Below are 124760 nucleotides of genomic sequence, written 5' to 3'. Positions count from 1 at the left end.
GATAGCCCTCTACCTTCCTCATCCTCTTTGTAGCCACAGTTTTTAGGACATCCCATGCTCCCATAGGCTAGATTTGATCAACTGTCAGGATGCTGAAGAAATGAATGGGAAGTGAAGGACAGAATCTTTACACGAAAGCTTCAAAGTTAGCATGCTAAAAAAAAAAATATGAAGAGGCAGTGAGAAGCCTCATCTGGTGAAGGTGCTTTCAATCAAGTCCGACACTCTGAGTTCACACCCTGGAACCAGCATGGTGATAGGAGAGAACCATATCTCACAAGTTGTGCTGTGACCCCACACATAAGATAGATAGATAGATAGATAGATAGATAGATAGATAGATAGACAGACAGATAGATAGATAAAAATAGCATAGTAGGAAACCCTGTAGGCAAAGAGGAAGACTGAACCCCATACTTACCACTACTGGCCAAGGCCAGCTAGAACTGGTGAGAGCCACTGGAGTAGATGCTGGGACACTTGAGAGCATCTGAATATGACCTCTGACTTGTTAAAAACTGCATGTGAGAGAGCATTCGTGAGAAAGCTCATGCTACACAAATAACTTCCTCAAAGCACACTCTGTGTGTACTGGCTGGTTTTGTTTTGTTTTGTCAAGATAAGCTAGAGTCATCTGAAAAGAAGGAACTGCAATAGAGAAAATGTTTCTGTAGGACTGGCCTGTAGGCAACCCTGTTTTCTTAATGATTAAGTGATGTGGGCTCTATTCATAATAGCCAGAAACTGGAAACAACCTAGATATCCCTAAACAGAAGGATCAATAAAGAAAATGTGGTCCTTTTAAACAATGGAGTAAAAGCACTCATCCATTTAAAAAAAATACATCATGAAATTCACAAATAATAGATAAAACTAGAGAAAAATCATCCTGAGTGAGATATCCCAAACCTAGAAAGTCAAAATTGGTAAGTATTTGCTTATATGTGGGTATTAGCTGTTAAGTCAATGATCAAGCTACAACCTGTAGAACCACAGAGAGTGGGTACAGAGTAAGGGAGTAGGGGTCGACAGCTAGACCCATTGAGAAAGGGAAACAGACGAGTTATGAACAGACAGAGGTACTGGAATGGGAGAATCAAGTGGGGAGGGGGAGAAAAGGGAGATGAGGGAAAGAGTGTAGAGAGAGACAGCTAAAACTCAGGGCAATTTGAGAGCAGTATTGAAACCTAATACAGTAGAAGCTCCCTAAAATATATACAAAATATGAAGGTGATCTAAATGAAATCACCAAATAATGGGGAAGACAGAGTCCCAACAGGCTATCTCTTGTCACTAAATAAAGTTTCCAGTGCAGGGATTGGGTTACATCTAATTGAGTTGTTGGCCAAAGGGGTGTCATGGGACTCCCCGAACAACCCAGGCTGTTGCCAGGACTGTAAGTTGCTCTCCACTAACTGACAGCAAGGCCTCAATACCTACAGAACTCATTGAACATGGAGAAGTTGAGTTGCTGTCTACAGAGGTATCCACCCCTACGTCTGGCATCTTTGGTACGGGAAGATACTCTGCACACCACCAAAAGAGAAACACAAACCCCAAGTCAGCCACAACCTTTTGATCTACAATGGTGTCCTGTAGTGTGCAGAGATACTCTAGGGCAATGGTGGCACAAAGCTTGTGGGAGTCACCAACCAATATCTGATTTGGCATAAGGCCCACTCCACGAGATGGAACCCATACCTTGCATTGCTTGGGTCTCTGGACTAGATAGCCTGGGGTATGTATTTGTCCAGGTTAAAACCAAATACTAATGTTCTAACAACAACAACAAGAAGACAGCAATACAATGACTTCTAATGATATTCTGCTATGCTTACAGAGCAGTACCTTGCTCAGGCATTAACAGAGAATCTTTCTTCTGCAGCAGATGGGAACCAATACAGAGACCCACAAACAGACATTATGCAGAGAGTGAAAGACCTTGAAACACCCAGTCCTGAATGGGATGTCTCTATCAAATCTTTCTTCTTAGGACTCAGAGAATCCTGAGAAAAAAAGAGGCAGGAAGAGTGTAAAAGTCAGAGGGGATGGAGGATACCAAGAAAGCAAGGCCCTCTAAATCAGCATGATCAAACGAATAAGAACTCACAGAGACCGAGGCAGCATGCATGGGGCCTGTGTGTGTATACACAGGTCCTTTGTGTATCTATTACGGCTTTCAGTTTAGTGTTTTTTATGGGATTCCTGAGTGTGCAAACGAGTGGATCTCAGATTCTTGTGCCTTCTCTTGGGCTCTTTTCCTTCTGTTTGTCTTGTCCAACTCTGAGGTGACAGTTTTTGTTTTATCTGATTATATTTTATTTTGTTATATTTTATTGTCCTTTAGAAGCCTGCTTGCTTTCTAACGAGAGACAGAAAGGGATTAGCTCTGGATAGGAGGGCAGTGAGAAGGAACAGGGGTGGGGGTATTATGCGTAGAAAGCAATCTATTTTCAATAAAAAGAAAAAATGGCCGGTAGGCAAGCCTGTTTTCTTAATGAGTGATTGATGCAGAGGGCCGGGCCCGTTATATATAGTGCTACCCCTGAGCAGGTGGTCCTGGGGTATAGAAGAAAGCAAGCTAAGCAAGCCGTGGAGAGCAGGCCACTGACTTTCCTCAGCGATAGAGTATGGCCTGAGGGCTATGAGATGAAATGCACCTTCTCCCCAGATGGGTCTTGATTGTGGTGTTTTATTACAGCAATAGAAACCCCAGCGTGGACTCTATGCAAATGACCCCAAAAGCCCATGTGTGCCATCTCTGTTTGAGCTCCCCAACTTCCTCCGTGTACCAGCCTGCTTTACGTCTTTTGGAAGTGGATCATTTCTGAATAAATTCTCTTGCTCTGCTTGCTGCTATCCACATGTCTCTGTCCAACTCCTTGTTTGGGAGACCTGGAACCCCTTCAGAAATGCTGTTAAGTCAACAACATTTTGGCAAGCCATCCAAGAGGCAAGTCTTATGTGTCTAACCTCTTTGAACATGTTATTCATCCTAGAGGTATCTGAGAGGAGCCACCCCAACTGTGGGTATGGGTCGAGGAATTACACGCTACACCTGAAGACTCCCGTGACAGGATAATGTCATCGTGAGCCGCGGTTGTGCGCCAGGACGCTGTGAAACCACAGAAGCTTCCTGCTAAGAGTCGTAACTTGAAAGGAGCCTAAATTGGCTACCATTCTCTCTCTCCTCTACTTTGAGGAGAGAAAAAGGACAAAAACAAAGGTGCGTTTGAACCCTCACTCTCTAACAATAAGACCTTGACTGCTTGGAGCCTAAACCAGCCGCTAGTCAAGCGACCACAGCCTAACTCCTAATGAAGGCTGACCCCTCATACTGAATGGCTTGTCTCTGGAGGGGCAAATGACATCACAAAAGTACCTACCCAAGAAGATACTGAGTTGCCCTCTTCTGAGCAGTTTGCATGTGATCTCCACACTGCCCAAGAGGCAAGGCCAAGTCACTTTCTTAACTGCTATAAAGGGACCCAGTTCCTCCTGGGATTAGGTGGTAATTATCTCTTGAGAATTTCCTCATTGCGATGGACTCCATGGTGTCCGACCTTTACTGCACTTCACGTGTCAGTTCTGCCTTTAGTAAAACCTCTGTTCCTTGGGCTTCTCCTTTTCAGAATATTTTGGCAGCCTCCTTGGGGGGTGGTCTCACCCCATGCCTTGATTCTTTAGACGCTGATGTTTGTGGTAGCCAGATCAGCTGTTCACATGTAATTGGAGACCTGTGTGTGTCTGGGTCACGTCTTCAGTGGTGTGGAAGCTTCTGTATTGTGACTTTGGCCTGCTATCACCCACCAAGGTATTAGCTAAAAAGTTACTTTGACCCCCTGTGGAAAGTTTTTCTTTTTTGCCATTGACAGATCCTGAGTGCTTTGGCTGAACCTGAAGCAGGTCAAGACATTGTAGTCTGTAAGGGCAAGGACTACTTTTTTTCCCTTCTAAAAGTTCCCTCACCCGAAATTTGCGGAACAGGGCAGATGGCATCCAGCTAGAGCAGTGGCTCTCAACCTGCCCAATGCTGTGACCCTTTAGTACAATTCCTCATGTTGTGGTGACCCCCAGCCATAAAATTATTTTCATTGCTACTTCACAACTACAATTTTGCTACTGTTATGAATCGTGATGTAAATATCTGTTTTCTGATAGTCTTAGGTGACCCCCGTGAAAGGGTTGTTCAATCCCCAAAGGGATTACAACTCACAAGTTGAGAACCACCTCTCTAGAGTGATGTCCACATGTTTTGAGGACCCATTCATTTCTCTCTCCTCGTGGTCCTTTCCTCACCCCGGCACTTGCCCCACCCTTCAGAACAGAAGGGAGCAGAATGGCGGAGGTGTCTGAGCCTGCTGTCTCCTTCCCAGCCAAACTGGTTGACTTCTGGCTTCACCAGGGTTTAATTTCTCCAGGATAGCGAGAGTCCCTCCCCTCACCACAGCTATGTGGACAAGCACACTTTGGGATTGTTCCTTTGAGGTTGGTCCAGTCTGATCAACTGAAGGTTTGCCTCTGGAGTGAAGTTGGGTTTTACCTCCTTGGGGGAGTGTCGGTATTCAGTTTTGCATGGGTTCATGGAAGAAATTGGGTTACTCCAGTGTAGACCACCTGGCGGATCACTCAGTCTAGGGATGTAACCCTCCTGGCAGGGTCAGTTATTCCAGTGTCCCAGAGAGGCGCTATCTGGAAGATATGGGCGGGAGAGAAGAAGAAGGCCAGGCAGATTTGTCAAAGCCTCTGTTTATGAGAGTCATGGTTACAGCTTATATAGGATGAGGAATTTGGGGGGCAGGGGCATGGACTCTTGCCGCGTGGTCCACGCTGGTCACGTAGGCCAGGAGGTTATGATCGGTCAGGTCATGATTCCTCAGCCAGGAGTTCACAAGTTGACACACCTAGTTCTCTAGATAATTGGAGTGTGGGGTGGGTTCCGCTAACAGATAGCTCTCTATTAACAGATAATTGGGTGTGGGGTAGGCTCTGCCAATAAAATAATTCTCAATACAATTGGGAAGTGGGGGTCTCTGCAAATTCCTTAGGACAATGGTTCCTGCAATAATTTTGGGGAGAAATTGGCTCCTGACACTCCAGAATGAATTTTGGCTTAGCAGCACCAGGGAAAAGTTTCTGGTGAACCGACTGCCATTGCTTTGCAAAAGGGTATTATTATTATTATTATTATTATACAATTTACACCTTAACAAGACAATTTCCGCATACTAAAACCTCTTATCTGAAAACTTCCCCATCAAGGAAACAAATGCCAAAGCAATTCTCAGTAGCTAGGCCTCTTGGTTATCCAAGTTTTCTCACAGGCAACTTTCCAGAGGCCTTAAACCCTTCAGGAAGAAATCAGATAAGATTCAAACTCTTCAAACAAAAGGTAGGGATCACAGAAGTTAAAGGTTGCAAAGGTAACAGTTGTAGAAAGGTAACAGTCGTAAAAGGTAACAGTCACAAAAAGTAACAGTCATGAAAGATAACAGTACCAAAAGGTAACAGTCACAAAAGGTAACATAGTAGCAAAAGGTAACAGTCATAAAAGGTAATCCAAAACCCAGGTGCTAACTTGGGAATTCAAGCCAGCTGCAATGCTCTGCAGGCTCTCCAGCTACAGGGGAAGGCCCTTTTCTCCTTGGGGGATACCCAGGAAGAAGACAACTATGATCTATGCGTACCCTCTGAATCAGTACACATAGATCAACCCACTGCTGTAAGGGATGCATTCAGGGTCTGTGCTCAACCCCCGGTAAGACCCATGTTGGTCTCATGATGGCCGTCTCCTCCACAGGCGCCTGTGCAGCATATCCTAAGAACTGCTCTGTTTGAGCCTCAGACTCTCAAGTTATTTTCCCTTGTAACAAATTGATTCTTTATATCCACTCTTAGACCAAGAATGCTGCTAGCCTAATGTCTCATTAAGCTATAATTGAGTCTTGCAATTAGACCTCTTTTTCTCATAATTTCAAAAGACTGTGAGACTCCCATGTCCAAACCTTCATGGCCTTGTCACAGGGATGTCATGTCCTGTGGGAGGGATTTTATGTCTCACCAGATTCTCTTACGTCAGCTCCTTTCCCAGAGGATGAGCTTCACAATCCATCCAGCCACACTTCCACTTAGGTATGATCCCACATACCCTCTCCCCCTTCTCCTCCTCCCCAACCTCTTCTCCATCTGTTCTTTACTAAACTCAGGTCCTGGACTATTCTGGACAATCCATCTGACTTCTTCACTGCCAAGATAGGGCTTCTGTAGTCTGCACCTTTGCGGATGGCCTTGGATAAGCCTAAACATGATAGGAACAACATTACTTTCCTCTGGATACTGGAGCTACTGTTTCCACCCTGGCAACTCTGGCTCATCCTTTCACTCCCCATTCTCCTCGCTGTTGTTTCTGGAAAGCCAGAACTAGCCCAGATGAACCCCCTTGTACGTATATGACAGACACATCTTCTTATTCATCCCTTTCTGCTACTGCCTTGTTGCCCCACCCATTCCCAAGCAGAGATACCATCTCTAAATTTCAGGTGGATTTTTAAAACCCCATAGCCTCTTGTGACATTCCTATTATCAAGTTCCCTGTCCCATGGTGGCCAAGAGACACCTGGAGCCTCAAGTGTCTTTCCTATAGTCTCTACTGTAGATGCCTACTCACCTGACAAGTGACACTGAAGTATGGGGCCTCCATTCCTGGACATTACTGTCACAATTTCTGACAAATCCCCGTCACAATTACTTTTTTTTTTTTTTTGAGACAGAGTTTCTCTGTGTAGCCTTGACTGTCCTGGAACTCACGCTGTAGATCAAGCTAGACTTGAACTCAAGAGATCCACCTGCCTCTGCCTTCTGAGTACTGAGATTAAAGGTGTGCACCACCATTGCTCGGCCAACAATTACTCTTAAGGGCTCTAACAGTTTTCCTCAAAGACACCCAATATAGTTTAAAGGCAGGCTTAGCCTCTCAATAACTTCTGGTTACTGAGCTAAGGCACATATGTAACCCTCTAAACGCAGTACCCCTATTTTGGCATAAAGAAATCAAATGGATCTTCTAGAATGGCCCAGGACCAAACAACAGTAAATGAAGTTGTGTGGTCCTAACTCATCTTATATTATAGTCTGAAATCCTTTAGTGCTCTGGGATAGATACCTTCCTTCTGTGCTGATCAGTTTTTGTCATCTTGGGAGGAGGTAATCCAGCTGAAGGATTGCCTCCAGCGGATTGACCTGGGATTATGTCTGTGGGACACTTTTCACATTGCTAGTTATGTGGAAGGGTCCAACCCGCTGTGGACAGTGACTCTCCTGGGCAGCTGAGCAAATCATGGGGAGTAGGTCAGTAAAACAGTGTTCTTCCATGACTTCTGCTTCAGTTCCTTCAGGTTTCTGTCATGGTGTCCATCAGTGCAAGACAGCAGAAACTAGGGTGTCCTCCAGCGCCCCCTGAGTCACAGTGTTAGCTGTTGAGGATGCTTTGTGTTCTCAGCCAGCTAGACTTTCAGTTCCTATTTGCTTTCAAATGGCGGGACCTGTAGCGTGTTTCTAATTGGTCTTAATAATAAAAATCCAGATTCAGATACAGGGGTTAATGCTGAAAGATCAGAGAAGCAGAGCAGCTAGCCACTAGTTCTTCTCTCTACTGAATTCTCAGACAGGGAATGATCCTGGCCATACGAATCCTCAGATTGAACGTCTTGAGCTCCTGTCTCCTTCTGCCTTATATTCCTCTCTCTGCTCAGCCGTATCCCTTTCTGCCTCCATCTCGCTAGTCCTGGGATTAAAGGTGTGTGATTTTAATTCCAAGTACTAGGATTAAAGATGTGAGCCACCACTGCCTGGCTCTGATTCTCCTTTAGACTGATCTTGTGTAGCCCAGGATGGCCTTCAACTCACAGATCCATTTGTCTCTACCTCCCAAGTGCTGGGATTAAAGGTGTGTGCCACCGCTACTGCCTGGCCTCTATGGCTAACTAGTGACTAGCTCTGCACTCTGATCATCAGGCAAGCTTTATTTGTTAAAGCACAAACAAAATATCACCACAAGGACCCCCTCCATCCAGAACACTGAACAGTTTGTCTGGTCTGTCTCACCTTAGGGCTTTGGGTATTACCCACCTTTTTAGATTTTCTCCCCACCTTTTTGGATAGACCCTAGTCCAGGCCCTGTCTTCCCTTCAGTGTCCTCCTGGAAGCAGCCCCCTTCAGTACATAACGACTTATTAAATCTGCAGACCAGACAAATCCATGTCAAAGGTATCTGCATCATGGAAAAGCTACCCCAATGCAGAACTCAGGAAGGTTGCATTCCTAAAACTCCGCATGTAGCCTCTTGGCAGCAAGGCTGCCCAGCCACCTCAGTGGTTCTGTGACCCCGGGGGGGGGGGTCCAGGCGGCCTTTGCTGCCCCTTTCCCAGCCATGTGAAGTTTACTTCCTGGTGTTTCGGCTTGGAGGAGACTGCCATCCAGCACTAACCCCCTGCTTCTTGTAACATAACGTGCCTGCTGCTGCGGCTTCCCCACAGTGATGATGGATAGGACCCTGGGCTGCTGGAGGAAACAGCTGATGCTGATGCTGTAAAGGTACTTTATTATAGCAACAGCAAAGTTACCGAGACCCCGGCTTCTGCTTGGTTAACCTTCCAGCATGTTTGGTACCTGCGGATTATAGGCCATTAAGCTCTAGCTAGGATTGTCTCAGGGATATCGACTACTATCCACACTGATACTGTGCTCCTCAACTGAGGACCTCTTGACCCCTGGAATGATGTCACAGGTGACCTTCAACCTCCTGTGATAACTATCCAGTGCTTTCTCAAATATGCAGCCCGGTCTCTTCATGCCTTATGAACCTTCTCTGTCAGGAAGGCAGCATCCAGGTCTCCTAGACCCCAATCAGTTCCAGATGGAAGGAGAGCTTTACTCTTCAATAATTTAACCCTGTTGATCTGTCGGGGAGGGGGATGTAGAGATAAAAAGCCAAAACCAAAATGTGAACCCCCCCTCCGTGCCCCATTCTCTAAAGATCATATCCCGATTGCCTAGAGTCTGACCCAGTGGCTTGTGATGTCTTAAAGGATTAGTTCTCTCCTCCTAAGGACCCCTGTGCCTTGCCTCAGTTTCTGTCCTAAGAAGATAATGAGCTATGATGGCCTTATCTTTCCAGATTCAACCCCACACGAGAGCTCAAGCTGCTGGTCACACTTTCCGTGTGTTGTGTCCTTCCTGTCCATTTACTGTGGACAGTCCCATCTGTGAGGGTGTGCGTTTGTTTATTGCTCCCAGGTAATAGGATGCACACTGGAGCAAGAGGTCAAGGAAAGAAAATGAAACAAAACCCTCCCTACCTGTTACCTGTTGCGTTTTTGTTGCTTTGTAATTTTGATTTGCCCAGCAAGATGTGCCCACGGGTGCAACGGTGGCAGGATTGCCATGGCGATTAACTAACTGCCTTCTGATTGGATCTGAGGCCTGTTCTACAGGAAGAAGTTTTATGGCTGGTACTGTGATCCTGGTCAAAAACCCATGACTGGGGAAGTCATGGGTCCTGGGCAGAATCCCCGGTTACTTTCTAATTGGCCATGCCGCCTATATATTTATGTTGTACCCACAGTAGTGGGGTGGTTTCAACTTCGTGTCTGTCTTTAAGGTCTAAGCCCTCTTTATTTCTATTAAAGTCTTAAAAAGAGTAGGTTTTGGATTAAATATCACTCAGTGCTGTGGAGGAAATAATCACATCAACAGTCTAAGTTAAAAACTGGCAAAGGATGAGTCGAAAGTTAAAAAACCTTTGGGGCTTAAATCTGTATATGTAGCCATGTGTGAATATGTGTTGTCTACATATGTTAGGTTTGTATGTTGTTTACATGGTACCCAAGTGGCTTATAAATAAGTGGTCACATGAACTGAAAACTTTCCTTTTAGTGCACAGAGTAAATGGAGTGCTAGTCCAAAATCCTGGTTGGTAGCCTCAAATGAAATGATGGAAAAGAATAGAAAAAAAGAGGTTCAATCAACACGACCCTGTTGGGAAAAAAACCAAACTGTGTAACAGCCCCAGGTCCATATTTAGATACAATTTTAAATTTAAATAAAAAAATAAAACAGAGAGTCAGAGATACACATAATTGGTCAAGGTATTATTTGATCATTGTCTCAATTCTGGTCCCAGAAGATGGTCCTCCCAAAACTCCTATTGCTCCGGGTATGGATTGATTCTCAGGAGATTGTTGCTCCTGGGGGTTCAACTTTGCCATCATACCTAACTGTCCTAATGCAGAAGTTATTCCTGCTAGGGACTTTCCCTGTGTTGGTTTAATAATAGGGAGTCCTCACTCAAAAGCTTGGGGACATTGCTTGACCCATGGTATGTGAAGACCTAGATGCTTAGAAGCTATAGCAGCCAAAGCAACGCAAAAGACAAGCCTTGACCAGGAGGTAAATATCTTCTGATGTTTATTGGGATCTTCTCAGAGTGGGGAGATGCCTTCCCCACCTAGACTGACAAGGTTAATCACTAGAATACAATTTCTCTCCTCTGGGTCTCTCTGATTTTAAGACCATCTTGAAGGCCACTTATACCTGAAAACTTAAAATTAAACATTTCCTTTAATCAAGAAAATGTATTTTTTATTATAAAAATATATCTTTTAAATGTAAAGATGTCTGGTTAATACATCTGGCTAGCATATGTAACAGCCCTGTCTTGATATTATTTTTCTTTTGGCACTATTCATGTAATACACACTCAGTGATTACAACATCAGCTGTTTTCCTTTTAATCTGTTTCACAATTGTATTTCTTCTTAGAATTACTTTTTTCTTCCCCACATTATCAATATAGAACCACCAGTATTGTTTTAAAGCAGCCCAAAGATATAGCCCAGGAGCACACTGGACAAGAATGGCTCCCCTGGGACAACACACAGTCATATCTTTCCTGGCTCTTGCCCCATTAGGGATCATTAGTGGGCACTTTGGATCTTACGTTCTTAACCTTGCTATAAAATTTGAGTCTTCTAGGAGAATACAGAAGTTTCAGAGTAAACTCATTGTGAGATAGGGATTTCAGAAAATTCCTACTACATGGGGTCCAAATCTCTCCAGTCACTGACTGGAACAGGGAATTTTGTGGATCCTCTTAGGTAGAGATTGTGCCCTTCACAGCAGGAAATACTTACTGAAAGATATTAAAAGATGTATCATTGTCCTCCAGCTCTCCCCCAAAGATTTCTGGGACCACTGCTGTGGGATGGTCTTTCTGTACTCTGTGAATATTGGTTGATAAATAAACTGCTCCAGCCTATGGCAAGTCAGGATAGAACTGGGAAGAAAATTCAAGCCAAGATATAAGAGGAAAAGGGCAGGGTCTGGGAGAGGCTGTTAGCCACTGAGGAAGCAAGACATGAAAAAAAAAAATAAGGTAACAAGCCACGAACCAAGTGACAAGCATAGATAATATGGGTTAATTTAATTGTAAGAGCTAGCTAATAATTAGCCTGAGTCATCAGTCAAGCATTTGTAACCAATATAAGCCTTTGAACGATTATTTGGAAGCGACTGTGGAACAGGGTGGGACAGAGAAACCTTTGATTACAGACCACAGCTCTCAGGAAGGAGTCCAGGTGGGAGAGTTGGCTACAGTGGGAGATCTAGAAGACCTTACCAAAAACAAACAAACAAAAGGATGCATAGATAGAATATGAGAAATACCTGTTGGCAAAAACAAAGATAGCTAGAACGGCTCACCCACCACTAAGCCTGACTAGAACTGGCTGAAGGATAGGGGTAGAGTTGTTCCAGAACGCTCAAAAGTGAGGTGTAACTCATTATGAGCAACATGTAACAGGGTGCAGGAGATCCCATACTATACAAATGAACCACAAAGTAGGTGCTATGCAAATGAACCCCCTAAAACCCACCCTAGTGATACCAGTGCCCCAGTCCAATGCTTTGTGATTGGACTACACTAAGTTTCTAAACTTTCCTTCTGCTCCAGCACATTTCTCCCTTGGAGGCACATTAAGACATTCATTTACATTATTACTATCTGTGTGTCTCTGTCCAAGTTCTTGTTTTGGCATGTAAGAACCCAGACCCTCTCTAGATGTCCCACCACACCCCAATACCCACTGTCGTCACTGATCCACCAATTCAAGTAATAAGCAGTAATGCAAGGTCGGAAATGTAATCACTGTGGCTGCAGTAGAAAGAGGAGCAGACATGAGGATCTCCCAAGTCCTCTTTGAGCTTTAGGTTAAAACAGAGAATGGGTGCAGGAGAAATGGAACTATGTATAATGAAACAAACCCGGCCAAGGAGCAGCCTCATCCTCAAAGATCATTGCCCTCCTCTGGGGAAAAAAAAAAAAAGGCCTCTCCTGGGAGACTTTGTTGCTCCTAGAATCCAAGGTGACCTCAGGTCAGGACAACGATTTTTCTCTGAGATTTCAGCCTTGAAGGTGGATGAGATAGGTTCACCAGTACACCAAACAAGGCAGAGATGCCAAGGTCTCATCCTGGGGTTTGTGGCTTTGTGGGTCCAAGTGAGGAATCTATGCTACTCAGCAAAAGTCTCCAAGAACCTGTTATGGCCTCAGCTGTATACAGGGACATCTGGGGTGGGGCCAGGGAGGCTGTGTCTCTGCAGCCTGTCCCAGCCCTGAGAGTATGGAAGCCCAAGTTTGCCAATATAAATACTGTTCACCCGAAGGGCAGCTCCCCAGAGGCCTCAGATGGTAGCAGTGACCATGATTACCACCTAAGCACTAATTTCCTGGTTAGTTTTCAGTAATTCTGTGAGCAGACACTGGCCAGCCTCAGCTGTTCTTACTTCTTGCTCCCACAGCGTGCCTGGGCCATTGGAGGCTGATTTGTGAGTGATCAAGAGGCTCCTGCCCCACCCCCACCCCCACCTCCACCCCCAGTCCAGCAGCTCATATCCAGGGAGAGGAGAGAAGCTTCCTGCCCTGCATCTGTCCCCTTAGGTGAGAACCGAGAAAACTTTAGGACTTGACCTTATTACCTGGACTCCCTGTTGTGGCCACCCCAGAATAAGATCCTCCTGGAGTGCCCAGGCCAAAACCAGTACTGGGGGACACGGTTCAGTCCCCACCTGACACAGGTGTGAAATGGGCCCCCCTCCGCAGGCGACCGCTGTGGGCCAGAGGGGGCCAGATGGCATGTCGCACTATCGTCCCAGCTGAGCATGACTCCAGGCTTCTAGGCAGGCCCAAGAGATAGGGACATAAAATGTATTTGCTTTCCAGGGTTCCTTAAAGCAACCAACCCAAGGACCAGGCTGGATGAACCCCAGCCGGGACGCTGCCTCTGCAATAGAGTCAAACACTACCTACATTGGTGCCTGTGGAACTGCAGGCCCCAGTCCCTCTGTCTTTGTGACATTGTCAGTCCAAATAGGGGACTAAAGTCACCCAAATGATCACCACATTACTGAAAAAAAAAAATAAGGCCAGGGCAGCTGTGCCTCCAATCAGGGGAAAGCGTTACTTAGCAGTCTGCGGCTTGCTATGCATGCACAACTGCCCGCCTTGGGACCTGGGACCTGGAAAAGGACAAACAACCAGCATGGCCCTTCGTGACAGTGGTGATTGTGTCAGGAGAGTAGGGCAGAGAGGTAGGCCAGCATTAGTGTTTTAAAGAAATCGTATTGGTAGAGAACACTTGAACATATCCCGTCCAAGACCAACTCATAGCAGATCCTCAAAGAGCGCACTGACACCATTGAGCTTCTGACCTTTCTTCAAACTCTGGCCCACCTTTTCCCCAAGAGGAGCTTTCTTCCTTAATGAACTGTCTCTGCTTCTACTGCTATTCACATGTCCCTGTGCCATTTCTTTTCCCAGGAAACAAGAACCTGGAAATCCCAGTGAGCGCTGATCACATTTCAGTATCTGTCAGTAGCGTGACGGTCCTGTTACCAGTGCCAATGCTCATCAGCAAAGACCGCTCAGGAGGTCTTAGCAGCAACAATGCCTTGCTGACGGAGGTATCTGAACATGGTCGAAGGGTCCTGGCCAGCTGGAGAGATGAGCCCGAGATGCCGCTGACAGAGGACCTGGCAAAGTCTCTATCATTGAGCTGCACTCTAGCTGTGTGAGGCGATTAAAGTCTGAAGAAACTGGTTTCTGCTCTGGACTGAGCACCAGAGTAGGACTGTTGGATGGCAGGTACTCTGGGGTCTTTGTTGAGCAGGGGGAATGAAGGGAGGTTTGAACCATTAAAGAACAGCTGGGTATAGTTATTCCTGTGGGTCAGAGTGGGTGCTGTCTGTGTGTTGTTAACCTTTTAAACGTGATCCCATTGCATGCTGAGGCGGCCTGGGAGGGGAAGTGAAGATTAGGACCACCTCAGGCAAATGGGGAGGGAGCGTCTATCTGGCATGTCAGCTTCCCACAGTGAGATCTGTGCTCTTCCTGGGACCCTGACCGGGTGCTCACCCGTTATCCTCTTGGGTTAGTGTGAGATCACTGGCCTACAAGTCTGCAGACCAGTTGCTTTGGTTCTGGCAGCAGCTTGCCAGGCCGGGGGTCTCTATCAGCACTGGCCAACCTTTTCTGTAGAGGGCCAGATAGGAAAACATCTTGTCTCCTTTGTAACTAGTTGGCTTTGTGCTTGCGGACTGAGAACATTAGTCACAAATCCATAGATGCCTTTGAGATCCAACAGACAGCAACTTGCAAAGGAAGCCAGGAGGAGTCCCCGGGCTGGTCCAAAGGTCCACCGGAGATATCAGGCGGATACCTTTCAGCAGGTCATGGGCTTTTCTACTTCTATTTTAGTGCTGCCAAGAGGTCAAGTTCCTGGTTGCTAAAAAAGGACAAGGACAAGGACAAGCCCTGCCTTTATGCAGAACAGCTTGGCAAGGGTAAGGGAGGATTGGGCTTGCAGAGAATTTGACCCCTAATGAGGTACGGGATGGGCCTATACAAATTTCACTACTCCCTGGATTGAGGCTAGCACAGGTGAGCTCCTTATCCTAATAACCTTGGCTCTAGGACACAGCTAGGATCAACAGCACATGTTTTGCCCATAGAGGGCAAGTTCAAAGTGTCTTCAATAGAGAGATTGTGTGGAAATAAGAGGTGAGGGGAATCTATGCACGGGCCGTGAACTGTGGGCAGGACGTACCTTGATCAGCAAGCTACGTCCATCCCAGGGAGGACAGCGGTGATACTTAGGAAATAAAAGGAAATAAAAGGCCCTGGGGCATGGGGATGCCTTGGGAGAAGCCAGCCTATAGCACAGGGACAACATGGGAAGGGTTTGGGGGCCCCTGTGCTCTGTGAGCCATGGACCCTCAGATAGCAGCTACCTACTCCCAGCAAGAACTGCTAAGGTCAGGTGCTCGCCAGCTCTTGCCTTGTTAGGGACACCTGAAGGAAGAAAGGAGTCCAAATGAGTCTCAGCAGGCAGAGGCGTGGGGGAGCTGCAGGGATGTGGGTCTCATAACCTCAGTTACACTTTCTGAAAAGACGGCAAGGTAGCAGTGTCTACAGGTAAGCAGTGGCAGGTGGGCGACTGTGGAGGACAAGAAAGCAGTGATGTCCAGGCCATGACAAGCAGCTTGACCGGCAAGTCTGCAGGCCAGAGGCTGAGGCCACAGCCAGTTTAGTCCCATCGCTCTGGGTTGTACTGTACATTGAACACAGAGAAGTGAGGAAACAGGTGTGGATAGAGTTGGAGGGGGATCGAAAAGATACCTCTCTTGATGGGGGAGGGGAGGCCACCAGTAGCATCAGGGCCTCCCTAGTGGGTCCTTCTTGTGTCCATGATGCTCCTCATGCCTTTAAACCCCAATTCACCCATGTGGGAGCATCAGCCTTATTAGATTTGAGGCTTCACCAGCACCTCCAGAACACGATGCACTGAAACCATTCCCTCGGCGTTAGAGATGAACAATCCTGAGAAGGTATTTAGCCCATGGGATAGAGACAGCTGGGAAGTCTGGGTTCCAAGTAAAATCAAACAAAGGACTGACACCAAGGCAGGCTGGTGGCTCCGCGGATGCCAGGAGCTCAGTGGAGATGGCAGCAAAAGCCTGGCTCAGAATTAAAAAACCAAACCCTTGTTCTGGCAGCTGGGATGTAAGGGCATGTTGTGTTGTGAAGCCCACCAGGATGAGGTGTGGTTTCAGAAGGAAGGGTTTTCTCAGACAGCATAGGGCAACAGAGAACTGTCAGTGGGCTTTGGAGGAACTGCAGTAGCATTTCTCCGTAGTGTTAGAATCTTCCACACGACACTCAAGCCTGTGGCCAAAGTCCTGGAGGAAATGACCAGTCTGTCTTCCCAGGATAGAATATCCATTCTAAATTGATGGTAGCTCCGGTCAGGCAGTCTCAGTGACCAAACGACAGTGTGAGGCATCATCTCTACAGCAGGGAACTGGGAGAAGCATGCCTCACTCAGAGGCTACTATCCCTGAGTAATCATTCAGGGATAAGGGAATGTTCTTCCCACTGATGCGGACTTGGTCCCTCTTGATGTCAAATTCTGACCGCAATGAGCTTATGCAAGACTGTGTCCAGTCTTACGATAGCCTTACCCAACAACAGTGTGGAGAAGGTGGACAGCACTCAGGGCAGCATGGCCAGCCAGCAGGGTTTCTCTGTTCTTGTCACTGGACCACAGCTTTAGCCTTGCCTGGGAGGAAGCTGAATTCTAAACGGTCTGCTGTGGGCAGTTGTAACTGTCAGTGGGTGTGGCCAAGCATCACTAAAGGTGAGAGTGGTGGAAGGGTTAGTGAGGTCATGGGTGGGAGTGAGAGCTGGGCATCTAAAGTCAGGAATGGGCAGAGGTTTGGGAGGCAAAGCACACAGAGCAGGCAAGGACAGTCAAAATCTTGAAAACCTTGGATGCAGGGCTAGCTGAGAAGGGGTGATCCAACTTGGGAACATCCTGGTGGCCCTGTCCTACCCATAGGAATACCCTGAAGTGTGTTTAGTAACCCTGGCTCTGAGAGCTGTCACTCAAGTGGGAGAGACCAGATGCCACTCAAGAACTCACCCAAGATGAAGTTCAGGATAAAGACCAAGGAAGCAGGGGCTGGAGAGATGGCTCAATGGTTAAGAGCATTGCCTGCTCTTCCAAAGGTTCTGAGTTCAATTCCCAGCAACCACATGGTGGCTCACAACCATCTTTAATGAGGTCTGGTGCCCTCTTCTGGCCTACAGACATACACACAGACAGAATATTGTATACATAATAAAGAAAGAAATAAATATTAAAAAAAAAAGACCGAGGAAGCAAAGCCCATGGCCATACCTCCTGGAGTCACCAACGTGCCAGCAACGGGGAATTTTATCATGCTCCCCAAACCTTTACCACACACACCTGATCATGTACATACTAGTCTTGTGTCAGGGGTGAGCCCATCGCTTGCTCCACACGCCCCATGCAGTCATGTCTGCAGCATCCCTAACTGGTCCCAAGGGGAAGAGCCATCACAGCTCACTCAGGACTCCCCTCCAGACAAGCTGCATTTGGAGTTGCTGTCTGCAGATCTAGGGTTCCACCTCGCTTTAGAGTGCATGTGTGTAATCACCCCATGTTCCTCCATGACAGCCTTAGGAAGTCAAGTTAGGGGAAAGATATAGTTGGTTTATGAGAGTGGGGACTTCTGGGTCAGTGGACACTCTCCAAACCACTCACACTATAGAAATCAAATAGAACACTAATAGAATTCATATTTATTTTTAAGATTTATTTATTTTTTCCTGGCAATCTTGTCTGCTTCCAGTTTCCATGAGGATCTATATATGTTTTTCTTTGGGTTCACCTTATCACTTAGGTTCTCTAGGATCACGAACTATAGGCTCAATGTCCTTTGTTTATGGCTAGAATTCACTAATGAGTGAGTACATACCATATTCATATTTTTGGGTCTGAGTTATCTCATTCAGGATAGTGTTTTCTATTTCCAGGCAAAAGTTGGGAGCATGCCGGGCGGTGGTGGCGCACGCCTTTAATCCCAGCACTCAGGAGGCAGAGGCAGGCGGATCTCTGGGAGTTCGAGGCCAGCCTGGTCTACAAGAGCTAGTTCCGGGACGGGAACCAAAGCTACAGAGAAACCCTGTCTCGAAAAACCAAATAAAAAAAAAAAGTTGGGAGCATGCACATCTTCTATCTCAACACTTGGGAGGTAGAGAAGCAGGAGGATCAGAGAAGTTCAATGTCACCTTCAGCTATGTTGTAAGTTCAAGGCCAGCCTGGATCATATGAGATCCACTCTAAAAAAAACAAAGCATTTCATATAATGTAAAATAATCCATCAGACAATACCCTAAAGTCATCCTTTTCAGAGCTCCATGGAAAGCCTGCATAGCTGCTTAGACCAGAGCAATAAATAAACAAACAAAACATCAAAACGACAAAACCAAGTTCTCCAAGTTCTCCTTGAGCTTCCTGTTACTTTGTTATACTTATCAGCAACCACAAAATGATGTAATCACTCCCCTTCCAAATAGCATAACATTTAATTTCTAAGAGTCCTATCTAAATTACCCAGCATGCCTAAATACAGAATGCTGTCCTAGAATGATCTGTTAGATTGACTGACAGCCATAAAAGAGAAGAACGAGCATTCATTGAGCAGAGAGAGAGTTGTCCCGCTGTGACTCTAGAGTTCAGCAGTGGGCTTCCTGAAGGACGGGCTCTCTGGAAGAGGAGGTGACACTCTCCTGTAGACAGACGGTGTGGACAGGTCTCTGCTCTCCAGAGTAGGATCTGAACAGAAGAGTCTTGGGATCATCTGAGAGGGAAGATGAAAAGAGGGGGTGCAGTGGCCAAGCCTTGGCGGCAGGTGAAGGAGGTCAGTACGCGTGGTGAGCCTCAGTTGGTCAAGAGAGATGCCAGACCTTGGACTACTGGTTGGAGTGGTTCCCCGGGGGCTATGGAGAAGAACAAAACAATCCAAATAGTTGAGAGTTCCTACCCGCCAGTTCTCTCCCAGAGGGAGAGGGAGGAAGGGAGAGAGAAAGAGAGAGAGGTGCATTGAGGTGTCTCTCCTAAAGGGTGACATCGACAGAATTTTCACTAGTATTTTCCACTTTCAAGGAGGCACGGGTGACATCGATGGGTGCCACAGTCTCATCTGTTCCGTTGTCCTTTTCCAAATCCTTCCCACCACGTGCACTTCAATGCCTCGTGGCTCTCCTCCTCGTGTCTCATGGACCCATGCTACCTTGCACCCCATGGTTGGTGGATAATAGCTCATATGGACCTAACCCCAGGTCTCTCATCTCAGAAATCATTGCCACCTGGATGGCACCGACGCCGCTGTTGGCAATATGGGTGATGCCTTCAGGACAGATGGCCTCCATACTGGTGGTAATAAAGGCTAAGTAGTGGCATTATTGTAGCCTTCCAAACTTGCCCCATTGTCCGGAGGCAAGGTTCCTCCACCCAGGGCTTCCCTTCTTAACCCGGTGAGCCTTGCTAGTTTTGACAGATGGCCACCCTTTATGAAGCTCTTTGGGCACTCGTAGCAGGCACATTTCTTCCCACCTGTGCATGTGTGTTTCTGTCTCTTCAGCTCATCTGGATGTGCCAAGGGCTTCCCACAGCATGGCCAGGAACACGCAAACATGTCTCTTCGCTACGTGCCAGCTCCACGGTCCCGGAGGTAGGAGGTCTTGCCGTATTCTTTGGCTCACCCCAAGGCGGCAAATGTGTGGTCTGTTTTTGTGCCGGGCTCTCCAGAGTCCCTCCGTCTGCTGTCTTTATAGTAGGGACAGATACACATGTCGCACTGGGTCCTCTGCCCAGCTTGGGAATAGGAATCAGGGCTGTGCTCTTTCCCACCTGATGTCTCTTTATGTGTTCCACCTATCACCCAGATTCATGGAGGTCAAGGTGAGCTCTGTGATGAACTGGGACATTTTCGATAGTCAGCGCAGGCTGGGAGATGGTTCTGCTTCCCCAGAGTACCCCAGACTGAAGTTAATCACCCGGAGGTTTGATGTGAAGGGGAACTGGGCAGAATTCACACTGACCAGGCAGTTAAGGCAGTGGGTTTCTGGGTGATCTTGCTGTTGCTATTCTGCTCCAAGTAAAGACCCTGCGTTGGAGCCAAGGTGATTGTCTGAGCATTGGGTTCTAAACTTGGAGATTTTGCATGGGGGGGGGGGCTAACTGACCTCTAGCCTTTATGCTTTGCAGCCTGACAAGGGCCCAGCACAGAGTCCCCACAGTGTCCCCAGTTCCTCTGATTCCTCTAGTCCCGAGAGCCATAGCCCACCATATGGCCCCAGGAACATACCTGTCCACAGTGAAAGGGCAGGGTACTGTGTAGGGCACTGTCCCCAGCAGGTAGCACCATGTCCTCATCCTGGTCCAACACATCCTGGGGTCTGTAGGAAGCAGCAATGCTTCTCAGTCAATCATTTTGTCAAGAACTTCCTTCTTTACACGGCCAGTCAGGAAAACCAGAAAGCACAGCAAAGTGACCCACCTTTGTAGTTCTAGTGTCCTGAAGCCCAAAGCTCCCCACCAGTTTCCTGTGTACGTGTGTGAGGATGGGAGAGGGGGGACCTGGTCCATACAGCAGATCCCAGTAGGGCAGCTACTTCTCAGCTAATTCCAGGAGCAGGAGACAGTATGCTCCCAGCTCTAAGGGACCTTCCCAGGAGTGGACATAGTACAGTCGCAGGGAGATGAGGGGCAAGGTAGGGACAATGCAGACATTGGGAAGAGGTGTTTGTGGTCCTGGTGCCAAGACTCTGGTGTGAGTCACAGACCTCCTGGTGGCTTTGAAGAAAGTGGCCTGTCTCCAGAGCCCCAGACTAGTGAGAGAGGGAAGTGGGGACAGGGTGTCTCAGCCCGAGGAGAATACCAAGCAGGGCGGGTCCTCTGTGGGTGTTCCTTGTAGCACTTGGCTTTGTGGTGTCAGTTGTGAGGGGCACAGGTGTGGTGTTCCCAGGAGCCAGGTGCATTCTCGTACAGCTCCTCTGTCCTTGGACTGCGGGGCCAGCCAGTCTCCCACACGTCACCAGGTCCTAGCTCAGCAGAACTCCCTGTAGGTCCCAGAGTGATGGCCAGTCTGAACGTATCCCTCTCTTTCTTTTTTGCCACCTGTGCCCTGTGTGAGGTGGCGAGAAGGGCATCTAAAGCCCTGCTCCCAGCAGGCGCCTATGCTAACTTTTCCCGGGAGGCAGTGGGAGCAGCCCAGCTGGCAGCCTGCTGCCTCGAGTTGCGAGTGTTGGTGGAACTTGGCCCCTGGGCCGGGGGCTTCGGGCCCGACCTGTTGCTGACCCTGGTCTTCCTGCTCTTCGTGGTGCACGGGGTCACCTTTGATGGGGCCTCTGCCAACCCCACTGTGGCCTTACAGGAGTTCCTCATGGCCGAGGCATCACTGCCCAACACCCTGCTGAAAGTGGTGGCCCAGGTCCTGGGTGCCCAGGCTGCCTGTGCCCTGACCCAGCACTGCTGGACCTGGGAGCTCAGTGAACTACATTTGCTGCAGAGCCTCATGGCTGTGGACTGCAGCTCCGCCCTGCGCACATCCGTGCTGCAGGGTACACTGGTGGAGGCTGCTTGCACCTTCTTCTTCCATCTGAGCCTCCTCCACCTGCAGCACAGCCTTCTCGTCTACAGGGTGCCTGCCCTGGCCCTGCTGGTTACTTTCATGGCCTACACAGGTAAGATGGGCTCCACTTTCAGAACCTCAGCACCTTCACTGGTACCCTAAGTGGGGGGGCCTGCTGACCGAGGGGCCCACAAGTTCTTGGGCTCCCCAACAAGGGGGTAGGGGCTGGGAGGCTAGGCCTGGGTTGTGCATAGGGGAGCCTTGTACCATGCATGTCTCCGTAGCTCCCAACTGTGTTCATTACATCTGGGGCAGCTGAAGCAATTACACCGTGCATGGCTTGGTCCCGGCTGTGCTCTGGATGCTCCTGAGCCCTCGATCACCCCAAAAAGGGCAACAAGTCTTATGATTTCTTTCTCCCTGGGTCGTCACACCCTCCTCACTCAGGCCCGGGACAACAGCAGCCCCACACACCTGTGATCTCTGCTGTGGTCATGCTGACATCCTGACTAGGTTTTTGTGGTCCCTCGTGTTCTTTCAAGGGGTTCTCTGGGCCCACTTCAGGCTGATTCAAGGCTCCCAGATCTCACTTACCAGCCTAGGGATCTTCCTGGAGGGAGGCTTCCCTAGATGGGGTCCCAGGACAGGGAACACTACAGGCTGTTGACCTGCTGCTCCTGAGAGCTGCGGGCTTTATGGATGCTGTATCATGACGGATGCTAAGGCTGCTTTTCCCTTCCTTTTTAAAAAAGATTTATTTATTTATTTATTACTCATTTATTTATTTATTTTGAATGCAGTATTCTATCTGCATGTATGCCTGCAGGCCGGAAGAGGGTGACAGATCTCATTACAGATGGTTGTGAGCCACCACGTGGTTGCTGGAAATCGACCTCTGGAAGAGCAGTCAGTGCTCTTAGCCTCTGAACCATCTCTCCAGCCCCAGAGCCGAGATTTCTAAAGGCTTGTTCCAGAAGGCCAAGAACCCAACACTAGCCAATGCTGAGCAAAGTCAGCCCAACACTTGGTGACCCTAGCAAGACCATGGTCACCTCCAGCACCCTGGTCAGAGGCGATGAGCTGAGGCCAGAAGCACAGAGAATGCGGGAGGGTGGTGACCTACAGCAGAGCGCACAGGAGCAGCTCTACCTTACCCTACCCTGCGGGCCAGGCTTCCCAGCTCCCACCCAAGTCTAGGTCTACAGGGCACTTGCTCTTCCTGAGGCCCACGCTCTGCTCTGCTTGCCCAGAGCCATTGTCCAGCTTCCTGGCATGGCTTGAAAGGTCGTAACTGGCTCAACTGCTCCCCTCACCCCACTTCTCTCCTGTGGCTACTCAGCAGGTGACTTCTCTGTAGTTCTCCCAAGGCCTGCAAGTGACATCTCTGTCACTGCTACTGTTTTTATCTCACTCTCCCTGTCTTGCTCTTGCCTCCCGCCCCACCCCCACCCTACCCTGGCTCCTTTCCTTGTTTTATTTTTTTTTGTTTGTTTTGTATTCCCTTCTCTGGCTCTGGCCCTCTTCTTCTCTTTCCCTCCCCATATCCCCTGCTGTTTCTCCCCAATATGTCTGGGTCACCTCCCAGAAGTTGGGGGGGGGTTGGATCAGAGGACTCCTGATGTAGGAGTCTCACTCAGGGTGAGGGATGGGGGAGTGTGTCAGACATCCCTGGTACGACCTTGGTCCTAGCGCCTCTCCCGTGACCTTGTTTGGCCTTGTTTCTTTGTGCTCATCAGCATGCAACAAGGAGAGCGGCTGTCCCCTGTCCCCTAGTGCCAAGAGCCCAATCTCATGTCTAGCAGCATGGTCTCAGCTTCAGTCAGAATCAGGCCATGAGGATTTGGTGCTTCTGTCCACAGCTGGGCCCTACACATCTGCCTTCTTCAATCCCGCCCTGGCTGCCTCTGTCACATTCCACTGCTCTGGGAACACCTTGCTGGAGTACGCTCATGTGTATTGCCTTGGTCCTGTGGCGGGTGAGTAGTGGGGACGAGGTTGGCCTAGGTGGTGTCCATGGGCAAACACAGACACACAGGGCATTGCCGGCTACAGATTCATGATGCTGCCACCCTTCCTGGCTCCCTGGGACCTTGGGTGTTGGGGCAACAAGAGTTTGAGCTCAGTTCTCCTTCCTGGTGTCTGCAGTGTGGGCAGCTGGAGGAAGTGACTAAGATGGCTATGTCTCGGTTTGGATTGTCACAGAGGAGAGGGGACGGTGTTGGGTGGAAAGTGGGATGTGGAGAATCGGACCCTCCGAAACTCGGTGTGGGCAGCAGGGACAGGCTGCACAAGTTCACTTGTGACTGGGATTCCCTCCTCCCCAGGGCATCTTCACATACCTACTTAAAGCTGTCCTTCTGGGTTCTGCTGCCACAGGGTCTCTGGGGCGCAGAGGTAATGCTTGGATGATCTCATGTCTTTCAGGGCTGCAGCCCTGGGTGGTCAGGGCCTGTAGCTCCTGGTGGGTCTGCCCTGTGACTCTTTAAAGCACAAAGTGAACCCCCTCCAGTCATCCAAGTTCTGAAAGAGGAAGAGCAGTGGTAGTCCTTGGGCTAGAGTAACCCAGGGAAGGCCACCGGATGTCTGTCTCTCGCTACAGGATCTGGGGAATTCCTCTCTTGCCCTGGGCCCAGGTACTAGGTCTCCCCACACCGTCCATGGCTTTACCAGATGACTGAGGCCCACTGGAACCTTGGAAACCTTCCACTCCTTTCAGGGTCCAGACTTGGCAGGACTCAGGGTAGAGCCTCAACCCGAGGGGAACAGGAACAGGAACAGGAGTCCCAGCTCTTCCCACGAACACAACCGTGGGATGAGGACTGAGATATGGGCACACCACCTGTAACCTGGTTTCTTTCTTTTTTTTTTAAACTTTATTTAACTTTATTTCATGCACATTGGTATAACGATGTCAGATTCTATGGAACTAGAGGTACAGACAGCTGCGAGCTGCCATGTGGGTGCTGGGAATTGAACTGGGGTCCTCTGGAGGAGCAGTCACTGCTCTTAACCACTGAGCCATCTCACCAGCCCTGTAACCTGGTTTCTTGTAAGGTGACTATGGATTGCTTCCAATTTATGTCCTTGTCCCCAAATACACACTGCAGGGCTCCTCTATGACTTTACAGCTTTAACGTGTGTGTAGGTGTGTGTGCATGCGTATACATGCATTCATGCATGTGAACATGTGTGTGCGTGTGTACATGTGTTCATGTATGTGAGCATGTGTTGCATGTGTGTGTGCGTTCATGCATGTGAACGTGTGTGCGCGCATGTGCGTGCATGCGTTCATGCATGTGAACATGTGTGTGCATGTGTGCATGTGTTCATGCGTGTGAACACACGTGTGCATTGTGTGCTGTGTACATGTGTTCATGCATGTGAACACACATGTGCATTGTGTGCTATGTACATCTGTTCGTGCATGCGAACACACATGTATGTACATGTGTTCACACATGCGAATGCTTGTGTACGCGTGCGTATGCATGTGTTCATGTATGTGTACGTGTGCGTGTGTTCATGTATGTGAACACACATGTGTGCATTGTGTGCTGTGTACATGTGTTCATGCATGCGAACACACATGTGCATTGTGTGCTGTGTACATGTGTTCATGTATGTGAACACGCGTGTGCGCGTGCGTGTGCATGTGTTCATATACATGAGTACGCATGTGTGTTCATGTATGTGAGTACACATTTGGGTGCATGTGCACATGGAAGCCAGAGGTCAACCTTGAATGTCATTCCTTTGTTGTTGTTTTTGTTTTTGAGAGAGCTCTCTGATTAGGATAGACTGGCTGGCCAGCAAGCCCCAGGGATCTTATCTCTTCCTCCCCAGTGTTGAGATTACAAGCATGTACCACGACATCTTGCTTTTTTGGAGAGGGTGAGCTTGGGTCTCTCCATGAAGCCCTGGCTGTTCTGGAACTCTTTATGTAGATCAGGTTGGCCTCACACTCATAGAGGTCCTCCACCTGCCTCTGTCTCCTGAGTGTTGGGACTAAAGGTGTGTGCTATACCTGGCTTTTTTTTACATATATACATAGGTGCTGGAGACCAAACAGGCCCTCGTACTTTTAAGACAAGCACCTTATAGGCCAAGCCATCTCTTCAACCCTAATGTTTCAGTTTTTAACATAACTTGGGTAGGCTGCCTCCCTGTTCATCCCCCACCATGTGGGGGTCACTTCTGGTCAGCTTGGCCTCAGACTTTGAGCCTCCTGCCTGGCACGACAGAATGACAGGCATGTGCCACCATGCCTACCTCCAGTCACCATCTTCATCTAGAAGTCGCCAACACGAAAACAAACATTTACAAAGTTTAGTTAGAATTCAACGTTGAGGAGCTGAGGCGGTGGCTCTGTGCCGTAAAATGTTTTTGTTGAACACATGAGGAACTGAGATCAAGTCACCACAATCTTCATATGGCTGGGATGTAGAAACACACACACACACAAACACACACACATACATAATACACACACACAGGAAAGGGGGAGAGAGAGAGACAGAGAGTCACCGTTAAGAACTAAGGTGAGTTGGCTTTAATCTCAGCACTCAGGAGGTAGAGGCAAGTAGATCTCCGTGAGTTCGAAGCTAGCCTAGTCTACAGAGCAAGTTCTAGGACAGCCAGTGCTACACAGAGAAATCCTGTCTCGAAAAAAACAAAACAGAACAAACAAACAAAAACAAAACAAGACACCTTCACCCCCCCAAAAAAGAACAGGGCAGTTAGACATTAGGCGAAGCACAGGGAATCCTACTGAAGAGAGGGAGGAAGGATTGTAGAAACCAGAGCGGTCAAGGACACCATAAACAAACAAAACCCCACAGAATCAATTCTGGCTCTTAGGGGCTCACAGAGTCTGGACTGACAACCAGGGAGCCTAAATGATACTGACCTAGGCCCTCTGCATCTTTGTTACAGTCCTGTAGCTTGGTCCACTTGTGGGACTCCTAACAGTCGGGGGAGGGGCTGTCTCTGACTCTTTTGCTGGCTTTTGGAGACCCTCTTTCTCCTCCTGTGTCCTTGCCCAGCCTTCATATAAGGAGAGGAGCTTTCTCTTACTGCAACTTGATATGCCGCTTTTTGATGGTATCCATGGGAGATCTGCTCCAGAGAGGAGGTGGGAGTGGACACTGCAGATTGAGGTCTCTCCTCCTTCCCCAGTCGGCTGGTCCCTCTTGCTCCCTAGTCCTTCCGAGGCCAGGTCTAACATGTTTTAGGGCTACCATTGCTGTGATGAAACACCATAACCAAAGCACCTTGGGAAGAAAGGGTTTATTTGGCTTACACTTCCATATCACCTGCTTCAGAGTGACAGACACTTCGGAGAGCTGCAGGAGACAGAAAGTCTTTCTCAGCTGGACCTCTGGGCCTGGAGGAGGATGGGGCTGGCCTGGGTTTTACTTTGTTTCATGTGCCCTCCTTCCCTCCTGCTTTTCAGCTCCAGGTGCCGCTCATCATCGAGGAATGTCAGGGCAGGAACTCAAACAGGGCAGGAACTTAGCAGGAGTGGAGGGAGAGGAATTTACCCTTGGGATATAAAATAAATAAATGAATGAATAAATCAATAAGAAAAGAAAGAAGATTGGGGGGGGGCAGTTGTGAGGCAGCGCCCCCTGGTGGGGAAGATCAGGAAGCCATTGGAAGCTGGTCCTGCAGCCCAGGAGTCTCAGAGCAGGGGCTGTCTCTGCTTCTGGACCCAGAATAGCACCACCATACCTACTTCAAGGGATGACCAAGGTCAGCAGTCGAGTGTGGACAAGGCGGGTGTGGACAAGGCAAGTGTGGACAAGGCCATAGGAGCCTATCTCTGATGGGAACTGAAGCAGATCACATGCCTGGGACCAAGGGAGTTCCTAGTAGGGAACACTACACAAGTTCAATACTTAAACAGAATAATCAGACCGCTCCTCCTTCCCTGGCTAGCTGGTCCCTCTGAGACCCTGGAGGAGGTGGGGACTGGGGATATCAGAAGAAAACTGAGACTGAGCCAGCTGCCCACTCCCTAGTCCCTTCCAGCCGGGTTCAGCCCTGCGCTCCCCTCCCCCCTTTTAGGATTATCATTGCTGTGACAAACACCATGACCAAAGCAAGTTGGGGAGGAAAGGGGCCAATCAGCTTACATTTCCACAACGGCATCGAAGGAAGTCACTACAGGAGCTCAAACAGGGCAGGAACTTGGAGGCAGGAGCTGACACAGAAGCCACGGAGGGGGTGCAGTTACTGGCTTGTTTCCTCTGGCTTGCTCAAGCCTGCTCTCTTTTAAAAAAGCCAGGACCACCAGCCCACAGATGGCACCAGCCGCAGTTTGGTCTGGACCCTCTTCCATTAATTGTTAGTTAAGAAAATGTCCTATAGTTTTACCTACAGCCCACTCTTATGGAGGCTTAAAAAAAAATACGGGTTTCTCTGTGTAGTCCTGGCTGTCCTGGAACATGCTCTGTAGACCAGGCTGGCCTCGAACTCACAGAGATCCATTTGCCTCTGCCTTCAAGTGCTGGATTTAAAGGTGTGCACTACCACCACCAGGGGGAGGCATTTTCTTAACTGAGGCTTCCTCCTCTAGGTGACTTTAGCTTGTGACAAAAAAAAAAAAAAAAAAAAAAAAAAAAAACTATCCAGCATATCCTCCCCACAAACTTCTGCTAACTGAAAGCAGCCTGCCTGCTTTGCCACCCTTAGAGGCAACCTGAAAGAGAGGCTGTAGGAGGGCACTGAAAACTGGTGTGGGACATTTGCATGGGACACCCTGAATCCTGAGTCCCCAGAGCATAATCTAGAAGCATCCCAACCTCCCATGTGTGCTCCAAAAGATCTAGGTAGCTTGTTCTCGGCACTAAGGGGCAAGACCCAGAGGAAGGACGTGGCCAGAGCCCAGGTAGAGCCTTGCAGGGCGGGCCTGGGCTCTTCCCTTGGGACTCTTCTACAACCTGACCCCATCTCTTACAGGTATGATCCTGGCTGTCCTACTCCATCAGGGCCACCTTCCCCGCCTTTTCCAGAGAAATCTCTTCTATCGGCAGAAAAACAAGTACCGAACTCCCAGAGGGAAGCTGTCCCCAGGTTCTGCGGCTACCCAGACGCCCACAAAGGAGTATAGTGGCAAAAAGCTGTAGATACTGGGATCCAGCTGAGCTGTCTTGCTCACAAGGTTTCAGACCCCTCATGAGACTTTTGGGGCTCCCCTCCATGAATCCATTTGCCAATAAACCGTGTCTGTGACCCACCTGACTCCCTGGCCTGACGGAAGCTTCTGGAAGGACAGGTGAGGGTGAGTCCTTTTTACCTGACACATTCTTTCCTGATTCATGTTTACAGAGTGATAATAAAAAATTAAGGTTACAAAGACTGGCAAAAGGCCCAGGGTGAGCTAACCTGGGCCTGGCTACCTGGTACATGCCTGGGAGCCCACAGTCAAAAGAGGCCTAAGACTTTCTGGGGACCCCAGGGACAACTGTGGAACCTGCAGTGGAGATCAGTGGATATATTTCAGGGGTCCGGGCCCAGAGCAAGAAACCTAATGCTGCTATCTCTCACATTTCCTACCCTTACAACACTGGCTCTTTATCCCCCAAAGCTAGGCCAACCCTTCTCCCAGGAGTTCCTGGGTCAGTTGCTCTGTGATGGGGTAGGACTAGAGGACAAAGCAAGGGGATAGTCCAGGTTTCCTGGATACTGGTTAGGCCACAACAAGGAGAAGATGCTTCCAGACCCTTCCATGCCTGCCCCTTCACCTTCTCTAAGGCTCTTCTGCATACTCATTCTGGCAGAGGTCCCTGTCTGGAACACCTAGCCTCCTTCTTTTTGTTGGTGCGACCAACCTGGGAATGAGTGACAAGGACCCCAGTTCCCTGATTGCTCCTGGAAGGGGCTGGAGAGCCAGCTCTGTGTGGCCTCCTACTTTGGGATGGTGAGGACACAGAGGTGGTGATGCGGGGGCATTGTGCATGCAATGGAAGGTGATAAGGGCCGTGTGCCTACCAGCACCCTGCAGGACTTAATAGCTGCATCAGGCCTGCCGGTGGCGTCACAATTGCCGCACCCAAGGCGGCATCCCGGGAACAGAGACAGCTCCTCACGGCCACACCGAACCCAGGGAGGCTGGCAGCCTGGGGGCTTCACGGCCTGCACAGACAGCTGGGACAGAAATCCTGCTGGGATTGAAGTGTCAGGGTCACAGTCTTTTGGCTCGATGTGGCAGAACTTGGTCCAGATGTGGAAAGCGAAAAAATAATACATTATGTATAAGGTGGCTGTACGGGGTGATGCACATGGAGGATGTAAGAGCCGTGCGCGTCTGTGCTGTGGTGGTGAGAGGACAGCTTGGAGCTATTCTAGAAGCTGTGCAAGTGTTGTGTGCCTACGCATGTACACACGTGTGTACACATCCACACGCATGGGGTAGAGGAGTGGATATCCACACACAGTTTTTGATAGGAATTTATCCCAGAGTACGTTCCCAGTCTTTGGTGTTTGCTGCACCACTGTTTCCAATGCTTTTGAAAACTGACCGTTTTCACTATGGTATGTCTATGAAGCAATACATCGAGAAGTCTCTAAAACTCCATGAGTTAAGATTTGCTGACAAAATAAAATGCAGTGTTTTTTATGAAAAATAAATCTATTTCTAGCAAAAAAAATGCACACTTGTTTATCAGAATAGTTTCACTTTTGGTTTGGAAAAGGCAGAGCAACACTGTTTTCCTCTGTATGGGAGAGGAGGTGGGTAAGGGATGCAGGCAGAGAGGGAGCCTGCCTGGTCTATGCTGGAGGAAGCCGAGTGGCCATGGACAATCTCCTCAGGAAGTACACCCGGCTGTCTGTGGGGACATTCCAACCTCAGAGCCTTCTGCAGAACTGTCTGTGGGGACAGCCCAACCCCAGCACCTTCTGCAGAACTGTGAAATCAGGACCTGAGCTTGGGAAGTGGCTGTTTCCGGCTGGGAGGTGCTCAGCCTGTGCAGTACTCTATCCCAGTGGGTGCAGTCTGCAGGGTCTCTCCCCTTCTAGGCACTGAGTCAGACCTTTCAACATCTGATGGACCGGACCGGGAGGCGGGTCACAGCCTCTCTGCTGTGTTTGGTGGGTTTTTGTTGTTTGCATTTTTCCCCACGAAGCTGCCATTACTCACATTTTGAAAACTGCCCTACATCAAATTTACATTATTGCTTAATTCTTTTAAAATGAAGCGGGGGGGGGGGGGCTGTTGGAGAGATGGCTCAGTGGTTAAGAGCACTGGCTGCTCTTCCAGAGCTCCTGAGTTCAATTCCCAGCAACCACATAGTGGCTCACAGCCATCTGTAATGAGATCTGGTGCCCTCTTCTGGCCGCAGGCACATACGGAAGGAATATTGTATACAAAATAAATAAATAAATCTTAAAAAAAAATAAAAAGAGGGACATGAGCTAAGACAGGAAATGGAAGACTGGCAGAGTCAAAGCAGCTTCACTGTGGCTCAGGATGCGGAGAAGGTGAGGTCATATTTTCAGAGGGCTTAGCCTAGGGCTGGACATACCAGCGAGTCTGGTAGAAGCTTTTTGGAAAAAATAAAAATGTCAAATTTAAAAGTGAATGTGCATTTCAGTTGTAAAGACAAACCTGTGTCGCCGGGCGGTGGTGACTCACGCCTTTAATCCCAGCACTTGGGAGGCAGAGGCAGGTGGATCTCTGTGAGTTCGAGACCAGCCTGGTCTACAAAAGCTAGTTCCAGGACAGGCTCCAAAAACCACAGAGAAACCCTGTCTCGAAAAACCAAAAAAGAAAAAAAAAAGACAAACCTGTGTCATTCTGCCCATCCCTGACTCCATTTAGGCACCCACAGATGCTAAGTGACTACCAACAGACTCTGGAATACCTAGGCGTGGAAACCTGAGTCAGGTCACAGGCCGCTGGATGCCCCCAGACTCTGGCAGCTGGTACCACCTTCTGTGTGGTTGTCTTCCGGAGTCTAGAGCCACTGGTCTCCCGGGTGGTACCCTGTGGGTCTTCTTCCTCCTCCTGGGCCACAGCCCCTCCTGACTAGGCAATCCCCCAGCCCATGATGGCTCCTCAATGCAGGCCCCTGGTGGGCAGTCCTCTCAGGCCTTGTTTCTCTAACTCAGGGCATCGATTCTTGTTTCTCTAACCCAGGGCATCTGGCAGCAGACATCTTAAATCAGAGGGAGGCCACTGTCAGTCCTGAGTGTAAGGTCATCTTCCTTGTGCCCTGCACAAGTCTAGACTAAAACTTTCATAGCCTTTAGGATACTTGGGGCAGAAGAGCCTGGGATTACCACTCCCAAGCCCCAAGCTACTCAGGCCAACCCAACCAACCATAAGGGTTCCCCTGTCTGCCCCTGCTGGGCCCTTTGCCTTCTCCACAGCCCATATTCTGCTATTCCAGAGCCTGCTTGGGCTGAAGAGAGCCTGGTCCCCTGAAGCCGGATCCCAAGAGGGTCCTGCCACCCATCCTAAGGGGGAGGACCCTGTGCTAAGACCCTGGGAGGACTCCAGACCCAAGCTGGCCCTACTCTAAGAAAACACCTGTTACTCTTGATGCCTGGTGGCCTCAAAGCTAGCCTTGCTCAGTCTGGAGCGACGCAGTCACAAGCTTTCCAGAGCCTGAGTGTCTCAGGGCCATGTTGCATCTCTGGGAATCTTGACCCCAACTTTGGAGCACCTGTTAGAGATCCAGTCTCATTACACTGGGACACGCCCAGGCTGGCCAAGCCAAATGAACTCAGGGCTAGAATAGAACACGATAACTTAGCTAAGGAAGATGAAGGAAGATGAAGAAAGGCTAGCCCATGCCCTCTGATGTCTTCTTGGTCTCCACAGACCGCAAGCCTAGAGCCTACCAGGCCTGAGACCCAAGACTCCCACTGAGGCAGCTGCTTCTCAGGCTGGGGCAATACCTTCTGCAGCCAGGGAGCGACATCACAGGAGACTCCAGGGCACATCTCTGCTCCCCAGGGCCCCAGCCAACCTGGTGTCCTTTGGAGGTAGCCAGTTAACACTTGGCAGCCATATAGATCCATCCTCCCATGACAAATGGAAGCAAAGACTGTTTTTCCTCTCAAAGGGCTAAATAAGACAGAACTCCACTTTAAAAAAAAATGTAAAGAAGCCACTTGGTAGAAATTCAAACTCCTACAGGACCAGCATTTCTTGAAATCAAAATATATGATAAGTTTCATTTCTTCCCAGAAGTTGTACAGTTCGGTATTAGCCAATCGCCTAAGAATGTGAGGAAAAGTAATGACCCAGAGAGAGGCACTGGGCTCTTGACTTGCCAATATGCTCTGGACTGTGTATTCATTTTCTTGAAGTCCGAGACTCATTCCTTATACTTCCCTGAATCACCAGTGCGGTGGGGACTCCAAACTCCCAGCCCATTGAAAGATCAGGACCCCGTGAGTGGATGAGGCTCTCACATCAGGGAAAGTTCCCAGGCCCTGTGGGTCAGAGCCTCTGAGGCACCGCAACCCAAAAGGCTGCTGGGAAAAGGAGTGAGTAGCAGCTGCCTAGAGCCCACTGCACACAGGTAGGGATGCCTGGAATATGTTCAGTCAGTCCTGAAGGAAGCAGACGGGCTCAGAGCTAGCACCCTCTTGCACCCCTCACCCCTCAAAGCCTCTGCCTCTCTGTCATCCAAGAAGCGGCCTCCTCCATTCCTTACCCCAGGGGGCCAGTACCACCTGTGAGCATGTCCAGTCGCAGCCAATAGACAGAGACAGAAGTGAATGGTTGTGTGTTGCATGAGAGCCACGTTTATTTCTTAATTGGACAGAGCCCTAAGAGCACACAAACAGTACAAGAGCCTACAGCTAACACTCAGGTGTAAACAGCAGGATACTAGTCATTACGTCGGATGGTTACGACACGGGGGCCAGGGGGTGCCCACGGCAATCACATATGTACAAGTCGGGGACACAGCCTCTGAGTTGCAGGGGGGCCCTCGGTATAGACAGACTACAGGAGGTCCAGGCTCAAGGAGAGACTCAGGTCAGCCACAGCATCTGTCCATCCTGGGGGACTGCATGGTTCCAGTCCCACGGGTAAAGGACTGTGTCTCTTGAGGTTCCCACGCTAGGTGGAGCAGAGAATCAACATATCTGTCACATCAGTCACATTCAGTAATCTCAAGACATTCAGGGGTCTCCAGGGACCAGGAGAGATAAGGAGAACAATTTAGTACAGCTGTTGTGTGTGTATGCACGCACACACACACACACACACACACACACACACATGGTTGGCATGATTCCTTAGAGCAGGACAGGAGGCCTTAGATGTGTTATCCAGGCAGTAGCAGGGTTTCACAGGAACCCAGCACTAGGCCGGGTTCTCCCAGGATGCAGAAGCAGCCCAACCTCTCCAGGAAAGATGATTATCCCAAATTAAACTGAGGTCACAGCCTGGGCAGCATCAAGTATCAAAACCAAACTGTCTGTGGAAGTGGTTTTCTGGATCCGTCTCTCTACACTTAGCAGCAAACAGAAAGATGTGCTTGTAGTTCAAGACGAGTCCTCCCCGTCTCCAAGTCAGCCCTCCGTGTCGGCTCAGATAAATGACCTTCAGCTGACATAGTTTTGGGCAGGGAGGGCATGAAGAAATCAGGTTTCCTGGGCTGTGGATGCGGTTCTTGCTCAACCAGTTCTGGTTACTAGACTCTGACTCAGGACTTCCCACAAAAGCAGGGAGCCCACCTTGGTTCCTAGACAATGCCTCTGAATAGTGTATGTGTGTCTGTGTGTGGGGGGTAGAGTTCCTACCTTTCTATAACCCGACCCAGGCATAGGGGCTCTGTAGGTTGGCTGGCCTCAGACACCCACATGCTGGGTGCAGCCAGACCCTTCCAAGGCCTCAGCTTCAGGTTGGTTGGCCTGAGCGAGCGTGGCAAGCCTGGCTGCCTCTCTGCCTGCTGGGAGCTGTGTGGTTGTGTGGCCCTGGGGAACCAAGAAATCTAAGCAACTCGCTCTTTCCCTTCTTTTTGTAGATCATGAGTATCAGAGTCAAGCACACAGCTGTCTTCTCTCCACTCTACCTCAGCCTCCAAGGTCCATATTAGACAGCCCAGGTCACCTGGTTTCTGGTTATGGTTTAATTTTGGTCTGGGGGTGGGCATCTTGGTCTGGATTCATAGAAATAAGTCTTATTCTATATTTCAAAGATAGGGTTTCCTGAGACCTGATGCTAAGGACAATTACTTTGGGTCCTGGGGATGAGGATAGCCGGGCATGATGGTGGCCACCCATATGGCACCTGACCCCAGTGATAGGTGGATTCTCAGTCTCAGCAGGGCTCACACTGGCTGGCAGGTGCATACACAACTGCCAGCATGAACCCTGCTACCACCTTGAATCTTGATGCCTGGATGAAGGGCAGGGCACTTGATAACTATGCTAAGGGACCTTGAAGCCAGAACCGTCTGCTATGCCTTTCCAGTCAGTAGAGATTCTGTGAACAATGGCCTCGGGAGTCTCCATGTCAGTACCATGTGGAGACAGCCTGGTCTGACAGGGAACTCAGACCCAGCAGTTTATCTGGGGGTGGGGGAGATGGCGAAGGTGGAGAGAGAGGCCTGGAATAGCTGGATGCTGAGTGTAACTGCTCCTGAGGGGCGCCGGGGACTTGAGGTTTGGCTTCGGGTTTCCAAATAGGCCTGTGACAGGGAAATTCCCCAGATGCAGAAGAGAAGAGTCCCTTTGCCGAGACCACCACGAGGTCACCCTCAACTGCCTGATAAGGACACACATCACTCATTGAGTTCTCTTCTCACCGACACCCAAGGCTAAAGTCGGAGACCCCATCCTGAATGCCAGCGGGCTCTGCCGCCCACAGCCCCGTGTAAACCTGGCCACTTTACCCAACAGCCTGTGCACAGCCTAGCTGGAGCCAGTCTGCACTGCCAAGCAAGGGGTGATCGTCTTTCATTCCGCTCATCGGACCCTCTCCACTCTGGGAATGAAGCTGACTGCCCTACCCTTAGCGAGCCATCTTGGGAACCGTTCCCTCAGAAGCAGCAGACTGCACCATCTGAGTCGCCTAAGTCTTGGGACTTGCAGACCCCTCTCACACACAGACCCTGGTAGGTACATCTTAGACAAAACTGGCCAAGGCGGAGCATCCCTGGGCAGGCTGTGAGGAGCCATGGCTTGTTCACACCCCTTCCTCTCTCTGCTCCTAGCAGGCTGGAGACATATGTGGGAACCAACAGGGCCTAGGCTGAGGGGGTGAAGGGTGTTGGGAAGAGCTCCAAGTGAACCTTACAGCCCTACCTGGAGGCATTAGAAATAAATACTTACAAACAGAACACAGTCTTATAGTTAATGTCTCAGAGGACTGTTTCAACGCCACTAACTAATGTATATTAATTATAAGTCTGTCTATGCTTAAAAAAATATTAGAACAGCGGCAATACCCTGGGTCTTGTGCCCTCTGACCTTCCTGGCATTCCGAACTTTCCACCAGAGCAATTTTGGAAGAAACAACAACACGCACAACCTCTGGGGGGCACAATTCGTCATGTGGTGTAGGCCTCCCACCAGAGGTGGGGTTGCTGGGCCCAGCACAGGTGTCCCCTGGTGGGAGAAGGGCTGAGTGGCAGATGACAGGACAGATGAGAAGGACAGGGGAGTGGTCTGGGCCACTGGATGTCCAGGAGGCTTCGGCTCAGACCCGCGTCTGTGCAGATCTCCTTCGGGAGAGCTTGGACCTGCAAGGGTGCGGGTAAAGAAGCTGTGGTCAGGGCCAGGAGTCGATCCCCAGACCCTCCAGAAGCCAGAGGCAGCTCAGCAGATCCCCACACCATGCCATAGCCACGTGTCTTCTTTGGCCCCTTATACTCATAGATTGAAACCTGCTATCTGATGCATCAGTGCTTTGGGGGCAGGGGCACCTTACCTGCCTCATCCCTATGGCCCTTCATCAAGTCTGTGGTTTGGGAGAGGTGAGATCCCATCCCAAGGGCCCGGGTTCACCCATTAGGGCCTGCATTCAGAAAGTCTTCCAGCTGACTTATTGCATGTGCAGCCATGGCACAGAAACAGGTACCATCTCTCTGCCCAGCCCGTACCGAATGGTCCCAGCCAGGAGTGGGTTGAAGGCGTACAGCCAGTCGTGCATGTCCTTGTCACTGTTGGCCTGCAGCAGGATGCCTCGGTGCTCGGTGCACACGGCGAACGTGTTGGGTGTCTGTAGAGGGAAGTCACTGGTGAGAAGGCTCTGGGGCAACATGGCCACTCCCGTTCCCGAGAAAAAGCTCTTTTGGAAGGTTTTAAGAGTGGACAGGTGGGAGAAAAAGCCAAGCTTACACAGCACAGCACCCGCTTCCCCAGGAGCGGAGCTAGCTTCTCTGTAAAACACACACTTTTGTCCTGACCACACAGGCATGCAGCTCCATTCTGGAAGCCTCTGAGGTCGGGAAGCTTATTCCAGCTCTGTGTTCATGCTGCTTTGTATCCCCAGGGAACGACTCTGACCTTCATGGGACACACCTCTGCCTGGGACCCTGGTTAAAGTGCCCCGTTCATCTGTGCCCTCTGTGCTGGTTGTGTATAGTAACTAGGTCCATAAAGCTTGCTCTCACCACAAGAGATAAAATGCCCGGTGAGCACCGTAGCCTCATTCCACAGTCTTGGAGAGCCTTCCCTCTGACCAGCTACAGGAGGCTGGCTCCCATACCCCTAGGGCACTGTATGCTTGTGGAGAGCCTTGGCTCGATGCCTTGGGCAAGAGAGCTCATTGGAGCTGCAACCCGACCTGCCAGGATTCTCGGGAGCCCCAGGACAGAACCTGGACAGAACCTAACTGCTGGCTATTGCATGGGCAAATGGCAATACTATCACCAGTCGCTGCTGAGGCTCAGACAGGGGCAGGTCAGGGAGGAAAGAGTGGGTAGCGCCCCTGGTGGACTCAGTACTTCTGAGCTGGGCTCTGGCCGCACCTTGAGCATAGCCTGCTGGTCTTCGCTGTACTCCACCTGGGCCGTGGAGAGGTTGAGCACAAATCTCTCGACCGTGTCCTTGTCGCTGTTGTACATGTAGGCATAGGGGCGCCGCACCACCACGAAGCGCTTGGCCCAGCCAGCCGTGTGTGGTTCCAGGAAGTGCAAGTACCCCTTCTTGGAGACGATTGGGCTGGGAGACAGAGACAACACCTGTTGGCTCAGGAACCTTGGGCGGCCAGCTGGGGTAAGGGACCAACACGGGGGCTCACACTCTATGACCCTGCACTAGGCCCTTGGGAAGGAAGGAGACCAGCTGTGAAGGGGTCACTGATATTGCCTTGGGATACCCAAGAGCAGAACCACCAACTACATCTGGGCTAATTCTCCAGTTTTCAATGGGGAGATTCGGGAGGAAAAAAGCTAAAATTTTCAAAGCAATTTCCCAGTGCCCACCATCCATTCAGTCCCCATCTCTGCCCAATTCCCCAATCCTCTACTCTCTGATTGTTACCCCTCTGTGCCAAGGGCCAGAGAGGCCTGACTTCCTTGTACATAGGTGAGGGGGTCCCTGGCACCGAGCTCTGCCCTGCACACACATCAGGGTTGGGTGCCTGTTGCTAGACAGCTTCTGACTGGGGCAGAGACCTCGCATACCTGACTCGGATCTCTTGAATGTCGGGGACCAGCAGGCGTTGAGGCTCCTTGTCTGCCTCTGACGCCCGAGCAGGGGAGGGAGTCTTCTTGGAGTCAATTTCTGGCAGGAGCTCGGGTTCTGGACTGGCGGGCCTGGAGCATGGCTGGGGGGTCCTAGAGATGGAAGGTAACATTGGCCTTCTGTCATGGTTCTTCAACGGACTAGTGTTCCCTGGGAACGTCCTCCTCAGAGCTGCTGGGAAATGGTTCGGGGGCTGACTGGTTAAGTCCTCAGGAGTACCCAGGTGTCAGAGTCCACCCAGCTCCAGGGCTGCTGGGAAATGGTTCAGGGGCTGCCTTGCTAAGTCCTCAGGAGGAGTACCCAGGCGTCAGAGTCCACCTGGCTTCAGAGCTACTGGGCTGAGTGAACAGGCTCCATGGTCGCTCAGCAGGGGTAGGCTTCTCTGTATTGAGAGAATGTTCCAGGCCTTCTGTTTGATTGTTTGTTTATGCTTTTTGCTTTTGCTTGTTTGCTTTTTTAATTGGAAAGTCTAAAACATTCTTTAAAGTAAAAAAATGAAAACAGCCCAAACTCTTAGTAATCGTTGATGTTACAACGGGAGGTGGGGTTTCCTTACCACGCTGCACCACAGCCTCCGCCGATCAAATTACCTTCTCTCCACCGAGAATTTTAGAGCCCTGTCCCTGGAAAGGGGGTGTTTCTGTTCTCTTGTTTCCAGGTTTATTCACTAATATATCTTTCATTTGTGCTAGCTAGGAGCTAGAGGGCACAGAGGTTGTATGAGCAGGGTGGACACAGGTACTCCAAGAAGGCCAGGGCATCCTTCCACCAGGCCCCGCCTTTCTCTGGGGCCCCAGCACCCACCTTCTCCCTCCCTGAGTCCCAACAACTGTCACCAATTGGCTTCAGGTGTCAGGAAGCTTCCCCAGTAGCAGAGCTCACTCACCTCACGTCCGTGGCACCATAGCGTCCTTCAATCAGAGAGGGGCACGTGGAAGAGGGAGTGAGCGTGACTGCACCCAGCGGAGACATGGATGGGTCCCGCATCAGGGTGACGGACATCTCAGAGAGCTGCAGGGGACAGAAAGTTTCTCCTCAGCTGAACCCCTGGGCCTGGAGGAGGATGGGGCTGGCCTGCATTTTACTTTCTGATTTGTATGCCCTCCCTCCCACTTTTCCCAGCTCAGGGTGCTCCTTTTTTTTGTACCCCTGGCTTCCTTCTAACTCCTACAGAGTCCCGACTATTCCTTCCAGAGCTTCAGACTGCCCTGACCCAGGTGGGTTCCCCCTTCAGCGTCTACAGGGTCAGGAGCTTCTGGAGTTGGTAGGAACCTGCAGGATGATGGTCCCAGGAAAAAAATGATAATGTCAAGGGGACAGGAAGCGAGGAGAAGACAGAGCCTGGGTAGACACCATGTGGTTTGAGATGGGCCAGGTCAGGCCCTCACTCACACCCCAGTCTCCTCAGATCCCAGGCCCAGGGAAACCAGCCATTCAGCTATAAGGTATCTCACTGGGCCATGAGAACTGAGATCTTCAGCAAATCCTCCTTGCCTTTGGCAGGCCAGGCCAGGATCACCCCCGACTATAGACATCTGGGGCATGAACCTACCTTGCTCTCACTGGCACTGATGCAGACGTGGCTGTGGGTGTACTCTCTGTTGAAAGTGTGCATGAGGAGTCGTAAGCACTGCAGACGGAGAACGCATGGTTAGAGGTGGGGAGTTGTTGAACAGGAAGCTGAGGAGGCAACACTTCCACCCAGCCATGGGGTGGGACACATTAAGGAGCTCCTACACTGTGCTTCTAGGGAGGCTGTGACTTAGCATCACCTAAAGACACGAGGCCTCCCTAATGGCCTGTATAGCAACAAGGACTGGCTCTGCATGGAGGCAGGGAGCTAGCTCCCCAGCAGTTCAGAGACTGCAGAGATGGCAAGTCACTGCTGGGACAGAACCTACAAAAGGCTTCAAACTGGGGGTTCTGAAGGAGAGGGAAGTGGAGCAAGGTAGCAGGCAAAGAACTAACTAGTCCCAATCATCCCCATCCTTTAACTTCTGGCAACTCAGACTAGAGCTTGTCATAGACCAGGCTGGGTCACTGCTGTGGCCACAGCACCCACCATCCCAACCTACCTTGACGGCCAGCTCCCTCTGCCTCTCATTGGGCACCTCCAGGGGTGATGGCTGACCCTCAGCTGACAGTGGGGAAGAGGCACCCGAGGAGCTGCGGGACTCAGAGTCCTCGCTGGAGGCTGGAGACAGCGCCTCGGGGCCAGGCCTCTGGGTGGTCTCCAGCTTCTCCCGTAGGAGCAGGTAGTGCCGCGTCTTCTCCACCTGCCAAGGGAACAAAGGTGAGAGAGGGCACCAGCCAGAGCAGGGGGCCCCTGGTAAAGTGTGGGAAAGTCCTCTCTGCCCGGGTTATGGCTGGTAACCTGAGGGACACATTGCTGGCAGGACTCAGAAGTCCCAGGCAAGCTTTGTGGTCTCCTTCATAGCGAGGATTCCCCATGATGCTCATGGGGCCCCGTTGTGAGCAGTAGGGGACTGTGCCTCTGCATCCTGCTTCCCGTGTGCGCCCTGTGGGTAGACCCAGCAGTGGCAGGTCTCTGCAGAGGGCATTTCCCTGGCTTCACTTGGGCTTCCTTCGGGTCACAGCTGACTAGCTACACTTGCCTAGTCCTGCTCTCCTGTGCCTCTTGGTCCCCAGTGCCTCCCACACTCACCTCCTGCAGAAGGCTCAGCTTCTCCAGCTCCCACTGGTGGTCCAGGATTAGGCTGTCACTCCGAGGCCTCCAGCCAGCCAGGTTCTCCTCACCCCGGACATAGGCTACTGATGTGTCCAGCACACGCCGGCGCCGACGCTGCATCCCTGTATGGGGATTGATACTCTAGCGTTCTGACAGACAGACACCAGGTTTCTCCAAAGTTCTTTCCTTTCTGGGTTCAAGACTGGCTCCCCTGGGCCTCACCCACAGACTGCCTAACAGTCCTTCTCCCATGAGACTATGACATAGGTGGCCACAGTAGCTAGCAAACCTGACTCCTCCTGTCTGCCCTCCCATCTGAGGACACGCTGGAGACTGGAGGGAAATCTAGCCAGGAGTCCCGGGGTGCTGACTCTTGTCCCAGCAGAGAATAGTCAAGACAGTCTCCTACCTGGGCTACCTGCATCGGCCACGTGGCAAAGGCTGAGCTCATACACACCAGTCACGCGGTTGCTGAGGAAGCAGAGGGAGAGGTCATATCAATAGCAAGCACAGCTTTGAGGACAGATCACCACCGCTGATGCCTTCTGGGCACAGATCTCATCACAGGCTTAAAGCAGGTAGCCTGTTCAGATTGTGGTAATGTCACTTCCTGAGCTACAGTCTCTATGCAGACTTCTGCTCTAGATCAAGACCCCAAAGGGACTTCGGCTGCTGTGTGAACTAAATGACCTTTCTGGAAGCAGGAGTTGCTTGTGGGGAGTCGGGGTACACAGAGACATGGACATATTTGTCCCCCGCTCAGATCCTCAGCTGTTGTAGAACATTCCTTTACATTGTGTGAAGATATGTCTGTCCCTGTGATTGGTTTAATAAAAAGCTGAATGAGCAAAAGCTAGGCAGGATTTGGGGGAGGCAGAGAGAACACTGGGAAGAGGAAGGAGTCGTGGGAAGACATGAAGGAAGCATGACATGTAGGAGAGGAGGTAACAAGCCAAAAGTCACGTGGCAACGTGTAAATTAAAAGAAATGGGTTAAGTTACAGGAGCTCGTTAGAAATGAGCTATCCAGACAAGCTTTTCATAGTTAATCATAAGTCTCCATGTGGTTATTTGGGAGCTGACTTGGTGGGACAGAGAAAGACTTGCTACACTCAGCACCAGGCACCATCAGTCTCCTGAAGTCCTCAAAGCCCACAGAGAAACCCTCCTGTTCTTATGATACCAATGCCACCAAGGTCACCAACGCAACCCTCTCCCAGAGCTGGGCCTTGATGGCCACTGAGTCCTAATCCTCAAGCACCTTCCTTTTGGCTGTGCCCAGAGTTGGCTCAGACCCTGGTTCCATGTAGTAGATTAGTGGCCTGCACTGAGCTGCAGAGGGCCTCACTGCCCCCCCCACCTCCCCCATGGTTCAAGTTCAGGCCCTCCCACTGAAGCTACAGTAAGCATCAAGAATGGAGGAGGAAGAGGAGGAGGAGGAAGAGGATGGTCCAGTGTCTGAAACCCAACTTTCTTGGGCCTTCCAGGGTTCAGCAAAGCCATTTCTCTCACCCCACCCCCACCACACTCATTCAGCTTCTCCTATGAGCTACAAGCACACCTAAGGGCAGAAATTCCTGGGGTAGAGTTGCAGGGCACCCGTGGGGAGGTTGGTGTCCATAGGCCTCTCTGCTTCCCATAAGGAATAGAGGACTCTGTCATGCCTACTTGACATGATGCATGTCCCCTACATGTGCTTCCACTGCCCAGCATGTACACCTGAAGGCAGGGAGCTGCAGGGTTGATGGTTGGTCCTCACTCCAGCAGCCTGCGCTGTGGAGCTTATGGGCTTCCTGACACAGGAGTGTCCGTTGACTGGGTGACACCCAAGGCTCCCTCCCCTCTTTGAAGCTCAGGCTTCCCACCTCTGCCCACCCTAGTAAGCTTACCCTTCTGTGGCCCTCAGGCTCCCACTGCCAAACAGGTTGCGAATGGAGCGTGAGGCGGGTAGCTTGGCGTCGCGAGAGTAGAACACCATGCAGAAGTCCTTGGTGATGACGGCTGGCTGGGTGCAGTTCTCCATCTGTGACAGACGACAGAGGTCAAGGCATAGAGACGGTCCAGAGTGCCCAGACCCCAGCCCAACCAGTACAATGTCCATCCCTCCCCACCTTCCTCTAGGACATGAGAGCTAGTCACCGAAGACACTAATGCCTGCTCCTGACCCTGGGCAGAATCCTAGGGGAGGGAGCCAGGGCTCTGACTCCCCCCCCCCCCATTGCTGAAGACAGAGGGAGCAAGAATCTCCAGGGCACTAAACCTACTCTGCTCCTGGGCTGTGTAACTGTAAACCAGGGGCAGAGCCTGAAATCTTCTTGTAGCTCAAAGCTGAACTTGGCCACTCTCACTCCAGACTCTAAAAGACCACAGCAAACTCCTTCCTGCGGATGCTTGACAACTCCAGCTGCACAGTGGGCATCTCACAACAAACGCGCTCTGAAGATGGGGCCTTACTGGTGTTTCCCGGGCTAATTGTGTCACTGCCCCTGAGGCAGCCCACATCTGATACCCAGAGTGATCTGTCTCTATGGAGAAGCGGTGCCCTGGCTCCCACCATCCCCACACTTCTCCTTTGCTGCTGTGCCCAGGCGGAAGCACTCAGGGGCCACAGCCCACACCTGGCCATAGCCTGGGGGCTGCAGGCCCGGGGGTAAGAGTGGCAGTAAAGAGCTTCTATTTTTGTCCTTTCTGGAATATTGATGTAAGGCAATAATGATGTCACGCAGTCCTTTTGCAGTCTCAAAGCTAGAATCCACGCACTAAAGATGCAGGTGTATACTAATTTTGAGCATTGTCATTAAAGGCATATGGGTTTACTCAAGGACTTGAGACATTCTCTGGGAAGAGAGTTGGAGGGGGGTCACTGGACCTCAGTGTCCCTCGAGCTATGGGGGGCAGTGCTGTGGATGTGGGTGTCTTGCCTCAATGTAGGCAGAGAGGGTCATGTAGATTTTCTCGCGGTAAGGGGTGACACGGTTGAGCAGGAGAGAGTTATGCATGGAGCTGTCCCAGGCTGCTTCGAACTGGTAGAAGGTCCTGGAAGAAAGCAGACAAGGTAAAGGACAACGTGTGGGGCTGCTCTCGGTGGGAACGGGGACATGCAGACAAACACAGAGAGGGCAGAACTGCAGGGGGGTCATTGGAGTCACAGGTCAGGAAGCTTGGGTGGCAGATCCCTCCTCACTCAGACCTAGCACCAAGCAGGGGCCTCCATAGGGCCATTTCCTGCCGGCTCCAGCTTCCTCGGCTCCACGGTGTGGACTGGGAGGAAGGGGAGAGCCCTCAGAGGACACACCAAGGGCAAGGAGGAAGGCAGAGGAAGGGGAGGGGGCTGTCTCAGCCTCAGTCTGAGCCAAGAGGCATCACTAGGGATCTCCCCAAGTTAGCTAACCCCTCCACCACCCACCCCTTTCCATGGAGACTCGTGCTGCCTGGGGAAGGCTCTGGGGAGGATGCTTGGAGTGGAAACGGTGGCCTGTGAACAGCATCCCTTGGGCTCCTGAGAGCAGGTCCATGGGAATAGCAACCATGGCTCTTTCCTCTGTCCCTATCTCCAGCTGGGGGTTATCAGGGCTCAGATTTGCCCAGGATGGCTCAAGGTGGCTACCAGGAGCCCAGGACTTTGCCTCTACCATAGAGACCCCTGCACCACAATCCCCATAGGCTCCCTCTCAGAAAGACGGCTGTCGTGGGACAGTATCTGTATTATTTATCCTAACATAAATCTCCAGGGCTTCCAGGGAGAAGATTTGCCTCAGTTCACAGCATGGCCACTCCACAGCCCCATCCCATCCAAGCATCCTCGCTGACACACAGTTCACAGCCCAGGCAGCACACTCTCCTACCACCTCATGGCCAGGCTGTTCAAGGACACCAGCAGGCTCCCTGAGATGCCTGGCCATGTGAGAGTCTGACTGTTGCTGCCTTTCTTCCTGTATGACACTGTCCGGGGAATAGGATACGGGGTCAACGGGTCAGGGGCATGGGACAAAGCAGGCTGGGCAGGGCCACTGTAAGACACGTATCACTAAGGAGAGGTCTAAGGCAAGAGGAGACAGCGGGCAACCAGAACAGGGCAAAGAGCAGGCAGCACTGGAGGAAAAGGGGGAAGGGACAGAGTAGAGGGGGTGGAGCAAGCGAGGGCAGGAGAGAATGGTGCCTGTACCTAGTGTCATTTCCGAAGGAAACGCTAAGGGCGCAGCCAGGACACACGCACACACACAGAAGAGAGGGAGACGTCAGAACAGGCCTTCCATGGCCAGCACAGCTGCTGAGGGGCCCCCTGGAGCCCCAGCCCAGCCCCACAGATGCCCCGTCAGCTTTACGAAACCATTTCCAGCTATGACCACAAGGGTCATGGTGCCCTTCAGAACCAAGGAGCTAACATGGGGGTGAGGAGAGCATGAGGGTTGGAATGGGGGGCATTTTAGAGCCAGGGTCACCATTACAACGATGCTAGGGTAGGACCATCACTGTCACGTCTTGCTTGGACCTTGCACCTGCATCTACTATTCTTTGCCTTCAAAGTCTCTGAAGTGGCCTGCAGCTTCTGAATGTGGGGTGTGTGTGTGTGTGTGTGTGTGTGTGTGTGTGTGTGTGTGTGTGTAAAAAGTATGGCTTCCCCAGCCTGGGTTCCCCCACAAGGACTGAGCCCCAGGCCTGTCCTTGTTTCTCAAACCTGAGTGAAAAACCTAGAGGAATGAATCTGGCCAGGCTAGTGGGGTCTCGGAGCTTATCTGGGGTGCCCTGCCAGCTGGGCCTAAATTAACCACCTTAACCCAGGCCCAAGTAAGAGAAAACAAAACGGTGGCCCTTGAGTGGATCGGTGGAGGATGCTGCAAACCCCAGCAAACTGGGCTATCTCTTGAAGGCCTGGCCAGCAGATGTCTATTTGAGGCAGGTGTGACTCCGTTTGGACCATTTTCTGTAGCAGGACTAGCCTTTTCAGACACTGCCCCATCCCCCAGCAGCCAGGTGGCCAACCAGAACAGGCTCCGACATCAGCAGTCATGAGTCTTCTTGCAAGTTACTCCCAAGTGATGCTCGGTCCCTTGCCTTGGAGGTCACCTGCTGTCCTCTGGGGGCTACACACATAGGGCCTTGTGGCGAGCCTTTACTTTCCACCAGCCATGACTTAGGTCATGGGACATAGACTGTGGTGCCCCAAGGATTGGAGGGTCTGGAGCTTCCCAGTGTCCCTGAGGCCTCTGCTGAGGGCGGGCAAGTTGGGGGTGGTTCAGGGGAAGAAGAGGGACTTCCACCAAACATGCAGGCCATTAGGTGGGACCCATAATCTATTACCATCAACAATAAGGCAGAAAAATAGAATTCAGAGAAGCTGAGGTGTCCTGCATAGGAAAGCCCAAGACAAGGACAATGGGGAGGCCTGTGGAGGTGCAGTGGACCCTTACTCCACATGGAGTTCAGGATTCAGTTGGATCACTGGGTATCAGGTACCCCAGGGGAAGCCTGGATCTCTTCCACACAACCTCTCATTCCTTCCAGGCTGACATTTAGCCAATAGTTTGGAAATGGGGGACCTCAGAATTCCTGGATCAAAATGTGTGCCCTATTGTGAGGCATCTGCAGGGTGGAAGATGGTGTCTAGAGATTTGGCCTCTAGACATGATATGGTGGCCAGGGGCTCTCCATGGCTGAACTCTGATGGCTAAGAGGAGACAGAGCAAAACATGAACCTCTTGCTCCTGATCCCATGAGGACTCCGCGTCACTTTATAACTCTGCAACAAGAGGCTTTCTCCAGATGCAAGTCCACCAACCCACAGTGGACCAGAACTCTGAGCCCAAACATCCTGCTTCTCCTAGTCACCCAACCTCAGATAGTTTTGTAGAGTGTTGGGAAATGGACCAGCCACTCAGACACACTACGAGAGCAGTCCAAACAGCCAAGACCCTACACCGGGACTGCTCGGGAACTCGTTACCCTGTGCATTCTTGAGCCTCACCCCATACCACCGAGTCCGAAACTCTGGCTGGTGTCTCCTGTGAGCAGAGAACCTCAGTTGAGCCCAAATGGCCTCTGCTATCTGCTCTGCTTCCCCATCCAAATACAGCTGAAGAAACAGGCCTAGGGCAGGTAAAGTCCCTCCAAGCCGCATCAGCAACTGCTCTGACTGTTTCCCCTCTGGGCCACCTGAGTCTGTGACTACTGTGCGTACTCCCTTGGCATCCCTATAGATGCAGCATTTCTGGGGCCCCATTCAATGGAAGGGATGTGCAATGGCTAATCTGTACCATGCAGAGTGTGGGCAGGTGACATAGGGTCTTCAAAAGGAAAGGCTGGCCAGCAAGACTCCTTCTAAAGTCAGAGGGTGTAATAGGTGGGATCTCTAGGCAATGTCCTGCCTCCAACTGGCTTGCTTGACCTGGAGGGACACCAGGAGGCCTACTGTGTGGCTCTCTTCTCTTCTAAGGGGACACAGCCACCCTTGCAAGCCTACGAACAGGACAGCCAAATTCAGACCTATGATACGGTGAGCATAGCGCTCAAGCAGGGTATGAACCATGTGGTGAGTTCTGCCGTCACTATCCGAGGGCTGCCCATAGAGAGGACAGTGGGCGCTGTGGGACACCCCCTCTGTCTACCTCTGTTATCACAGACAGGCTGCAGGCACCTGGCCAAGTGATCCCATGCCACCACACATTTGTAAATCAGAAACCTGTACTTCCCCAGTCCTTGTGGAGGCAGATGCACTTCCTGCCTGGCCGCCAGAGGGCAGCTCATGAACACACCAGGTTCTACAGAGCACCAGCTCCTACCGTCTGTGGTAGTGCAGAACAGAGGACAAGATGGGATTGAAATGGACTCCCTTGTGTCAGCTATGACGGATGAAGGCTAAAGCCAGGAAGCCATGAAGGGAGGCTTCTTATCACAACTGCCTGCAGTGACTGTCACAAGACAGTCAAAACCGCGAGCTTCCACAGGTGCTGGCGCAAGGATAGCTGCCCAGCGTGTCTGGTCAACCTACTACTGACGTCTCTTGGTACTGATCATTGTGACTAAAGATCACTGTTTCGAAACACCTGATGTAGTCCAAAAAAAGAAAAACCTTTACAAAAGAGTCTTCCTCTTGCTCGTGTTCCCTAAATAAGCCTGTGGGTTACTAGGACACACGGGTTCCCATGCAAACTTGTAAATAAATGGCGTCACTCTTGGGTGAAGCTCTCTGCCTGCTGCTGACGGTGATCAAAGTGTGTTTGAACGATGCCGTGTCTCTGAGGCCTTGAAGGTATCCCAGTCACAGAGAGCAAACAAGGCGGGCATCAGTGCAAGGGGATTTCCCGAGGATCTGAACATAACGACTGCAGCCCAAAATCCAAATGCCCTGAGAAGTATGTTTCCAGGGGGGGAGGTCCAGGTCCTCCAAGGAAGCCCCTTCACAGGCTCATTGCTGTCACAAGTCCCCAGGCTACAACCAGGACAGTTCCTTCCACCATGGGGGCTTGATGGCATGACTGATGACAAATTGAATAGGGGAACTGTTCCAAAGCTGACCTTGGAGATCCTGTATGAAAGGTCTGAACATGGTGCAACACACAGCCAAGCACAAATTCTACCCGTAGCTCCAGATCTGAAGGCCCAGGATGGACAGTGGCCACACGCGGCTGGACCCTCTCCCAGAACTAAAATGGCAGCATCACAACCAGGCTACCACCAGAAACATCTTAGGGAGGCTGGACCAGCCACCTTCTGAACTCCAAACCCACCCTGCAGGTTAAGGGTGGCTCTCCACCTTCTCCGACTGGGTCCTGATCATCCTGGCTTACTTTCCTCACTCTTCAAGGTCACATGTGGCTCCTTCAAGGGTCCCATCCTTAGGGGGACGTGTGATGATTGAGCCTGAATCCTAACCTGAAGACATATTCACCATATCAAGACAGGGAAAGGGGAGATCCGGGATGAACAGGTGAGGAGGGTGCCTACAGCAGGAAGTGCTGCTGAGCTTGAAGCCTGCCAGGATGCAGGCTGAGGAGCTGGGACGGCAGGCAGGCCAGATAGGAGGCATGCAGCTGCAGAGACCCTCTTCCTGATACATGGGCCATAGGAACATATAGGAACCCAGAAGAGAGTGTGACTCTCTTCAAGATCTATCAGGCAAGGGCTGGGGCCAGAGCCCAGCAGAGGCAACCTGAGCTGGTAATGACTTCTGTACCTGATAGACAAACTTCCTTCTGACTCGCCGGCCCACATGGCCAGGCCCAGTCTGGAGAGTCACTGTCCTTGGAAGAGGACCCTGGCCAGACCTACCTTTCGGGAAATCCTGGTCAGTTGCCTGACTCTCCCCTTTCGTATGCATGGAACCCCTTTCCACTCCCAGCCTGGTTTAATCTCTTCTTCCTGGTGCTGTCTCTCCATTGTGCCCATCCCCCATCCCTCATCAAGGAGGTTCAGGAGCTGAATCCCGATGCAAAGTTCTTTGCTACCCCCTTACCCCAACCCTGGGGCCTCAAGGCAAGGACAGAGCCTGCTCAATCACCAACTGCAGCAGGGATGGGGTGAATAAGTATCCAATAGGCTTTGGGTCTCTGGACCCACAGTTCCTAATGTCAAGCTAAAGACAGCTCACAGGACTGGAGGGAAGTCTGAAAGAGTGAATGCTATGGGCTCACAAATACGTCAGGGGAGACAGATAGGAAAATAAGTTTCCATGAGACCCCGCATCTGGCCCTCTCCAGGAGGTTAGAGAACTCTCGGAGCATTGGGAAAATGAGTTCTGAAGCTGGGCAGATGAAGAGAGCCAAGATCCAATTGTATCTCTACTTCCTGGGGACGCTTCAGAAGGACCTGTTGCCCCTTATACCCATCTAGGGGAACCCCGTAACTCAGGGCAGGTGAGGTATGAAGGAGCACCGGATGGACAGAGGTCAGATTGAGTGTCTTTTAAGATGTGGATTAAGCGATAAACACTCAGGCTAATATTCTACAACTCTCTGGAGTCCCTGTGTGTCCCCCACTGTGTCTTGGTGTGGTTTCCTCAGCGGTTAAGATACAAACCACAAATTTGTTTAGGGGCTCTGCATTCTTACACCAAATGCCACTGTCAGTGGCAATGATGGGAGACTCATGTTGGGCCTGAACTGAGAGCTTTGCATGAATCAGCTAATTCACGACAGCACAGCCCACAGCTCTCATTATTTCCCATCCGCAGGGCAGAAGTAACATTCAGAAAGTTCTGGCACTTGTATGTCCCTCTTTAGTTAGCAAATGACTTAATCAGGCTGCCTCTGGCTCAGCTGTGTGGTCCCAGGATCACATGGGATAAGACTTTTCCCCTTCATGATCCTGATGGTATTACTGGCCACCACGATGGATTCCTGTCCTGTAGAACTGGATTTAAGAGGAAGCTTTAGTTCCAACCTAAGGACTTCCTTTCCTTCCTTCCCTCTCTCCCTCCCTCCCTCCCTTCCTTCCTTCTTTTTCTGCTCTTCCTTCGTTTATTCCTTCCTTCCTGCCCTTTGTTTCTTCCTTCCTACCCTTCCTTCTTTTCTTCCTTCTTTTCTTCCTTCCTTCCCTCTCTCTCAATAGGCCAAGCCCAGGCCTGTTACCAACACATTTATTTTTAGAATGGGAGGGTCAGCTCCAAGGTCAAACCCAGGTGCATAATCAGAGCTCGTGAGAAAGAAGTACCAAAGGGAAGGAAACCAGCTTCCTCCTTTGCACAGAGCCAGTGTCTCTTTGCTCATTCAGAAGTCCCCAGGAGGCACTAGATGTTCGTAGCTAGAGCTATCTGGTCCATCAAGAAGACCTCTCAAACACACAGAGGCTGCCAGCAGACAGAAGCCCAATTCTATTCCATCCCTGCATAGATCACTTGCCTCCACAACCCACATGCCACCTCCTCCTGGAGCCCACCCAGCTGATCTTGGTAGGGAGAAATGCTCAGGCTTGAAAGGGCTATGTCCCCTGATTGAGGGTGGCCACCACTTCAATTGTCTCTTGATGAGGTTTCTGCCTCATTTAGCCCCAGGTCTCCAGGGAGTGTATACTCAGCTCTTGGCCCACAGTTACTGACCTGAGTCAGTAACTCAGGTGTCCCACATCCATGGCCCAGGGAATATGCTTCAGAGAACCACAGCTCTATAACCCCATAGATCCTCCTTCTGGGGCCCCCACTCCCAGGTACCCAGGCAAGACGGCCAATGAATGCCGTCCACACTGATCATTACAGCCGTGACCCGACAAGGACACAGCCCACTCCATCCTAGAACTCTATGTAGGGAGTGCGGCTTAAAGGTTTAAGCAGCATTCGTGACTTTAAGAAAGCTGACCCATGAAACAGACAACCACCAGGAAGCTCTGGCCACCGTCCTGCAAGTGCCCAGAAGGTGACATCTTGGCCTTCCCATTCAGAACAGCCCCAAGTTCTCCCTGGACCCAATATGGACGCAGGACTTGGAGGTTGTCCTTTCCCAGTGATCACAGTCCCAGCATAGGCCAGTGTGTTCAGGGACTTCCTCGACCAGGTAAAAGGAGGCCACAGCAATCCCCCCTACTCAGCACTAGTAAGTGAGTCTGAAATGGGCACAAGCCACGTTCAAAGGCCTGCGAGTCTTCTTGTGGAGTTAGTGCCTACCACTTCCAAGAAGTGAGGCCAAGGCCGAGGCCATGGCTGGGGTAGTGAGGCTAGAGTGAGGTCCTTCTTCCTGACTTGGCCTAAAAAGGGCTCCTGGGCAGCTGTGGAGCACATGGGAGCTCGGAGTCTCCTGGCAGTGGGTCCTGTCTGCCCCTTCCCCATGCTCCTGTCTCTGCCTGCTATGGCCCCTTGCAGGAACTGGCTGGCCCTTGTGAGCTGGTGCAGCCCAGCAGCCGGGTTGTCCAGCCTGCATGCGGGAGATAACCTGCACCCACTGTGGCCAGGCTAGAGGTCAGCAGAAAAGGCAAGGCTGGGGTGGGAGGAGCAGGAGGCCGGCCAGTGTCTACAGAGGCAGAAAACTACAAAAGCAGCCAAAATCAGGAATGAAGGCTAGAGGAGGCGGGAGATACTCAGCCAGGAAGGTGGGGCTGGAGAGGAAAATTAAAATAAAACCAGAACGCTATTCCGAGGAAATGAAATTAAAAGGAGGGAGAAAACAGGAAGGAAAGGTGAGCAAGTTATGAGTTGAAAAAGCTAAAAAAAAAAAATTAAAATCTTAGGGTTGTGTAGGTGACCAGGAAAGGAGGAGGGAGGGAAAAAAGGCTGAAATCAAACCAAGGGACAGAAATGGTACCTAGGTATGTCCGAATCAAGAAACTGCCTGCAAAACACAAACAACCACACGTTAGTGAAGGGCTGTGGGTGGGCAGTGGAACAGCAGGGGACAGCAGCAAGCGGCAGCGGGGGCAGCCGCCTGAGGCTGGCTAACCCCTTCAGGGCCGGGCGGGGGAGGGGCAGGGGCTGCAAAGCAGGGACCGTGGAGCAGGAAGAGGCCCAGATGTGGCAAAGCGCATGGTAGCCTGAGGCCCTGGGCAGAGCTAGCCAGGCCCAAGTCTCAGCCTCTATGGAGTGGCTGATCTCTGAGCAGCCTGGCTCTCAAAGGCTCCTAGGATGTCAGCCATGTCCAGGGAACAGGAAGCTGGCCCCATTGGGCTCTGGGGAGGAGGCCATGGGCTAAGGATCGTGCCTGAGACTTTTCTGGGGTAGGGAGGGCTGGGGTTGCACCAGCGGGGACAGCGAGGGCAAGAGCCAAGCGAGGGGCCACATCTGTCTTCCCTCCTCCTGGCACCCAGGCCCTCCAGCCTAGGTGTGGGGTTGGACAGGGAACAGGACAGAAGCTAGTCAGTCCAGGGCAAGGCCTGAGCCTGTTTAACCAACGTCCTGTCAGCTGAGGAACAATGAGTCTTGGCCTCATAGTTGCCCCCTACCTAGCCAGGGTCAAGGATGGCTGGGCTGGTGGGGGATGGATGACAAGAAGACACCAGCAATAAGGTCTTCAGCACAAGGAGACAACTAGAAGGGAAGTCGGGAAGGCTCCCACCTACCCACTGACCTCCTGGTCCTACCCCTCCCCTTGGCTCCCAGAATGTCCTGCAGTGGGTGATCAGGGGTCAAGGGGGTTAAGCCACTCCCAGACCCCAAAGCACCTCTTAGCACTCAGTGGCAGACAGGCCCTCCCAGCCCTCACCCTTGCCTCTGTGGCCCTGAACTCCCATGCCCAGGCACAGTGGCCAACACTAGGGGGCAGCACCCATATTAGGCCTCAGCAGGGTGCATTTGCAGAGCAGGAGATGAAAGACCAGAGGAAGTTCTAGGTCCCCCTCACACAGTAGTCTGGCTCCCCTCCTATCTCTCGAGGTGAACTCCAGCCTAGCCCTCATAGTATCACCTTCCTAAGAAAACACCTCCGGAAGTGCGGGGTGAGGACCAGAGCCACATGGGCACACCCCCGTCTCCATCCTCTCCTGTTGGCTGTACCCAACAGGAAGCTGCCTCTGGTGCTTTGGGGGAGCACCTCTTCTGGCCCCTCCCTATGTGGCTGTGCAGAAGAGGAGCTCTGGATGCAGAAGTCGGAAGAACAGAGGCCACTCCTGGGACTCTGGGTCCATGCAACCCCTCACAGGGATGTGACCCTCCCACGCTTCTCCAAGGGTGTTGCACCCTTAAAAAATGTTTTACAACAAATAGCCTCAGATACAGCTCCTGGGTCAGCTCTTGATTCCTTGACCCTGGGTCAGGCAGAGTCACTGAGGAAGACCCGTGTTGAGGCTCAGCCCCTGCCAAACACTTAACAAATCCTTGGGAGACTGTGTCCCAGGCAATTTTGTCCAGCTGGGCATCCGCCCTGGCATGACGACTCTTGCAGGATGACTCTGGCCCTTGGCAGCCTTTGTGCGACTCTGTCATACCCAAGCACCCTGGCAAACCCTTCAGGGCTGCCAAGAACATCTCAGGGGGCCCTTTCCCCTCTACTGTTCAAATGAAGATGGGGGTTGAGACTCTCTGGAGCTTGGAAAGTGGTAAGAAGCATGTGTTACGTGGTAACCAGCAGCCACACCTCTGTTCGAGCTGCCAACTAACTCTGGACTGCCTTCTTGATCCCCACTCATCCTCCCTGCCAGAGTCGTCAGACCTGCTCCTACCAGTGTGGTTCTCAGAAACATGGCCTGCATGTTGGTCTCCCACCCACCCCCGCAACCAACCATCTACCCACAAACCCCCAGGCACAGGACAAGCCCACGCTGACACTCCTCAGGAGACAGGATGACGTGAATGTGTAAACCAGAGATGGGGGACATGCAATTGAGGGAGCAGAGAGACTCGGAGGCCACGGGCCACCACTCACTGCTCTGTCTCTTTAGGTGTCAGAAAGAGGGAATGTGGGCCTGGCGCTGGCCATGGCATGAGTGCCTTGGTGAGTAGAGGCCATGATAGGCTGGTGTGGTTGACCTGTGTGCGAGCCGGTCAGCGGGGGTTGTGATCCTCCCACCCTCCTTGTGACTCACCGGTCATCCTGGGCTGGGTGGACATATCCCGATGAGAGGATGTTGAGGGACAGGATGTTGGGGTCGATCAGAGATTCGTCAGTTTCTGGAGTGTTTCGGATGCGACCTGCGGGAAGGGCAGTGGCCGGGTGTCATGCCTGGCAAGGCTAGTGGCCCAGGTATGCTGAGACTGCTAGACAGAAGCCAGGTTAATGAGTGGATTCCCTACATGACTGTTAGCCATGTAAGGGGCACTAGGGAGGCTGTTGGGGACCTGATGGTTCCTGTGACGTGGCCAATGCCTCCTTCCTCTGTCTCCCCTCCAGCAGAGGGGCTGTGTTCTGTTTTTCAGCTCTACACTTTCTGGTGGATCTCAGCTGCCTAGCTTAGCAAGCTCAGGCCTTTCTACTTGTGGGACAAGGAAACCTAAACCAGATGAGGGGTGAATGTACCCCATTTTATGCTTAAAGATAATAACAAAGGGAGAAGCCACATCGTCCATGCATACTCTCTTCATGTACTAACCACTTTTCCAGGCCGAGAAGATGCCTGCTTTTGGTGTCCATCTGTCTGTCTGCAAGAGAGACACTTCATCTCCTAACTCCTCAGCCTGAAAGCAAATATCTTCTCATGTAAAGGAGCCCACGTCTGGCTCATAGGTTCTCTGCCCTGGCAAGAGAGTGACCAGCTTGCCTCTCCTCCACTGCACATTCTGGGCCATCCTGCCTAGCTCCCTGCAGCTCTGCTGCATAAGGATTCTGGGAGGGGACAATCTAGGGTCCTTTCTTGATGCCAAACTCTCCAGTACTTGGGATACTCATGACAAGTAGGAGTTTAGGGCAAGGAGAGCCTGCCCAGAGAAGATACTCAATGCTAGGGAATTGACCTCCACAGAGCTCTCTGCCTGAGGAGAGACTCGGGCAGGATACAAGAGAGAGATGGGGACTGGGTTAGGATCATCTCTATCCCTCAAAGGGCCACCTATATGGAGTTCATGGCCACCAAGGTCTGTTATCTTTCCTCCATCTTGATGGCCTTTCTCCACAGTGTCCACTTCACAGGGCCTAAAAGGCCCATGTAAGGGATGCTAGGCTTGGGGATTAGCAATAACCTAAATTGGACCAAATGTTCACGGTAGTATCTCCCTCACTTCCTTTAAGTCCCCACTGCCACCCCAAATTGGCAGCTTTTGGTGTCTGCATTTTTAGAAGAAGAGAGATGAGATTTAAGGCGGTCTGGGTTGTCCATCTGAGGGGGAGGACATAGTGGCATGGGACACCACCAGATGACAGCATAGGCAGAACTTCCCCCACTCCAGCGATAGCTGGGTTCAGAAGCCAGGTGCTAGGTCTGATCTTGGCCTTGGAATGGATACAGCTTGGACTCTCCCCATAGGATACTTTGATCGCAGGTTTCATGCTTTTTCTGATCCCTGACACACACTTGTAAAGCTCAAATGTCCATCCTCGTACCCAGACCAACTCTCCACAGCCCTGTGTGTGGGGACCCAGGACGACAGGTCAGTTTAAGGACACCGGTCCTGAGATCTTGCCTACCCAGGACTGGGAGCTGCTTCTAGATATACCTCGGTCCCAGGGTAGAGGAGCTACATACTGAGATAGGTATCTACCCATGTCCCCCAATGAGAGTCTAGGGAACAGCTTGGTAAAGGGGAATTCAAAAGACAAGGTCACAGAGAAAGACAGTGTTCTTGCCCTCCCTAGCAAGGTGTGCTAGAGCTCTGGCCCCATAGCACAGCAGTGGCATTGGCCAAGCTGAAGTCGTCACGGGGTGAGTGTGGCAGCCCTACCATCAAAATACACGGAGCCCGCCCTATAAGGCCGAGGACTGGAATAGTCTTCCACAAGCTAATACTCAGGATCACAGCCACCTCCCAAGACCAGACAAAGCAGAGAAGGACCCTGAAGTGTCCCAGATAGTCCCAGACAGCATGCTTGTTGCTGGCACCCTGATTTCCAGAACTGTGACACTTGGTAGTTTCCTAGTGTTTTAAGTTAAACTGTGGTTTCAACAACCCTGGAAGGGCAACACAGATTTGGTAGAAACTTGGGACTCTAGCAGATCCAGGGCTCTCCCTTTTGGGCAATCGGCTGAATCACAAAAAGACTTCATGACCTAGCCACACCCCCACACAAGACAGAACTGTGGTTAGATCCCAGGGTTTTGCCTGCTCCTGAGGTAACCCCTGCCTGCCGCACTCACCCACAACCAGCTCTCGCACTTCCTTCCAGCGGATGTGGCTTCCTGTCTCATGCAGCAGTGTCACGGTTATCCGTCTCTGGATGCCCTGTAACATGCCAGGAGAGGGAACAGTCAGGTGGCAGTGGGGATACAAGGAATTTCAGGGCAGGGCAGGCTCTGGGGAAGGCAGGTAAGGCTTCCCACCTGGTGGAGAAGGAAGGTTCCCATGCAGGGCATACCGCCACGGTGGTCTACCACAGCAGGGATGTAACTGGAAAAGATGGTGGTGGTGAGATACAAAGCCCCTCCTCCAGCCCACCCACAGCACGAGACCTGGTCCCAGAGTCGGCAGGGCTGAAAACCCCTTCAGGAGAGCAGGTCCTGCAGGGCTGGCTGTCTATAACAGCTCCCATATTTTCTCATATTTTCCCATGTACCTTAAAAGTCAGAAATCTATATACCCAATGACCTGGGCACAGCTGTATCAGGACTTCTGTGCTCCGTGCCTCAAGACTGGGACACTCAAGGAGAACCTGGTCCCAGGCCTCCCCGACACCAGTTCAGGGTTGCCTGGCCCTCTTTTCCCATGTTAGCCACTGTGGATTCTCAGCTGCATTCCGAACACCATTCCCAGTGCCCTTCTCCTCTTTATTTACAGACTCTTAGGCTCCAAGCTGGCACCCAACATGGGCATTCTGGGTAGCCACTCACTCGCCATTGGCTTCCAGTTCGCAGATCTCGAAGTAGACCAGCAGGTCATACTTGCAGTGGCAGGGACCTGGGGAAGGCCGTGTCATCGTGCTGAGCTTAGTGGCGGGCACTAGGAAGACAAGAAAGCAATGTTGTGAGATGGGGCACTCAGGCAGAGAGCAGCAAAGGCTGCACAGGCAACGATTGCCCAGACAGAGATACCCAACTGGTCTACCCATGGCCAGGACTGGTCTATCCATGGCCAGGTCACCCCCAGCTCTGCATGGTCAGGCACGAGAAACCTGGTACTGGTCTCAGATGTGTGGACACTTACGCTCTCTACACCCAAGTAGGAGCATGTGGCCTTACACACGTGGGTGTGAGGGTGGTGGTTAGAGACTCCACGTACCGCTAGGGCAGCAGAGACACTTGCTCAGAGGTCCTCCCAATGTATAGGACTCCTCTGCCTGGACTGTTACCTGATCTACACTTGGACACAACAAAATGTATCAATCCAAGTATGTCTTGCCAAGCACCCACAACTTGCCTGGGATGCCCTAAACTCAACATGTCTACTCCCTGACCACTTCTACCCACCCCACCCCATCCCTGTAATCCTGGGCCCAACCATGTCTGTCCACAGCCCCTGTGCTGGGCCCTTCCTCCACTGAGTCCCTGCTGAGTGTTCATTATGCCACCTGTCACTGGGTCTAAATGTCTCCCTTGCGGACAGGCTGGTGAGCACAAAGCCAAAAACTATCTACTCCTCAGGCCAGAAGACATCTGCTGTATCAGCTGCAGCCTGAAAGACCATTACACCCACAGCGGGGTCCAACCACACTTTCACCCATAGTGGGGGCCCTCACTGCCCGGGCCCCTGGACTTAGGAGAACCTCACCTACCTGGCTTGGATAGTGGCATGACCCGGGGGAAGTGGCGACGTGAGGGCCTCAGGGGGCTGTGGAGGAAAAGTCAGAGTGAGCAGACCTAGGCTGGTAGCTAAGTCCTGGGGCAGGGCAGCCTGATCAGAAGCCCATTCATGTGTCCCTTAGTTTCCTGTCCCATCAGACCCAGGAAGAACCCAGGTCTCTGTACATGCTTAGATAGGCGAAGAGGAACCCTTAGGGCCTTAGATACCATCCCAGAGGCTCCACAAGGCCCCAGGGACTCAGCGCCCCAAATAATCTCTGCTTCTTCCCTCTTCTATTCCCATACCCTGGGCATCCCTCAGCTGTGAGGTCTGCTCAGCTGACGAGAGATAGCGTTGGAGAGGAGCAAAGGCCTGTCAACACATTTCCAGACCTCAGGGTGGCTGCCATTCCTGTCCCATCTCCTGGACCCATGGTGCGATGGCTTCCAGGTCCCTTAACCTCACACCCCCACCTCCTGAGACTTTCCTCTGTCCCTTTTTCCCAAATACTGGGGGGATCAGACAGCAGTTCCCTTCCTAGAAGTGGCCAGCGGGCAGCAAAGCCTGGCCTATTCCTTGGAAGACTCCCATGCTTGGCTGATGGTCAAGGTACTGACGACAGTGGTCCCAAAGGGCAGCGGCAGGCACGGCCCATGCTCTGACTATGCCGGGAAGCTAAGGAGAGGACATTAGAGGTACATGGAACACTTGGGCGGCCTAGGTAGATGACCTGAGCACGTCCTTGCAAAGAGGTGGGAATGGGTGCTGCTGGTAGTGGCCGAAGACCTCAAACACAATTGGCTGGCTCTTGATGTACTCGATGAAGGACTTGGTCACCTCCACCGCAATCTAGAAGGAGAGGAGGGAAAGGATGGATCGTATCTGAAAATGTTCTGTGTTCATGAAAACACAGTACTCTCGGCCCAGCCCTCTGCACCGGTTCTAGCCATGACATCCCTGGATCTGGTGCCCGTGTCTACCCAGGGCTCATTTTGAGACGCTTTCAGGGCCTCTCTTCTGACCCCAGGCTCCAATTTTAAACATCACAGATTCCCCTGCTACCTAGCTGTACGTCAGTACCCCAGCATGGCACCGGAGGTTCTACAACCTGGTGCCAGACAGCCCCCTGGATAGTCCATTCAGAGGAGAAAGAACGGATTGGAAGGGAAACTCATGCTTAGGAAGGGAACACCCTTGGTGTTGGGATAAGGGCCAGGACCTACATTTTGGACATGGTAGAATCCAAGAGGGGGTCCCCTGCCAGTGTTCTTCAGGGGCTCAGTGGAGAAGGCCTCATCGTGGCGGTGGATAAAGCTGCGGATCAAGAAGAGGAACTTGAAGCAAGGACTTGCAGCAAGGACCTGTGGTCTCACTGGGTATCACGTGAGGCTGCATGGCCCACAGCCTATGTGGGCTGCGCGCCCCTCAGGAGACCATCCTCCTTCCAAGCAGCCCAGGGTGCTGATAACAGGCTCACTTGAACTGGCAGAAGATGTCGGCATATTCAGCAGAGATACTGGACGCCTGCAGGACTGTCACCCGGAAGGTGAAGGTGCTGCCTAGGCGGAGGTGGTCCAGGGCTGTATCCAGGGGTCCCTCCAGGGCTCCAGTCTTCTCAGGGCTGTCTAGGAGGCCTTCAGGAGTCACAGCTGTTGGGAGCCAGGGCAGAGGGACAGGGCCTCTAGGTTCCAGGCGCTTCAAGCCCTGCTCCCACACATCCGTGCCGCACACAGTGAGGCCGCGCCTACCTGAGCAGGTGTTGTTGTTGACCTCATCAGCTGAAGGCCCGGAGTCAGCACCCTGGCCCTGGCCTTCTACAATGCGCAGCTCCTCCTGGGAGGTCCCTGAGCGGGACATCCCCACCACAGGGCAGGACTCAGACTGGAACTGTGAGAACACAGAGTTAGAGAAAGCCCAGGAGGCAGATGGCTAAGCTGTCACAGAGATCTGTGCACCGGGACCTGGGTCGTCCTGAGCCGGCCTTGCCACTGAAGCCTAGACGAAGCACCCACCTTTCTAGGCCTCTCCTCCCACTGCCATGAGCAGCCCACCTTGACTCTCTGGTTTACATGAGCTGAGGTGTGAACTGCCTGAGAGGAACACACCACCTGCCTCAGTGCCTGAGACATAGGAAAGGGAACCAGGAACCATTCCTGGCCTTTAGTTCTACCCCCAGGGCACCAGGGCCTTCCTGGGGGCAGGTCACAGGCAGTTCTTCCATACTGGACATCCTCAGGCTGAGATCTTAAGCCAGGTATCTTAGTAAGTGTGGCTGGAGAGGGGCACTGCATGGATTTAACCCCTCTACCATCTCCTCAGATAGTCTTTTCTGTGGGGGTCAGAGGGTGGTCTCAATGGGGTTGCTCTCATTCTCACAGGTTTGAGGGAAAGCAGGAAGAAGGATGGTAGAAAATATAGTATGCTGTGGGAACCCCGAGGAGAGAGAATGGGGGTGCCTATTCTAAAAAGCTGCCTCTACTCACCGTCTCTATGCCTTGCTGTGGGAGACTCGGGAAGATGATTGGACCAAGTGGGTCCTGACAAACTGGGGAAGGGACACTTGTGTGTTTTAGACAGCAAGGGATGGGACAGGCACAGCACTGGGGGAGAGAGAAAAGACTCCACGCCCATGGATCCCTGCCAGGAAACCCTTAGAGCGTAGGTTTATGTCGAAAAGGGAATATACAAGGCAAGTCTTCATAATACCTTTTCAAAATGCTGGTCATCAAAGGAGATTTTAGCAGTCCCTGACTGACGGACCCCTGAGCCATAATCTGGAGCCTCTTCATCAGCTGCAAGAGGAATAAGCAGGGGGTCGATTGGCCAACTTGTTTCCATAGTGGACAGAGCCAGGCCAAATGGCCCTGGGACCGTGGAGAGGGTATAGGAACCAGGCACCAGATTCTTAGCTGCCCTGAGCAGCCAACATCACCACCTGCAGCTCAGGAGTCACCACACTAACCACCAGCCTGTGCTGCCTCGGGGACCCCACAAAGCCCCACCCTGTCCGACCTGCCTGTCCCAGGTGCTCAGGGAGAACAGCAGGCTCCTGCCACCTCTCCACCACCCTCTTCAGAGCTCATGGGCCCTACTATGTCACCTCCAGCAGTGTGGCTACTCCTCTGCCACCACCCAGTCAGCCAACTGTATCTGATAGCCAGGACCAGCCCCAATGGGGCTCAATGGATGAGCTGACCCCAACCCATGGCCACAGGGCCGGGCAGGGGTGACAAGACTGTGTTTTCCCTAAATTCCTTTCTTTCATTGCCACAGATGGGGAGATATTAGTTATGACCCCAAACATGCTAAAATCCAGTTGCCTTCATAGAAGATCTGGGGACCCCAGATCAGACTTCATCATAGCCTCTTTTCCTGAATATGACTTAGGGAACAGCGGGGCTGTGGCTGCTCACAGGCCTGAGCTAAGTAAGCCTCACACACCTTTCTAACTCTCAGCCCTCCTCTGATACATGGGGGACCCACTGAGTCCCACTGGGTTTAGAGTGGAGGTAGACCTGAGCTTAAATTTGGAGATGGGATCATTGGCCAGCAATCCTAATGATGACCCCCTAGAGGGCTCTTCTCACTGAGAACAGAGCAGGTTAGCCACTTCCTCTGCAAGGGACGTAGGTGAGTCCCTTGGCCTCGAGGAATATTTGGATAAGATGGAGACATCTACCCAGTGTGGTTGGGAGCTGCTAGATCAGATAGGAGATTAAGGGCCTGGCAAGATGGAGGAGGAACTCCCCAGGAAGGAGGCACCCCTAAACAAGGACTTTCCAGCAGTGAGGCCAGCGTGGTATTGAAGTCTGGGCTCTTTTACCAGGTCATAGTTCCCACTCCTGAGCGTTGGGGGAAACAGTGTCTGTGCTCATCTAAACAATTATCAGTGTGTCATGACTGGTGATAGGTTGGAACGGGCGGGGGCGGGGCAGGACATTTGGAAATCACAGGCTGGCGAGAGTGGCAATACAGCCCACAATTAGCTTAATTAGTAGAACCAATGTCACCTAATGTGGCCAGAATACCAGGGAAGGAATGATTAGACATTTCCGAGTAGAGGAGGAAGAGGCATTGGAAGGTCAGAGGTATAAGAGCCTGGGGGAGAGAAGAACCTGGGGGTACAAGTATATTGGTGGTATTTGGGGTGCAAGAACTTGGGATATCGTGAATCTGAGAGTATGAGAGTGAGGCAGATAGCTGGGACATGATATCTTAGAGGTAGGAGAACCTGGGAAGTGTGACAATCTAGAACAATATGAGAACCTGGGAGTGTGTAACACATTGGGATGCCGGCCTTCCCAGATCCTCCGGGGCCCACATTGAGCCAGCGCCAAACTAACCATGGCCAGCCTGCGGCATCCCACTTAGTTCCACTGGGTTCCTGTCTCCCTGTCCCCAGGTGCCTGGGCAGCCATGGTATACAGACCACGGTCTAGGGCAGAGAAAAGAAGGCTTTGAACTGCCAATATAGCAGATGTCACCGCTGACCTGCGGCTACCTTCTGAACCATGACCTCACACTGTTCTCGGTAGTCCTACAAACATTCTCACCATACAGGGATTGCATTATAGGACTACAGATGAGCAAACGGAGGCCCAGGGGCTTCTGCAGCTCGCTAATCCTGGGACCTCCCGGCTATTCCAGGGGGATGGGGAGTGAGAAACTGTACACCTTTTACAAATGGAGGACCCTTTGTTTTCAGGCCCACCGATGAGGAGAGTCTACAGCCTCCAGCTTAGGCCTGTGCCTGAGACCAGGACCTAAGGGAGGAACATAGAAGAGAAACTGAGGCAGCTGTTGAGAGCCACTCTGGGAGGGGCCAGCAGTCTGCAGATTCCCTTGACTATGGAGAAAGTGGCGAGTGGGCTGGGCTGGCAGGTAGGCAGTCCATGCCGCTGGAAGGTAACAGGGAAATCTCTGGGCCCACCTGGACTGTGTGATAGGTGGGAATTCCAAGCCAGAGCAGGCTCAAACATCCTGGGCAGAGCCTGCACAGCTGAGATGTCCCTGTCTAGTCCAGGAGAGGCCAGAACCAAGAACTTGGCATACTTTTCCTTCAAGCCCCACCTGCCCACCTGCCTGGTTGGCCACAGGGAGGCTGAGGGGTCCTGGGTAAAGTCAGTTTCATATTGGCTCCTGCACAATATTTTTCCTCCCACCTTTGCTTGCAAAGGCAAAGCCCCCCACCTCTGCCAAGGGCCTCGGAGCCACACACACCTGAGATGGCCTGCACCGCCACACGGAGGAAGCCTTTCACCTCTCCCTTTTCGCTGACGATGGCCACACGGTGCACCAGGGGCACAGGGTACAGCAGGTTGCTCAGGTATACGAAGGCCCTGCAGGAGCAGAGCCATTGTCACAAGCGACCCTCAGGAGGTGCTCTGAGCTACAACAGTGATACCAAGGCCGGCTCACACACAACATGAAGCTGCAAAGCGGAGCGAAGCGGCGAGACAGCCAGGGCGGACGGACAGACGCAGCAAGGTGGGCTGGGCACAGGCAAAGGGGGGGTGAGGGAGGAGGGTTTTCAGTGCTCAGAGGAGACAGGAGGGGGAGGTACAGAGAGGAAGGAACTCAGTGAGTGGAGGGCACAGCCCAGCTCAGCCTGGACGTGGCTGTCTGAGAAGAGAACAGCTGAAGAAGGGGTTTCAGCCTGCTTCAAGGGCTGGAGGACCTGGGCTGAACAGGGACATGCTCACAAAGCCTCAGCGCTTAGAGTACGGATGTCTACTTTCCACGGCACCATCAAGCAACTCCTCTGTGGAGCTCCTTTAACAGACACCTGTGCCCTCTCCGCTTACCTGGAGGTCAGACACAACCCATCCCTAGGTGTCACCCTTCTCGGGGCAGGCATAACTCCAAGCGTGTGCCCATCACTCAGAAGCCTGGGCACTGCCCTGATCCTCTCTGCTAGACAACACCACCTATATCAAGAGTCTTGTTGGAGCTCCTTCAGTTGGCCTCTCCATCACCCTGCCTCTCCCCACTGTCCCTAGAGGGATGTAGGGCACCTGTCACATAGAAGTCCCCACACCTTCAGGGATGCCCAAGCCCCTTATCGAATCATCTAAGCCTTATGCAGTCCAGGACAGCCAACCCCATCTTACTGGCCCATGTGCAGCCTCCACCTGGCCACACGGGCCAATGAGACCCTGTCATCTGCCTGCTCTCATGACAACAGCTCATTCTCGTTCCATCTTCTGACTTAAGAACCTCTCTGTAGTCTTTCTGGTTTTCTGTGTTTTTAATATATGACAGAGTTTCAGCAAGTCGTTCTAGCAAAATCTTCCAAGTCAGGCCTCGGAGGGTGGGAGGCAGCTACCTTCAAAGGGCATAATGGTCCCCCTGGGCTATCTTTCTGGGACCCACTTTCCCTAGGAAGAGTACTAGCCCAAACCCTTTTTGTTCAAGGCACCAGTCAGGGCATTGCTGTGGAGAGGATGTAGAGAGCCCACAGAGGACTTTGAGGGAAAAGCCACCCTGGGGGTCAGGTGAAGGCCCTGTGCTGGCTAATCAGGGACCCCGAGCCAGACTGAAACCTACCTCTGCCATCCCAAGGCCCTGATAACCTAAGTTACCTCTCTAGAGGATGCACAGAGCTTGCTTGGAATCAAGCCCAGGTTCTGAGCTAGACAGATGAGCCATATTGGTGCTATGGAGATACTCCCAGCTCTGTGAGCACCCATAGGGAAGCTCACCACTTGACCCTCCCCCACCGTCCGGAACTAGGGGTCTGCAGCAGTACCCAGAGAGGGAGACTGAGGCAGAGCAAGGCTGTGCCTAGGTCATACAGTAAGATGTCAGCAGGCAGCTATCCAGGCTCCCTATGAGGCCTATTGTAAAATGGGGTGACCCCAGAGACTGTAGGACCCAAAGAAGAAATACATATCCTGGGACAGCTGCTGCTCCCCAACACCTGGAAGGTAGCTTATCAACTATGTCCTAACAGTGATGCCCCAAAATTTAGCTAGCTGTGCTCTCTCCTCTTTGATGGATGTAGAGTCTGGCATGGCCCGTTAGAGCTGGTGCAATATGGTACGCAGGCTCATTTCACAAGAGAAGAAACTGATGCATAAAAACATTGGGCAGTACCCAGGGGTGGCAGCAAGGGCCAGAGCTAGGATGGGACCTGCAAGTTACCCTCTAGGTAGCTCTCGGTCCTGCCACTCATTGCTTAGCAGTGCAACTAATCACGAATCAATCTTGCATATCCATCTTTTAGAACTTCCTCCCATCAGAGAGGGAAAACCCAGGCTGCCATGGCCCCCATTCAAACTGTAGGAACAATATTGCCCATATCTAATCCTAACCCTAATCTCTCACTGGAGGCTGGGTCATGTACTGAAAGAGACCCTTTGTGACCAAAGCCCCGACTCCTCCTTGACGTCATGATCCCCACACAGATCACATGGGAACTATGGGTCCAGTTGCAGCTGTGGGGTCAGATGTTGGTGAGGACAAAAATGCTGCAATGCCCCCCTTTTCTCTACATGATCTAAATGACCAACCCAGCCCAGTTGGCACTGTGGTGGGGTCATTTGGCTAGAAAAGATCTCTGGGCCTGGACTGCCTTCCAGGGGCAGCACTGGTTTTGAAGGGGCTACAAGCTGAATCTGGAAGACTTCTGTGCCCCACTCTGAGTGGAACTCATTCAGCCAGCACACCTGGGAGATGAGGGCACACAGGCGGACACTGCTCAGGGGGACCATAGACTCTAGACTTCATCTTACCTGTTCTCTGGGCACCAGAAACAACTAGAAGACAGTGTAAGCCGCTACAGGGTCAGAACACAGCCCTTGCCAACCTTAGTGTGCCACATCAGTCGAACACCTGGCTGCTCTCGGTCAGTAGAATACTATCACAGCCACACTGGCAAAGACAGGAGGCCCGGATAAGGAGGCCCAGCATTGAGCTAAGAGACTCATGGAGCTAACAGGTGCAGCTTCTTGCTGGGTCAACATTTATCCCTCTAGTACCCTCCCCAGACCCTGGCCCCTAAACCCTTAACTCTTATCCTCCTCTCTCCAGTGCCTGCCTCCCTGCCCCCATCTTCTGGATGTGAGTGAGGTAGAAAATGGGAGCCTCTGGGCCTACTTCACCAGCCAACTCAACCACATCTCCAGGCCCCCTGACACCTAACCATCAGAGACCTGGGATGTGAGAAGAGGCTCCCTGGTTATAGCCATGAGACGACTGTCCAAACCCAGAGTACCTTGAAGCAGACTTAAACACCCAAAAGAGGAGAGGAGGGCGGGGCAGGACGGGCAGAGCGGCACGTGTGGCGAGGCAGGAGGGAGGAGGCAGCGCTAACCACAGATTGGTGAGGTGCAGAAACGCATGCTGGGACCCCGGGAAGCCTTTCCAGAGGGGACGAGAGTGGGCACCCCAATTTTGCTTAAGCTTTGGAGAGAGAGCCAGCAGCTACCAGAGGGTAAAAGGAAAACCAAGGTGGAGCCCTCCTCGGGGCTGGGCCTGCATAGCTGCTGTGCGGAGAAGCCAATTCTTGCCAAACCAAAAAGGTCAGGTTATTGCCGAATGAAGCCTTGCACAGAGCACCCCACAAATACAGGGGCCCGGGCCTCTCATGGATGACTTTTGCTAAGTTTGGTCATTTTGTGAAATCTCAAATCCACAAGAGGGGGAAACAACGTTGGAAGGACCCAGCTCTTTTCACAAGACTGCAGAGCCCATACCCCATGTCTCCTCAATATCATTGTCCTCTGTGTCTTCTGACCCCTTGTCTATCTGACACCTGGAACCACACCCAGGGTCCAGCAGGCACAGGAGGTCTGATACTATAGCCCAAGGCTCACAGAGAGGGGAGCCTGTGCAGAGCTGGCCTGTAATCTGTATCTTTTGCTCAGGCTCAGCGGGGTGGAAGTCCAGACCCAGGGTACCTCAGAGGGAGAGGTTACCCATCTGTGTGCAGCTGGTTAGCTCATCATGGCTAACATCAGCCAATGACAGTTAGGAGAACACATCAGAGACGTTCCTGGCCAGTGATATGGGACCTGCTACCTCCCTAAAGGGAGAGGGGCTCTCACACCATCACCTCCATTCAAGGAAGGAAGGAAAAGCATGGAAAGTCCATAGTCTGTAAGGGACCAGGCTCAGCCTTGAACTTTCAATACTTGTGCCCCAAGATCAAGAGTTCTGAAACTCCCACGGTCCGAAAACCAATCTTAAACTCCACAAGAGGGCACTCCTAAGACTGCATCCGTTCCAAGCAGATAGGCGACAAACCCTAGCATGTCTGAAGTTATGCGCCTTACTGCTGAAGCCAGCAACTAGATGGGCCTCCCTGCAGCCCACTCCCTCAACCTCAGCCTCCCTCACCTATTCCAGAAAGTAAGCAGCTGGGGGTTCTCTGCAAAGGGCACGTGCCCATCTCATCACGTTGGCATGGGTGGTCAGGGGCTTGGAACTGTTCCCACCTGCTAGGCTCCACAAAATTAAAGCAGACAGGTGGAGGCCCTTCCTCCCCTGCCCTGGGAGGCTCACAGCCCCGCTCTTTTTCTCAGAACAGAGTAGCATTGAATACATAGGGTGCCTTCTTTTTGGACAACAGTGGAGTAAGCAGAAGGCACCTCAATTGAATAAAGCTGATTCCCAAGACAAGGGTTTGGAGCATCTTTCCTGGGGATATCTTTTTTCCCCTCTCAAATGCCCCTTGAACCCTGCCCAAGGGGTCACAGAATCTTGGTCACTTCTTACAGCCACTACAGGAACCATCCCAGCCACCCAGAGTGGGCACGGGGAGTTCTTGGCTGTAGCTCTGAACTCCAAGCCCCAGCCTCTCTGCCACTGGCCCCAGACTCTTCCCCGTTGAGCCAGAATATCCATCTTTTAGATGTGCATATATCCCGCTGTGAAGACACAGGGGAGCCGGGCTTTCTCAGTTTCCTCAGAAGCTAGCCCTAGCCTGGCTGGCCCAGAGGGTCCGGTGTCTGCCCTGATAACCCCATCGATTGCCACAGCAGTGCTCCTATGCAAAAGAGCTGGTTCCTCCCCAGCATGCGTGCCTCAACCTCACCAACCTTCCTACTAAACTGAACAGGGGGGGCCGGTCGTAAAACGGGTCCCGGCCGTCGCACAGCGTGTGCTCCGGAAAGACGTCGTCCTCCAGGTCCTCCTCCTCCTCCTCCTCCCCCATGCTCTGCTCCTCGGCAGGCTCGGTGGTGTCGGAGTCGGGGCTCGAGAAGGTGGGGGAGGGGGTGAGAGCAGCCATGCGCTCGCTCATGCATGTGTTGAGAAGAGGGTAGCTGTTGCAGCCAGAGATGACTGAACTGAGGTTAGTGCGACAAGACAGAAAGAGGTTAACACCAGCTACTCTGATGAAGGTGGGGCAGGGTGGGGCGGGACAAGGAGGACTTCTGTTTCAAACCAAGCACCCACCACCAAGAAATGCTGCTTTAAAAGACAACGAACAAAGAGGCGCCCAGTCTCGGGGCTGGGAAGAGGAAACAAAACAGAACACCCCAAGCTAACAACGACAACAGAATCCATTATCAGTAGAAGGCTCTGGAAAGCACCACCAACATATATGAGCGAGAACAAGGGTCCAGGCTGGCCGTAGCCAAAGCTCTTTGAGGACCTCCTTGGATGACATGGGGGTCGGAGACTAGATACAGACACCAGACTGGAAAACAAGGAAGGAGCCTCTGTGTTCCCACCCCCTAAACACTAGTCACTTAGAATGCCTGCTCCAGGCACCGGGGTGCTTGGGCAACACACACACTCATGGATACGCATCACAGTAGGTGACTGCAGTGGTGACAAGATGCCACCCCAGGTCTCCTAAAAAAAAGCTGGGCCTACAGGTGCTTGATGAGGAATGGCGGAGGGAAGGACAAAAGTGGAACATCGCTCTTTCTTGACTTCAGGGCAGGGCAGCTCAATGTCTGGGCTCTGACCCCACTGCTCGCGCTCTCTCTCTCTCTCTCTCTCTCTCAGGATGGGAGGAGGTGCCCACCTGCCCACCAGCCGGAACCAGGGGAAGCGATCATAGAAAGGGTCCCCGCCGGTCACCACGTTGTCACAGTCCTCAACGACGCTGGAGGGCACCTCTGCGGCTCTGTCATACATCTCCCGCATCAGGTCCAGGCGTTGCCTGTTGGGGTTCAAAGACCATGTAGGCTCAGACCAGTGCCCAGAAGCAGCCTGGCACCCCATTCCTCCTAGGGCATCAGACTCAGCTTGGTCCCATCGCCACCGTCCTGTCAGGGTCACAGACTCAGAGGTCTGCCAGCTAGAAACCCATGACAATGGCAGGTCACCCCAACTGCCTCCCAAGTCCTACCCGGTGATGGAAAAGGTGAGCTGAACAGACTTGACAAGGCAGGGCACAGCTGGAGAACTGACAGAGATGTGGGGGAGACACCCTACAGCAACTCAGAAGCGGGATTGGTAACACAGTCCTGAAAGCTCTTGTCGTGAGGCAGGAAAGGGAATGGAGACCACAAAGCATTTTTAAATCTCACCCCACCCCCAGGCAGGAAAAATATAGGCGGAAGAAAATGAGATTGTGCTCTCTAGAGGGCACAGAGTTTGCCTTCTAGGAAGAGAAGCATCCACTACGAATGGTGTTATATTCCTCCTGACTTCCTAGGACACAGGAGGGATGGAGAGCCCAGAGGCACACACAAACTGAACAAGAAAATGGTGTGCCTACTAATAATGTTTTGCTGTCTTCAGGAGGCCTGACTGACCGGGAAGAGCCCTTTCTACCTAGCTCAGTGGCTCTCAACCTTCCTAATACTGCAGCCCCTCGATACAGTTCCTCACGTTGTGGTGACCCCAACCATAAAATTATTCTTGTTGCTACTTCATAACTGTAATTTTGCAACTGTTATGAATTGTAATGTAAATATTTGTGTTTTCTTAGGCGACCCCCGTGAAAGGGTCAGTCGTCCCCAAGGTGTCCCGACCCACAGGTTGAGAACCTCTGCTCTAATCCCGAGAGATTAACAACTCATTCGTGAGCCTACCTTCTACATACAAACCCACAGACCCCCAAGTCCACACCCACCTCCCCTCTTCCTAAGGTCTCACGTACTTGACCAGTGTTCTCTCTGCCTTCAATTGCCAAGGACAGCGAGAAACTAGGAAGGTCCTTTGCTCAAGGCTGGCCTAATTCAGGGAGCTGGTCCACAGAGACCAGCTGCTCCACATTTTCCTCAGCAGTCCCAGGAACACCCTGGCTTTCTCACTCCTAGCCCGCACTGATGCCCAGTCATGGGCCTGTCTTGTGCCTTCTCTTCCCAGGGCTGTGAGTACATTCTATTCCTCTCGTGGCAGATGCCTAAGTCATTACCCAGTCATCTTCACACATGAAGACTTGGCATGAGTTTGGGGAGGAGTCTAAGGAGGCAGAAGTACTCATCAAACACACAAGCAGTGGAAAACTTCAGGAATGGCGGGTCACTACCGATGCCCTTCCACCTGCCCTGATCCTCAGTCTTCTGGGGGCTGAAGGGATGATTTCCCTCAGGCATGCAGAGTAGAGAAGCCAGCCCCTCCCACCCCCGAACTCTAAGGTCCTTGGCACAGACCTGACTGGAGGCACTAAGCCACCCTCCAGTCCCCTCTACTGCCTGAGTGCTCCTTCAGAAGCGGAACAAAAACATCACACCCGGAGACACACTGGCATTGTTGTGAAGCACACCCCAGTCTGCTTCTGTCCCCAGGAAGACACCCATCCACCATCCACCTCACCGCCCATCAGAGGCACCTGAGTTTCTCTAGCGTCCAGTAGTGGGTGGCCCCATTCTTCTGATCCTGGACCTCCACTGCCACAATGGTTCGGGGGAAGGGCCGTGTCTCTCGGTCTTTGGCAGCTTCTGGAGGCAGTAGGTCTGGCGGCAGTGGGGAGTAGAGGGTGTCTGTGAGGAGGACAAACTGGAACTGGACCTATAAGGGGAGAAGATGCTCATTCATCCACTCCTTGCTGAGAGGGAGCCAGGTTTCCAGGGAGCTTCTCCCCACGCCACCGAGACTGCAGCTCTATATTGTATAGTTCACCAAACTATTCAACCAGTCACTGAAAAATGGTCGACACTCCAACCCCGGTCCCCACCATGACTTGTTGATTCCCAAGCCCAGTTCCAGGGCTTCCTTCAACCACCCACACTGGGTACCTGGTTCAGGCAAGAGCCCCAGTCAGCTCTAGGGCTGGCTGAGTGCTGGTATTGAGCTGTGACTATAAACAACTAGCCCATCACTCATGAAGAACCCAACTCCTCTGATGGATTCCCACCTTCTTCTTTAGCTCCACGCTGATGGCGTTGGCCTCCTTCAGGAAGATGGCATTGCCCCACAACAGGTCACGTAGAGAAGTGAACTGGTACCACTTCCATTTCCGGAAGGCCCACAATGCCAGCTCACACTCCCGCTCGGTCCACTGGACTATGGGAGAAGCCATGGGTGTCATCAAAGAAAGCCATAATATAGCCTACCACAACCTGAGTCCTGTAAGATCAAGATGACTTGGCAACATCACAGGACCAGCTGAGTGGACCTGGTCCACACTGTAGCTGGTCTATTGAATAAAGAGTAGCCCTTCCGTAGTCAACGTAGCCAGAGATAGATGTTGAAGGGCAGGCTAACTTGGAAGACTGGCTGGGTTCCAGCCCTCTCTCCCCAGATAAAGGCTCCTCCGATCAGTCCCTGCCATACTGGGTTGGGGTCCCCATGCTCGCATTCCTGATTTCATACTAAGCCCTCTTGGTGTGGAGAAAGGAGACCCAAACAGAAGGACCAGTCAAATAAGAAATGTGGAAATGCCCCAGATCACCCAAAGATTAAGTGCCCCCCCCCCAATGAGCTTCCCTAATAGGTTGGAAGTCAAAGCAGGTCAGAGGCCATATCACCAGTGATAGCCACACCTGCCTTGCGGGGCTGGCAGTGGGGAAGAACACTCTTGGGAGAGGAAGAGGAAGGGCGGAGTAGAGGCTCACACATCCTCTATTCACGAAGCCCTTCTGGAAAGGGGAATCCTTAGTTGAGGTGCAGAGTGAGCCAGGCCTTTGGTGGTCTCCACACACCACACAGTAAACATGGAGAGCTCTCGTCAGCACCCATGGTTCTGGCCCACTCCCATGAACAAACATGTGTCTGTGTGCATGAGACGTGTGGTCACTTGCTCCAGTCCAGCCTCCCAAACCTTGCCTATAGGATAGTACCCTGAATGAAGGAGGTTTACTTCCCAGGGCAAAAGTTCAGACCTCCAGAGAGCCACTTGGGACCTGCTCTTTCAGGCCTTGTTGCTAGGAGACAAGCCCATCTTGAGTCCTTACCTTCATCCTCTGGTTCTTCCTCCTCCTCATTCACCTCTGGGTAGTACCTGGAATCCATCTGCTTCTGTAGGGCCTCCAGCTTACTCTCATAGTCCTGAAGAGATAGGGAGGCCCTGTGTCTCTACCATCGACTGAGACAGTCTCACCCTAGCCCACTGGAGTGCAAAGGAGGGACCCGGCCAGCAGAGAGCACGGCCAGAGGGAGCAGAGAGCTGCCTTCCCGGTGGGCAAGAGCATATAGGGGCCTGGAAAGCGGGGTGCACATTCTCACCAGCCTCTGCTGCTCTAGCAGGTATGTGGCCTCCTCCCGTTCTCGCCGGTACTGGTCCTCCAGCTCCTGGAGCCTGCAAGAGAGCATCGGGTGAACACAAGGCCATGAGACTTGGCAGGCAGGCATCTGCCCCTACGCCTCACCTCTGCTCCATCTCCTGCTTCATGTCGATGCCCTGCTTCTCCAGCAGTTCCCGTTGGGCAAAGGCCCAGTCCACTGGCTCGGCGGGCGTCTCTGCGCAGGGGGTTCGCTCACGCTCTTGGCGGGCCTGCTCGGGGTGGTTAAAACGGAACACGTGGCTCTTGCCCATGATGATGCGGTTCCCTGGGAGATGGAGGCAAAAGCAGCCTTGGGGTACCTGTGGGTTCCAGGTGCCCTCGAGGGTGGGAGAAGGAGAAGGGAGAAAAGGGTACAGGTACTTCATCTGCCTGGGTATCCTAGCATCACCCACCTCGGGAAGAGCATCCAGCCCCTCAAACCCTGGCTCCAAATCACCTTTCTCCTTGGAATGGGCCCCTTTGTTGTCTCCCAAATCTATCCTCTTGACTATGTGGTTTAGGTTTTGTAGGAGGGATTGGTAACGTTTAGAGACACAGGCTATAGAAGTCCCAGGATGCTATAAGGTGAAGTTCAAAGGATTGGAACACTGATTGGAGATCAGATGTAAGACTGTTCGTGAGGTTTCAGATGAGAACAGGATTCCATGAGAACTTGGGCTAGAGGTTATTCACACTATGTCCTGGCAAAGAACATGGCTACGTGTTGTCCATGTGCTAAGACCGTGGGAGAGGCTGGATTTGAAAGTGTTGGACTAATTAACTTGGTGGAAGGGTTTTCAAGGCAGCATAGCATCCAGGCAGCTATGGCATGGACTTCAACGGCTGCTTCTGGCCAGGTTTACAGTAAGATTGGGGAGCAACAACCAGAGCAGAAAGATTTTAAAATCTTGGAAGTTTTAGTAGAAAAGAAGCACATTGACATGCTAGAGCCAAGGGAGGTGTGTGCACAGGCTGTCTCAGGAAGTACTTCCCTGTGTCTAATCATCCAGGCACTCAGTGGCCATTGCAGCCATGACACAAGCAGGCCCAGATACAGCTCAAGCTGGCAGTGGGTTTAGCATTGTCCAAGTGATGATGATTTTGCAGATATGTGAACCACTAGAGTTATGTAGTTACAGAGGCTTCCGAACAGATTTCAATGTAAGTTTGGAGAGGTCAGTTTTATATATTTTTTTCATATATTTATAATATATAATATATTAAATATATATTATAGAAATTATATATCTCACAGGCAGACCTTGAGAGGAAAGAGTATAGAGCCATGAGAGTAAATACTGTGTTTCTGTGAAGACCCCAGCATGCTAGAGATGCCCAGAACACAGAACATCTTCTAAAGAAAGCCATGAGCCACAGCATAGCCTTCCAGATGAGCCTCGTAGGCTACAGCGGGAGAGGTCAGAGGGATGAGGCTACTGAGGCCTTTGAACTTTGCATCATACACCACATGCCTTAGCTTCTAAACATGGAGCTATGGGATTTAATGTTTGCCCTGCTGAGTTTTTGTCTTGCTTTAGCCCCGTTCCTCCTGGCTAATTTTCTTTTCCTCCCCTTCAGTATGGGAATGTACACCCTGACTCATCATGTACCAGAAGTGTGTCATTTCCATTTTGGTGTTACATGGGCTCACTACAGTTTGGCCTGAGTCTAAGAGGACCCTTTACACTTGGGCTCCTAAGCGATGATGGAACTTTAGGTGTGTGGAGACTCTTGGAGACAGACGGAATACACTTTGCATTGTGAGATGGGTACAGCCTGGGAGACTAGGAGTAGAATGCTGTGGGTTCAGTACGGCGTCTCCCTCAAAGGTTCATATGTTGAAGGCTATGGGTCCAGCCAGTGGCGCTATTGAGAGGAGATCAGATCATGAGAGTACTAACTTCACTGGTCGATTATCTGTGAGTTCACTGGAGGATGAGTGAGTGACCAGAGGGTGGGGCTTGTTGGTGGAAATAGAGCGTATGCCTTTGAAGGGTGTGTCTGTTTCCAGAACCTTCTTATTCTCGCCTCTGCTTCCAGGCTACTGAGAGGTGAGCAGCTCTGTTTCACCCACCCTCCCACAATGATGCTCTGACTACCACAGGCCCAAAGCAGTGAAGATGGGCTCAAGCCTCTGAAACTGTGAGCCAGAAGCAATCCTTTTCCCCTAAATGGTTTCCTTGGATGCTCTGTTTCAGCAACAGATGGTGACGGGTGCTCCTGTAAGTCAGTGCCTTGAGATGTCTCCGTATACATGTGTGTATATTTCTGTACTCATCTGCCCAGCTCTGTCTTCAATCCCATGAACATCCATGCCTCCCATCATGCAGGCGAGAGCTACATCATCCAGGGACCCACCTTATATATCCTATATGACTTTCCTGAAAGAGATTTTAACACCTCCATGTGTGTGGTTTTTATAGCAGCAGGGTGGGAATTATAGTATTTAATCCCAGGAAACGGGTGTTGAAGAGGGCGCTCACCTGTCCCACACTGACCATTCTGTAATACCACAGTTTGGCCAACCATCTGTCTGTCTCCTGCCCTCTCTCCTGAGCATAGCCCAACAAGGTGACCATTCAGGACCTCCCACTCTGACTTCTCACTCTGAACTAACCCAGTATCCTGTGAGTGGGAACCCCTCTGCTTTTCTAGTCTCAGGTCCAGCTCATAGCAATGCTGCCTTTCATTGGGAGCAAACAGTGCCTGGAAGGACGAGCACCGAGGCTTCGCCTTGTCTACCCTGCAGTCCCCGAGTGCTCCCAGCCATACCTGACCTCAGGATGCTGGGCTCAGTGACTTTTTTGCCATTGACATACGTGTCAGCTCCTTCACAGGGCTCCAGGGTCACCACGGCTGCAAGACAGATAAGAGGGACACTGTAAGAAGCCGTTACTTCAGTGGCTCGGCTCTACTGGCCCCTGGCAGGCACCAGTCAGGTTCCTCATTTCCGGCTGGCCATAGAACCTGGTCATGACCCCTGGATGAACCCAAGGGTCCCATCACTTAGTCAAGGAGGAAAAATGTCAAAACGGAGACACATGAGCCAAGGTCAAAGCTGAGGAGGCCATGCTAGGCTTGACTTCTCATGTTCTTATTCAGGTAGGTCTCTAAGTGGAGAAGAGCGAGATCAGCTACCATGTAAAAGGAGGGTCTAGATTCCTTTGACTCATCCGCACAGGAGAGAAATAGGAATCTGTGGACAGGAAAATCTAGGAGTGGCAATTATCCCCAGCACCATTTAGGGCTACCATCCCAAGGCAGGGATCCAATAATAGATTCACAAGTCTAAGGATGGTCAGATGCTTTCTGGCTAGGACTCCAGCCCTGCACACCGGCAGAGGCATGGACCCAGTGTCTGCACACCAGCACACAGGCCTGGTGCAGCACTGAGACAGCACCATGCAGGGTGCTGGCAAGCCGAGAAAACAGACAGCCGCTACCCAGCCAACAGGGGAGCATGCTCTGAGTGGGCTCCATCTATGTGGCCCGTTGTCCTTCTGACCATACACATCCCTGCCTGCTTACTTGACATACTCAACACCCTCCTTGTCCCAGCATCCCACCATGACCCTGGGGTCCAGTCTTCAAGGCAGCTGGCTCCCCAGAGCAACAGTCACATGGCCACAGGAGTCAGCAGGCCTTTCCCAAACACCTTTCTAATCACTCATCTGTCCTCAAGGCTCATAGAGTTCTGTCCAGAAGCATGGTTAGAGCTGAGAAGCTGAATGGATGGTTAGCGCCCTACCCTTCGAGGGCTGAGCTACTTAGGTCTCACTGATGCCTGATCAGCAATATGGGGGCAGGATAGGTGGTGGACTGAGGCAGGATGGCACTACCTTCTCCACCTCCCCGGGAGTCGCTCCGGAAGATGCAGTGTTCCTCCTTGATGAAGTGCCCACTCAGGACGATGTCTTGCCGCCTCTCTGCATCTTCTCGGCCCACTCTGTTGAGGAATCATGGGTGGCATAGCATTAGGGCCCCGGCACACCCACTCTGCCCGACTTACTTCTGCATGCAGCTTCCTAGGGATGCCCATATGGCTTTTGCTGTTGTTTGTTTCGTGTTTGTTTTTATTTTAAAATACCAGGATATATCAACTGTGGGAATATGGAGAAATGAGAGTAGGCAAGAGACCCCCAGTGCAGCCCGGCTATAGGGAAATCCAGATGGCCCCTAGAGACACTTAAAAAGCATTATGGGCTACATAGGGCTAATACCCAACTTAGCTCTTAAGGGACAGCACAGGATAGTGGGAACAGGGGACCCGCACACCCCAACCCATTAGAACCAGGCTGGCTGGAGATGTTATTGCTCCCTCACCTTGTGATCCCCTCAGCTGGCTACCCTTCCTCTACCTGACAACCCATCTAGCACCTACCTGGTGACTCCATCTTTGATGTAGTAGAGGAGGCACTCTGACATCAACGGATCCTCATTCAGGTTGACAAGATGAGGTGTCTGGGAAGAAACAAAAAGGTCACTCTCCTGGGGAGGAACAGAGTCCTCACAGTGACTATCCCACGTGCCCTCTGCTCAGACACCAAAGTACCACCATTCTCAGAACCGGATTTGTTGGGGACGTAATACTCTACCCAGCCCGGCAGAGAAGAAAAGAGACATGGAGGACAAGGACCCCCCAGGGAACCTTTAGTAGGGCACCCAGAGCTCCAGAGTCCCAAGCTCAGCTGGCCTCACAGATTGGCAGCTCCTCGTCAGAAAAATGCAAGACAAATAAAGCTCCAGGCCCAGGCTTAGCCCATCTTGAAAACAGCAGGCTTGGTGGGGCCTAAATAGTTTGTGGGGAGCTGGGCTGCAGGGAGCTCTGGGAGACCCAGTTCCCAGTTCTTGGAGGACCCAGGTAAAGCTTAGATGGAATCTGTGTTTGGAAGTCCTGGATGTGTAGGGTGCACGAAGGGCTCCAGGGTTGGTCTCAAGAGTCCTAGGCCCCTGACTCTGCACCACACAAGGCTGGTCCAGGAAGCTCATTTCAGAGGGACAACCGAGAACTAAAGACTCTCCAGCGAAACTATCAGCAAGAAGAACGAGGGCCTTGGCCAAGAAGGGTCTCCCTGGAGGCCTGGGAAGAATCAACTGATGGAGTCATCACTGAGCAACCCAGGACCTGCATGTTAGCATCCCAACTCCAGGTCAAGGTGTCTACCTCCTGTCTCCCACACCATTGACAGCTTTCTTCTGCCTCCTGTCCTAGGTCATTCCTGCCTCAGTCCCCTCCTGCGAGCTTCTTTGGAGCCACCTTATATCTGTGTTCTAAATGAGGGACCTATAACAAGGAAGAGGTGCCAGGACGGGACTGCTTCCTGTTCCCCCTCACGGTACCCTGGGGTAAGTCACTGCCATGCTAAACTATAAATCCAAGTGCACTTTCAAGCATGGGTGTAGAGTTCTGACCATCGGACACCAACCATCCTCACCCACTCTGTGTGTGTGCAGTGACCTGGCGGCCTGGGTCTCTCTTCATGTCCCCCAGCTTGCCACCTCAAGCTGTCATGTGATACATTGTTTCTAAGCAGTCCTAGGCCAAGGCAGCACAGCAGAATCTAGGGAGGCTGCACCACGGGTATTTGGCTCTGTCTCTCAGATGCCTAAGCCGCTAACTCCACTTCCCCCAAGGTGCCTTTCTTCAACACAAAGCAGGGCCTAGAAACTGGCTATGACTGGGGACCAGCGCCATCCTCCTGGACTTGGAGCTGCTCTGGGAAGGAAGGCCAGAAGCTTCCAGAAGTAGCAGACTCAGGGTGCGGATAGGCCCACAACACTCAGCTCTGCAGCCTGGACATTACCCCCAAGTCTTGTTCCAGTCCTGAGGATCCAGTCTAAACCTCAAACAGTTCAGAGCCCCACATGATGTCACCCAGCCACCAGGATGTCCCACCACACAATGGAAAGTCTAAGTAAGGCCATTTCATGCCTGAGCCAGAGCCCCATCCTACTACACTTTCCCCCAGACCCTCCCACTTGACGTCCACTTGACGTCCACCAGCAGTGGGGCCACCTTGTCCTCACTGGCACTCTACTCAGCTCCTACCTTTTTGGGAGAAAACACACCCAAAGTGCCACCATCTTCCCTCATGGCCACACCCATCTCAGCCAGCAAAGCTTCCCTGGAAGACAGAGCTACGGTCAGCACAAGCTCAGACGCTTCCAGGACTAGCCCCACCCTGTCTGACCCACCCACCAACCAGGAACTATCAGCAGTGCCCGGGCAGCGTCCACCCGTGGGACCGGGCTCACCCACAGTTCTGTTCTTCAAGGCTGTGATGGCCAGGAGCCAGTGCCACACATTAGCTGCCTGGGTCAGACAGTATAGACTTGTCCCACAGCTAGCATGCAATCTCCCCCAGGGTTTGGGTTTCCAGGGCTAGAGGCAAGGATTGCTCTCACTCACCCCCAGGCCTGTTCTCATCCTCCCCCTGCTTACCTCTCCATTCGGATGGCTTCTGTCCGCCGCAGCTTCTCCTCCCAGGTCTCGTTGAGCTCAGCAATGATCTTCTCTGTTTCCTGGGGGAGTGAGACAGAGCATGGTGAGATCCCAGGGAGTGTCTGCATGTATGTGGGGGGAGGCGTTCAAGGATGTAGGGGAGTCAGGAAAGAGGATGCAGAGCCCTGGGGCTCAGACACCCAGGCGCTTCCCAGCCTGTGAGATTCTGAGGGATCAAGGTGAAGTACAACAGACTTTCCTGTGAACACACCCCATAGCACAAGGACAGCAAATTAAATCAGGAGCAGAGAGGAAGCAAGTGCCCCTGGAAAACACTGGGAGCAGCTTCCAAACAAAATAGCCCCTTCTAAGGACATGGCCTCACTTCTCATCAGTGGCACTGGCCCTTGTTCCCTTCCCACTTACGTCCTAGCCACTAGCCCCAACTGTAACTTCATTTGGGCCCCCAAGTCCCAAACAGGTCATCTATCCCACATCTCGCGAGCTTTATGCTCCTTGCTTCTTGGTCACCCTATACTACTCCTCACACTAGCCTCTGTCCCTTGTCTCCCTGGTCCCTCAGCCCACAGGGGCTGGGCTCTCTGTGTAGACCACCCTGCATTCAGAGGGAGTATGAGGCTGGAGTTAGCCAAGCACAGTGTTGGGGAGCAGGGACCTCATCCGAGAGGAAAAACCAACAGCCTGGAAGTGGCTAAGAGCTTGAACATACACCTCCCTTCTTGATGAAAGCAGCTCGGCAGGACAGATGCCAGACGGAGCTGCCAGGACCCACGGAGGCACTATAGAGGTGCTGCTGGGACAGGACACCCCCCACCTCAGTCACCACACAGTCCACTGTTCCCTGTGCCAGCGCCTGCTCAGGCGTGAGCCCCGGCCTGACATTCCACACTTGGGCTTCCCTCCCCTAGCAGTCAGGGTCGGGGCCATCCAGAGAGGTCTAAGAACCTTCAAGGTACTTACTCACTGCCCAGCGGCTCTGTTCATTATCTGAACCTGGTTCAGCCTGGGGCCTGAAGGCACTAGCTGTTCTGGCTGCTCTGGGTGGGCTGGCCACAGCGCACCAGGCTGGCCACATGCCAGAGACTTGCATTATTATATCACGCTGCTCCTGAGAGGTGAGGCCATACCTAAGGGGTGTCCCAGAGGTCACAGGCAAGAGTCTGCTCTCACCTCCCTAAGCCTACCTTGTCCTACAGGCTGATGCCCATCACCCACCCAGGGGTGCCCTGGATCAGGTGGCCCTCACCTTCAGCCTCTCAATAGCCTCCTCACTGCCTGGAGCAAACAAGATGCGCTCGTGGAGACTGGACACAGAGGCCGCACGGCTGGACAGGGCTGAGAGCGAAGATGAGGGGCTCATGCCCACCAGGGCATTGGTCACTGTGAAGAGATTGTTAGGGGCTTGGCTTAGCTCGGCCCCGCCCCCGTTATGGTTACTGTTCTCAAGGTCAGACATGTCTAAGACGTGGAGGGAAGGCAATAGAGAAAGAGGGGGAGAAGAGAAAGAAGCAGTTGGAGAAAGCAAGAGGCGGGGTCAGGAGAAGGCAAGAAATAGGAAGCACAGGCAAGGCACAGCAGCCTGGCCCAGTTGCCCAGGACAAGCGCATGCAAGGTCTCCTGCTACCCTCGGCCCTGCCACTTGCCTGGCCTGACCCACGGGCCCTCTCTTCCCTTAACAGCACCCATCCCCGTTCTGTACATATACCACTCCACCCTCCCTTTGACTGGGGCCTTTTTGCAGACTCTGCACCTGTGTTCGAGGCCCATGCCTGTTAGCCACCTCACAGCATCCTGCACCTGAGGCCAGGAGCTCACCTCAGCTCACTCGGTCACCTGTCCCCCCTACTCCCCAAGGTTCATTGTCATCTTCTGTGCATGGGCTCTACTGTGAGCTGAGCTGTATTCATCATCCCACTGAATCCAGAATGGGCCCAAAGACTACCTGGAGAAGGTGTGAGGAGGACACTCACGAGGGAGCCCCTACTCTTCCACCACCCCAGAATTCCACCACCCTTACAGACGGGAGGCTGGGCTATGGCACCTGGAGGAGACGTGCCAGGCCCTTTCTAGTAGAAGCAGACACACAGCAAAGCAGCAGCCAACACAGGACAGCACGGGGTACTGGGGAAGTGAACCCCAGGATGGAAGAGATACTGTGGGGGAAGGACTCGGCAGCAACCATTGCTATATTCAGCCTCAAGAAACTTTCAGGGACACGGATGTGGGGCTAGGTGGAGCAGGAGCAGACAGAGGTAGATCCGGGCCAAGAGCCAGGATAGCATGGCCTTGGGGGCCCCCCAAGTCCTCAGGCTCTAACATCCGGCCTTTCTAGGCCCATGGGTGCTCAGAAGTCTAGCCCAGCCACTCTTGACTGCATTCTGCCTATTTATTGCCTCAGTTTCCCACGCAGACAGGGAGGGATGAACCAGAAACGTTCATGGGGGAGGCAGGAGAGGGTGGTGGGACCTCCCTCCCCACCCGTGCTGCCCTGTGGCCCCCATGGCCGGGATAAAAGCGGGGGTGCAGAGCAGCAATGGGGAATACACACATTTGGGTCCTCCGGGCACAGTGTTGGCTATGGGGAGGGCAGGCAGGGGAGGAAGAGACAGAGAAACAGAGCAGTTTGTCCCCAAGGGTCCATGTACCCATCTCACAGAGTGAATAGCACAGGGGAAAGGAGGTTTTCAATGTAGGGACATAGGACCCCTCAAAGTCCCAGCCGCCGCAGCTGGCCTGGGGGCTTCCAAGAAATATTCCCTGGCCTGCTTGGGCCAGCTCCAAACCCAAACCATGCAATCCATACAGGTCAAGGCCAGAAAACCTGGCCTTGTCCTTGCCCGCCCCGGCCTCCCACCCCAAGGCATTCTGCCCAGGAGCTGGAGGAGGGATGAGGCTTTGGGCAGCTTCAACACTTCCCGACAACTGTGGCTACTGTGAACAGCACAAGGGTAGGAGGCAGCCACAGGAGAGAGGGCATGAGGCATCTGAGGCCCCTACCCTACCCAGGGCAGACTGCTACGGACACTCACTGTCGGTGATATCGCCAAGACCTTGGGCGTACAGCAGGTCCCGTAGCCTGGTCACTTCATCCTTCAGTTCTCGAATCAGCTTGTTGTTAGGGTCTTCGTTGATAATGGCATTGCAGCGGATTTGCTTGGCCCGGTCTGCGTATCTGGGCAGCAAAGGGATAAAGGAGTTGGGGGATGGGTCCACAGAGCAGACCCAGGGGTGCTCGGAGCTCTGCTTGGTGAGTTCAGGCTGGGGAGAAAATCCTTGACCTAGGCTGGCAGAACGAGAAATCAGCCCACTGCTCTAAAGGATAGCCGTTGGGACCAGTGGCCAAGAGCGTCCCACTGGTGAGATAGTCCAGCCTTTCTTATCTACTTAGGAGGTTGCGGTGTGGGGGACAGAAGGCACAGCACGCTGTCCTACCCTATACTGATACTCTTAGACCTGAGTCTGACATTCCCAGATAGAGAGGACCACTTTAGAACAGCGTGCTATCTGCCATCCCAGAAGCACCCGGGAATTTTCCATGACACAGGCTCCATTTTCCACAGGAAGTGTACACTTTATATAGGCCAGACATTCCCAACCCAGGCAATCAAGCTGCCTCCTGCACCCAGGCTTCCCATCCCAAAATGCCCACCTCACAGTGGGAGATTTGGGGAGAGCTCATGGGACCTTATTTGCTAATTTAAAGTCCTCCACTCCCACAGCCAGAAGTATGGCTTTTCCAGCCTGGAGCTACAGGGCTCTGTACCCCCCTGAAATGTTTCCTAAAGTATATATAACAGGGGCAGAACAGGCCATGAACACCTTAGAGCTCCGGAACCTTACTGCTGGCCTCCGAGTTCCTAGAGAATGTGCCCCAAAAGGACATGGAAAGGCATGTGCTGGCCCCAGAGTCCCCGCAGAACATACCTCAGGGTGCTGAGGGTCTCATCGTAGTTGATGTCTGCAGGGCTCAGGGCTGCCACCATGGCTGTCCTTGAGTTACCTCCTATGGGAAGACAATCGATTTGTACACAAGGTCCTCTTACCGAAGCTACCGGTGGAGATGATGAAGCCCAGAGAAGACACTGAAACACAGTCCTGTGTGACGGGGACAGTGGCAGGTCAGGGGTTCCTTGGCTGCCCCTTGGCTCTCATTAGCCATTTTCCAGTCTCCAGTCATGGGCCCCTTTTCCTTGTAGCAGAGATAAGTTGTGGAGAGTTCGTTTTTGTTATTGTTGTTTATTTGTTTTGAGATTGATTTCTATATTTGTGGCCAATATTTTTTTTGACTCATTTCTACCATTTCCGTTGGAAGTACTCTCCTCAATATGCCCTTGCTCTTGCCTGCTTTACCTCAGAGAACCGCGTCCTTGGGGCCACATTCCTGAGGTGTGGCTCTCCAGTGCATCTCCTACAGAGACTGTGAGGAGAGAAAGGGTTGGGCACAGACCCCCAAGAGTATCTCTATGAGAGGATTCTCCCTGAGGCTCTCCTCTAGGGCTAAAACTGCGGCCCTGTGAGAAAGGCCTGCTTCTAACTTAGATCTCATCCCAGTTGAAAGGACAGGTAATTGTGGCAACACCCCTGTCCTCTCACTGGGGCCCATGTGGCCCTTACATGGTGTCATCTACTTGGGGCAGCCATGACACGATGCTGGCCTGAGCTGGACATCAGCCTAGCCAGTTGTGGGGTGCAGAGTCATGTAGCCAAGGGAGCCAGGGAGTCCCACCTAAGATCTAGTTTATCACTCTGGGGTGGCAGCTTCTCCATTACAAAGGCATCCAGAGAGGACCCTGAGGTGAGTTTGGAAAGGATGGGTTTTATGCTGTACATCCATCAGCCTTCATCTATCGTCTCTCCCCACTAAGAATTCAGGTCCCTCGAATATCAGTCCCTCAAATCGTAGCAGGTCAGCAGTGCTCGCAGAACCAAGGGCTAGGTCCCTGTTACAGACGAAACTAAAAATTCAGAGAAGGGTGGGAACTTGTTCAGGTGTCATAAATAAGTTCACCCAGAAGGTAGACACCAAGGCATGTGGTCTTTGGGTCCCAAGGGCCATTATGGCCCCTCAAACTTGCTTTGGTTCACCCACCTTTGCCCCAGACCTTAAGGGCTGTACTATGAACCAACTGGCCCTTCCAAGCTTACTTCAGACTTTCCCAGAAAAGGCAAGAGGCTGCATTGTGGCTGAACAATGAAATGGTTTTTTCCTCACACAGAGATGGGCATAGCACAGAGTGGAAGTCAGAGCCAGGTGACCAGGGATTTGGCGCATGCTCACCCAGGTTTTCCCGGAGAAGCCAGGTCAATACGGAGTCTCGATAAGGGATGAAGTCTGTCTTCTTTTTTTTCTTGTTCTGTGGGGACATTCAAGGTCAAGTCTGTGTCTACTGGAAGGGAAGAGAAGGGAAGGGAAGGGAAGGGGAGGGGAGGGGAGGGAAGGAAAAGAAAGGGAAGGGGAGGGGAGGGGAGCGGAAGTGGGGAAGGAAGCAAGGACCATGTTCTCAGTGCCTCCCTAAACTTCACCTGAATCCTGGGGTGCCACTTCCAGGCAACTCCAATCTGGGCTGAGATCAAGGCCAAGCTAGCACATCCTTCTGGCTCCTCCCTCGCTCTGGTCCACTCACTGGACTCGAGGCCAGGAATGATGACATCAGTGGCCACTGTGTCTCCCCCTACTCCACCAGGACAGCAGCCCCTTCCAGCAGGGGGGAAAGACTTCCCCACAATGAGGCACTTCCAATATCCACACAGTCTGTGTGACAGAACACTCTCCTATCCCCAGAAGCCAACTCTGAGCCCCTCCTTTAAATAACTTACGCTCCCGGGCCTCCCCTGTGCATGGGCACCCTCCATATTCTTGACCCTGGCTTCTCATGGACACTCTGTGAGGGACCTAACAGTGTTGTAAATTACAGATACATAGTTACTGCCCAAAGTCTACTAGTTCATGGTGCATTTGTTTGCAAATCAGTAACTGAGCATCTGTTGTGGCCCACAGACACAGCCCCTGTCCCCTGAGCCGTCATCTCTCCCCACTCAGGATTCACGCAGCAAGGAGAAGGGTAATATCAGTCCCTGGAAACCTAGCAGGTCAACTCTAAGGGAGGCACACAGGCACCATCTCAAGGGCTGTTCCGTTTCCCCGGATCTGCACAGTTCATCGTCATTCCTAGGACGATTCCTAGGACAAGCTCCACTACCTCACAACCGAATACATTTTGGATGTCCTTACACCACACCATCAAAGTGGGCTTCAGAACCATTGCCCCAACTTCTCTATGAGCAGCCTGTAACAGTGCCAACCCCCCATGTCCTCCCAAAGCTTGTCCACACGAGGCACCTCCTGTTTTGCCTCTGGAAACTAAGTACAAGAAAAACTATTTCTGGTTTGGTTTTCTAATCTAGTTCCTGAGGTTGAATTCTCTGTCATATATTGTATTTTTTTTTTGTTCCCACAACTGGCATTTGTCACTTCAGCCAAGGAGCCCGAAAGTAGCCCATTATTCTACTGTTCCCGTTCCATCCCCTGGGAGCCGATCCAGCTGTCCAGTCTTCTCTGCCCCCCCCCCTCCTCTCTGCTATCTCAAGCCTGAACCACTACCACACTGACTTTCTACTCTCCCGACTACCATACCAGGCCACCTCACTCGTAATCTACACTCTCGCCTGAGCATGGACAACCCTGATTAATCTGACTCAGTACTGCTGAAAATCCACCCACTCCTTTCTACTAAATCACAGCCAGATTCTGACGGTGGACCCAAGACCTCACACCCATCCTCAGGCCCGTGGCCTTCCTCCTCATCGACAGCTGCTTCCTCTCCAGGTTCTGTTCCTCAACCAGCAGCTTCAAAGCTCACTCCATTCCTAGAAGTTTTTAATCAAAGTCCCTCACACAGCTCCTACACTGTCCCCACAAGGTCCTCTGCGGCCTCACTGGCCCTCACTCGGTCTCTCCCAGTTAAACACTGCATTCCTCAAGATGGTCCTCACAGCAGTGTCCCCCTTCGCCACACTGTGTAGAATGCATTCCAATTTGCAATTACATTTTCATGTTCCTATTTATTGTGCCTCCCTCCAACTGTGGAGCCATTTGGGTTGTTCATCCTAAGAACTGGCTGCTAGCACCGATCCCCAGCGCAGAAGCACATTGTGCTTCCTCATTAAGTGAATGAATAAGGTGTTGAGTTTACTGATGAAACTTGCACAGTAGGGAGCCGGGGCCAAGGACTTCTGACCCTTCTCCCTTGAAGTTGAAGCACTCAGCTTACCTTGTTGGGTCCAGAGTCCTGAAAAACAAAGAACAAAAAGAGTCTGAGAACCTGGAGCAAGGCTAGGGTCCAAGGGTACAGCGGACAGAAAGGACAGGCTGGTTCCAGAGGGGCAAATGGCAGAAGGGAGCCCAAGTACATGCCGGGTATCTGTCATTCACTGCCCAGGCACAGCTGGCTATCCTGAACTGATCGTAAGAGTGTGACTTCTCAGGCTGTTGTCACACAGCAATCTTTGTATACACTTAATAATTTCAGAATAAGATACAGTCTCTAGAATCTTCCCTGGTGTTTTTTTGGGGGGCGGGGGTAGAATGCACTGTCCTATGGAGACACCTAGCTCTTCACTTCCAAGGACTGTGGGCTCCCTCTAGAGGATGGTTTTACCAGACCCGCAATGATGGAAGCTAAGCACTGCGCTACCAGTTCATAAGGACTCCAGCCCAAGCTCACAGTTGACATGTGGTAACCCTCAGAAAGGTGCGATGAACGAGGCCCATCATCCCTTTTTTACAAGTAAGAAAACCGAGGTTCAGGGGAGTAATTCTAGATTGTTATTTCGTTTCCAGCTTTGCGGCGCTCTCCCCATCTCTGAGTTTTCCATTGAGCCCCAGCTATCTCTCTAAAGATAGAACCTGGAACATGTGTGAAAGACACCCAGCTTTTCCTCAGGGACAGGTGAGGGTCACTCCTCTGTAGCCCACCCCACCAATTTAGCTCCAGAAGCCTGGAGTCCACTCACCATTTCAGCTAGGGCAGAGATGACCTTCCCCAGGGTGGTCAAAGATTTGTTGATGTTGGCTCCCTCCTGTGTGTGGAGAAGGTGGTCAGGATGTCAGTTGGCACCCGGAGCCTCTTGATCTAGCAAGGTCCTTCTCTGGGGCCTGGTCTGTGGGGTATGGGGCTGAGACGCTGAAGCTGATCTCTGAGGTCACTAGGGACAGAGGATGCTGCGGCAGGCAGCTAGCTGGTCAGAATTCCAGGATTCTTGCTCAACCCCCATCAGGACCTTAGATAACCTCTCACACGTCTGAACCCACACAGAACAACCTACAGGGGCCCTTCCCAGTCAACAGATCACGGGCATGCGCCAAATGCAGATGCTCAGCAAACTAAAAATGCTCCTTCCTGACACACAAGATTGTTTTCAGAGTGGGTATGCCCTCAGGACACAGGCTAGGCAGCTCAGTCCACGGCTGCCCCACAGCCTATCTCCCTGGGGCGGGAAGCAGAAAGTCCTGGAGATGAAGTCCAGTGGTGGACACTAGGAGCTTACTCTCCGACTGGTGTCTGTTCTTGTTCACTGGAGCCGGAGTGCCAAGACTGATATTCTGTCTACTGAAGACCAAAGGCTCGGGCCCATGTACCCCACCATCTCTGTTCAGGCTTGCCTTTGGTGGTGGCCCAACCTTGTCCATTCTCAAACAGACCCCCTTTCCAGCCCACCCTGGAGCAGCAAATGCTTGGACACTGGACCCCTGAGCAGATTTACTGCTCTCTCTGGTCATGATGCCCTGGCCTTACCTTGAGTCGTGTGCCCTTGGCTCCGGTGGAATCAGCACGTTCACTGCCAGCCAGGTCCACCAGGCTGATTTTGCTCACCTGAAATGGCAGATGCACCGAATGCAGTCTCCTGCTGCAAGTCCCTGATTTGAGACTGTTGCAGGGGCATCTTGTCCCTCTGGGGATAGTCTCATGAGCTGCTTGAGGAGCTATGGCCACACTCCTTCCCTGAGGTCCCCCCAGTTTCCTTCTGCACCCCCATTCACAGCTTTTTTTTGACGTTCTATCCCAGCGAGATACCACACCACCCCTTCAGAGGCTGCACACACCTCCCTCAGTCCTGCCTCTTTGGGCTGGGCATACTGTACAGCAACACAGGAGGCAGACGCAGAGCATGTCACCCATTTCCACAGATGCCTCTAATCATCTGTGATGGACTTTGAACCCAGGTCCATAAAAGGCCATGGCTGTTGCTTAGCTGCCTCATAGGACACTGACCAGGCTCCCTGCAGGGAAGCAGTCAATCACATGACCCCAGGAAGGCACAGCCTCTCCTGACTCGATAGTGATATAAGAGGGACCCTCTCAGAGAAACTCTGGCAGTAAAACCTTGCCTTCTCCAGTGACCTCAGCCTTCCTCTGCCTTCCTGAGCCTCTTCCTATGTCATGGAACACAGCTGGGAGCATGGCACCAGGCCTAGGTGACCCCAGCACTATCAGGGACCCCACAGAGACCTTAGAGGAGACTTAGCTCCTCTACAGAGCTCTTTCCTGAGGCGTCTGAGAGAACGTTTGCACAGGAGGACCTTCCGGCAAAGGGATGGCAAGAGGCCCGGAATGATTCTGCTACCCTTCCAGAAGCCCACAGATTGGATAACTAAGACAAAGACCACAGGAAACAATACTCAGACAATGGTGCAGACCCACTGAGAAGGCCAACATGTGGCTTGGAGGAGGGGCATCCGGAGCAGGAACTGCCAGGACTATGCTCCCTCAGCACAGGCACTGTGCTCCCTCAGCATAGGCACTCTACCTAAGAAGACACTGCTCACCATGCGTCCTGTTCCCGGTTGGGACCCCACCGCTCCGGGAGGAATGGGAGACCCTGCCCTACCAGCCAGTATCAAAGGCCCGCAAATACCGCTGTAACCCTCCACCCTAGCCCTGTGGCAGCTACCACCTGAGGTGGAACCTGCCCGCCCAGACCACGCTTGCTCACTTTCTCCGTGGTAATGTTTGTCTCGGCATCATGGCGCTTCTGGGTGAAGATGATGTTGAAGACGGCGTGAGAACGGCTGCTGGTCTCGTTCATGTTTGTGGCCGCCACAGTCCTGGAAGCAGGAAGCTGAGTGAGGTTATCTGTCCCTTACCCAGGGGTCAGACGTGAGACTTAGGTAGCAATTTGCTCACCTAGGTCAACGGGACTCAAATTCTGCAGTCTGGCTGTGACCACACCGCCTGCCAAGACTCAAGCCCAGTTTCTGCCTGCTGGTCCACCATGGAGGTGCTCAGCCCTCAAATGGTGTCTCACATATGGGGGGCTACAGAGTCTCTGGTGCTTCCTGTTACTGAGGCTCAATATCAGCCAACTGGACAGAAGTCCTCACAGGATTAATGTGGGAAAGCCTCTTGGAAGGGACCAATATCCACCACTCATTTATCTCATGCCACTGCAGGCACTCTGGGGGTCCTAGGAGGGTATCATGTCCTCAGTAGCCATACCCCACAGAAGGTAACATAGGCCAACTATGTGGCTGTCAGGTAAAATCCCAAAGCTGCCTGGGACCGGTGGGGGTTGGTTCCAACACTGCCCCAACCTGCCAAGCACCTCACAGAATCTCCCAAGATGGAATTCACTGCAATGGCTCAGAACCTGGCATGCGAGGGTCACACTGTCCCTTACATGCACTGAGGGACTTTATGTACAACCCTGAGGGTCTGTCGGGGTAGTTCAGGACACACACACATACACACTACCTCAGGAACTGACGGCAATCACCTGAGCAACCTGAGGCAATCAATGTATGCAGAAGAACCATCATGACAACCAGTGTCCCAGGCTAAAGGGGGTGGATTGCTTATGGCCACCATGATGAACCTCACAGTTTCTAGGCTTAGGCTTGATAAAACGGCTGCCCTTGGGCAAGACTGGAGCTGTTGGTATTGCTATCAGAGACTAGTTACCGGAGGTGGCAGACTCACACAGCCCATTTGCTCAGCCCATGAACAGCCCTCATCAGGTGGGATCAGGGCCTCTCTCAGGCTGAAACAGGTCCTCAGTGACCTGGTACATGAAGCCCATGCTGCCCTAGGAGTCACCACACAGACCTATCGGGAGGTAAAATCAATAGTTCCCCCAAAGACCAGGTCAGAGGTGGGAGTGTGGCTAAAGAAGACAATTCATCCCACTTACCTAGCCTTGTTCCCTGAGTCCATGAGGTCCTGGATATCATTGTAGGAGGTGACAGCCAGTTTGGAAAGGTCTTCCACATAGGGCCCCAGCAAAGGGTGCTCCCTCACACGCAGGTTGCCTTTATTCTTGGGGTTCAGGAGGTCACGGACCCGCTCACAGTAAATCTCCATGTAGCTGACCTGCAGAGCAATAGCATCAAGACCCCCAAGTGAAGCCAGGCTGTTAGGACCCCAAGTAAGGCTAGGCTGCAGCATCAGGACCCCAAGTGAGGCTAGGACACACCATCAGGACCCCAAGTGGGGCTAGGCTGCACCATCAGGACCCCAAGTAGGGCGAGGCTCCACCATCAGGACCCCAAGTGGGGCTAGGCTGCACCATCAGGACCCCAAGTGAGGCTAGGACACACCATCAGGACTCCAAGTAGGGCTAGGCTGCACCATCAGGATCCCAAGTGAGGCTAGGACACACCATCAGGATCCCAAGTGGGGCTAGGCTGCACCATCAGGACCCCAAGTGGGGCTAGGCTGCACCATCAGGACCCCAAGTGAGGCTAGGATGCACCATCAGGATCCCAAGCAAGGCTAGGATGCACCATCAGGACCCCAAGTGAGGCTAGGATGCACCATCAGGACCCCAAGTGAGGCTAGGATGCACCATCAGGACCCCAAGTGAGGCTAGGATGCACCATCAGGACCCCAAGCGGGGCTAGGATGCACTATCAGGACCCCAAGTGAGGCTAAGCTTCACCATCAGAACCCTGTGGCAAGGCAGAAAGTTGATCCCTGAGAAGGGCACACAGGGCGTCTAGCCTGTGGCCTCTACGTGAGGTGAATGTCATCCCACCTCTAGCTGTCCAGTCCTCCCTCTATGTAACTAACTGACAGGACCAAGCTATGCCATCAGGGACTCCAAGGCAGGATAGTGGCTGCCTGCCTACTGGGCAGGGCACACATGGGTACTCAGCCAGGGTCAGCCTACTTCCCCCTGCCCTGCCCTCTCCCACTCAGAGCCATCTTAAAACTAATGACATGGCACAAGCCCCTGTGGTCACCCTGGGGGCACCTCAGCTTCAAGAATGGAGCCACAGTATAGCTCAGGCTCTGTGGTGCCTGCCCCTACATTGGGCAGAATAAGCAGCTATGTAATAAACACCTGCCAGGGGCCAACTTCCCATCACCCCTCCTTAGCGCTGAGAGTCTCCAAGTCCCGTGTGGGCATGCTGACACAGTCATAGTGTGGATAAGTGACAGGAATAGATATTCATTTTAGGTCAGAAAAGCATCACCAACCACACCTAGAACTCCCCTGATCTACACTCAGAAACAGGCAGCAGGCAGGAAGTCCTACCTCCACTGAGTAGGACATGTTGTCATTGGTCGTGTCATTGATTCGAGAGAAGAGGTCTTCGCAGAGCTGCAAGGAGAGAAACACGTTAGTGATGAGGGCTGGTGGCTCAGAGCCCCGCCCTCACGGTGCTGTGGGCAGCTTGTACCCAGGCAGGGTGCTCCTTTGCCCGACCCCTCTGCTTCCTCCAAGATTCACATTCCAGTGTAAAGACTTGAATCCAAGCACCCCACCTTCTAACTCTAGTGTCCCCTGGTTAGTATCTGACCCTTTCCTAAATCACCTGTCACCCCATCCTCATCTGCACAGAGGCCCGGGCCACTGTTCCTCAGCTGACCCAGCATCCCTCCTCTAAGCAGGACAAGTATGGACCCAGCTTTGATCCAGAGGCCTCCTTCTGGGAGGAGAGAAGTGTTGGAAGATGTCAGACTTATAGTGGCTTCTGAGGAGTCGTCTATAAACATGTGGTCACCTCTTGTATGGGCCACCTGACATCTATCCCGGGTCCTCACAACCCCCACATAGAACATCTCCCCAGCTGGTGTCTTATCTTGTGGCTATGCTCCCATTGGGTACTGTCAAAGGCTGACCCCCTCCTGCAGTCCATCCCAGCCCCTACTCCTTCCTCCTCTTAGGCCTCCTCCTGCTATCCTTTCTAGGCCCCAACCATGCCTGTGGGATGATGCCTTGTTGGTCCTTCTCTTGCTTGCCCATCATGGTGTAGGACTTGCCAGCCCCTGTCTGCCCATAGGCAAAGATGCAAACATTGTAGCCCTCGAAGGCATGCTGCAGCATCTCTTCCCCAATGTCTCTGTACACCTGCTTCTGAGAGGCATAGTTGATGTCCTCAGGCTGCAGAGAGAAGAGGCGTGGCTGTAAGAGATTGTTCCTGAGTCGTTGGAGCCCAGATGGGGTCAGAGCCTTAGGGTGAAGGGCTATGCATCCTGTTCCTGACTAGGAGACAGAGGGTGCCTGGGCAGCGGAGGGGAGCAGGGCAAAGAGATCACAGCCGAGTGTAGCATGTGCAAAGACCCAGAGATAAGAGCTCAACCCAGCCAGTTCCTGTGACCGTGGTGGGTTTAGGGGCTGAAAGAAGGCAGGGCTCCAGGGCTCAGGGACCATGTAGGCTGGACGTTATCCTGAGGGCAGAGGGTTCCTCAGGCAGAGAAAGTATGGCCAAGCCAAAGGGCAGAGCTGTGGAGGAGGACTGGATGTGGGGGAGGCAGCACTGAGGAACTCCAGGGCTACATCCAGAGATCCAGAGGCCAAGGAGCTTGAGGGCACAGACTGCATGCTTCTAAAAGAGCCAGAAAGAGGTGGACTGTGAACAGGGCTTGATGTGGACAGGATGCGGGGGCTGGGGAGGGCGTAGTCTAGAGTCCTCAAGTCTCCTGGGGCTTTCAGGAGTCTGGAACTCCCGGGCAGGGCTCAGCTTTGAGATTTCTGAGTTTGGAATGTTTGGGAAAGGGGAGAAGACATAAGGGAATGGTCACAACTGTGATGCTGGGACTATGCACAAGAGGATCTTGTCCTTAGAGGTTGGTAACCAACTCAGGGTGACCCTCTAGGTGAATAGGGTAGCACCTTCATTCCATTTTATAAGAGAACATGCAGCTTAGGGAGGTCTCGGGACTCCCAAGGGTCACACTCCAGTCAGGGCTTGGGCCAGTATTCACAACACCATCCTGCTTCTCCCCAGATGCAGCTCACCGAGGTATGTGACCAGTAGGAATAATCGAAGCTGAAGCTCTTGGGTGTCTCCTTGGGCTGTTTGGGGTTGACAATCGCTGCAAAGGACACAGATAATGAGGTTGGTAATTCTATGCAATGGAATCCCAACCATCCAGACGGCATCCTAAAGTAGAAGCCTAATCCTCAGAGAATCCCAGGCAAGCCAGACCAACCCCTAAACTAGATGAGACAAGAGCCCCACTCACAAACATGCAAGAGTCTCTGCCTTTCTCTCTGGGGTGGACTCATGGGTGTCAGAGAGCATCACCAGGCCAGGCCTGTCATCTGGTGACTTCTTCCTGAAGACAGTCACACTGCAGGCTCCGGCTCCCTTATGCTATGGTTCTATAGCCTACTGGTCTACCTGCCCTGCCTGGCACACTTGTGCCTCCAAAGCAGATGATGTCTAGGGCACCCTGGCACATTGCCAGTCCTACCTCCTGCAGGCACACTCTCATGCCTGCACAGCTCATGTGGGTGGCATGCTCCCATTCTTACAGGGGAGGTATTCACTACCAGGCATAACACAATCCCCTCCTCTCTTGTCAGTAAATGCCTTCTAGCCTGTTGTTACCACCCAGGCTCATGGGCCTATCCCCTGACTTGTTCCTCCTGAGGTATCACAGTGTCTGCCTCCTCTCTGCTCCTCACAGAGGCCCTATCCCAACCCCAGAGACCCAGATGACTGAGGCAGCATCTTAGTCCCACAGCCAGGGACACAGTCTGAGTGAGCACTGATGTGTCACCAACAGCTAGGGCCTGAAGTTTCCCAGGAGAGACCCCCATTAATCCGGGAGGCCCACAATGCCACACCATAGCCTATGACATCCATCTCCAACAGACCTGACCAACAGCACCAGTAGCCATGGAGAGGGGACTTGGTTCTCACATCCTAAGGCTGTGCTCTCCAGGTTGTCAAAGACAAAATACCTAGGGCTGGAGAGATGGCTCAGTGGTTAAGAGCATTGCCTGCTCTTCCAAAGGTCCTGAGTTCAACTCCAGCAACCACATGGTGGCTCACAACCATCTGTAATAAGGTCTGGTGCCCTCTTCTGGCCTTCGGCATACACACAGATAGACTATTGTATACATAACAAATAATAAATAAATATTTAAAAAAAGACAAAATACCTGTGTATGATAGAGACTTGAGGACCCCAGGCCGGATGCACACACTGCCCTGAGTTCTCACATCCATAAAGGACATGTGTCCATCATAGTCATCATCAATTCCGGAAAGCAAAGCTCTCTACCCCCAGGACTCTGTCAACTTGGGACTAGTCTTCCTCAGTGAGAATCACAACAGAGCCCTTAGAATCCCCGGTCACCCACCAGTCTGCATCCAAGATGACTTCCTGCTACAATATGGGGAGGGCCCAGACACCTGTTCTCAGTCATAAATAAATTATTTTCTCAAACCTGCACCCACTTCAAAATGACGCCCCTGGTATGTCAAGGTGACTTTGTTTGGAGATGGGGGGGTCACTGCAGATGGAGTGTATTAAAGTGACATCATCAGAGTGGACCCTCATCTAGTATGACCGATATCCTTACAAAACGGAAAAATTCGGGGACACACACACACAGGGAGAACGCTGCATCCTGTTAAAACAAAGATAAAAAAGCACAACACCAAAATCCATCTGCATTCCAAGAGCTCTGCAGGGGCCTGGGGGAGATCCTCCCTCCCCACCTCAGGAGGCCTCAGCCCAGACTATAAATCTGCAGCATGGCTGGCTGTGTAGTACATTCCAGAAGTTAAACTAACTTTCCATGATTTGTCATGGTAGCTCTACCATTGTAACAATCTCAATGTCCCTCAAGGCTCTGGTCAAACATCCTGCCCAAGAGACACGGGGAGACCTCTCTGCTCAGACCTTACCTGGGCCCCTAGACACAGTGACTGACCATTTATTTATGCCCTACCACAGCACCTCAAGGGGGCAGTGGTGCAAACTGACCTAATTTCATGTTCTGGGACCCAGGAACAGTGGCCTCAATGCAGCGAGAACCCGAGCCGTGGAAATGACTGTGGTGCCTTCTTCACTGCAGCCTGAACTGAGCCTCTGAAGCCCCAGTGAGTAAGCCAGGACCCCTTTGTTTTATGCCACCATCGCCCCACCTCTGTTGGCTCTGCTCCTTCACCCCTTGTCCTGTGGGTCAAAGCCTCCACATAGTCCCAGATTCCCTATGCCTGCCCCATTTCTCACTCCCGGACAGGCCTGAGCTCCGGACTCCATGTCCCAACCGCCCCATCCTCTCTGGCTCTGATGGGGTTCTGGTATTAGAGGTATCAGTGTACCCCCATATGGGCCCTAAGCTCCCCGGGGTTGGAGCCTCCCAGGGCAGAGGAAGTATGCAAGCTCATGGGAATGGGGCAGCAGACAATGAATGGGGAGGAGAGGTCTTCATTTCAAGCTATAAGTGGTCCATGGGAAGAGTCTTCTGTGGGGCCCACCTGGCATAGAACCCTAGGCTCAGACCCTGCTTGCTCTTGGCCCCCTACAACCTGTCTCCTGGATCCTGCAGTATGTTACTAGAAATACTTTCTTCAGTCATTCCCCGCATTTCACATAACACAGAAGGCCTAGATCCCATAATGCACCAGGCCTGGCTGTCCAACCACAGCTCCCTCCCCCATCAGTCTGATTCTCATAAAAGCAGAGCCCATTAGGCCAGAAAGCAACTGGCTGTTCTGTGGAAGCAGGGGGAGGGCGAAATGGGGCCACTTAGGCCTGGAAGCTGGTCCCCTGGACCAGCTCATTAAGGCTTCCGCCCTTCTACCCTTGACTCTGGCTGGGCCCCCAGGCGCCAGGCTCTTCCATGGAGGCAGCCACCTGGTGAGAAGGACAAAAGTGAGGGCGGGGGCAGTGTGCAGAGTGGCAAGGGGAAAGAAATTAATCCAGCGGTTTTCTCAGCATCAGAATGTCCCCTGCAGCCAGGAACACAGCGGAAGGAGGGGATGAGTGTGCTGTGCAGAGGCAAGAGCAGGTGCCTCTTGACCCCAGGGGTTTTCTGTGTGGTGAGAAAGCTCAGAAGTGGCCTGAAATTGGGACTGTAGGGAGGACCCAGCATCACTTCTTTGCACAAGTGGGGAAACTGAGGCCTAAAGAGATGTTCCACCGAGGTTGGTCCCAAGTAAGATAAGAGAACAGCAGAATCCCTCCCTCTCATGCTCTCTATCCCTGGCTCTCCAGGAACTTGCTTCAGGGCCACATCCTGGGCTGATCCCTTAGTGTGAGACTTGTCACCAGCCCACCCGGAGGCCTGCACAGGAACATGGCTGAACCAGAGCCCACACTTCTCTGAGACTAGAATATGACCAGAAGAGAACAAAAGGCAAGAGGCACAGACTGCCCCATTGTGTAGGAGACAGACCACGAATAAAGCACACAAAACATTGTTTGCCCTGATGGCAATTACAGAACAGCAGGACCTAAAGGTGCCGGGAACACCCCACAGTGATTCCAAGGTCTTCCTCCTCCCTCAATAGGCCGAGAGACAACCCAAGGGGGCATCAATGGACGCATCTGAGACCCTCAACCCCAGCAGACACCTGTGAGCTAGGAAACGACCGGCCAGGTGTTTGCACAGGTACTGGACACTGTGATGTCATCATCTGACACCCTGAGGAAGGACCAGGTATCTGTTGGTGCCAACCACTAGGTGCAGTTTGGACTAGCAGAAGCTTGTAGAAGGCAATGGACAGAAGTCACGTGAGACCCAGGCTCACATATCCACCAAGCCCAGACAACCATAAGCAGAGGCAATGACCAGTTCTAATCCAAAGATGGAAGCATTTTAGGGTGGACTGTCATGAGCCTAGTCCACTCAAACCCTGGGCCATTCGCAGAGGACCCCAAAGTGGGCCCACCCAGCCTAGGAGTCAGAAGATAAGCCGACAGCTCCCCTGGTGGAGGAATGGGGGAACTACAGCAGCAGCTGGCCCTGTTGAGCACTATTGCCCATCCGGGTGTGGCTGTCAGATCCTGAAAATTCCAGCAAGACTCCCGCTGTGATCTGCCCACCTCTCTGCTGGTCTACCAAAGCTCATTAAGAAATCTTCCCGATAAAATAATGAACAGACAAAAGCCTTAGAGCCTGGTCTCTCTCCCATCCCAGCAGTCAAATCCTGCCTCTGATGGAACCTTTAGGGCAGGTCTATGTCCCTGGCCTTATGGAAGGGTTGTCCCCAGGCTTACTGCTTTCTATTCCCCAAGACCAGACCATTACCCCCCCCCCACTTGTCAAAGTTTGACATGACCAAAATGAGAAACACAGCAAAGAACAGACAAAGTTACAACCCGGGGCTGTAACCATGAAAAAAAAAAAAAAGAATGAAATTTCTGTCCTGGCAATGCTGAAGTATGCCCAAACAGCCTGTATATGGTGGTTATGTTAAACTTTATGCCCATATTGGGTTTCATGGTCTAAGTTGATGAGGATGACTGACCAGGTCTCATCCTCGAGAGAGCACCAGATCTCATTACAGATGGTTGTGAGCCACCATGTGTTTGCTGGGAATTGAACTCAGGACCTTTGGAAAGAGCAGGCAGTGCTCTTAACCAGAGTCATCACTCCTGAGTTAAACAGTGTTGGCTTCCAGCCTGAAATTCATATTCCTGGAACCTCAGGGTGTGATCTTATCTGGAAACAGGTTTTTTTTGTTGTTGTTCTATTGTTGTTTGGTTTGGTTTTTTAGGTTTTTCTTTGTTTTGTTTTTTTCCTTTAACATGACTATGGTACCTGAGTTGGGTCCTCCTAGTCCCAGGTGGTACTCAGCCTGAGCCTCCTGAACAGCTGAGATGACAGGCTTGCAAACAGGATAGTAAAGATGTGATCAACTGTTAGTTATGCCTTAATCCTTGTAAAAAGGCCAGAGATACATCCAGGGATGGCACACGCCTGTGTCTCAGGCCAGGCTGGAATTACAGTCTGTGAGATTGAGGAAAGAGCATGCAAATGGATGGAAATAGAAAACACTATCCTGAGTGAGGTAAGCCAGACCCAAAAAGAGGAACATGGGATGTACCCACTCATATTTGGTTTCTAGCCATAAATCAAGGACATTGAGCCTATAATTAGTGATCCTAGAGAAGCTAAATAAGAAGGAGAACCCAAAGAAAAACATATAGGCATCCTCCTGAATATTAACCTTCATCAGGCGATGAAAGGAGACAGAGACAGAGACCCACATTGGAACACCGGACAGAAATCTCAAGGTCCAAATCAGGAGCAGAAGGAGAGAGAACTCAGGACTGCAAGGGTTGCACCCACACACTGAGACAATGGGGATGTTCTATCGGGAACCCACCAAGGCCAGCTGGCCTGGGTCTGGAAAAGCCTGGGATAAAACCGGACTCACTGAACATAGCAGACAATGAGGACTACTGAGAACTCAAGAACAATGGCAATGGGTTTTTGATCCTACTGCACATACTGGCTTTGTGGGAACCTAGGCAGTTTGGATGCTCACCTTACTAGACCTGAATGGAGGTGGGTGGTTTTTGGACTTCCCACAGGGCAGGGAACCCTGATTGCTCTTTGGGCTGACGAGGGAGGGGGACTTGATTGGGGGAAGGGAAGGAAAATGGGAGGTGGTGGCGGGGAAGAGACAGAAATCTTTAATAAATAAATAAATAAATAAATAAAGAGTTCAAGGGTAGCCTGGGCTATAGTGTGACTAGTAATCCAGGGAGCCTGAAATGGCCCTATCCTATAGCCATACTGATGAATATCTTGCATATCACCATAGAACCTTCATCTGGTGATGGATGGTGATAGAGACAGAGACCCACAATGGAGCACTGGACTGAGCTCCCAAGGTCCATATGAAGAGCAGAAGGAGGAAACATGAGCAAGGAAGTCAGGACCGTGAGGGGTGCACCCACCCACTGAGACAGTGGGGCTGATCTAATGGGAGCTCACCAAAGCAAGCTGGACTGGGACTGATGGAGCATGTGATCAAACCGAACTCTCTGAACGCAGCGGACAAGGAGGGCTGACTGAGAAGCCAAGGACAATGGCACCGGGTTTTGATCCTACTGCATATACTGGCTTTGTGGAAGCCTAGTCTGTTTGGATGCTCACCTTCCTAGACCTGGATGGAGGGGGAAGGACCTTGGACTTCCCACAGGGCAGAGAACCATGACTGCTCTTTGAACTGGAGAGAGAGGGGGAGGGGGGAGGGGGAGGGAACTGAGAGGAGGGGAGGAGGTGGAAAATAAACAACAACAACAAAAGAAGAAGATACAATCTGAGACTCTATCAAACAACCAACCCGAACACAGGGACGCGGATAGCAGGGAGACCAAGTGACAGCAGTGTGGCCACAAGTCCAGCCAGACATTTGGAGAGATCAGAAGAGATGGTCCCCTGCGTGGAGAGGAAGCCCCTGCACATGCCTTGGGGTTGAATGTCTGGCTTCCATCATTTGTGCTCATCCATTACCTGGGAGCCCTCGGCCCCCACACGCCATGTGGATGAGGAAGGCTCAGGGCTCTTGAATGCAGGCTAGGTTGGCTCTTAAATCTGGCTAGTAGGCATGGTCCCACGGTCGCATGTGACCAGCAGTTGTTGGTAGCCATCATGACCAGTACTCACTTGTGGTGCTCCCTGACATCTGGATGATGCACTTGGAGTCGCGGCTCATTTCCCGGGAATTGAAGGGGCGGACACGGACCGCCACCTTCACAGAGGCCCCAGCCATTTCTGTGGAGTTTGTTGGTAATTCAGCAGCTGCGGTTGCCCCAGAGAGGGCAGAGTCACCTGGAATGGGGAGAAGACACAAATTAGGAGCAGTGTTCAAAGAGGCAGTACAAGGGTACCTGGCCGTACCCACAGGACTTCTCCGCCCACTTCGACCACCCCAATGACACAGTGTGGTGACCAATGGACAGGACACAGAAGTGGGAGCAGGTAACTGATTTTAATAGCACAGAGCTAGGCTGAGTGTAAGGAGCCCATTGCAAGAACAAGGTGGACCTCCAGCCAAGAAAACTGGCTCCCTTCTCCCAGCAGCTATGATTTGCAAATGGCTTCTTGGGGAGGGATGGGACTTTGTGTCCACTTCCTTTCCTCAGTGCTAGGATTTGTCTGGGTTGAGATTGTACAGATTTTGAGCATGAGTCAACAATGGGTCTATCAACCACACCCCAGGGCAGTATACTCAGGAATAGTTGACCAACATAGAACAGACGCTGCGTTATTAGTTTGTTTTGTTTTTGTTTTCTTGTGTGTGTCCTGGGTGGGGTGAGAGGGTGTATGTTTTTTTCTTATTTTCATTTTGTGCTGTTTTGTTTCTAAAAAAAGAATAGGAAGTTGAGTGGGTAGAGATGGGGAAAGAGGTAGGAGGAACTTTGGAAGGAGAACAAATATAACCCAAGCCAGGTGGTGGTGGCACACGCCTGCCCTTAATCCCAACACTCAGAGGCAGAGGCAGGTGGATCTCTGTGAGTTCAAGGCCAGCCTGGTCTACAAAGCGAGTTCCAGGACAGCCAGGACTGTTATATAGAAAAACCTTGTGTCCGAAAACAAACAAACAAAAATTAATATAACCCAAGTATATTGTATGAAAAATCTTTTAACTGAATTAAAAAGAAGAAGAGATTGGTAACCCTCACACCTACAGGGCTCCTTGGGCAAGGGTCACCAGCTGTGTGATTCACCCCTGGGCATTGGCTTATGGGTATGCCAGAGAGCAGGGTGAGAGTACTGAGCCTACACACAGGCTGAAGCTGGGGCGTGATGACCTCCCTCGGGAAACAGCTCTTTCAGAGGCTGCCGGAAGAGGGACAGACCTCCCTGCGGCTGATGGGAACAGAAACTGGCGGGGACTGGATTCACGCCTTCATGGCAGCCCCTCAGCTCCAAGGCGTAGTGCCAGCCACTCCGAGAGCAGGTGCCACCTTTCCCAAATCCACGAGTGGCCACCCAAGAAGGACAGGTGAAGCGTGTTTGTGTTGAGATCCTAGCCAGGGATGAGAGTGGGGTGCAGGCAAGCCCACGAAGTCGCTAGGACAGGAGTCCTAGGCAGTATTGTGCAGCAGCACACCTCACGCCCTTTAAGGCGGTATACCCTGCGACCGAAATAGTAAGTCATCAGCAAGGGAGAACATGTTTGAGATACGCGACGTGGTAAGCTTCTCCTGCTCCCCAAATTTAGCTGTGCAGATGCTCAATCCCTGTCACCCAGATATTTCCACAGGATTTTCAGTGAAATCTGGCAAGATAAAAATCTTTGGGAAATGAGGACAAAGAACAGCCACACACCTCCCCCCAGACCCGGCATACACTATAAGCTGTGCTCATTTCAAGGCTGGAATGGCGTCTGGTCTAGTTTTATTTCAGTTTCTGGGTAATACAGACCAAAAGCAACACAGGGAGGAAAGGATTTATTTGGCTGAGACTTCCAGGTCACAATCCATCGCTGAGGGAAGTCAGAGCAGGAACCCGAAGCAGACACTGTGGAGGAACACGGCTTGATGGCTCATTTGTGGATTCATATCCAGCTAGCTTTCCTATACAGCCCAGGGCCACCTGCCTAGAGATGGCGCCGCCCACAGTGGGCTGGGCCCTCCTACATCAATTAATAACCAAGGCAGCTCCTTACAGGCGTGCTCACAGGCCAATCTGATTCAGACAATTCCCCAATTCAGATTTTTCTCTCGGATGACTCAAGGCTATGTCAACTTGGCAATTAAAGCTAGGCAGAACTGCACCCACGTGGGAGGTTCTGTGGAAAAGACAGATTATGTCCACAGACTGACACACACACACACACACACACACACACACACACACATATTACTATATATGCACATACATACATATACACATACATGCATACTTATGTATATATATATATATATATATATTGTGTTGTGTATTTATGGAAATAGTAATGTTTTACAAGCTCAGCACTAGGGCAGCAGTTGAGAATACTGGCTACTCTTTCAGAGAACCCAGGTTTGAGTCCCAGAATCCACACAGCAGCTCACAAGCATTTGTTGTTCTGATATCCTCTTCTGGTCTTCGTAGACACTGCACACATGTGGTACACAGACATACATGCAGGCAAAGCACTCACACACAGACAGTGAAAAATAAATTAAAGTCAGCATTGAACAACTGGCCTCTTTGAATCATGAGCTGGAACTTTCTTTTTGGAAGCACAAACACACAGGTCTATTCCCTGGAGAAAAACAAAAATGATGCTTCAGGAAGCCGGCAAAGCAGTCCTGCATGCAGGTGGGCAGCTGGTGCAGATAAAATGTTCGATTTTCCAAGGATTCAGAGTTACTGAAGCAGCTAGAGTACCAAGCCAAGATTCTGGGGCAGGGGGCAAGAAGGGTGCAGGAACAGAAAACACTAAACAGTGCTGGCTCCCAGCCCAATTTGCATTCTGGACACAGGGTGAGAGGCTGAGAGACTGGAGTCTTTCCAGGCAGAGAGCTGTTGCTGAGTGACAGAAAAACCTGCAGAACTGTGGTGGAGAAACAAACAGGGGGCCACGATAAGGAAGCGGGATGCCAAGGTGGATACACAGGCAGCTCTCCCCGGAAGATATCTGGCAATTTCTGAATCCCAGGTAGAGAATTTCAGAGCCCAAGCCAAGAGCCTCTGGGAGTCAAAGGAAATTTCCACAGTGGTAAGCAAGCACTACAAACTGCGGGGGTCACGTAGGCCATTCTTGGAAATCCAGAGATGCACAGCAAAGCCCAGTCGACGAGGAGGCCACATTGATGAACCCTGCCACAGCCTGGCCTCAACTGATTCTGACTGAAGCTTGTAGGGGAGGTGAGTCACCTGCAATGGGGCACAGCAGTGTCAGGGTTTGGATGGCATCTCAGTTGGTAGCGTGAGCCCTTATATCAAAAGTTACAAGGCTTGAGGCTGGAGAAACGGCTCAGCAGTTAAAAAAGCTTACTGCTCTCACAGAGGATCTACGCTCAGTTCCCAGCACCCACATGGTAGCTCATGACCAGATCCAGGGGACCCAGTGCTATCTTCTGCTGTCCTTCAAGGGCTCCAGGCATGCATATGGTGCACATACATACATATGTGCAGACAAAACACTTATACACATAAATATTTTTAAATAGTCTGAATAAATGTTGTAGGTTATAAAGGGACAAGAAGGGGAAAACCAAAAATTCAAACAGGGGAAAATAAAACTACACACAATACAGACCTAGGAATTATCAACATGGACTTTCAAAACACAGGACAAAAGACAGAGGACTTCAGCGAAGGGGAGAATTTTACCAGAAGATTCGTATTTTTGTTTGAAATTCAAAAAAAATCTTTATCCTATGTGCATGAGTGTTTTGCCTGGAGCCCATGAGGCCAGAAGAGGGTATCAGATGCCCTGAACCTGGAGTTATATATAGATGAATACACACACACACACACACACACACACACAGAGAGAGAGAGAGAGAGAGAGAGAGAGAGAGAGAGAGAGAGAGAGAGAGATGCTGTGAACGGCACCCAGGTCCTGCATAAGAGCAAATGCTCTAACTTCAGATCCATCTCTCCAGTCCCAGGACTAGAGACTATAATGCATCGAAAGGAAATTCTCAAACTGAAAAGAAAAATTCCCAAATAAACAACAACAACAACAAAATGCAGGTGAAGACACTGAATAGAATCGTGGATGAACAGGGCAAGCAGCAATACGGAAGCAGATGGAACGAGTGCAGTAGAAATCCGAAAGACAGAGATGAGAGAGAGCTCAGGTTGTGGAGGGACGCAGAGCCTGAACGTCGCTCTCAGATTCGTATGCTCAGGTCCTAACCTCCAAAGTGTTGGAATGTCTGCTAAGCAACTGAGTCAAGAGGGGGAGACCTCCAGGGTGAGAGAGAACCCAGGCTCCATCGTCCATGTGAGGACACAGCAAGATGGTACCAAAGGGGGCCTTCGTCAGACACTGAGCACACCTCAATACAGTCTTCTGGCCTCCAAAATGGCAAGAAATGAATTACTGCTGTTCTAAAGCAGTCCAGAGACCACGAAAATGAGACACGTAGCATGGCCATGAGCCTCGGAAGCGGCTGCCGACAGAACCACTTGCTGCTGCCCGCTCTTGTCAGTTGGGGTTCCTGATTGCTCTTGCTATATAGCAACTAATCCATCTAGCTATCATTACTTTTGCTTCCTGTATTTTGGGGTCTTTCTTCTCTGAGAACTCCTTGCTGATTACAATGTCCAGAAACATTCCTCCTATGCCATCTGGTACTTTCACACTTCAAAGCTCATGTCCTTGACCTATTTGGAGTTGTTTATACCGAGTGTGAGGCAGGGTCTAGCCCCACCGGCACATGGACAGCTGATGATTGTCTAAGCACCGCTACGCATGACTGTCCTTTTCCCAGTGTGGGTTTTCCTTTTGTTGTTTTGGTTTGTTTGTTTGTTTAAGAAAGGGTCCCTCTACATAGCCCTGGCTGTCCTGGAACTCACTATGTGAGATCGCCTACCTCTGCCTCCCAAATGCTGGGATTAAAAGCGTGCACCTGCATTCTCGGTCCAGTATGCATGCGTACACTGGCTATATCAGAAAGCAGCTGGCTATAGGTGCGGGTCTCACGTCTAGCTCTCTGTTCTGTTCCATTTGTCTGTGTGTCTGAGTTTGTGTCACTGTCATGCTGTTTTGATGACAACAGATATGCAGTAATTTTGAATTCAGACAGTATAATCACTTCTGCTTTGTTCTCTCTGCTCAAGATAGCCTTGCCGATTTGGGGTTAATTATGGCCTCATGTAAATAAGTACTGTTTTTTCTAGTTCTTTGAAGAATATCATTGGCAGGTTTGTTTTTGAAGAAGGGTCTCTTGTAACCCATGCTGTTCTCAAACTTGCCCCATAGCTGAAAATGACCTGGTTCCTCTTGCCTCCACTTTCCAGATGCTGGGACTTGGGCATGCCCCACCCCTCCAGCTGTCATTGACTCTTAGATAGGAATTACACTGACCTTAAATGTCTTTGGAAAATATGGTAATTTTAACAATAGTGATTGTTCTGGTGTGTGCATGTTGGGGGGTGGGCAGGTATGGGTTCAGGGATGTTGATACTGTGTCCTCGTCAGTTTCTTTCGTCAGAGTTTTGTAATTGTAGTGGTAGAATTTTTTTTCCCAGCATTACGTTGCAAATGGGTGAAGATGAGGGGGAGGGGAGGTCTAGAGAGATGACTCAGTGGTTGAGAGCACTTGCTGCTCTTGCAGAGGTTCAGGTCCCAACACCACACAGTGGTTCACAACCATCCATAACCCCAATTCCAGGGGGATCCAATGCCCTTTTCTGACCTCTGCGAGCGCCGTGTGTGCACAGAGCGCACATGCATGCAAGCAGGCAAAATATTCAAACACCTAAAATAAATATATATAAAAAAGAAAGCGGTAAAGACAGGCCTTGTCTAGAGCTTAAACAAGACCCACTGTTTTCTGGTCGAATGTAATCAAGTTGCAAGCTCATTATTAAAGGTCTTTATCGTGTTGTTACATTCATTATGCATCTAATTTGTTCTTTTTTTAAAAAAAAAATGAAAGGATGTTGAATTTTATCAATTGCCTTGCTTTGTCTGTTGAGACAACATTTTGTCTTTTGTTACGTTGACGGTGCCTGGTTTTGGTGACTTACGTGTATCGAACCATCCCTGCATCTCTACAAAGGATGTCACCCAATTCTTTCCAGTGCTGTTGGGTTTGGCTCTATAGAGATAGATATTTTGCTGAAGAGTTTTGCTTCTATTTTTATCAAGAATTTTTTCATTCTTTTTTTTTTAATTTTTAAGGAATTTTTTTCCTAGTGATCGTTTTCTCTGTGATGTGTACTGTGTTGGGGAATAGTATATTAAGGTGTGTGACTTTTGTTTGTGTTACATTTGTTTAACTCTGAAGCTGTGGTTCTTTGCCCGTCTAAAACACCTGATGATCCTAATAAAGAGGTGAACGGCCAATAGCGAGGCAGGAGAAGGATAGGAGAGGCTGGCAGACAGAGAGGATAAATAGAAGGAGCAATCTGGAAGAGAAGGAGCAAGGAAAGGAGGAGAGAGAACGCTAGGGGTCAGTCACACAGCCAGCCACAGAGTACGAGTGAAAGAAAGATATGCAGAAGTAAGAAAGCCAAAATAAAGGAAGGAAAAGGTAGCTGGGACAGTTTTTAAAAAGCTGGCAAGAAACAAGCCAAGCTAAGGCTGGGTATTCGTAACTAAGAATAAGCCTCCATGTGTTTTATTTGGGAGCTGGGTGGTGGTCCCTCAAAGAGTATAAAGAGAGAAAAACCAACAACAATATTGTAGCATACCAGCGTGGGCCTCCTGTATTTCCATGTAGGGCCTGAGAAAGCTGAAAAAAAAAATAAAACAGCTCCTTTAAAAAAAAAAAACCTGCTGTACAGCAGAGCACTTAAACAGCCTTTTTCATGCTAACTAAGAATAAAAAAATGAAGTTTAGAAAAAAAAAAGAAATGCCTGCTGCAGGCAAGTATTGCCAGTCTAGTGCTCTAGTCCGCAGGAAACAAGAGGCTATGAATTCATTCCAGGTTGATTTGGATCTGGTTTGCTCAAGGGAGACCTCCTGAACCTTGACAGGTGATATCTATCAAAAAAGATTACAAATGGTCTTCCCAGGATTTGGACATGAACTCAAATTTTTCTCGGGGACCCCCAGGATGTCTTTGTCCACATTCAGCAGGAAGCAGTCTAGAGAAAACAATGTTCACATTCCCAAGAGTTGGGATGTGAAAGGCTTTGGATTATGTGGTGAATCATGATGGATATTTGTTATATTTAGGGAATATAGGATTAAAAAGACAACTATTAGCCGGGCAGTGGTGGCATACACCCTTAATCCCAGTACTCGGAAGGCAGAGGCAGGCAAATCTCTGTGAGTTCGAGGCCAGTCTGGTCTATAAGAGCAAGTGCCAGGACAGGCTCCAAAGCTGCAGAAAAGCCCTGTCTCAAAAAAAAAAAATTAAAAAAGACAACTGTTAATCTCAGATACTTTTGCATTGGCATGGATTTTGGTATACTGATACAAATTCAAAATCAATTTTGTTACAATGTATATATGTTTTTACTTGTTTAAAGGACTTTTGTATATTGATACAAATTTAAGGTCATTTTTGTTGCAACACACTGTATATGTTTCTAAACTTGTTTAAAGGATTTTTGTATATTGATACCAATTCAAAGGTTTTTGTTACCACTTACTGTATGTATTTTTTTTGTGTGTTTGAGGTATTGGGCCTATGCAGTTCATTTGGAAATGTAAGATGAAGTTTTAGTTTTTGAAAGCTATCATCATGAACTACTTAGAATAATGAGGAAACACAGGTTAGTGGTTAGTCATTTATAGCAATCAAATTTGTAGATATGTTAGGTATGTTTTCTAGATCATACAAAGATATATTTTTAGATAGATAAATTGTCTTCAAACACTTCAAAGACCTATTAAAAATGTTTTGTTAATTTAGAGATTCTCATGAAAATGAGACACATCTGCTCCTGGCAATACCAATTTACTTCGGAGATCATGGTAATTGGAGAAAATTCTTATGGAGTTTGCTTTCAATGTGGCAAGGCTAGCCATTTGGGCAAGAAGTTGTTCTTGCCTGGACTGCTTGACAGTATGTTGCATAAACTGGACATTCAGGATCCACAGGAAAGTGACCACTGAACTTTGCCAAAAACAAGGAGGGATGGTCTTTTAGGGTTCTTGCTTCACAGAAGAAACTGCCAGACCTTCTGCAGGACACAGAGGAAAGTGACTGGCAAACTGCCAATGTCGGCAGGACAGTCTTTCAAATTTCCTGCTTCATTGAAAAGTCTGCTAGATACTACGGGCCTATAGGTGAAAGATGCATGCCCCAAAACTGCAAAGGAACTTTGGGTGACTATCCAGGCAGTCATATGTCTCTGTCATTTCTAGTGATTTTGGAAGTCGTTTGCAATGCAGTTTTTGTTTACTTAAATAATATTATATCCTTCTGGCATCTTTGATGGAGTTGAAGACTAGATAGTTATAGTTGTAGTTTTCCTTAGATATGATAGAAAATAAGTTAGATATAAATTTTTAGATTTACTGAAATAGGATAGATTATGGAACAGTTTCTTTAAATTTATCAGATACAAATGAATTGGAACAGTACACTGTGAATGTAATCTTTTTTTGATAATTGTTCTTATTGTATACAGTCTTACTATGTTAAAGTTAAAACTTTTCATTTTTGTTTAGAAAGAAAAAGGGGGAAATGTTGGGGAATATTATTTTAAAGTGTGTGACTTACATTTATGCTGCATTTGTTTAACTCTGAACTGTGGTGCCTTGCCTGTCTAAAACACCTGAGGGTCTAATAATGAGCTGAATGGCCAATAACAAGGCAGGAGCAAGGATAGGTAGGGCTGGCAGACAGAGAATAAACAGAAGGAGAAATCTGGAAGAAGAGGAGCAAGAAATGGAGGAGAGAGAACGCTAGGGGCCAGCCACAGAGTGAAAGAGAAAGTAAGATATACAGAAGTAAGAAAGGTAAAAGCCGAGGGGGGAAAGAGCAAAACATCACACAACAGTACTGATTTGGTTGTTCTGTGTTCCTGCCTGTTCCTTGTCCTCATGGAAAGCCCAGTTCTTTTCTTTAGTTTACTGTCTTTTAATTTCAGAATAGAGAGTATGAATGAATGAATCTCAAAAGCAAGGCACTGAAATAAACACAACACAAAGGCTAAATACCTTAACTGCCTCTCCGTACAATGCTTAAAATATTGAGGACTGACAGGGTAAGCCCACTGTTTTACTCTAGAAAGAAAGCTTTAGCCGGACGGTGGTGGCGCATGCCTTTAATCCCAGTACTCGGGAGGCAGAGGCAGGCGGATCTCTGGGAGTTCGAGGCCAGCCTGGTCTACAAGAGCTAGTTCCGGGACGGGCACCAAAGCTACAGAGAAACTCTGTCTCAAAAACCACCCCCCCCAAAAAAAAAAGAAAGAAAGAAAGAAAGAAAGCTTTAAAATTTTTACATCGGCCAGACGGTGGTGGCACACGCCTTTAAGCCTGGCACTTAGGAGGCAGAGGCAGGCAGATGTCTGTGAGTTCAAAGCCAGCATGTTTTATAGAAGGAGTTCCAGGACAGCCAAGACTATATCACAGAGAAACCCAGTATTGAAAAACCAGATAGATAGATAGATAGATAGATAGATAGATAGATAGATAGATAGATAGATGTAAAAACTGGTGATTTTTCTAACTAAATTTGGTACACCATTTGATTATTCTGTGTGCATATTAACTCAAAAAGAATTATTTTAATGTTATCATTAAGTAGTTCAGATAAATAAATAAGACTCAGATGGGTGCGGTCTCTGTCTCTCTCTCTGTCTCTGTCTCTCTCTCTCTCTCTCACACACACACACACACCTGTAATCCCAGCACTTCAGAAGCTGAGATAGGCAGTTTGGAGCACTCTGTCAGCCTGGGCTATATGTCTTCAAACAAACAAGCAAAGAAAGACTCATTTTAGTCGACAAACATTGCGTGTATGCACAAGTGTAGACAAGAGTATGTTTTCTTATTAAAATGGACATTTCTCAGTAGAGAGAAGGAAAGGAGTGGGGGCAGCCACCTCCAGCCTACATTACAGAGCACCTAGAAGTCCGGGACAGATAACACACATCGGGAACAAGCGAGAGAACTACCCAGGAAAGAGAAATGAATGGAAACTGCTTAAACAGCATTGCTGAAACAAGGTGTCATGTCAGCAAGAAGGCACGGGCCTTTGCTGATGCCAAGGTATCCGAGAACTGGGACCGCGTGACAGGAGGCAGACCACTCATGACTACAAACATCACCTTAAGACAGCAGAACCTTCAAATCTATCCCCACAGTGACGGCAAGGCTGGGGAGACCAGTTCACCATTAAAGGGACCCAAGGAATGACAAAGCGAAAGTTTCTAAGAATCTAAGGTCACGGACTGTCCTCATGGAATCTCAGTTTCAAATTGAGAATGTCTGTGTGACCCACAGATATTCAGACCCAAGTTGGTCTCAGCATCAGATCTGAATCCTCAGAACAACCACAGGCTTTCCAGCAAATTACCAGCACCCGTGCTCCCCAGCTCCAGCCTCCCTAGTGCAGATGTCGTGCAGACGTAGTACACTCCAACCACACAGAAGCTCAAAATCATAGATCGCCAAACAAATGGAAAAGCAATGTATTCCACTAGGAGTCAAGGGAGGGAGAGAGGACGTAGGCAGATATGATGCCCGAAAGGCTTCAGGTTTCATTTTTTGGTTTTTGAAAGATTTATTTATTTATTATGTATACAGTGTTCTGCATGCATGCATTCCTGCAGGCCAGAAGAGGGCACCAGATCTCATTATGGATGGTTGTGAGCCACCACGTAGCTGCTGGGAATTAAACTCAGGACCTCTGGAAGAACAGCCAGTGCTCTTAACCTCTGAGCCACCTCTCCAGCCCAGGCTTCAGGTTTTCAAATGCCCAGATAGTGTTGTCTTAATGTTTACTGAAGAAACCAGTAACTAAATTAAAAACAAGGTAAAATGTGAACTTTTAGAAATCTAAAACTCAGCGGGCCACAAAGTAACTCCCAATAACTTCCATAATGTATCAAATGAATCGCTTCACTTGAAAACAAGCTAAATAATAACAACAAAACCCTAACCCACACATTTAGAAATTTTAAAAATAAATTTTTAAATAAAGGATACACCAAAGGAGTCACAATGGAGCTACAGAAATTCTTAGTAAACAATAACGAAAATACTATCAGCAACCTTAACGGGGCTTCCTTTTCCAACCAGCACGGAGTCACAAGGACCAGTCTCAACGCTCAGGATTTGGGTAGGTGGGGAAAACTGGATAATTCTGGGAGGGAAGAGACTGCTCATAGCTCCGGGTATTTGCCAATGATGCCCCTGAGGCTTGCAGAGCGTCAGTCTATGGCCATGCGATCCAGAGACAAATGGACAGAGCACTGCAGGCTAAACAATCCCCAAAGCTCGCGCTGAGTAAAGAGGGGTTTGTGGACAGAGTACCACTGAAGGCATGATTTGCTCAAACCCTTTCTGAACGAAGATGGAGAAGTGGAAAGGGAGGGGGTACATGGAAAGTGGGGCAGGACTTTGAGGAGAGGAAACTGTGGTTGGTATGTAAAATAAATGAAAAAAAAGTTTTTTTGTTTTTGTTTTTTGTTTTAAAGAGGTATTTGTGATCCAATCAGTCAGGAAACAATAGTCTTCTCCATCCCAGGAATTCTGTGGAGATACCAAAGAATCCTGTTGTAACTAGGTAACTCAACACACCTCCCTGCAGGAAATCTACTCTAGATCTACCCTGGAAAAGCTCCATGGGCTTTTTACTGACAAAGCCGCCCCTCCAGAGAGCTGCCAGGCTGCCAGAGCAATACCCAGCGCGCTCTAGAGGTAAAACCTGTGACTCGGACCAGAGTGGGAAAACCACACCTGGTGTCCAAGAAATTAATCCCAGATGTGCTGAGAAGCAGGAAAACCTGGAACTCGAGAAAAGCCAGCCAACAGAAACACACATTTTTCTACATTAATTCACCCACAAGCCAGGCACCAGCACTTAAGGGACTGAGGTGGGGGTCATTTGAGGCCAGGATTTCGATCCCTACCTGGGCAGCAGAGCAAGACTCCACCTCAAGGAAAGAACTAAAGTAAATAACATAAAAAAAAAAATCAACAAACTAGACAACAAACTAGAAGTACTTTATAAATGAGGTCCACCAGACATTTTAAAAATAATTAAGTTTTATATAGATCTTGATAGAAAGTGGGCAAGAGAGAGGATGCAGAAAGGAAGTCTATATTTCCAGTTTATTCACTGAAGCTAGCAAAACTTTGGTGACAAATTGGTGAAGGAGAATTAGAAAAATGGACATTATAGAGGGATCTCACTAATGAACATAGACGCAGGAGCCCAGAAGAGTTGGCACTGGAGCTCACACGGTGGCTCAGAGGGTCGAGGCGCTGGCCACTAAGCCTGGTGTCTGACATCAGTCACAAGCAATATGTGACGGGAGGAGAGAACCAGCTAACACAGGTTGGCCTCTGGCCGCCACAGGCGTGGTCATGGCTTTCAAGTTCACAAACATGCATGCAATAAAAAGCAAATAAATGGCATTTTAAAATTTTAATTAGAAAACAAAAAAACCTGGAGCTCCTGAAATATTGGCGTAAAGTACAACAGGGACATCTGTCACTGTGACTCATTACACAGCTGGGAAATGGAATATAGACATCCTCAACAGATATTAAAAAACAAAACAAATAACAGCAAAAAAATCAGTAGTCTTCCCAACCCACATATGTAAATCTCTGAGTGATATTTGAAAAAAATAATGACTTTTAAATCCCAGAAGACATTGCTGAAACCCACCCAAACGTCATACTTGTCAGTGACTTGGAGAAAAAAATGTTCCATTTATAAAAAATTTAGGACCATCCCAGAATGCCTGCTACCACTTCTGCTTAACTGTTACAGAGGTTCCAACCACACAGTAAGACAGGAAAAACAATAAACAAAGGGGGGGGGGTTGGGGAGGGAGGGAGGAAGGGAGGGAGGGAAGGAGGGAGGGAAGGAGAGGTTACCACCCACTCTGTTTGTTCATTTACATAGATGCCAATTTATTTCCCACAAATCATGAATAAGTGCAAGGTTTTGGCAAGACTGTTGGAAATCTATGTGTTGATGTATACTAGGTCAGAGAATTAGAAACACTGTATGATACCATTTAAAATAATAACCAAACTACGAAATACCTAAAGATCATCACTAAGGAGTTTATAAAATTTTCATGAAGAAAGGCTTTAAACTTTACCAAGATCTAAATAAAGAACCCTGACCTTTTCCTGTTTATTTTAGTGCATACGTAGTGTGTGCGCATGTCTGTGTGCATGAAGCCTGTAGGTGAGTGGGAGGGCTGAGGTCTACATTAGGTGTTTCCTTCCACCTTATTCTTTGAGGTAGGGTCTCTCACTGAACCTGGAGCTCACCCATTCAGCTAGACTGGCTGGTCAGCACGCCCCAGGAGCCTTCCTGCCCCATGTCCCCAGCACCTGGATTGCAAGCAAGAACTGCACACTCCCCAATGGTGCTGGGGATAGAATTAGAATTCAAGTCCTCATGTTTGCTTGACACCAGCTTTACCAGCTGAGCTACCTCCCCAGCCTGAGCTATGACCTTTCATGAAAAACAAAAATCTCAAAAGTGCTGACTTTTATGTAAATCGATCTAAAACATCAGTGTAATTTCAAGTGATATCTTAATCTCTTTTATTAAACTTGGCAACTTGCTTCTAAAAATGTGTGTGGGAGAACAAGATACTAGGGATGCCAGTGCCAAGTCTGAAGGGAAACAGACCATGGATTCACTGTTCCCAGGGCTACGAATTGGATCCGGACTTCCCACATTCAGTCCCTGTGATCGCAGCTTACTCTGCTGGGAGGTGATGTGACCTTTAGGAAAGGAATGGGGGGGTTCCTTCCAGTTCACTGGGGAGATTCTTGACAGGAATAGAGGGACCCTAGCCTCTCTTCCTCTCTCCTAAACATGAGGTAAAAACTGGCTTAATTCACAGTGAACTCCTATGGTGATGTCTCCACACAGGCCCAAAGCGATGAGGTCATGCAACCCTGGAACCAAATTGTGAGCCTCACAAAACCTTCCCCTTTGTAAGGTGATTCTCTCAGATGTTTGTTATAAAAACAGCTAACACATTTAGATTCAGCTACCTGGGAGCAGCCATGACCTAAAAATATTAAATGGAAATTTGCAAAACTAAGCAGTTTCTACGTTGTAAATGTTGTAAGGTTTATTATTATAACAGCTTGAGTCCGTATTTCCAACATCTATGTAAGAAGCCAGGCACATCCTGTAACTCAAACAGGGATTGAGGAGGCAGGTTACAGACACAAAAGTGTCACAGGGGCTTGCTGGTCAACTAGCCTAGCTAAACCAACAGTGAGCCAGAGTCGGTGAGAAACTCTTGTCTTGATAGAGCCGGACACTCAAAGTCCTCCCCTGGCCTCTGCATCCTCTCTGCATGTGCAAACATGGGCACAACACCTTCACACACACATGCACACACACACATATACAAAAACTCTTAAAATATGTTTAAGAAAGGGTAGCTAAGATAACATCGTCATCACACCATACTCCAGAAGGGGTGGGGGGTGGCGAATTCTCTCAGAGGCCAGGAGAATGGGTCATTGTGCACTATGGAAGGGATAACTAATGTGGAACATGGCATTGACACAGACAAAAGGAAACTAGGCTGTCCTGGGGGCTCCTGAGCCAGGGGACAGGACCCATGTTGGGGCATCAGAGGCATTGCTTGCTATCGGTATATTTCAGGCTTCTACGTCAACATGGGACAGGATTGTGCACAGCGAAGGCAAGGAAATGTCAAATCCCTGTGGACAATGGGTAGGAGACAGCTATGATGCAATGCCTGAGAATGCAGCCATGGATCTAACCCAATCCCCGGAGTCGTGTACGTACAACATCTTTAGGATGAAGAAATGGACCATTCGTGGATTCATGGTTTAATGGCTCATCACAGGAGTGACTTCAATATAAAATCAAACCCTCTGGTACACCTGTTCTGTCTTGAATGGGATAGTTTTGGCTGTCGGATGCGGTATAAGTCCTTCACCATAGCTAAGCAAAGGCAGGCACCGCGCTCTTTGACTAGGGGCCAAATAAGACCATATGTTTCATGAGTTACACGGTCCCAGGTATTTCATGAAAGCTACAGAACTCAGATAAAGACACATGCAGAAGGCAGGCAAATACGTGGGCTAGGCACGAGTAGCAGGTGCTCTTGGCCACCAAGGAAGGATGAGACTCCACAGAGAACCCACGAGGGCTTCCCTGGCAACTGAGCAGCCTTTACCTAGGGATCTGTCTACTTTTCAGATAGGTCAGTGGACTGATCCGTGTATGCACAACCATGCCAGGGACACTGAAGAACATGGCATCGCCAGGTTTTTCTTCCTTAATACGGGGGGGGGGGGAAGACATCTGGAACGGGTTTTCTTCTTAACACAATTCAAAGCCAGTTCACACCCGTGACTCCCACAGTGTGAGGAGGGAGCCCTCAACCAATCCTCACGCCTGCCAGTCACACTAAGACAACGAGAGAAAGGGCACAGCAGAGTCACCCCAATGGTGAGAATAAAGGGCCTGGATGGCTTCAGTGGTGCCATGGCTGCTTGTGTGGTGCTCTTCCCAGGGCTTCCCAGAGTACCCAAAGAATCCTGAGCAAGGCGGGTGTGAGGCATAGGGCTAAATCGGAAACTGCCCAACACCCACTGTTACCATCCACCTCAGAATCAGTAACTACTGGGACCATCAGCAGGCGGTTGACTGCTTTCTTTTTTTCCCCCACAAATAGTAAAGAGCACAACCTTCAGGGCAGAGGCAGAGACCAAAACTCTGGTACTGAGTAGGTAACTTGGCAGCAGCCACCCCATCCCCTGGGCCAGCCTGCAAAGGGTCCTTACCCCAGTCAGGGTCTCGCTCAGAGAAAGCGGATGGATTGCACGTATCCTCTGACGCTGGGCCTCCCAAGTCCTGCGTGTACCAACGAGGACTCCTGGGTCTCCGAGTCCCGCGGATGAGCAAAATGGGGAGCTGGGGTAAAGCTGCAGGAAACTGGCCACAGACAGAACAAGCAGACCAAACTCAGCAACGAGAGCAGGGTGCTGTGAGACGGAAGCAGTTAAAGCAGGTGAGGTGTTAGAGGTGAAACATGGGGAAGGGAGTACGGAGGATTTCAGACCAAGAACTGGAAAATGAACTCTAAGAATCGTCCGCGAAGCAGAAAAGACAAGGAGATGAATGTGGGGGAGAAAAGCAGCAACACGGGAATTAGAGGAAGAAAGGAGAGAAAAGGTGGGAGGACTGTGAACCTACAAATGAGGGACCTGATCCTCCATCCAAATGGCCCACAGGCATCATTAAAAACAAACACCCACTGAGACCTATCCAAATGCATGGTAGATTCCCGTGGAAAACGAAGATTCCAGAAGGAGAGTTACAGGTGAAGGCACAGGGATGCCCAGGCCTGTGATGTCATAGCCCCCCAAGTTCAGAGGAAATGACTCAGCAGGGGGTGAGGATGGAGCAGAGCCCCTCACAGGCTCGCTCAGAGTCATGCGTCATTTTCATTAAATCTTGAGAGGATGCGCCCCAGCAAAGCAAGAGAGAAAAGCATAGACAGCCAGGGGGGCCAAGAATCAGAGACTCAATTGATGGGAGGCAGTAGCCAATTTCAGCCAGAGGGAGGTGGCTCCCAGGCCTGCGGTGCCAGGAAAGAGGGGACTCGGCAGAGCTGCGGAACCCTGGAGACAAAAGAAACCCATTCAATTTAAAAAAGGAAGAAAGGGGGGGAGGAGGGAGGAGGGGGATGGAGGGAGGGAGGGAGGGAGGGAGGAAGGAAGGAAGGAAGGAAGGATGGAAGGAAGGAAGGAAGGAAGGAATCTGAGGTCTAGAGAAAAGAAAATGAAAACCTAATCAAGAAAGTCTTGCCAGGGCTGTAGAGCTGGTTCAGTGATTAAGAGTGCTGGCTGCTCTTCCAGAGGACCTGGGTTCAATTCCTAGCACCCACACGGTGACTCACCATCGTCTCTAACTTCAGTTCCAGGGACACCCTCTTCTGGCTTCCTGAGGTACCATGCATGCATGTACAGACTTACATGCAAACAACATACACATAAAATTAAATTTAAAATATATATATTTTTTTAAAAAAGGAAACCCTGCAGAAGCACAGAAGTAAGGCACAGGCAGCAAAACTCCAGGCCAATGTGTCTCCATGCTCCTCCATGCCCTGTCCCATGCAGCCACAGTGACTCTAGACCAAGAAGCAGCCAGAAAGTGAGAGGCAATCACGAGAAGCAGCTGAGTCCCCACCCCCAGGGAAGCAGCCTCAGAGAGGTGCCCACTGGCCAGGTCTCTTACCCTCTTACTTTGAACGGGTAACAGATGGGACAGGCAGCTGAGGTCCCCGGGAAGGTGAGTAGATGTGGGGAGTCTGGGCACCCCTTTAGCACGTTCCTGGGCATCATCATCCCCAGAGGCCAGCTCAAGGAGAGGGGACCATAGGGACAGCCAGGGGCTGTGGTGACCGCTAGAGTTACACCCAAAGGGAAGGATGTCTTCCCCAGACAGCCTCAAAACTCGCAGACCTAAGACTACCCCAGTCCAGTGGACAGTGTAGCAGCTGCTTACCCTGGGCTTTGGTGATCAAAGATGGTACTCACTGAGTCTGACTGAGGGGTAGGAGGTGACACTATGCTGCCCCCTGAAAGGGACAAGGACTAGGGATATAAGAGAAAACGGAAAGACAGATGGGAGGGGTGAGAGGCAGGCAGAAGGAACTAAAAGAGCAGCAATTGTTAGAGACTGGGAAAATCAAGCATGACTTCTCAGGAGCCTCAGTGTCTGCATCTGAGTAATGGGCATGCTACCACCTCCTCACTGAGGAGTATCTGAGAGTATCTGAGAGTATCAGATCATGGAATCCACACAATGACACAGTGCTGTTTATGTCAAATAAATGTCCTCTGTTTTCTTCCCAGCCCCAAGCCTACAGCCTCCCTTCATGCTGGTGACCTACAGCAAGCTTTCTGAAGGAGGCGGTACCCAAGAGGACTTTCAGGAAGATCTAGGGCCCGGAAGAGGATGATTCAGAGAAGAGTCAAAACGAAAGCAGGGACCCAGGGATGCTGAATGTATGTATGTCTACACACGTGCGTGTGTGTACGAGTGTCACCTGTGCAGATGTGTGCATATGTGAACATGCCATAGTGTGTTTGTATCTGGTGTGTGTGGCCCCAGCCACAGGAGGTAAATGTGGAGAAGATAAAACCCTCAGGGTCTTGATGACCCTCACTGCTCCTGTGGCCCCTCCCCTTGAGCTGATCTCTGGTCTGTCCCAGTGTAAAGTTAGTCCTACATGGATGCCAGAACTCCTACCCTGTCTCTCCTGCCAGAGACCCTTAGATGGGTCACAGTTCCCTTCCTTATCTATTTCCAGCTCAAGCCAGGATGAGGGGTCAGTGGGAACCAGCACTGAAGGACACTGCCAATCTGAGCAAGCGATACACAGCTACTTGGTGTCCCTGAATCTAGTCCCCCACCTGCTTCTAGGACCAGGGCTGCCACTGCTGCCGGTTCCTGGCATTGGGCGGGGGCTAAGAAGGAAACCCAGGTAGGCAGATGTGAGTCCTGAAAGCCGAGCAAGAGATGGCACACAGGGGGACCTCCAGGCCATCTGTATGTCTTGGCCTGCCCATGCCACACTCAGGATTAGATTGAACGTAGGGTATAAATTTGCTGCTGGCCTCGACTGAATCTTCGAGCCCTGCGATGTCCCCCCCTTCACCATGGCAGGCCTGGCTCAGCCAGCCTTGAGTCACCAAGACCTTGGGGGAGGGGCAGTCAGCGGTCAAGTGTGGATCCAGGACCCTGGCTGGGCTCAGGAGTAGAGCAACAAACACTAAGACCTCAGGAGGGCCTAGGGAGTCTCTCACTGCTTCTGCTGATGACTGTGGGAAGCTCTGTCCTTGGGCCTAAGAGCCCTGGTTTTGCCCATAGGGAACACGTGGGACCTCTGCACACCGCAAATCACATGTTCGTTTGCCAGCTCAGTGACCCAGGCCCATCACTCTCCACCGAGTCCCATTCCCGTTCTTGGAGAGATGAGCTCTGCCCAAAGGCTTGGCCAGGGTACCGTTTTTTGTGCAGAATGATCCTCCTTGAATAATCTTTTGCTGTGGCCGGTCAGATTCACCCGCTACCCTGTCTTTGCTGCTCCCCCAAACCCAGCACAAAGCCCATAGGAGTATTGCCCAACATTCGCAGAGCACACAATCAGTCTAAGAGACAGAAAACTGGGCACAGAACAGGCTGGATCCTGAGACACCCCCTTCACCCCACTGGCCTGGACCTGGATACTGCTCAGCCATTCATCAGTTTTGGCTTTGCGGAGAGCACAGACCTTCACCTGTCTGAGGCTAGCGCAGTCTGCAGGCTCCATCTGAGTAGGGCATCAGGAGGCATGGCAAGAGAGGCATCCAGCTCGAGCGGTGCCCAGTGGGGGAGCCCCCACGGTCATATGGCAAGCTCCCACACAGGTACCTCCTAAGGCAGTCTCTCTGACTCGTGGCCCACAAACCAAGAAGGACAACCTGTCCTTCAGATCCATCCTCACTACAGGAGGAAGCAACTAGTTGGGATCCCTGCCTTGGAAACAGGGCCCTCCCAGGATTCACACCCAGAGGACACAGCCCTCTGCCAGAGAAGACTTGAATGTTGACTCCACCCACCCAAAGCAAGGAACCTCCAGGGGACCAGATTTGTGCAGAGGTAGAGCCGACTTGAGGTCTACCTTGGACCCTGCAGCACCCCTCATCCTGGTGCCCCGCACGTGCCCTGCCCACCCTCTCCTCACAGCCTGACCAGGGCAGGTGGCCAGCCACACCTGCAAAATGGCCGCCGCAGGTGCGTCCCCAGCCCCCCGAACCCCACAGCTTCCCTGCAGCCCGCGCTGCCTCCTTAGACAGAGGCGCTTGGCACGTTGCCCCCTTCAGCCAGCTCGGTGTGACCGTGTCTTCCGCAGGAGCCTGCGCTGAGTCTGTGGGTCCCCTGGATTGGACTAGCACCAGCCCTGAACGCAGCAGGAACTCTCCGCACCTCCTCCTCCTCCCGCAGCCGCGTGACCCAATCCGCTTATCCTAGCAGGCCTTTAATCCCAGCAATACGGTCCCCTTTTAGGTAGGCCAGCCTCTGGGGGAAGGGTCCTCTGGCCTCTGGGGAAAAGTCCCCATTCCTGGGGACGTGGGCGCGCATCGGGTCCGCGCCAGGGCGACGTCGCGCCGGCGCCCAGCAGGCCCCATGACTTGGCAATCCCTCTCTCCCCTCCCCCTCCCTTGCCTGCGGCCCCCATCAGCCTGCACCTCACTGCACCGCAGACCCTTCCTCTCTCTCTCAGCCCAAATGCGGTCCCTGCCCCTTCGGGAGCAGAGGGCGGTGGCCTTCCCCTAGGAAGCAGTAGGAGCACGAGTGGCTTAACGAGGGAGTGCGAGGGTCTTCGCTGGCAATGTTCCTAGAGTCAACCAATGCCAGACGCCTGGGGACCTCTACTAGCCCAGACGACGCGTCCCTCGGCCCCCTTCCTCCAGCCGGGGGCCACACCTGTTACTGGGGCGCTGGCTTAGTAGCCTCTAGGCGTGTCTACGGGTGGTTCCTCCCGCGCAGTCTTTCTGGAAGGGAAATGGGGTCTCTGGAGGGAGGGGCATCGGGAGCAATAGGAGTGATGGGCAGTCACCAAGTGCACATTAAGCCGGTGGCCTGGCCGTGGCGCCGCATCCCCTGCCCCGCCCGCTCGCCTGTTTTGCTGTCGCCGCCAGCATCTGCCCTCCCCCACCCACACGGGACCAGAGCGGCTGCCCCGCGCACCTTCCCCTAGGGCCTAGATCTACAGCCGCGCCCGGTCCGGACGCCCCGCAGCCTTATCCTGATCCCTACTCCCCTCCCCTCATCTCTGCCTCCCCTCCCCCGCAGATCCGTCGCATCCCTCTGGGTAGCCTCTCTGCAGTGCAGGAATACAGGGGGAAAGGAGTCTGTGAATAAATCTGCTGGTCCCTCTCGCTGGCGACCTCCGCCCACATGTGCCAAGGGTCGCGCGACAGCAAAGGAGTCTTTTCTGAGGGCCCTGAAAAGCTTCTCAGGGAGCACCAACACCCCTGAATTCGTCTCTTTGTTCTTCGAAGAGGCGGAGGAAGGTCGGGGGAAGGGAAGCCACAGCTCCAAGCCCGCGCTTTGGGCTGCGACAAGGACATTGGCGTCGGCCCGGAATCCACCACCCGATGCACACTTAGTGCGGATGCCGGATGCTACAGACAGGTGCAGGATGATGAACGCGGAGGATGAACGAGGACTGTGACAAGCCGGGCGGGCGGTAGCCTTACCTCTCAGGCGTCACTGGCGGCGGCCCCGCATGGGCATTGGCATCGGCGAGGGTCCCCGAGCCTGGAACTGATGCTGCTTGCTGGCCGCTCCTGGTGCTGTGACGGTGGCGCCGCGTGACGAGCTCCGTGCCCCCCGGCCCGGCCCTCCCCGAGCCCCTCCCGATGCGCTGGTTGGCTGCGCGCTGCGTCCGAGCCTCAGCCGCCAGCTGGTTTGTCGCGCGCGGGGAGAGGGACGGGCGTAGCGGCCGCAGAAGAGATGAGGTTGGAGCGGGAGGGGGCTGGGACTGAGGCTGGGCTGTGACATCACCAGTGAGGGGTGGGGGACAGACGCCCGGATTCGGATGCAGCAGCCCCTAGCTCAGCACTGTCTTTCGCTCTCAGAGAGGGGCTCTGTAGCGCCCAGCGGAACCTGCCTGCAGACTCCTTACTGTTTTCAATTGAAATCATAAAAACTGTAAAACATCCACCTGCTGGGCCCGGGAACATCATCACAGATGCCTCGTAGGGGGACAAAAAAAGAACCCACTGGGTGTGGGGTTGGGGTGCTTCTTTCACTAAAGAAGGTATGTAGGGCGGGCTAGGGTTCTGGACTCCAGAGAATTAACAGGTGAGTCTTAAAATCGCTTCTGGTGCCTGGGCCAGATCACCAGAAGGAAGTCAGAGCATTGCAGGGCGTGCTGCTAATAGGATGACGCCACAGGCGGAGGACTGACCCGCATCTCCTTCCCTCGGGTGGAGACCTCCATCCTCGTCTCCCTATTCCATGGGTCATAGGCTGTCATCACACACTATCACTTCGGTCTGAATTCCCTGGACCTCAACCCGCATGCTCCCCTAGATCTTCAACGGCAAACCCGGCCTTCAAGGACTCGCCTCTGTTTTCCTTTTTCAGTCGGGGTTGACTGGCAGCTCGATGCACATGGGGCCGACCGCAGCCCAGGATTGAGTAACTCTGACAGGGCCTCTGGTCAGCTCACCCACCAGGACTCCCCGCACTGCGGTGGTGGGTGAGATGACGTCATACGACCATGAAACTAGGGCTCCAGGCTTCCTGGCCAAAGAGCCCCTGCCGGAAACATCCCCTGCTCCCCGGCAGTTGCTGGGCTCTATAAATTGTTAGCCATTTAATCCACAGCAACCTGAGGGAGGCGGTGCTCCATCTTAGTTCGCAAGATCCCGGTTGGTAGCCTGGGCCCAGACCCTCCATCTTCTGGTAGATACTACCCCCACTCCCCTTCTTGTTCTCCAGTATTACCCAAATAAGATACTGGACAACTATAGACAATATGGCTAATAGGCAGTTGATCTTCAAGGAAGTCAGGACCAGAAAGTTTTTGCTTGTTAATCCCTGCAAAGTCTACAGCTCTCCAGGCAACTGAGCTTTTTCTTTTTTTCCTTTTTTTCTTTTTTTTTTTTTCGAGACAGGGTTTCTCTGTGGCTTTGGAGCCTGTCCTGGAACTAGCTCTGTAGACCAAGCTGGTCTCGAACTCACTGAGATCCGCCTGCCTCTGCCTCCCAAGTGCTGGGATTAAAGGCGTGCGCCACCACCGCCCGGCTGAGCTTTTTCTAAGCATTCATTTCTTTGAGTTTTTGAGTTGCTAACATGAGGTTTAAGAAGGTATACTGTTCATCATAGTGGGAAGATATGCTCCTGGGAGGACGTGAGCAGGAGCCTAAGGCAGCCGGTCACATGGTGTCCACGGTCACCGTGAGTCCACAGTCACATCGTGTCCACAGTTGGGAAGCCGAGAGAGAAGACTGCTAGGTCGGATTACGTTCTCTGTTTTATTCAGTTCAGGACCACAGCCCATGAGATGGTGCTGCCCACATTTAGGGGTTTTTTTCCCCCTCAATTAAGCCTTTCTGGAAACACCTCACTGACAAAGTCCGCATTGTGTCTATTGGTGATATTAAGTCCAGCCAAATTGAAGACTGACCACCACACTGTTGGTTTCTGGATCTCTTTTTTTCCATATATATATATATATATATATATATATATATATATATAAATTTTTCCATTTGGGTGTGTGGTATGTGGTATGCATTTATGAGACCACATGTGTGTGCAAGTACATTGTATGTGTGCACATGCATGTAGCAGCCAGAGGCTGACACTGTGTCTCTTTCTTGGCCTCCCACCTTACTATTGAGGCAAGGTCTCTCAAGCAAACCCTGAGCTTGCCGATTTGGCAAATCTATCTATCCAACTCTATGCAGATATTCCTGCCTCCATCTCCCAAGCAATGCCATTGCACATGGTCTACCACACCTACCCAGTATTGACACAGGCCCTGGGGATCTGAACTCTGGTTCCTCATGCCTTCAAAGCAAACACCCATTGGGCCATTTCCCCAGGCCCATTTCTTCTTTTCAATGTTTTTAAATATTGTCAGAAGTCCAGCTTTAGTTTTGTGAATCTTCACGGTTCCCCCTTTATTTTACTTATTCCTGTCCTCACCTGTTATTCCCTTCATGGGTCTTTAGATTCTGTTTGTGGCTCCCTCTAAGCCTTCAGTGTTCTAAGATTTCAGTTCTATTTAAAGCTACAGAACTTCTAAAGTCCTGCCTTGGACTGACATAACAAATCTGACCCTGTTTTCATGATCATTCTGATCTAAAAGTTCGTCTCCCTAATGACCTTTGAAATAATTTTACTTTCCAGAAGTGTTTGTAATCTTTTGTTACCACCTTCCAATTAAACCTCATTACATTACAAAGTATGTTTGGTCAAAGTTCTGGCCAGAATGTGTGTGTGTGTGTGTGCGCGCGCTCACCATATGAACTCAGGAGCCCAAGGAGACAAAAGGGGACATCGGATCGCCTAGGACTGGAGTTTCAGAGGGCTGCAAGCTTCCATGTGGGTACTGAGAACTGAAGCCTGGTTCTCTGTACGCAGTCAATGCTCTTAACAACTGAGCCGCTTCAGACCCTGGTAGTTTATTGTTGCTGTCATTTGTTTGTCTGGGGCTTTGATATTTTTTGAGACAGAGTTTCTCTATGAAACCTTAGTTGTCCTAGAACTCACTCTGTAGACCAGGCTGGTCTCAAATTCACATAGATCCACCTGCCTCTGCCTCCCAAGTGCTGGGGTTAAAGACATGTGCCACCACTGCCCAGTCAATTTTTGGAACTTTTAAGTCTGCTTTGTTTCTATCTTTAATTCTAACCTAATTCACTGTAATAATCAGTTCTATCAAAAACCCGGTTTTAACACCATATTTAAAATGTCCATTAATTCAGTGGTGTTCTCCTTTTTCTCACTGAATAATTTGAGTTTTCTTCTACTGAATTATTCTTAC

General features: G+C 51.2%; 2 protein-coding genes across 14 annotated transcripts; one reads left to right on the top strand and one right to left on the bottom strand.

The window, feature by feature from the left end:
* The first annotated feature begins 21035 nt into the window (after positions 1-21035).
* LOC142836971 (aquaporin-12) lies at positions 21036-28817 on the top strand. The gene is made up of 3 exons (XM_075951728.1): positions 21036-21664; positions 23412-23528; positions 28513-28817. The coding sequence occupies exons 1-3, from the start codon at positions 21058-21060 to the stop codon at positions 28677-28679; spliced, it is 891 nt and encodes a 296-aa protein (XP_075807843.1). The 5' UTR covers positions 21036-21057; the 3' UTR covers positions 28680-28817.
* A 4472-nt stretch (positions 28818-33289) lies between these two features.
* Positions 33290-121716, bottom strand: Kif1a (kinesin family member 1A). Of its 13 annotated transcripts, none has more exons than XM_075952105.1 (50): positions 121459-121671; positions 100052-100216; positions 93428-93504; positions 92390-92569; positions 91721-91786; positions 90374-90552; positions 89180-89291; positions 87982-88059; positions 87200-87265; positions 86458-86475; positions 84465-84540; positions 83111-83189; positions 82216-82358; positions 81735-81761; positions 80433-80566; positions 79166-79245; positions 78773-78848; positions 77105-77184; positions 76563-76669; positions 75496-75579; positions 72829-73009; positions 72686-72758; positions 72415-72508; positions 71376-71524; positions 70851-71029; positions 69093-69230; positions 68158-68406; positions 63338-63456; positions 60824-60909; positions 59866-60004; positions 59595-59766; positions 59341-59431; positions 58848-58966; positions 58110-58165; positions 57229-57337; positions 56722-56788; positions 56539-56623; positions 54337-54442; positions 52125-52151; positions 43818-43932; positions 42786-42919; positions 41307-41368; positions 40874-41019; positions 40284-40484; positions 39761-39838; positions 39095-39219; positions 38148-38300; positions 37491-37683; positions 36621-36739; positions 33290-36260 (listed from the first exon to the last, which is right to left on the bottom strand). In XM_075952105.1, exons 2-50 carry the CDS (start codon positions 100155-100157, stop codon positions 36218-36220), a joined length of 5376 nt encoding a protein of 1791 aa, XP_075808220.1. In that variant the 5' UTR covers positions 100158-100216; positions 121459-121671; the 3' UTR covers positions 33290-36217. The 13 variants fall into 13 exon arrangements, with proteins under 13 accessions (XP_075808220.1, XP_075808222.1, XP_075808229.1 ...); XM_075952107.1 differs by lacking the exon at positions 52125-52151 and adding an exon at positions 45062-45085; XM_075952114.1 differs by lacking the exons at positions 52125-52151; positions 68158-68406 and adding an exon at positions 45062-45085 and having other exon boundaries at positions 121459-121716.
* Positions 121717-124760: the final 3044 nt, after the last annotated feature.

The sequence above is a fragment of the Microtus pennsylvanicus genome, chromosome 17 (assembly GCF_037038515.1).
Source record: "Microtus pennsylvanicus isolate mMicPen1 chromosome 17, mMicPen1.hap1, whole genome shotgun sequence".
Lineage (NCBI taxonomy): Eukaryota > Metazoa > Chordata > Mammalia > Rodentia > Cricetidae > Microtus > Microtus pennsylvanicus.
Note: the sequence above shows the minus strand (reverse complement) of the source record. Positions and strands in the feature narration are given on the sequence as shown.

Bases quoted from the DNA above. Each gene is read 5' to 3' on its own strand.
- LOC142836971 (XM_075951728.1), top strand. From the start codon at position 21,058: ATGGCCAGTCTGAACGTATCCCTCTCTTTCTTTTTTGCCACCTGTGCC. The intron at 21,665-23,411 runs GTAAGATGGGCT...TTCTGTCCACAG, and splicing joins TACTTTCATGGCCTACACAG to CTGGGCCCTACACATCTGCC. The intron at 23,529-28,512 runs GTGAGTAGTGGG...CATCTCTTACAG, and splicing joins TTGCCTTGGTCCTGTGGCGG to GTATGATCCTGGCTGTCCTA.
- Kif1a (XM_075952106.1), bottom strand. From the start codon at position 100,157: ATGGCTGGGGCCTCTGTGAAGGTGGCGGTCCGTGTCCGCCCCTTCAAT. The intron at 75,580-76,562 runs GTAGTGCCATCC...TCTGTCTTGCAG, and splicing joins CTCCCGGGGAGGTGGAGAAG to CCGTGGTGACCCTGGAGCCC. The intron at 59,432-59,594 runs GTGAGCCTGTTA...CTTGATCCGCAG, and splicing joins GACATCTTCTGCCAGTTCAA to CTTTATCCACCGCCACGATG.